The sequence below is a fragment of the Schistocerca cancellata genome, chromosome 2 (genome assembly GCF_023864275.1).
Source record: "Schistocerca cancellata isolate TAMUIC-IGC-003103 chromosome 2, iqSchCanc2.1, whole genome shotgun sequence".
Lineage (NCBI taxonomy): Eukaryota > Metazoa > Arthropoda > Insecta > Orthoptera > Acrididae > Schistocerca > Schistocerca cancellata.
The window spans coordinates 739916120-740060298 of NC_064627.1; the positions used below are offsets into that span (position 1 = coordinate 739916120).

Consider the following 144179-nt stretch of genomic DNA (forward strand, 5'->3'; position numbering starts at 1 on the left):
TAATTGGTTGGGGGCTGCACTGAACGACATCAACAGCTTCCTTTTTAAACTGGTCCCAGTCTGCACACTGGAAGTTTCATTGAGGTGGTATGTTACCAGTATGTGACTGGAGTAACGGGGGAATTTTCATATTATACTAGGTGACTACTGGCATGTGTGGAATGTGTGGGAGTGACTTGAGAACTTCCCTTTGTGACATACTTTCATTGCTGAACACTGATGAGTGCACAGCAACAAACAATATGCAACAAAACAGTTTTCAGGAAGAATCAGACACAGTATATTGCTAAGTTAAAAGATGTTACACCTTTTGCTCTGGTAGGTACTTCTACTGCTATTAACATGTTCACTATCACACACATAAGAGAATTATTTTTGTAGTAAAAAGTTTTACTAGGTATAACAGCTTAGTACAAGTGCCTGTTCTCTTTAGAGTTCCTCTTTCTTTCTTTTTTCGATTCAGCTTAGTGTTTGTGCATGTTCGTCTCTACACACATAACACGGCGCAGATACAATTTCCAGGATTTATCAAATGAAAATTCATAATTTGGATAACTCATAAAACATTATGAACTGAAGTTATTTACAATATGCTTAAATGTACATAGTATGTTCACTGGATCTACTTCTCCACCAAGACAACTCTGGTCAGAGTGTAATTTTTGTAATAGTAACAGCAAATGATGTAAGCCCATGTTGTTTGCAAGTACTTCTACATAAAATAAATGTTATTTTTTCCAGAAGCTCTGGATTCAGTTCAGTTGAATATATTCTGATTGTCACAACAGTTATAACACCAGCAGTTTATCCTGAGTAGTGGCTTCCCGTAATGAAACATACAACTTTTCCTCTGTATCTGGATGCAATAATAACTACATATTATGGCTGTTTGAATGACAATTTCATCAAGGTAGTGACTGGCCAGAACATGTTTCTCCTCAAATAATGAATAGCATTGTTTCTAGGCACAGATTCAATTTGACTTCTAACTTACGTAAAAAGGAGGAGAGGGGAGGGGAGATCGGAATAATATTTTTTATGCAGGAGGTGTTAAAGTTGTTAGTTACCTCTACTGAACTTCCAGAACCAAAATCACTAGCAGTGTGGCTGGCTTCTTCCTCCAAAATTGTTAACAATGCTATATCAGGCATAACTTCTGAACTATGTCACTTCCTTTGTTTCAGATAAATAGTTCATAGTTTCATCAGCTTCAATTTGTTTCAATATTATTAGTTCATGAAGAGAGAAAATCAGAAATCCCATACATGGTTACATGTTTGTACAGCCTCTGCTTATGATCTTTACAATAAAATTCATTAAGTGTTAAAGTGAGTAGACCATAATCAAAAGATATAGATGTTATCAACTACAATCAGTACCGAAAGAAAGATTCTCATGTGTGCTAATACAAGATGAGCCAATTTTGTGCAACACTATTTTCAAAAAAATCCTATGTTGTCAAATTTTCTAGTAATCCATCTTAGTTACTTCCACATTCTCTGAAATTTGGATAAAAACATATTGAGTCTTGAAAGGAATATTCTAATGTTCAAATGAAAAAACAGTTTCATCACAACATTCTCATATGTAATAATTAATAATTTTTTGAGGGCAGACAAAGTAAAACTGGATAAGGATTTTCTTATCCTTAAGGGTGTGAGTGTTCATCGATTAATCACTTTCAGCCAATTAGAGACAGGCCTCATATGTTGTCACAAAGTTTAGAGCACACTTCTTTGGGCGACTTTAATGTACGAGGGTTGTTTTTTTAAGTAAGAGCCGTTCGCGCGTATAGTCCCGTAGTTCGCGCGGACGCCGCAACAAGCCACCGCGCCACTTGCCGGCATCCTTCCCGTTCACACTGATGCAAGTTGCAGCTCTGTAGCTGACGTGTACGCATCGCTGTGCTACTTTATAATGTTTAAGATTATTGAATCGCCCGCCGCATGTGAGATACAGTCAGCGATACGTTTTTTGCCGCGAGAAGCCTATCAGCTGCAGAAATTCATCGTCAGTTAACAGAAGTTTATGGCTTGAATGCAATGAGTGAAGTTAAAGTGCGTCAGTGAGTTAGAGAGTTTGAAAATGGCCGTCAAAACGTCCAATGACGAAGAACGCTCAGGCCGGCCCTCTGTGATCACTGATGATTTGGTGGCTGCAGCCGAAACAAAGATTCGTGAGGACAGAAGATTCACAATTTCCACTCTTTCTTTGGAATTTCCACAAGTTTCAAGATCGGTTTTGTACAAAATTGTGTCTGAAAACCTAAACTTTAAGAAACTGTGTTCTCGGTGGGTATCCAGACTCCTCACAGAGGACCACAAAGGGAAGAGATTTGCCACTTCATTGGACTTTTTGATTCGTTACGAGGAAGAAGGGGATGACATGTTGAGTCAAATTGTCACTGGAGATGAAAAATGGGTATCCCATATCACTCCCGAAAGCAAGCGACAATCGATGGAATAGCGACACACAACCTCACCCATCAAGGTCAAAGCCAAACAGACGCTGCCAAAGCGCAAGATTATGTAAACTGTGTTCTGGGACCAGCGCGGTGTTTTGCTAGTGGACTTTATGCCACGAGGAACGACAATCAACTCAGATGCCTACTGTGCAACTCTAAAGAAGCTCCGCAGAGCAATTCAAAGCAAAAGGCGCGGCATGCTGACAAAAGGAGTTTTGCTCCTGCACGATAACGCTAGGCCTCACACCTCTCAAAAGACTCGGGATTTGATTGATTCTTCTGGCTGGGAAGTTTTGGACCATGCACCATACAGCCCCGACCTTGCTCCTAGTGATTTTTACCTTTTCCGGTACCTGAAACACCATCTTGGCGGGCAGCACTTCAATGACGACGATGAAGTGAAAGCGGCTGTGAACTCTTGGTTGTCGGAGCAGGCGGCTGAATTCTTTGAAGAGGGAATTAAAAACTTAGTTGTACGGTATGACAAGTGCTTAAATAAACAAGGCAACTATGTAGAAAAATAGGTAAAAGTATGTAGAATCAGAAAATAAAAGTTTTTTTACAAAAGTATTTGTATCTTTTTTTTTTTAAATAAAAACGACCCTTACTTAAAAAACAACCCTCGTAGTCATCCTATAAAAGTCTCTTGCTAATTCACAACCATCAAAGCTCTCTTATTTCAATTTCTTGGCTCTTGCCGGAGTTGTCTGCCATGTACAGTGACACAATTGGATTGCAGTAGCGTTGGTTGGCAGGAGGCAGTTACAGACAGTGAACTGTTGTAACAGTAGCAGACTTCTTGTCAATTGTTTTAACATTTTCACTGAGTTATAGCATGTTTTTGAGATTTTTTAATAATTTATGGATACTTGTGCAATATCACTGAGAAGCTTGCTTGGAACATCTTTTAAGGCATATTCTTTGACCCTACACATGTAGTAGTTGTTTCATTCTATGTAGCCAAATGTAATAAGGATTTAAAAAGAAGTTAATGGATTTAAAATTTTTTTAACTGACATAGACAACATGCAACATAAAGCAGCGGAAATTTCTAATATACTGAGGTAAGATATTATTTACGGAAGAAGTTGTATATATTTTCTCAGGGATTTTGTGTAGAACGCAAATACCTGAAACAGATCCTTTTGACTTTCTTGTATTAATAGCAGCTGAAACTACTTTACAAATTTTCCAAGTCACATTTCAAAACATCATGTGACACGACTGCAGCACATCTAAGATCAGCATTTCACATAAATACAGCTTCTATTTAGCAGTGAACTTACAATTAAAATGCTACTATTATTTACAATTCCAGTCTTTTGTAACTGTTTACATTACTTATCAAATTTGAAATTATATGTTCTTCATTCCAACATGTCTCTACTTTTCAAATTCTCTTGCTGTAACTGCTAGTCTTCTGTATATAACTACATATTTACAAAAGCCATATCATTAATATGAAAAAAAAAAAATAGGTGCAGCTGGCATGGGCTATTCGCCAGGAGGCGCTATTGCACATATTCTGCACATGCGTGAACAGCTTGGTCACCCCTGCCTGAATGCACTTAGTCAGTGCAGTAGGATCCTTTACACTATGGCACAAGTGCCTGACTGCCTGTACATGAGCTGTTTGCACACCCCTGCCAACCTGTGTCCATGGGTGGGCATTTGACTTGGAACAGTCTGACCTGTACTACCACACACATATTTTCTAAATCCTGTTCACTGTCAGATGTCTATGTCAACTACACAGATACTTCCTATAATTTATGTTACCTCTGCTGTGTAATGTTATCAATTTCAGACTGTTGACATCAACTCATTTAAAATTTCAAGTGTGACATAATTACATAAATAATGAAAATTAACAAAGTATAAAGGCTTGTAAAAGCTGCAAGGAGACAAACCACCTTTTCAATAAACAAATAAGAGAAATGAGAAGGGCACAATAAATTTCTTTCTATATGTGCTTCACATGTATTTTGAAACTTTGAAAACCAATTAACATACATTTACTGCAGAAGAAGACAAAGACCAAGATAAACAATATTTTTATTGTGTTTTGACAAATTTATAATGGGTAGGGCTGCCAATTACGTCACATCTTGCCGCTGAGTAATTTTGAAATAAAAGTTATGATATCTGTCACTAACACAGGTAACTGTACATCAATTTCATTTATAGAATTGAAACATAAGCACTGTTTCAAAGCTGTACACCACAACACACACTGTTATGTACACTGGGAAAATATTACAATGTCTATAGTCTTGCACAAAGCTCCATTTTCTCACAAAATTATTCACTCATATGGCAGAAAAAATAATCTGAAATTCATGCAGGGACTATTTTTTACAAACAAAATGGGTTACGCCATCCACACCTGAAAGTATAATACATATGAAGCTCATACAGTTAAGCAGCTTCCATTATGGTCAACAGCACATCAATTCACTTAAAAATTATTGTACCACAAAATAAATTAAAAATTACATATTTCACAAAATGACAGCACTAATCTGAACACAACAATAACAATCACATAAATATATCACTTTCAACTGCCTCACACAAATAGTTGTCTGCAATATTTGATGAAGTACCACATCTACAGCAGCACTTGCTGCTTACACACTTCTCTCTCACCTCTCTCGATGGGTTGTTCCAAATACAAAAATCACATGTCCTTTTGAACAACTTCAATTAAGCAAAATAATTATAATCACTGTCACAACAGTCACATCAGCTATTCTGTCATTTACATCACATATTTAGTACAGTAAATAAATCTGCAACTCAAAAGCAGTCAAAACAAAACATGGGTCACGATTCTAAAGGCTCTACTTTCACTTTAACCCCAGCAAATGAACGAGCAATTTTGTGGTTTGGTCGTTCTGCACCACTATCACTGTCAGAATCTTTGTGCGACTTTCGTCGGTTATTTGGAGTAGTCGTAATTTCTGCATCAGAATCACCTGATGGTCGATGGCGAGAATGTGATGACAGAACTGGCCTCCCATCAGAGTCTGAATCTCTCGTCGACTGCCGGCGAGTGCGTCCTGTTGCTGGAGTAGAGGGCAATGAAAAGCTCTCCTGAAGCTGCTTTTGTTTGGCTTCCCACATCATCTGCTGTCTTTGTAAGACATCTGGATACCTTAAGATGAAGGAAAATACACAATATTTAGTATGAAGCTTGACAAGTTTAAACAGAGACGCTGCCAGAGTTCCATCTTTTCATTTCCACAACCTTTGTTTCTGTTGTCATTTACTAAAACATATTAATTTGACAGAATTGAGCCAATAAGTTGTACAATACCGCAGTAAATATAAAGTTAAATCAAGAGTAAAATGCAAAGAACTTCTGTGATAATTCACACTAAAATGCTTAATAAAGGTAGTACAAACCTTGTAATAAAATCATTGTCATATGATCGCAGCAGTTCCCAGCCTCTGCCCGATCTAGGTTTCGCAAACTGTGAGAGAATTTCATTCAACTCTTCTGATCCTAAATTTGTAGTTTTGTGTACCTTTTCCTGCTGGACAAATCGTTCCTGTGTGAATCTGTGTAGCTGTAAATCCGTAAGTATATATTAGAAAATAAGCACCAAAAAGTACATTCTTCTGTTTGGAAAGAAAGGCAACATAATAAAGTTCTAATCAATGTAACAACTAAAGGACTCTCACCAGTGACTAGTGTTTACCATCAACTCTATCATTCCTTTTTAGAAAGATAGAGAGAGAGAGAGAGAGAGAGAGAGAGAGAGAGAGAGAGAGAGAGAGAGAGTACCTAATTGAACAGTTCACTTCGGGCATTTTAAAAATAATCACAAAGGTGCTCTGTCCTCAGTGGGCCTTATCTCCTTCCATCATACCCTCTCTTTTTTATAACAACAGAGGATTAAGTATAATGGACTACCTGTACAACTTCAACATTCTGACTGTTTACGGGAAACTTTGCTCATTCTCTTTTAATTGTAACAACAATTTGGCAATGCAATATTTTCCAGATTAATTTTTTCTTTCAGTAACATGGAAGTGACAAAAAACAGAATCACAGTGAATCTTAATGGTACAATGGAGTGTTCAAACCCCATAATCCTTCAATTTTTTTTTAAAGAATTTTTATTTATTTATTTATTTATTTTTTATCGTAACAATTCCAGAGACCAGAGACATATGCCACAAAGTTTACTTCTTTGAATACACTTGTAACAGCTATCTTTAGCTGCCACTTCACAACATTTCTCATGTCTAAAAAGCAAAACTTTTAGTTCAGTACTTTAATTTGTGTACATCTACAGCTCTCATGTATTAGAAATCACATTTAATTCAACTCCATTACATAAAAAAGACGAAAAAATAAAGAGGTCTTGGATGCATCCCTAAAATGTAGCCTTCACAAACTGCTCTGACAAATTGGTTGCTGGAAAAGATTGGTGGTCCATCTCTAGTTGACCATATATAATTCATATTCAACTAATGATATGAATGAGAATGACCGACACAAAAATTATATCTGCTATGCTGCTAAGCATATTTGGTGATTAAGGACCATATCTGATGAGGCAGCAAGTTGTTGCAATTCAGTGTTAGCCACGTGTTCAACAACATTTATGATTTCCACCAAAAATACAGTAACTGCTAGAGAACAGCTGCAAATCAAGGTAGGTCATGACCTAACAAATTCCAATGCACTTCAGGCACTGTTAGATACTATTAGTCTAATAAATTGCTGAAAATCACATGGCAGAATGAGCAATTGGACCAAAAATTTCTCTGGCTGTCATGGGTACCTCAATACTCATGAAGAAGTATGTGGATACAGAACACGATTGGGTCATTCCATGTCAGTTCAACCAGGGGCTCCAGCTCATAGTCTCAGATTTGACTGAAATTCAGTACACTAATTCTACCATGTGTGGAAAACTCGTGTACAAAGTATTAGTTTCCCCTGCCAATTAGTTCCAGAATTATGACTTGTGAAAGAAGGTGGTGTGACCCGTAAATTGCAACCCGCATCTGGCAATCTATCTTCAGACCCAACTTCAAGTCTAAATAACTTTGGAACTATTCCACACAGTTCAGCGAAATTTTTACAACCCAGTAACATCCATTTAGAGAACACACTCTATGAATCAAAACACCAACAACATTTTTCTGAGGGAAAATAAAAAATTCCAAAATGTGATTAAAAAAATGTAATACGTTAAAGGTACATATTGTAGGTGCCCTCTATGCCAAATATAATTCACTCAAAAGGGGCATAACTTTTTTTGTGGTAAGCTTAATGTGGCCTAAACACACACAGAACTCATCATGCCCATATCAGTCACAAAAACTGAGTTACATGCACACAAAAATATAAAAATTTGAAAAATTAACTGAAAAACATGGATTTTCTAAGTGTGGTAGCACAAAAGGGACAAGTGGTATCCAAGCCAAATTTCACACACTGCATGAGTAGACCATAATGATATATATCTCAAAATTTCAGCATGTTATCACAATACATTTGTGTACAATGGAAGTTGACAGATTTATTTGGTGATTGATGTGGCCATTGTTCCACAACACAATTTTGTAAAAACATATCATAAACTGTTCTGCCTCTTCTTATCCTCTCCCACAACTGTTTAATCACTAAGTAACAACATATAGACAGATTAACACAACCTATCATTAATGTTTACTGCACCTTAACTGCTAAAAACCAGTTGATTGTGCTTCGAACAGAAGTTCTCCCACACTTTAGCTACTGTACTCTGTACAATGAGTGGCAAATTGTACTGTCTTCCTGACACTGTGGTAGGAACTGGAACTGTCATAAGAATATGTTCAAAAAGAATCCAACACCTGTCTGCCAAATGTGGCCAATGAAATGATCTTGCTGGTCCCACTGGTGCCATGAAATTCACAAATACATCACCTTCTGCTTCACAGCACTCTGCAACACATCCTAAGAACCATTTGTCATCATAAACAGCAATAACATAGCAACCAGGTTGTATGCTGCTGCTTTTGCTTCTGAATCCTGAGTCAGACACACTGTGAAGACACATGTTGTGCATGAGCCTATAGTTATAACTGGACAGTCTGCTCACCTGAACATTGTCACAGTCCACTGGAGAGAAGGGATGATGGCTCCTTGTGCCTGCAACAGTTTTAACGTGTTCTAGTCTGCTTTTTAGCAACTCTTCGACTGATTTCACCTAATCTTTCGAAACACAGAATTATTGTATGCCAGAGCTATTTTTCTGTACCCAGGTTAATTATTGAAGAGATGTTAGTTTGACCTTCTGTAGGGTGTTGCAGACTAGCTCGTGGTGCCATGCGCTTAATGGTAGCACCAATACCGTCACATACATTTTTACCATGACTTGTTGCGAAAAAATTCCATTGTGCGTGAATCTGAAAATCATGGTAATTCATGCACAAATTTTTGGGCTTTTAACAGTTTTTGTACTGACTAACTGCCCCATCACTGAAGTATTTCACAAAATGTATGTGAGGCAGCTTGTTTTTCACATATGCCATGACAGTGCAAATGTGGGCATGGCAGGAATTAAACAGTCAATAAAAACGCACAGGTTCATGACAGACACGTCACCTGATTCACCTCTACAGTAAGTCGCAAATGGCTGGAGAGTTGGTTGACGGTTGTCCCAATGATATCCTTGGATGGCATCTTGAACTACAAATGTACACTCCTGGAAATTGAAATAAGAACACCGTGAATTCATTGTCCCACGAAGGGGAAACTTTATTGACACATTCCTGGGGTCAGATACATCACATGATCACACTGACAGAACCACAGGCACATTGACACAGGCAACAGAGCATGCACAATGTCGGCACTAGTACAGTGTATATCCACCTTTCACAGCAATGCAGGCTGCTATTCTCCCATGGAGACGATCGTAGAGATGCTGGATGTAGTCCTGTGGAACGGCTTGCCATGCCATTTCCACCTGGCGCCTCAGTTGGACCAGCGTTCGTGCTGGACGTGCAGACCGCGTGAGACGACGCTTCATCCAGTCCCAAACATGCTCAATGGGGGACAGATCCGGAGATCTTGCTGGCCAGGGTAGTTGACTTACACCTTCTAGAGCACGTTGAGTGGCACGGGATACATGCGGACGTGCATTGTCCTGTTGGAACAGCAAGTTCCCTTGCCGGTCTAGGAATGGTAGAACGATGGGTTCGATGACGGTTTGGATGTACCGTGCACTATTCAGTGTCCCCTCGACGATCACCAGTGGTGTACGGCCAGTGTAGGAGATCGCTCCCCACACCATGATGCCGGGTGTTGGCCCTGTGTGCCTCGGTCGTATGCAGTCCTGATTGTGGCGCTCACCTGCACGGCGCCAAACACGCATACGACCATCATTGGCACCAAGGCAGAAGCGACTCTCATCGCTGAAGACGACACGTCTCCATTCGTCCCTCCATTCACGCCTGTCGAGACACCACTGGAGGCGGACTGCACGATGTTGGGGCGTGAGCGGAAGACGGCCTAACGGTGTGCAGGACCGTAGCCCAGCTTCATGGAGACGGTTGCGAATGGTCCTCGCCGATACCCCAGGAGCAACAGTCTCCCTAATTTGCTGGGAAGTGGCGGTGCGGTCCTCTACGGCACTGCGTAGGATCCTACGGTCTTGGCGTGCATCCGTGCGTCGCTGCGGTCCGGTCCCAGGTCGACGGGCACGTGCACCTTCCGCCGACCACTGGCGACAACATCGATGTACTGTGGAGACCTCATGCCCCACGTGTTGAGCAATTCGGCGGTACGTCCACCCGGCCTCCCGCATGCCCAGTATACGCCCTCGCTCAAAGTCCGTCAACTGCACATACGGTTCACGTCCACGCTGTCGCGGCATGCTACCAGTGTTAAAGACTGCGATGGAGCTCCGTATGCCACGGCAAATTGGCTGACACTGACGGCGGTGGTGCACAAATGCTGCGCAGCTAGCGCCATTCGACGGCCAACACCGCGGTTCCTGGTGTGTCCGCTGTGCCGTGCGTGTGATCATTGCTTGTACAGCCCTCTCGCAGTGTCCGGAGCAAGTATGGTGGGTCTGACACACCGGTGTCAATGTGTTCTTTTTTCCATTTCCAGGAGTGTATAATTTTCAGAAAAGTCTAGTATTACTATAATTTCATCTTGTTTCAAATTATCCTTACTGGAGATAAGCCAATTGTGCTGTTGCTGTGAAGCTGTGTGTGGTCAACAGTTTGTTATTCATGTGTTCTGCAAGATTTGCCTTACCAGGACACTTTTCACACCTGCGTATCATGCATTGGTAGGAACTGATGTCACACACTAGCAGCTTCATTGCACCTTTGTAATCCAGACCAGAATCCTTTATAGCAGCAAACATCAGCTCAGCATTTTGATGGGTCTCACATACACAAACATTGTGTGTGCCCCATGCACTTACAGGCACAACCCATTTTGGCTGAAGATTGAAAAAAGATGATAAACCTACCTTGGTATTGGGATACTTTTCCTTGAATTCTACATATAGTTCTGATATGTTTGCATAGCAACAGTTGTTTTTGCATCTGTACATGTACATTTCCCATTTTCACCATTACATAGTCTTTTTTTCCAGGCATTATTTGGCTGTAGTCATTATTTTCATGAAACTCCGACACTAGTACCTTTATTTCTGAACTCAATTGCTTACCCTGAGCCTGCTGAAGTTGTGGAAGCACTCCTTGGGTTGTTTTTATTTTCCTAGGTTGCTTTACCATATATGTAGAAACATTGAATTCCTTTGCAGTGTAGTCAATAGACCAGCTGGAAGGTGCAAGGGTAAGAATAGCTACTTTTTTCTGGTTTGTGGACACTGCACTTTTTCTGAAATCGTGCACAATTTTATCCAAATCAGAGCATTTCTGGCATGATTTCTGTTCCCTTGGAGCAGATAGTTCTTCTTCTTCCACCATTAGTGTGTCAGCTATTTTGTGTTTTAATTCCATTTGAACTTCTTGTAGTTTTCTTCTACCATAGCTGGGCCTGTCTCTTTTCCCAACTTTGTGTGTCTTCATGGGAGACAAACCAAGAGCAGTCATTAATTGCTCATCCACTATGGTTGTAGGTGGCTGATACTCTTCATCACTATCATGTAAATTATCAGAATATTCTTCATTTTTTAGCAGTGTAACACACCTGGAACATAACTTTTGTCCTGGTTTCATGTTAAGTCCCATGCACTGATTCACTTTCAATACGTATTTTATATCAATTTCTCTGAGGCTACACTTCACTGTCTTCTTATGAATCCGAAATGGATCAAAACAACTTCTTTGTTGGAAAGAATACTTATCCAGAAACACTTTCATATGATGATAACAAACACCAAAGTTTCCTGGAACTGTACTTCTTGTGCTCACAGGGTGTATCCCGGATCTCCATAGCAACAAATCTTGGTCCGATTCATCCAGATCATACAGTACAAAGCGAATGCCACATTTTGTTCCATATGTTCTTTTATGACAATCAGATGCTTGTGCTCTACCAATACTGCAACTTGTTTGAACAAAAGCACCACTAGTACACTCTTCTGCCTCCATACTGACTTTCCACAACAGTACTGTCCAGTCTGAACTAGAATCTTAAAAACATGAGTAACCTGTAATTGTTGCTTGTTTCCTTTGCTGTTCCTGCCTAACTATGACTCATTCTGTCCCTGAAAACTACCATTGTTTAACTTTCTGTTGCCTAATGGTTCCCAACAATTCCTGCAGCTTTATCTGAAACAAGCTGTCTGCATCATCACTATTAGTTGCTAAATCGTGTTAAAAGAAACGTAACCAAATACATCTCTGTCAACTTTTATTGTACATAAAGGACTTGCAAATAACGAGTTGAAATTTAGCCACATATTATATTATGGTCTACTTATGCAGTGTTTGAAATTTGGCTTGGATATCACTTGTCCCTTTTGTGCTACCACACTTAGAAAATCCATGTTTTTCAGTTAATTTTTCAAATTTTTGTACTTTCGCGTGCATGTAACTCTGTCTGTGTGACTGATATGGGCAAGATGACTTCTGTGTGTGTTTAGGCCACATTAAGCTTACCACAAAAAAATTTAAACCCTTTTTGAGTGAATTATATTTGGCATAGAGACACCTACAATATGTACCTTTTAACGTATCACATTTTGGAATTTTTTATTTTCCCTCAGAAATATGTTGTTGGTGTTTCGATTCATAGAGTGTGTTTTCTAAATGGATGTTACTGGGTTGTAAAAATTTCACTGGACTGTGCAGAATAGTTCTAAAGTTATTAAGACCTGAAGTTGGGTCTGACAATAGATTGCCAGATGCGGGTTGCAATTTCCGGGTCACGCCACTTTCTTTCACAATCCATAATTCTGGAACTAATTGGCTGGAGAACTTAAAATTTTGTACATGAGTGTTCCACACTTGGTAGCATTGGTGTGCTAAATTCCAGCCAAATCTGACACTATCAGCTGGAACATTTTCTCAAATTGGTTGAATTGACATGGAATGACCCAATTATTGTATTAATGCCTTACTGCATGCCATAATAAGTCACATGTGATGAGTACTGTTTCCAGAATGCACAGCATACTCATTCTTTATTCACACTACTCACTATAACTTGGCATATAAGTCGCAAATTGAATGTGACTGGTATGCTGTTATTGATGCATGAAACTATTCGCTTCTCCAGGAGGTCAGATCAAGCAAATGATGATTTCAAGTTGAATTTGTCTAATAAGCAGAACAAGAAGAATGCTTCAATGGTTTTGATCCAATTGCATAATATGGTGCTCCAGGTTTTGGTGAGCAGCAACACCCTTAGTTTCCACTTGAGCAACATCAGGTAGACAAGAAAATTATATTATTTAATTACGTATCTGATGTGTGGACTAAAATACCCCCCCCCCCTCCCAAAAATGTTTCACGCAGCTAATATTGAGACAGAACATGTCAACAATTACTGTCTGTACATTAGAAGCTACTGAAACATCTAGCTACTGAAACATCCAGCAGCTTAAACCTCGCACTGAATGCTGTGTAACCAGCAAATTAAACAAATATTTGGTGCAACAATTCAGCAATTTTCTCCCATAATTTTATGCTCAAGAATGATATCTTGTTCACAACATTAGTGGATCTGTTAACCCAATTTTATAGAGACTGGTCAAGTGTCTCAAATTAATGTGGCATCTTCTTCCAACTTTGTAATAGCTCGACCAATAAGTTCTGATATCTGAGTAATCCAATAAAGCTTATTCTGAGGGACTTCAAACTGTGCATAAACAACTGATGATGATGATGATGATGATGATGATCTCTCTCTCTATCTCTCTCTCTCTCTCTCTCTCTCTCTCTCTCTCTCTTACACACACACACACACACACACACACACACACACACACACTCTACACAAACATGTACGTACAATCAACGTAAATTGAGGCCAGGTGGGTGGCAAGAACCAAGGACATGTTGTAATACCACTTCCACCTGCAAAGCTCTGAGAAAATGGTGACAGGGGGAAGACCTCTGTGCCTGTTTCACCACATATACCACCAGGATTCTTCCCCGTCACCAGTTTATCAGAATGCTGCGGGTGAGAACTGGCTTTACAGCATGTCCTTGGTTCTCACCACCCATCTGCTCTTAATTTATGTTAATTTCTTTGGACCCAGCATTTCTTCTTAAAAACTATTCCTTTCTTCACACTCTTTCAGTTTCCTATATGTTTTATTTTCTGACCTGTCTATTTTTCCCCACCCCCTGCCTCTAGCATATATAATGTACTTAACTTTCCGCTCTCATTAACTCTTCCTTATTACCCATCTTCCACCTTTAATCTCTCAGGTTTTCAAATCTCATCCAGTGCAATCCCCAACCATCAGTCTTTCCTTCTCATCCCATCTGGTAAGTCTCCCCTGACATGGAGTCCTATGTGACTTTTCCGTGATTCTCCCCATTTCCTAAACTTCGCCAGTCCTTTTCCTCCATTCCTCTTCCTTCCCCTTCAACACTTCTGCCAGAAGAAGGAGCCACTGGCTCCATAGATAAAATATGTGACACATTAAATTATGAACTACATAATAAATTGCAAAATTTAGAAAATAAACTTTGGTAACATGTTCCACTGTTGTTGACTGTTGTGCATAACATTCACAATATATCAAACAAAGGGAACTTGAGAAGTTGGCCATGGCTGAACACTGTCTAGCAGAAGGGGATACAATAAAATTTAAAAAAGATGAGAGTGGTGGCTAAGACACTATCATACTTGAATGCTGTTATCAAAGAAGCAGATGAAATTCGAATAAATAACAATGATTTTAACACATGTAATGGGGGCAGGCTTTAGGCAGAAAGCAAACTGTGAAAGCAAAGATGTAGGCTTGACACGTGTAAGGATGCAGGAGCAACAGTCTCAAGCATGGTGCTGGCTCCTCAAGCCATCATGTGACATTGGTCCCACGGTGGTACGGAGCTGCTATGAACTCCCCAACTCACCTTCTGCGCATGTGTCACTCTGTCCTTCTCTGGAAGGTTCCAGATGCTGCCACTACATCTATATGATTAGGACAGTTTTCCAGTCCCAGGAGTCAGTGATTTTAATTCCCAATGACAACAGTGGAGGCAGCTAACAAAAGCTCGAATGTTTTATTTGAAGTGACGTGGCTTGTAAACTGAGAAGATTTTATTGATGCCTTATTACTTATTGCACTCTTCCCACTGCAGATTGGTTTCACATGAGATTTTTGTGAAAATAATTAATTCTTTAGTATCAACTTTATTTGTTTCAAGACAAGATAAGACTTTTCAAGTCTTCTTTCGAGAAATATAGTTCTGTTTCACTATATATAATAGATACGGAATTTATCCATTCCATATCTGTTCATCCTCCCCCATGAACCATGGACCTTGCCGTTGCTGGGGAGGCTTGCATGCCTAAGCGATACAGATAGCCATACCATAGGGGCAACCACAACGGATGGTAATCTGTTGAGAGGCCAGTCAAACGTGTGGTTCCTGAAGTGGGGCAGCAGCCTTTTCAGTAGTTGCAGGGGCAACAGTCTGGATGATTGACTGATCTGGCCTTGTACCACTAACCAAAACGGCCTTGCTGTGCTGGTACTGCGAACAGCTGAAAGCAAGGGGAAACTACAGCCATAATTTTTCCCGAAGTCATGCAGCTTTACTGTACTGTTAAATGATGATAGCGTCCTCTTGGGTAAAATATCCTGGAGGTAAAACAGTCCGCCATTCAGATCTCCGGGCGGGAACTACTCAAGAGGACGCCGTTATCAGGAGAAAGAGGCGTTCCACGTGTTGGAGTGTGGAATGTCAGATCCCTTAATCCGGCAGGTAGGTCAAAAAATTTAAAAAGGGAAATGGATAGGTTAAAGTTAGATATAGTGGGAACTAGTGAAGTTCAGTGGCAAGAGAAACAAGACTTTTGTTCAGTTGCATACAAGGTTATAAATACAAAATCAAATAGGGGTAATGCAGGAGTAGGTTTGGTAATGAATAAAAAAATAGGAGTGCAGGTAAGCTACTACAAACAGCATAGTGAACACATTATTGTGGCCAAGACAGACACGAAACCCATGCCAACTAAAGTAGTACAAGTTTATATGCCAACTAGCTCTGCAGATGATGAAGAAATTGATGAAATGTATGATGAGATAAAAAAAAATTATTCAGATAGTGAAGGGAGACGAAAATTAAAAGTTATGGGTGACTGGAATTCGACAGTAGGAAAAGGAAGAGAAGGAAACGTAGTAGGTGAATATGGATTGGGGGTAAGAAATGAAAGAGGAAGCCGCCTGGTAGAATTTTGCACAGAACATAACTTAATCATAGCTAACACTTGGTTTAAGAATCATGAAAGAAGGTCGTATACATGGAAGAAGCCTGGAGACACTAGAAGGTATCAGACAGATTATATAATGGTAAGACAGAGATTTAGGAACCAGGTTTTATATTCTAAGACATTTCCAGGGGCAGATGTGGACTCTGACCACAATCTATTGGTTATGAACTGAAGATTAAAACTGAAGAAACTGCAAATTGGTGGAAATTTAAGGAAATGGGACCTGGATAAACTGACTAGACCAGAGGTTGTACAGTGTTTCAGGGAGAGCATAAGGGAACAATTGACAGGAACTGGGGAAAGAAATACAGTAGAAGAAAAATGGGTAGCTTTGAGGGATGAAGTGGTGAAGGCAGCAGAGGATCAAGTAGGTTAAAGGTGAGGGGTAGTAGAAATCCTTGGGTAACAGAAGAAATATTGAAATTTAGTTGATGAAAGGAGAAAATATAAAAATGCAGTAAATGAAGCAGGCAAAAAGGAATACAAAAGTCTCAAAAATGAGATCGACAGGAAGTGCAAAATAGCTAAGCAGGGATGGCTAGAGGACAAAGGATGTAGAGGCATATCTCACTAGGAGTAAGACAGATCCTGCCTACAGGAAAATTAAAGGGACCTTTGGAGAAAAGAGAACCATTTGTATGAATATCAAGAGCTCAGATGGAAGCCCAGTTCTACACAAAGAAGGGAAAGCAGAAAGGTGGAAGGAGTATATACAAGTCTATACATGGGCGATGTAATAGAGGACAATATTATGGAAATGGAAGAGGATGTAGATGAAGATGAAATGGGAGATATGATACTGCGTGAAGAGTTTGACAGAGCACTGAAAGACCTAAGTCGAAACATGGCCCCGGGAGTAGACAACATTCCATTAGAACTACTGAAAGCCTTGGGAGAGCCAGTCCTAACAAAACTGTACCATCTGGTGAGCAAGATGTATGAGACAGGCAAAATACCCTCAGACTTCAAGAAGAATATATTAATTCCAATCCCAAAGAAAGCAAGTGCTGACAGATGTGAAAATTACTGAACTATCAGTTTAATAAGTCACTGCTGCAAAATACTAATGCGAGTTCTTTACAGGCGAATGGAAAAACTAGTAGAAGCCGACGTCGGGGAAGATCAGTTTGGATTCCATAGAAATACTGGAACATGTGAGGCAATACTGACCCTACGACTTATCTTAGAAAATAGATTAAGGAAAGGCAAACCTACGTTCCTAGCATTTGTAGACTTAGAGAAAGCTTTTGACAATGTTGACTGGATTCTCTCTTTCAAATTCTGGCGGTGGCAGGGATAAAATACAGGTAGCGAAAGGCTATTTACAATTTGTACAGAAACCAGATGGCAGTTATAAGAGTCAAGGGACATGAAAGGGAAGCAGTGGTTGGAAAGGGAGTGAGACAGGGTTGTAACCTCTCCCCGATGTTATTAAATCTGTATACTGAGCAAGCAGTAAAGGAAACAAAAGAAAAATTTGGTGTAGGAATTAAAATCCATGGAGAAGAAATAAAAACTTTGAGGTTCACCGATGACATTGTAATTCTGTCAGAGACAGCAAAAGACTTGGAAGAGCAGTTGAACAGAATGGACAGTGTCTTGGAAACGAAGATATAAGATGAACATCAACAAAAGCAAAATGAGGATAATGGAATGTAGTCGAATTAAGTCGGGTGATGCTGAGGGAATTAGATTAGGAAATGAGACACTTTAAGCAGTAAAGGAGTTTTGCTATTTGGGGAGCAAAATAACTGATGATGGTCAAGCTAGGGAGGATATAAAATGTAGACTGGCAATGGCAAGGAAAGCGTTCTTGAAGAAGAGAAATTTGTTAACATCGAGTATAGATTTAAGTATCAGGAAGTCATTTCTGAAAGTATTTGTATGGAGTGTAGCCATGTATGGAAGTGAAACATGGACGATTAATAGTTTGGACAAGAAGAGAACAGAAGCTTTCGAAATATGGTGCTACAGAAGAATGCTGAAGATTACATGGGTAGATCACATAACTAATGAGGAGGTATTGAATAGAATTGGGGAGAAGAGGAGTTTGTGGCAAAACTTGACTAGAAGAAGGGATTGGTTGATAGGACATGTTCTGAGGCATCAAGGAATCACCAGTTTAGTATTGGTGGGCAGCGTGGAGAGTAAAAATCATAGAGGGAGACGAAGAGATGAATACACTAAGCAGATTCAGAAGGATGTAGGTTGCAATAGGTACTCGAAGATGAAGAAGCTTGCACAGGATAAAATACGAGGTGTGGCTAGAAAAAAACCGGACTAGTACTGGTGAAACAATAAAACGAATGCAATAAGGCTGAAAGTCGCGTGGCCTGTCACGTGACTCTCGCTCCGCCTACTGCTCGAGTTTCATCTGCCTCCTGCACTCAGTCTGCCCGTGGCGTCTGTTTTAAGTAGTTGACGTTTTGTCTGTGCGTCGGAAAATGTTGAGTGTACAGAAAGAACAGCGTGTTAACATCAAATTTTGTTTCAAACTAGGAAAATCTGCAAGTGAAACGTTTGTAATGTTACAACAAGAGTACGGCGATGATTGTTTATCGCGAACACAAGTGTTTGAGTGGTTTAAACGATTTAAAGATGGCCGCGAAGACACGAGTGATGACACTCGCACTGGCAGACCATTGTCAGCAAAAACTGATGCAAACATTGAAAAAATCGGTAAACTTGTTCGACAAGATCGCTGCTCTGCTCTGATTGTTAAACGGCGATCTTGTCGAACAAGTTTACCGATTTTTTCAATGTTTGCATCAGTTTTTGCTGGCAATGGTCTGCCAGTGCGAGTGTCATCACTGGTGTCTTCGCGGCCATCTTTAAATCATTTAAACCACTCAAACACTTGTGTTCGCGATAAACAATCATCGCCGTACACTTGTTGTAACATTACAAACGTTTCACTTGCAGATTTTCCTAGTTTGAAACAAAATTTGATGTTAACACGCTGTTCTTTCTGTACACTCAACATTTTCCGACGCACAGACAAAACGTCAACTACTTAAAACAGACACCACGGGCAGACTGAGTGCAGGAGGCAGATGAAACTCGAGCAGTAGGCGGAGCGAGAGTCACGTGACAGGCCACGCGACTTTCAGCCTTATTGCATTCGTTTTATTGTCTCACCAGTACTAGTCCGGTTTTTTTCTAGCCACACCTCGTAGCATGGAGAGCTGCATCAAACCAGTCTCAGGACTGAAGACCACAACAACAACACCAACAAACATGGAATTTATAACAATATCAAAAAAGGAAGGATGGTTATGGTTTAGTGTCTCATTAATGAGACAAGGTCATCAGAGACTGAGTACGAACTTGGACTGGGGAGGGACGGGGAAGGAAACTGGATGTGCCTTTACAAAGGAACCAACTGGGCTTTCACCTTAACCAATCAAAGGGAATCATGGAAAAATCTAAATGTAGATCTAGACCTAGATGGCCAGAAGAGGATCTGACCTACCTTCTTCCCAAATACAGGTCTAGCGTCTTACGACTGTGTAACCTTGCTCAACTCTGTCAAGAGATACCAGTTAAGAATGAGGGAGTATTGCTTGCTTTCCTACCTAAATTAGGGATGATAACTTCCTTTTAGATCTCTGATAAATTACAGTGTTCCTTCCTAAAAATAATATTAACATAATTAAACATAACATACAGTGTAAACATTACAATCATGCAAATGAAGAACTTAGAATGAAGTGATCCCCACTTGCTGTAAAATACTTTTATTCAAAGTCAAGGCAGATTTCACATCAACTGAAGAAACACCTTCAGGTGGGATAGCAGAACCTATAGAAATAAAACTTGGATAAATGCCATGTGGGATAAACGAAGCTGTAGACTAGTAATGCAGATAAACAATTTCAATGTTCTACCCCAACAACGTGAGCAGAAAGGTAGTTGAGTGGCAGCAGTGGGCATGGCAGTACTGACTGCTCTGCAATGACTAAGATGTTTACAGGCTGTTTACTCGATGGCGAGTATTAATCGGAGACAAGGGTATCATCAGGAATGCCCAGGGAAGTGTGACAGGACCGCTACTATTTTCTATTTACATAAATGGTCTGGTGGACAGAGTGGGCAACAACCTGCAGTTGTTTGCTGATGGCCCTGTAGCTGTGTGGGAAGGTGCTGAAGTTGAGTGACTGTTGGAGGATTCAAGATGACTTAGACAAAACTATTGGTTGGTGTGATGAATGGCAACTAGCTCTAAATGTAGAGACATCTAAGTGAATGCAGATGAGGAAAAACAAACCTGATATGCTCGAATACAGCTTTAGTTGGCACAGTCACGTAATTTAAGTATCTGGTCATAATGTTGCACAGCAATATGAAATGGAATGAGTATGTGAGGATTATAGTAGGGAAGAGAAATGGCTGACTATTGTTTATTGTAAGAATTTTGGGAAAGTGTGGTTCATTTGTAAAGGAGATTGCATGTAGGACAGTAGTGGACGTATTCTTGAGTACTGTTCCAGTGTTTGGGGTCTGTAACAGATCAGATTAATGGAAGACATTGAAGCAATTCTGAGGCAGGCTGCGAGATTTGTTTCTTGTAGGTTCAAACAACATGCAAGTGACACAGACATGCTTTGGAAACTCAAATGGGAATCTCTGAAAGGAAGGCAATGCTCTTTCTGAGGAACACTATTGGCAAAATTTAGAGAATTGACCTTTGAAGTCAACTGCAAAATGATTCTACAGCCACCAACATACATTTTGCATAAGGACGATGAAAATAAGACACAAGAAATTAGGGCTCATATGCAGCCAATAGACAGTTGCTTTTCCCTCATTCTATTTGTGATTGGAAGAGGGCACCATCCATCAAACACTGTGTGGTACCTTGCGGAGTATGTATGTAGATACAGATGTAGCTGGCATCAGAAGTGATGGAAACAAAGCAATCACTATAGGTAGCGTGAAAAGTGGGGGCATCTGTACATGTGCTAAATTAGTTAAAAATATGTAACACAGTATAGAAAAGACTTTCAGGTGGAATTGTTGATGTGTTCTCTGAAGCAGGTTCCAAAATTTCTTCCAGTCTGACCTATACATTTAGGATTACAGTCATCACAGGTCATACTATATATCCCTGAGGACACAACTGTCCTGTGTTGCAGTCTAAATTTTTGATCATTATTCTTTGGGACATAAAAAGTCAGAGTGTATCTTTAGAGATCACACATTCGCCAATTCTGTTGGAAATATTACCACATTGATTGTTCCACATGGTCTTTATTTCTGTGAATGATAGGGAGTGGCTCTACAACAGTTACCTTTCTGCTATGAGTTTTTAAAAACTCTTCAAGCCTTGCTCGTGAAACTATTTTTCAATATCCCTTTTTTCTTCAGACCACTGTTAAGAATTCTCTGTAAATCCCCCCCTCCCCCCCCCCCCCCCCCCAGATTACGCAAGGATGTGTCTTCAACTCATACAAAACCAGTTGTGGCTTCGAATGAAAGTAGTTTATAGCCAGTGTGAATCATTTCATTCAAAATGTGGAAATTTGGCTGCAGTTGCCTGCAATTTTAAATAACATGCTGAAGAGCTTAGCTGTGTCTAGTATCCGGTTTTCTTACACTCAGACAGACCTATCAATTCATGACCATAGAGGGAAAAGTCTTTTGCTCTTCGTGTTCACAATAATAAATTTAGAAAGAATGTTATCTCACATTACATTAAAAGCCTCTAAGGATATCTGCTACTACATTGGCACTTGTTTTAATCGCCAAAACAAGTTTATTTATCATGTCATGAAATGTTTCAGAAGAACCCCTACATCAGATCTGTGACAAGATATAAAAATCAATACTTCATAACAATAGAAACACATCTATTATAATAAATGTGAGGTATCTTTTTCATTCCTACTCCTTTATGTATTTCCTGACCAAGGCAGTTTGACATGATACGATGTAAGCAATTTCACCAGTGGGTGCTGTTAGTGACAGTAAAACCTGTGGCGTCAACCACAACTGTTAACACACAATGATTATTAAAAAAAGTAATTGCATTATATCTTTTACTGATACACAAACAAAAATTATTAATAAAGGAATCATATTTTACTATCAAAACCATAGCTGCTACATTCCAAAGCTGCTAGAATTTGAACACAGGAAGTGATACAAGGCAAACTACCTCAGTAAATTTCGACCGTAACATTAAAAGCAAAATTACATGGCAAAATCAAAAAGTTCAAATAGCTTAATAAATATCAAACTTAAAAATGTGGAATGAAGGCAGTAGGATGCTTATTATAATTACAGCGAACTACTGCCATTTATAACCTAGCAGCAGGTAATTCTTGTCACATTGAGATTAGACATTACAATTGCACTACAAGAAATTGTTGGTCAATTAGTTACATGTTTCAGGGATCATTTTGCATGATAGATCATAATGATGTGGAACGAGGCATTTTAAGTACACACTGCAAATTAATTTTTACATACGATTACATTCTGAACATTTCCACTTTTTTTTCCTTTTCTTTTTTATTTTGTATTACAAAAAGAAAAAAGATATATAGATCTGAGTTAGTAATTCCTACCACCACCTTCTTTTATGGAATAGAAGGAGTTATCAAGGAGAAACTTTCTCAGTTTATTTTCAAATTTTACTTTGCTGTCTATCAAACATTTTATATTACTCTATCAATGTACCAATGCTTTCGTTTGGTAAATTACAGAATCTTTGTTTTTAGATATATTTTTCCCACGTGGAATGTTTCCCTCTATTATATTCAAAACATTTTATATTGCTGGATAAGTGATTAAAAATTTTGTTGCAGGATTGTGTACCCCTTTTTATTGTTAAAGATGACCTTAATGTGGAGTAATGAATGTCATTTTTCCTTCCAGTATTGTAATTACATCATTGTTTCTTTTAAACTATAATGGATTATTTACAACAAACTTCATGAGTGAATAAATATGCTGTGAAGCAGAAGTCAGAATGCCTAACTCCTTAAACAGATGTCTATAAGATGATTGTGGGTGAGTACCCGATATAATTTTCACAGCATGTTTTTGTGCACGGAGACTCTATTAAAGATGAGTTACCCCACAACATTATTCCATGTGCCATTACTGAATGAAAACATGCAAAATATGTCAACTTAAAGATTTGTCCCTGCCCAGGATATGCAATGATTCTAAGTGCAAATGTTGCTGAACTAAGTTGTTTTACGAGTTCCAAAATGCATTTTTCCAATTTAAATTCTCATCAATAAGGATTCCTTAAGAATTTTGAAGTTCTCACCCTATTTATTATTTCCTTGCCTTGTGTTACACTTAACGTTGGTGTAGTGCCACTAGATGAGCAGAGCTGAATATGTTATGTCAAAACAGAGGGTGCGGCTATTCACAGAAAACCACTGAATGATACTTTTAAGAACTTTGTTTACCATTTCTTCTATTTTGGTATGTATGTTTGCATCGGCAAAAAGAACTAATTCCCCTTAGACAGAAGATTGTTTGCATATATGAGGAACAGTAGCGGACATAAGATTGAACCTTGGGGAAGTCCGTGTGTGATTTCTCCTCAATCAGAATTATTTCACTAGACTCAACTGCTTGAATTACTAAGTACAACTTTCTGCATTCTTTTGGTTGGCTATGATATCATCCATTGGGTGGCTATACCATCAGGCCTGTAACACATCAATTTATCTAGGAGAATACTGTGATTCAAATGCCTTAGAGAGATTACAGAAAACATCAACCGGAGGTATTTTTATTTACAGTTACAAATTTCTATCGAAAAGATTGTAGCTGCAGTGCTTCAATGTGCTGGAACTGGACACTGGAATACGTACGTATGGGAATATACAGCACACAAATTTCAACTATCCTATTTAAACAATAGTACATGGCTGTAACAAGCGTTTAAAAACAATAGTACATGACAGTCAAAATTTCAGCCAACATACTGAAAAACAATAGTACATGACAGTCAAAATAATAAAAAACAAGACTTTAAAGAATGTGAAAAAGAAGGGGGCAGATGCATTTTTTATGGTTAAAGGAATAATTGACATTTATGACTTAGCATTATGTTACACTCATAATGTTGTCAATAAAAGCCACTGCAAAAAATAAATAAATAAATAAAAATCAGTCAGTAGTCATTACAGTTTCGTTAACCCAAGGGATGCGACCCATACTTCAGCCAAAATGAAAGAAAGCAGTCATACCCTTGACACCACAGCAACTACTGATCACAGTGTACAGCACCAAACAAACTGAGATATAAATTTTTCTATAGTTTCTGCAGAAAATTACTTTATTTATTTATTTAATTTTTTTACATTGTGCACAGTTACAAATTTCTATTATGAAGACCGTAGCTACAAAGTTTCAAGCTGCTCAAATTGAACGTAGGAATATGGCACATAAGGGAATATTCAGTATGCAAGTTTCAACCAATCTATTGAAAAAGCAATGGTACCTGATAGTCAAAATACCAAAAGATCAAAAATAACCCATACAGAAAGAGAGCAGGGACATTAATTGTAAATAAAGGTGTCTGATAATTATGGTTTAGCAGCAATTTACACTTGTAACTTGTGCCTTCTGTTTGTTAAACAAGGGCTCACAATACAGCAGTCAATTAACAATGTTATTTCTGAAATTAAAAGTGCTTGCGAATATGCTAAACTTCATACATGGAAACAGACCAAGACTGTCATTTAAGCTAATAGAGTGATTCACCAGGGTAAATACCAAGTGCAGACACACTACAACAATGATTGTACTATAAAATACCTCAATGTTAAGCTGGAATCAAATAATGTCCTGCTGATATATGCGGACAAGGAGAATGCTATTGTTCTTATTCATGATGGTGACTGTATTTACAATGTTTCTTTCATGATAATGACATTTATGAAATAAAGGAAGATCTGTTGCAGAAGATCCAGGAAGATTTAAAGTCCAAAATTGCATTTTGTTACTTCCTGTTTCAGAATGACGGGGATAAGAAAAGAATTAGTGTGATGTATCCACAAATGCATTTTCTCTGAACGCAAATAAAGTAGACCTGGTAAGTCAATTAGACTGATCATCAAGAACAGACCCAGCCAAAGCTATAAATTGAATAAAATGTACAACATATTGCTTAATGAGTTTTATAGTTTCAACAATGATTACACCACCAAAATTAGTTACCATCTCATCTCCATCACTGGTGGTATTAAAATTCCTGATAGAGATTCTTCAGCATCATTTAACATTGTTAATTTGTATACCAATACACCAATACCCGACACCCTTTATATCATTCGTGATAATTTGATTAAATTTCAAAAAATTGAAAATAAATCATTAATGGAACTGGTCTAGCTTTCCTTCTCTGTTAGTTATTTGCCTTTGAGGAGAAGTTATTTCATCAAACAAATGGCCTTGCCATGGATAACAGCCTTGCTGGCATAATGGTGAACACATTTATTACTTTCCTTGAGAATAAATTCTTCTGTTGCTGTCTTGAAATTTCTCAAAAAATTATTCTGTACTGCAGATATATGGACAATATCAGTTTTTTTTTCAATATATAAAGTATACAGCCAACTGGTTGTATAAATTTAAAGTAAAAACCTTGTCAGGTTCCACTACCACAAAGGGTATCTTCTTCAGAAGGAAAGTCACATAAATTACATGACATTAAAATTGTAAACGTAAATTATGAGCCAAGGAGCTCTTGTCTGCTCTTTTAACAAGCTGTACCTGTGAAAAATATTTACTGTTTCCGTGGAGTATTTTATTTCATATTTTCTACTGTTTGGCTTGAGCTCCTTATACCATTAGTGGTACTGAAATCTGCTGAAGGTTTTTATGTTAAACTTATGCAAACGGCTGGCTGTATACTTTAAATTCTGAAATTTTACATAAGGTTGCTGCCGTGTTTACAATTATTATTGTTTTATTTAAAAGTGATGAAAAAGAAATCTACAATTTTACTAAGATCTTGAATATTTTGTATCCACATATACAGTTTCCCTCAGAGAATAAAAAAATGGATTACTAATTAACTTGAGTTCACACTTCTGAAGGCAGGTAACAAATAAGCAGTTGCAGATGTTTACTGCAAACCAAACTGCACTGATGTTATCATTAGCCAAGATTTCTGCCACTCCTTGATACCAAATTACTCTTGTTTTCATGCTATGCTTCACAGGCTTGCAATATTAAACCTTAGCCATGATGCTCGTGAACATTTTTGAAATTTATACCTATTAATACATCATTATAATGCTTTACTGAGCATTTTATAAATGTGAATACAACAACCATTTTATGTCGCTTCAACCACTGCAAAAGTTCTATAGTATCACACCTCAAAAACTGCGGTTCTGATGTTTTTTTTTTGCCCCATCAGAAGTACCGGTTTGTCACCAATGACACGTTAGTTACCTTTTTATGTCTTTTTCAAATCATAAACAATACCAATATTTTAAACATTTTACTCATTTTATAGATCCATATCACATTTTATTCTTTACCTGTGTCATTTCAATTTGTAAAAATATTTGCAATATCCTTTCAAAATGTTTAAACACATTAGCATTTTATTTTGCGTTTGGTCCTATGCACTGTCATCTGCGACTGTCATGATCTCACAAATGTTTTGTTTTGTTTGGAGTGAGGTACAATATCACCATCGTTACTGAAACTGCAGTGAGTGATGGCTGGTTTTTAGTATAACACTAAGGCTGAGGACCACAATGTTAAAGGTGTCACTTGGTACTAAGCTGTAATTATCAGTGGCTACCACTAACTGCTTAGGGGGCAATCAAAAAGTTTCCATTTAAGGGCATCACTGCAGTATATACACAATGTAATGAGATTCTAATGCAGGTACATAAGCACTGACATACAAGCAATAAATGCGCAAACGTGAAATATGGCAACATTATTAGTAAATGCGTCCAAACAGGCCAATGTGGTGTTATTCTTTTCTGGGTTGCCAAAGGGCTAGCTCTGACAGACATCCATCGGAGATTAAGGAATATGTATGAGGCAGCATCCTGCTAAACACCACTGCTGTGGAATGGCGTGCAAATTTCTGTGCAATGTGCTGCTGTTTCATGATAACACATGTCCCCATATTGCAAATGTCACAACACAGAAGTTACACCAACTCAGGTAGGACACACTGAGCACCCAACCTATCACCCTAGTGTCTCCCCATGCGATCATTACATCTTCGGTCCCTTAAAAAAGGCTTTGAGGGGTCGACAATTCCTGTTGGACGAGGAAATGCAGTACGGAGTTACAGTCTCCTTTACGCAGCAGCACACAATGTTTTCCCAAACAGATATCTTCAACCTGGTGTGCCAGTGGGCTGATTACCACAATGCTCACATTGATTTTTCCTCATTGGCATACTGATTCTGGACTGTATGGCCTTCAAACAGAAATTTTTTGATTGCCATTTATAGTCAATGTTCACACTCCCTTGCTATAAGGTCTTTTATTATTTTGACTATCATGTACTATTTTTTTTTCAACTGACTGACTAAAACTTGCATACTGAATTGAACAATCCCACATGCGCCATATTCTTATGTTCAGTTCCAGCAGCTTGAAGTGATGTACCTATGATCCTCTTGGCAGAAATTTAAAACTGGAACAACTGTCTCATCCCAAACAGCAAAAAAAGCAATTTTCTGTAGATATTGTTTAAACATTTATATGGTATAGTTTGTCTGGCACTGTCTTCCATAGTACTTGTGTCAGAGGTGCATCTCTACTTTGTTTCATGTAGGGTGAGGTGCAACATCCAGGTGATTAATGAAATTGCAGTGACTGATATTTTTGTAGTACAATGCAATGACTGATGACCATGATGTAATGGGTGTAGCTTCATACCAAGTCATACAATGGTTTAAATAGGTTAGTTGAAATTTGCATGTTGAATATTGCCATTTGTGCTGTATTATAAAGTTCAGTTTTAGCAGAATGAAGTGTGAAGAGCTGCAGCTACAATCTTTTTGGTAGAAATTTGTAATTGCAATTACTGACAATTTTTTGTAGTGTAATTGTAATGATCAATCCTGATGTGAAACGTGCTAACTGCTACTAGGCCATAAATCACAATGGTTCCTTATAATTCCAATAAGCATCCCAGCTTCCTCCCTTCCACATTTACATTTATTAAGCAATTTGTGATTAATCAAACAATGGAAAATCCAGGATGGAATGTAACAATATTATGAGAAGGAAAGTTGCCACTCACCACATAGCAGAGATGCTGAGTTACAGTTAGGCACAACAAAAAGATTTTTTATTTTATCATGTAATTTTGCTTTTAATGTTTTGTTATGTACTGAACTATTTCACCTTATGTCACTTCCCATGTACCACTTCTAGCAGCTTCGGAATGTAGCAGCTACTGCCTTGTCCATACAATATATTTCTTTTAACAACAATATTTATTTACATGTCAGTAAGATATATAGCATAATTACTTTTTTAATAAGCATTGTGTCATACTAGTTATTGTGGATGTCACTGGTGCTGATATCAAGAATGTCACCGACTGGCAAAACTGTTTAGCTTGCACCATGTCAAACTGCTTGTTAGTTTGAGAACTGATTGTGTTAGAGACTGGAGTAGGAAGTGACAACATATTTTATACTGGTTTTATTAGGTAAACATTTCTAAGCTTCACTGTGTTGTGCAATGTATTCCTTTTAATATCTTACATTTAGGAAAAAGAAAAAATTGTTCTATTTTAAGATCAAATTCTGTATTATTTTTTGCCACATTTGGTGCTACTGGTGCTATTCTTTGCCAATTTCAGAGCTATGTCGTGGCAAAATTCGTTTTTTGTCCATTTTGTTGTTTTTTTCTGCCGAATTTGATGATTTTTTCTCAAATTCGGTGTTTTTGCTCTACTTTGGTGTTATTTTTTGCCAATTTTTATGTATTTTTTTGCCAAACTCGGTTATATTTTGTTCGTTAAATTCAATGTTATTTTTGTCATCGTCAATGCTATCTGTTGCCAAATTCTATACCGTATTTACTCGAATCTAAGCCGCACTCGAATCTAAGCCGCACCTGAAATATGAGACTCGAAATAAGGGAAAAAAAAAATCCCAAATCTAAGCCGCACCTGAAATTTGAGACTCGAAATTCAAGGGGAGAGAAAAGTTTTAGGCCGCACCTCCAAATATGTAATATGTAATTGTAATATGAGACACAATTTAGGTCGAATGAATGACGATACAGCTACAGTAGTTTTGTTCGAGTCGAAACCTTAGCAGTTAAGCTTTATCAGGCAGCCATTGCTATGCGTCAGGCGCTCCGTCCGTATTTATACGGATACCCTTCCTTTTTCACGTGCTTCGTCTGGTTTGAATCGATTGCTTATTTTGCTTTGATCTGATAAGTGCCGTTTTCAATGTTATAGGTGTTTACGTCAGTCACTGTAAGATGAAAATGCATTACTATACTGTGTCATGCATTGTTTGTCGCATTCTGATAGTGCGTGTTTACGGCCTGTCGCTGCTCGCGGCATGGCTTGCTTTTGTGCGCGCTACCGCCGCCTACAATTAAAAAAAGAGAGGAATCGTCACATTAGCGAAACAATGGCAAGAGACTGCAATTTGTTGTTACTTACACTGCTGCTTTCTTTGATAATGATCAACAAGAACCAAATAATAGACTGCGTATGATATAACATGTTCTGAACGAAAGTTTGGCAAAAATTTTTCTCCATTTGAAAATCTTTGCGGCCGCTTCTTTAGTACATCAAATTCTGCACAGAAATTACTCATCTTAGATTTAAAAATCTAGTCAGTTGCCGTGCTTCATTTCTGACTGTATCACTATTAGGCATAAGAGTAATACGAATATAAACATGACACGATACGTATATTCTTCCGCGTTTGCTGTTGTCTCACTCTAGTTTCGTAGTTTATTTGGCAGACAGGATTTAAATGAGATAGAAGCAAACACGAAAGAATACATGGCAAAATGTTTATATTCGTATTATTCTTGTGGTGAAGAGAATACTGCATGTGATTCACATTTCATCAGGTTCCTATTAGCAACCATCTCTTCTCACAGGTAGGAAAAAATTCAGAACGTAGAGTTGGCCATATTGACAAATATCCCAGTATTACCAGTTGGATTTTCGTAGTACATTGAAATTCGAAGATGAACAATACGGAATTTGTATTTACTTCGTTGGATAATGTATGAAAATGCAGTGGTCGAAACTCGGGCGGAGAAAAATGCTCGTCTTCCAATTTTTTTTTTTTTTTTTTTTTTTTTTTTAATGTTATTTACTGACACAGAGGTTTTGGCGCCAGTATTTATCTTTGTGCCTACAAAGGATGCCTGTGTAGCGCTACATATATTCGACGGCAGAAGTTAGTTGTGGCGGCACCTATCAACATTTTTCAGAACTTCCGCTTGCTTTGCACTCGATTCTAAGCCGCAGGCGGTTTTTTGGATTACAAAAACCGGAAAAAAAGTGCGGCTTAGATTCGAGTAAATACGGTACTTTTTCCCCCAAAGTCACCATTTTTGACAATTTTTTTTATTATTTGTTTGCCAATTTTAGTATCATATTTTTCAGTTTTCATTGTTTATTTTCATCCAATGTTAGAGCTAATAACTGACAATTTCTGTGTCATTTTATGTCCATTTCAGTGTTCCTTTTACTGGTTTTGGAGGTATTTTGTGCTGATTTTGATGTTTTTATGCCTATTTTCTTGACAATGTTCATCTATTTTTTTGTGTAATTTTTTGCCAATTTCGGTGTTATGTTTTGCCAATTTTGGTGCTTTGTTTTGCCAGTGTTAGTATTACTTTTCTTCCTATTTTGTAATTTTTCTTTTGTTCCAATTTTTGTGCTTTTTGTCAATTTCAGTTTTGCCAATGTGTGTTACTTTTAGCCAGTTTTTGAGCTACTTCTTTTTGCCACTTTTGGAGCTATTTTCTGGCCAAATTTGGTGCTGTTTTGACATCATACCATAGCCTGTTATGTGGGAAATAAACTTCAATTGTAAGATTATGCACAAACCTCATCCCTGAGGAGAAAAGAAGGCAAAATGCAATTTCAACATTCAATACCTATCAGTTACAAATATTGGTAAACCGTTGTCCTCAAATTTATAGTATTTTCTGTATGACAAACTGACAAATTTTATGATATTTCATAAAAATCTCCAATTTCATGTTATTTTGCAAGTAAAAGCCAATTTTGCGTTATTGTATTCACAAAATTTTCATGCCCCTACTTATATTCTGTTTCATGACACAGAACTGATGTTGGGGTTCCCTCTTAACGCATCATAAGATGATAAATTATTTTTGTGATCAACAGAAGTGTTTTGCCATACACTGTTTTCTGATAGACAGTTTTTGTTGAATATATTGACAAGAATTGCATTTCATTAAATGAAATGGGTGCTTTTTAAAAACAAGCACAGATCTTTCTGCCTGGCATAGTAAAAATAACTTAATTTTATCCACAAATAATCAGAAATTGATTACAGCTGTAACAATCATTAGCGCATAAGTTTTTAGGTAAGACAAAAGCTATAAGCGATTTCAGCTATTTCCATCAACTTTGTTTCAGTTGCAGTTAGTAGTAACACTTAGTTAACATGTCGTAAAACAGAAACAGTAAGCAGTAACAGGAAGTTACATTGCTTGAAAAAACAAAATTAAGCTTGGCCTTTTCACCTCGAGACCAGATCAGACCACATAATCAGGAAAAGGGGGCGGGGGGGGGGGGGGGGGGGGGGGCGGCTGGAGGGAGTGAGTGAGTAAGTGAGTTATGTCCAGCTTTATCACAGTCTTGTAGTTAACATTTTAATATTATTTTATTTACTATAAAGCACTGTTTCATATTATAAAAGAACAAATTTACAAAAGAAATGTATGCTGTATCCTGAAGATTAGCTTAGGCACGCATAAAAGTAGATGCATGTACCCACAGGAGTATGAATACTCATGTGGGAGAATAAAAATCATTCACAAAAATATTAAGAACAGCAGACATAAAGAAGGAAAAGTGAGAAGAAATGGTTCCTACGGAGGTCAAAACACAAATCATGATAAGATACTGCATTAGTGCTCAAAGGGGGGGGAGGAAGATGGGGCAGGAGCACACACAGGGGACTCGAGGATCAGCTGCATGGCATGCTTTTTCAACAGTTGCTTCACAACCCACCAATACCAACCACCAACTTAAAAGCATATCTAACTGGGCAGATGGAAAACTGATCATGTGCCACATTCCGTCCTATTATCCTACCGGTCTCAACTGCCACTTACCCTGAGCCTCCGTCTACCTCTACGCTCTTCCCAACCACTTAAAAAAATAAATAAAGGCTGCCCCCAAGGTCTAGTGAACCACTTGATCCTGCCCTTGTCCTACTGCATGCGATCATTAATTTCACGCCAATCCCTACCACTTACTGTAATTTCCAGTTTCATTATCTTCCTTAAGCCCCATGCGTGCACACAAACTGAATTAAAGAAAATGTCTCTGCAAATGACAGATCATGCACAGCATGCAAGAAAGGAGCCAAAAGTAACAATATTACTGCTCCTTACTCAGAAGGAGTCAAGGTTCTGAAAACCACAGTGCTCTGTGTCGTGACATAATGTTTCTCTGGACGTCAACAGAGTTCTGCTGAATTTTACGAGGACAAAATAAAGTTGCCATTTTTTTCTCACTCTGCAGTTCTTCACCAGCAACTTCTTTTTCTTTTTATTACTACTACTTTAAGACTTCTGTATACAGGGCTTTAGTTTAACTAATACAAGCTTATCTTTCTACCTTAAATGAAAGATGATGACTTTTGCCTGGACTTCCCATTTGCCCTCACATAAGCCCCTGCTCATGTGAAAATATATTGCCAGCAGTAGACTTACACTTTTCTTGCAAATTTCTGCCTTTGAATGAAACCTTTTACAACTAAACATAAATTCTGAATTACATTTGTAGTCAGGAAAGTGACTTTTGCACCTTATCTAACACTGCACTGTTTTACTTACAATATAGTCACGAGCCCGACACATCACTTCAGCAGGAACTTTGCCAGATGCACTGAAACTATCCTTTGGATACAGCAAGTCACTGCGTACCACCCAATTTCCTCTGACTAACACAGCACACTGCTGTATGGCACGCAGCAGACCAGCCACATCACTCTCTTGACCTAATAGCGACAGCAGCTGTGAGAACTGTACTATTTTTGCTGCAATATTATGGAACATACTGTAATGAACTCTAGTATACAGAAGCAGAAGATTACAAAATATGTGATCTAATACTAACTTAATCTTGGTCATTCAAGACAAATTGATATAGGCGAAGGAATTGCATCTTGTGCACTTTTTTTTTTTTTTTTTTTTTTTTACTGCCATACCAGACAAAGTTATTGGGTTTTTAATGTGTTTATTTAACTATTGTATTACTTGTCTGATTTTCCATTAAATGAATCACAATGCATAATCAATTTAGGCAGTATCATAAAGGAAATTTTTCAAAGTGTTGTATTTGGCTCAAGGTACATTGTGGTCTTGTACCATGACGTACAGCTTAAAGAAAGAAGACAAGTCACATATTATGAACATACTTTATTGAACATAAACACATGGCTAATAAACTGAATATCCAAATAACACACACAAAAGTAGTTTTTCTGGTTAAAAAATTAAGTCTAAAAATTAATGTTAATAAACATTCAAATGCAATAAATTATTTTATTATTTTAAGCCCATGTAGCATTTCTATATCTTTAATTTGTACCGCCATGCTGTAAATGTCTAACAAAGTACCATGGGCCATGATCATGGTGCAATATCACCAAATGGATCTAAGTGCAATTTTCGTCCCACTTCAATAAATGGTGAATATAACCTAAAATAATAAATTTACATCATGGTTTCTAGAGAAATGTCTGTTATAATCATTAGCCACATAGGTTTAATTTTATTTGTGCATATATAGCTGGAATAACAATGAATTAAGAACAGAAGAACTTACTTTTAGATTAAAAAGTAATGATACATGTAAGGAAAATGAAACAATTGCTCCTTGCTCCTGTAATAACAGCTGGCTATACTCATGCCATAATAGGTAACTTTTGGTGTGAACAGGACTTAAGTTAGAGAGTAAACACCAGAGATATAAGACTGACTACAAGCCTCTACCCTAATAATCTTTGATTTTTCTGTCTTAAAGAATGCAATTACTATTAGCAAAAATGTAAACTCTGTAGTGCACTGTCATGTAGAACCCATTTGTGAAACGAGGCTCGAAAACTGCAGAACCTGTTTTAACAATATAAAAAAAGAAACCACCAATGTTTAGCATGCCTCATGTGATCCTGTCAGATAATCATAACACAATGTTTCACCAATGAAGCCAACACAGTAAGTCTCTAAAATAATACCATGGAGAGGCTAGAAACTCATATTTTACACAACTTCAAAGTATAACCCAAAAAACCATAATTTTGTAACATCTACGTATCTGTTTCCCCAATCATTCTAATATTATAATGTAGATTTAAAGTTGTCTAAATAATGAGTGAGACAGAGAAGATATTACAAATACTTAGTAGCACTTACCTCGTAATAACAGCTGCCTAACCTGATCTACCATTGGCAACTGTTTCAATTGAACAAGAGACAAAGCCTCTGAAGTCACCTGCCGCTGTTTCTGGTATTCTTCCTGCACAGGCGGTGGAACTAGTAAGCGAGTGTAATCACTTCTTGCCAAGCTCATCTGTGCAGTATCACCAGCACTTGTCAGAGCAGGTTCACAGTAAAGGTGAGCTTTCTCCAACTGTAACAGTCAGACAGTAATAAAAATTGTGTCAGTCTATATATAACACAAAGCATGACAACCACATCCATGTTATAAACAGCAACATATATTTAGTTACCATTTCCATTACTAAAAAAATTGCATTTATGAAATTTCACTGTTAAACATTTAATGAATAGTAACTGTTCACAATCTAATTAAACTCAGAAATCTGATTGCTACATGGACTGAAACCATTAGGTGTATCAGGAATTAAAGATGTCAGATTTTTGGTGTAAATTCTTTATTGATACATTCAACACTCTTAGTTGTTAGATAGACCCATATTTAGGAAAAAATTAAACTCTATTTTTATCACACATTATTTTGGCTATCCATAAAAATGTAAAACTGCGATAAAATATCAATTATACAGGGTGTTTCAAAAAGAGTGGCCTAATATTGATAAAAACATACTACAAACATTGGATGAACTGCGAAATACTCACAGAATCTTAAAGGTAGCTATGCTATTACAAATGCTCTGTGTGTCCATCACAGCAGCATCACTAACAAAATCTAAGTGATAGCTAAAATGCATCAACTTTTACAGAAATTATTGTGGCTGTTATCCTGTTCTTCACTTCTTCTATGTCACAAGGTAAAGGGGAGACGAACACACTTCCCTTCACATAACTCCACAACAAAAAATTGCATGGGGGTCATGTCTGGTGATCTTGGAGGCCAAGACTGCAGGGTAGCGTCTTAGAGGCCAAAACTGAAGGGCAGCATCTTGGGGCCCCCTGTACCCTATCCAGTGTTAAGGCAGAGTGTCATGGAGAAACTGACGTACGTGTTGTGCCATTGTGATAAGAGCTCCATCCTGTTGGAAAATGAAGTTATCAGAATCCTCCTGAAGTTGTGGAAAAAGCCAATTCTGCAGCATTTGAAGATAACTCGTCCCAGTCACTGTGATTTTCTCAAGAAAGAAAAGACCACACACATTTTTCTTGTGGGGATATGTGAAGAAAAGCGTGTTCATCTCACTTTTACCTCGTGACACAAAACAGAATAACAGCCGCCATAACTTCTGTAAAAGTAGATACATTGTGTAAACTTTATGATGAATTTAGCTGTCATCTAGATGCTGTTCATGCTGCTGCTGCTGGCCACACAGTGTGTCTGTAACAGCATAGCTAAAACCTTAAGACTCTGTGAGTATTTTGTAATTCATCCTGTTTTTAGTATGTTTTTACTGATAAATAAGTTTTGGGATCAGGTCATTCTTTTTAAAATACCATGTATAATTTAATTTAGCAAAAGTCTACGTAGCTGAAGTCCATCAAATATTACAGTTTCTGTCCATTTCTTTAGTAACATACTAATTGTAGTAGTCAATGCCACCCCTCCCACTCCCTACCAAATTTGTAACTAAAACTTAGTTATTGCTGGACCTCACTTTCAAATGCTTTTTGTAAGACACTTAAATTTTTGATTGATTAATATTTTATGTGGCGAAATATAATCCCAAACTTGATACTGAGGGACTGATGACATAGTCATTTGATCCCTTTATTAATCCAACCAACCAACCAACCAACCAACCAGCCAACCAGCCAACTTGATACTGAAGAAGCATTTCTTTACTTTTTAATTTTTCCAGCTATCCCTGGTAACATGGTTTCTCCTCTTAGCTTGTAATAACAGCTGCCTGGCCTGTTAAAATAATGGCCATAGTGTCAGACGAATAATAGGAAATGCATCAAATTTTACTTACTACTGTTCATTATAGAGAAGAATGCAAGGTGAAATGTGTGCTTTAAGGACAGCTGGAGGGAAGAAGGCAGGATATGAACAATTTCTGTAGTGAGAGTTTGGATAAACGGAAAATGCCAGTTGGTAAAAAGGCCATTAAAAAATATTCTTTGACAGTTCTATTTAGAATGTTGGCATGGATCATCCTGAAGACTGTCAATGTTGTTACAAAATTTGAGATAACTAGAAAATTAATAATACAAAAATTATGATGTTAGGAAATGGTAATGGGAGATATGTAGGAACACAACTGCAAGAGCCATTAGATAGGGAGTATCAAATCACCAGTATTTTTGTGTGCAGCACAGTAATCAAGCCAGGTGATGGAAGATAGTGGCACTGAGTCGCAATAAGCAAGCATCAAAAGTTTTGGTAAAGATTCAGCTTATAATGTAAGCACTCTTTTGCACTACTTGTCAGCCTATGCGGCTCTTACTTCTATACAGATAAAACTTCGGTTGCCACAAAGAAAATAAATAAGAAAACATATTATAGCTCGACGTGTCACGGAGTAAACAACAATGTCCACTGCATATTTCCATTACGTCACTGGTGCTTCCTACACTGGCTGTCCCCTCTCCTCTGTAAAGCAGAGTTCCAGGCACATATGGGCATATGTATTTTATTATCCTGCCTGGCCAAGAGCACTTCTCTGAGAATGGTGTCTTCTCCGTCATAATCATCTTCTGTGTGGAGCTTGGTGTGCTCCTTCCTGGGGCTGTCATCTCGTCTTGAGTCTGTTGTCACACAGGTGCCATTTCTTCTGTTTGTTTCAGTTCTGTGTTGCCTTCAGGCAGCAACAAATGTGCGCGTTTAACCTGCTCAATGGAGATAGTTCGTCACTTTCCATCATGGTATATTTGCAATGCATACTCATTTCTTGCCAAAATTTTAAACTGTCTATATATGGTGGCTGAATGGGTGATTGTACAGCACTTGTTTGCAACCAGACAGTTTTTTAGCTCCTAAGTACGAACAATGTATTTGTGCCACAACAAGAACCTAGTGTTAAGAGTGGCTTCGCCATGTGATCATATGCCTGCTGAGATACCTGCAGCATGTCACCCACTGTCTCATCATCTGGTAGTTCTTTGAAGAATTCTGCTGGTAGTCTCAGCATCTCTCCATAAACTATTCAACAATGGAGGTGTCTAGTTCTCACATACATGTTATTCTGAGGCCTAGCAGCACTAACTGCAATACTGAAGCCCAGCTATCCTTATGATACATCAAGGCTGCCTTTAGCATCCTGTGCCACCGCTCAACCATGCCGTTGCTCACTGGGTGATACACAGTAGTATGGTGTGTCAAAAACCACCTAGTTTGAGCAATTCTAGGAACAACATTGATTCAAATTATTGTTTTTGATCAGTCATATTGTACAGCAGGCACCTGAAGCACGCAATTTATGATGGCAAACATATTTGTTACAGTCTCCGCTGAGATGTCTGACAGTGGTGATGCTTCCACTCATCTTGTATAATGATCCACTGCAATCAGTAAGTATTTGTACACTTCGGAAGGTGGTAATGGGCGCACAATATCTACGTGCATGTGTGAGAATCTCTTCGTAGTCAGCAGAAACTCTCCGATAACTCAGTGTACGTGTCATTCAGTCTTCCTTCTTTACCCAACTGTGACAATCATTGTTTTATGCCTGGTCAGTCTAAATGATTTGTCGTAAGTTCTAAACTTGATTCAACCTGTGGATACTGTCAAAAACAACCTTCTGTAGCTCTACTGGGACAAAAGGCAGGGGTCTATCCTCGAATACGTCACACTATATTTTAACGTTTGTGACCACTCGTGCTAATTTCAATTGTCATTTCTGTAGGTTACAACCACTGCTTTCACCAACCTGACAACTGAACCGTTCACTAATTGTGTTATAGTGTCGCATCCATTAAACCCACTTCACTGACAATCCCTCAAAGATGTCTACAATATTCTGACAGTGTCCTATCCCTTACTTGTTCCCCCTTGCACATTTGCCATATGTGTTGATTCAACAGTTTACGCATTCACCTAATTAAGACATTTTTTATTATTGTTTATGGTCATTCTGCTCAAGACCAGAGTATCACTTCCTCTCCTCTTGCTGTTGCCCTAGCATCAGGCGCATTCACTATTATTGCAAACTTCGTGTGCTTGCCAATGATCTTGTTCTGGACAAATATGTGTTTAACTATCAAGAACCAGAGTACTGGTTTTTCTGGTATGATCTGTGATGTCTGTACTTTCATCTGTTGCTTGTTTTTCACCATGTGGTTGTCCTTGGAGTAGTTTGCATCTCTAATATCAATTTAAGTTCTTTGAGTTGTTTCAGGAGGCTTGTTAAATACATCTCCTCAATCTTCTATAAAGCCTCTGGACTCGATAATCTCTACTGCCTGTGCATACTACTATATTTTTACCATTAGTTCTCTGGGTCACCACTTTATGCAGCTCTTATATCAACTTACTTACAGATAAAACTTTGGCTGATCTAACTCTTTATTTTACAAATCAAATTACAAAGACAAGTGAAGTAAAGTGCAAACAAATGAAGCTCACTCTGTCCAGAAAACAAAGAATAAACATATGATGGTTAGACATTTGTCATGGAAAACCACCTATGTCCACTATACGTTTCCACTACATTGCTGGTGCTTCCTACAATGTCATCAAAAACTGTCACTTTTTCTTAAGCTCAACGTCATTTTTATCAATGGTTATCATAAATTTTCTAACAATGACTTGTCTAATATTGTTACTAAGAAGACTGTAGTAATCAGTTTCATTTCATGTTTATTGCAAGGTGAAACCTGCTTTAACTGAATATCTGTAGTACTAACTTCAGCTTATCAACCAACGTACATTGCTACTATGCTGTTCAGTTTGGCAAAAGAAAGTACTGCTTCTTTAACTGTTCATCAGTTCTTGTAATGCTGCAGTTTGTGTGTTTTTCATTTCCCCGGTAGAAAAAGTAGTATTATGGGTGATCAATGTGGATATTGCCTTCAGTTAGTCAGCCTGGGAATAAAATATGAGGCGTGAGTCCCTACAGCAGTGGTCAGCAAACTCATTAGTCAAGAGAGCCATTTATTAACAGTTCAATGCTGGAAATTTTTTGAGAGTCAAATTTTTCGAATATAAACTATACAGGTACACTGATGGTTATCAACTTAATTAGGATCCTCTTAAGCTAGCTTTTACAAAAATCTCCTCCATCTGGAGTGAAGTACATTTGTTGAGATCAACCCTTTCCAACATACCCATCCACACTTCACATTCGTATACTCATTTCGTCTACCTCCTTTTGTTCATCCTCTCTGTATATCCAAACAGTCTCACCATACTTTCCTCAATACTTGATACTATTTGTCCTTTCACTCCACAATGCTCCCAAAAATTAACTTAAGAAACATTACTTAAAGTTTTGAGTCTTAGTTAAACTCTTAAGTGCACTGAATAACACCTGCTCTCATACTTAATCATGACATTATTTATTGATAAAATTATATAGTAAGGTATCCACAAACTTAAATCCCGACACTGACTGACAAATACTAATGTGAACTATGACCTTGCATCTCCTTGGAAAGGTTGGGTAATTTTTGGTAAGATTCCAGATTCTCAGCAATAAGACCATTTCTCAGTTTATTCTTCACAAGGTTCATAGTTGAAAATGATAGTTTGCATGAATATGTAGACCCGAATACGGAAAGAACAGCAAACGCTATTTTTTTCCTTTGACTTACGACAGGAATAATATTCCAGGTGTTAAAAATCAACATATCTTCACTTCAGAGCACTCACCTAAAGATAAAAACACAAACACCTACTAAGCAAGTAAAAATTGAATTAAGGAAAGCAGCCATATCTACCAGTATTTTTATTTATTGTTGTACAAGCTTATATTTATTTGTCCCTGTCATTGTCTGTTGATGTATTTCTGATTCATTATTAATATAATTATTTTCTTTCACCTGATGGCACCTATTTTTCCACACTTTATGTGAAACAGTTTCACAATCTTCATCGGAATATGCATTTCTTCTGCTGATTTGCATTGCATGAAAATCAGCAAGTTAAAAATTATCTCATATGCCAGACTTAGAGGCATTATTCATCCCTCACTTTTGAAGACACTGTCACAAGCAGAAAAAGTCTTGCGGGTGGTAGCGAATGGAAGCGGTCTGAGTCATGTACACCGCCACCTAACACCGCTTCTTGCCCAAGCCGAAAAGCTACTTCTGTGTACTACTTTGTAGATGAGCCACTCTCATGGTGCCAAAGAGCCACATGTGGCTCGCAAGCCACAGTTTGTCAACCACTGCCCTACGGTGATTGTTCAGAAGTTAACAAAGTACTCAATGAGGTTTTCTCATGGATCACGAACAAGGAAGTAAGAATCAATACTAGTCACACAGTACATTTGAAAAAATAAATCCTATGAAGCTGATGTTGAGATTTTAAAGTCATATAGTTTGTAGTGTGCAACTATTGCCATTAACAGTGCTGCCTTTTCCAACTTAAGCATTTCAGTATATTTACATTAGCTATATTTCAATATATTCAAACAATTGTGTTTCTTTCTCTGTTTCATGTGGAATTAACAGCATCCTGACAGTGCGGTACTCTGTTTCTCAACTGACACACAGCTTTGCAGTGCCACTCACTAAATGTTTCAGCCAACAGCAGCAGGAAGTTATTGTCAAGAGTCTCATTATATTAATAATTAACCAAATGGAATTTAAAAGCACTGTAACTGGTACTATGTAATTCAAGTCACAAAATGGTTATTTCTCATCTAACTGTCAAAAGAGAACACTGTCTGGCATAGCATACAGTCTTTGTATTAATTCAGATTTATAGATAAGAGTCAGTATATGTAGTGTTTAAATTGTGGATAAAAAAAGAGATTTAAGACTATGATTTTTTTATTATTGGTGAATAATTACATTTATTTCACTTCAATTTCATAGGAAAACATTAGTATTTTAACAATTAAACCAAACCAATCAGCATAAAATATATTCAAAGTTGTACATTTAAAGAAAATGATCTGTGATATTTATAGCAGAAATAAATGGTAATGATCTTTGATTGAGTCGCTAACTAATATTGTTTATAGTATTGATAACAAAACAAGGGATTTACTCATACTACAAGTCTCTAATCTTCTGCATTAGGGCATAAACATAAACCTGCAAAACATACAACTGGAGAACAATTAATAAACATCAATAAAATTGCTGTAAATTATTTATCATAATTTTTGTAGTTTCCTTGTTTGTCTACAAAGTTCAAAGTGGTTACAATAATTGAATTTTCAAATATTGCTTAATGAAAATTATATAAAGTAACAGTTAGGGTAATATAGGGGGAACAATGCAGGTTCTTGAGATTTGTGCAAGCAGCAGGGCATCGTGTTCAAACTATTTACAAGTCCCTTGAAATCTTTCACAAATTGTATAACTAGTGCAATCAAAATAGTTTGTAAAAAGGGGGAAATTTTTGCAATTGCCAGAAAAAGTAAAGATCCAGTGTTATAAGCATTTTACAAGAATTAATACAGAAGTTATTAAATACGCTCAGAAAGTTAAAATGGTGTGGCTTGGTGGCTGAATGGTGAAATATCAGACTAGCGATAAAAAGCTTTTGAGTTTGATCTCCTCCTCAGCCCCATAATTTTTATCTGACAGTTTTCACTTCTTTCACCTCAGGCAATGTACGTTAATGTGAAAAATGCCGAATTCCATTGCGGTTCATAATCTGTGTTAAATTGTAGGTGTCCCAATAACTGTAAAAGTTCAAAGGAAACAGCGGCGTAGTATCTGTAATAGGACTGTGTGTAGTAAAACATTGTGATGTTGAAACCAACCTTCAGGTAAATGACAGCATTACCCTCTTTATGATTAATACTGTTTTGACTGTTATACAGTGGAACCAGCCAATGTACAAGACACAACAACAATTAATCTCAATGATTAGACTGTATCTCATAATTTTAAAAAATAGAAATTATTTTGTAAACAATCGAACATGCAGGATGCAATAATGAGAATATTATGAAAATTATAGATTGCTACTCACCATAGTGGGGATGTTGAGACATAGACAGGCACTACAAAAACAGACCACTGTCTCTGACCACCACGTGCGCGCGTGTGCGTGCGTGTGTGTGTTGTCTACTTCAGAAGAAGGCCTTTTGGCCAAAAGCTTACACGTTGAGCAGCCTTTCTGCCGTGCGGCTCAACATCTCCATATATGGTGAGTAGTGACCGTACTTTCCTTTTCATAGTACTGAATATACTTTTAACAATTTCTTCATATGTGCTGTCACGGCATCGGTAGTTGATGAATAACTGCTTATGATATTTTAATTGTATCTACACAGTTACAAAAATACCCATTTTTTCATAAGCTACTGAGGTGTGACTTGTACTTATTACAGTTTTGTCAGTTTTCTGCTTACATCTGGATATGTCAGTTATATGCACATTTATCAGGTATTCCTGCCTTCGGTACTGATCTAGCTTCACTTTCACTTGCAGTATCACACATTTCCTGACCTAAGAACTGGCTAAATATTCCACCACTAGTGCACATAAATGTGTACTTACATTTCTGTAGCTAAACATGTGTTTTTGTGAGCAATGTGTCAGATCACCTCCTACATTCGGCTTTCGCTTCATTTAAAATGTTGTTTGGGTCTATGCATTGTCATATGTGCATTACATTCTCATTAATGTGTATTTAATTATGTGAGTGGGGTGGAAGGGTTGTGTGGGTGTAAATGATCTAGACAGAAGATTGGGGGGGGGGGGGGGGGGGGGGAAGGTTGAGGTAGGAAGGGGGGAGGTAGGGAGGGGGGGATCTAGGAAGGGGGTGAGGCAGTGACTTTAGAGATGAGGAAGCAAACAATGAATAAAAATGAAGAGGAAGGGAGACTAGGCAGATTATGAAATGGAGAAGGGGGCACCCAGAGGCAAAATGGTGAAGAGAGGGGTGCAGTGGAGGAAGGGGAGAGTGGGGAGAAAGGGGGAGAGAGAGGGGGAGCAGGGGCGGGGTTACCCCCCCCCCCCCATGCAGGTACACGAATAGCATGTAGTCTTGCAGCCTTATTAATGAAACAATATAGCTTACAGGAAGAAACTCGAAACACACAATCACCTGTCCCAAAAACATGCACATGCAACAAATTAGTACAGTTAACAGCGTGGCAAAAGTATTTAATAACACTTCCTGTCAATAGTTGGCATGTGGAATCAAGTTTGTACTGGTACAAGAAAGTACACATATTCTTTCAAACAGTTATCATACAACTACAAGAAATAAGGCAGGAGGAAAGCAATCAATTATCACATCACTGACAAGCAGAGACTCACATGTTGGGTTACCGTACACCCACATTTATACAGACTTTACCACATTTTTAACATTTTATGTAATGTCCTCAAACATTTTTATGATTTCTGCTGGTGTCCACATTTTTTTTTTGTTTTAGGTATTAATATCTTTTGAATTTTGTTTTCATCTCATATAGTCAACAAGTTACAGTGAAACCCTTATTTTACGTTTTCATGCGGTCCAAACTTCAAAAAATGCAAAACTGAGGAAAATGCAGAATCAAGGAATACATTAAAACCCCAAAAATATGAGAAAAACCTTATGTAATTGGCATTACAGGTTATAGGTTTGCAACTTGGTGCACGCTACTTTTTTTTTTCCAACTCAGCACTGTTACCACATTCTGGAACTTCGTTATGACTGCAATACAATATGCTCTGCAATATTCACTGTTATTAGAGTACGATGGATGAAATAAATATTTGCCTGTTTATTTCCGAATGTGTCATGATTTCCAAGTGTGGTTAGACAGAAAATCTAAGAGGACAGCTTACATTCCTAAGAGAGAAACAAGTTGCAATAAAATGTATATTGATCCTTGCCACAAATACTTTGCTGTTTATTTCCAAATATGAAGCTATTTCCGATTGGGCAATTAGGCAGAAACCTAAGAGGACAACTTAAATTGCTGCCAGTGAAATGATTAGCAATAACATTCATATTCTTCCTTGTCACAAATATTTCACACTCTGCACAACCACAAACACATCACCCTAAAAAATTCTTGGTACAACTGAGATTCTCCTGTCACTTACACATCCATAAACATCAACTTGGCACTATAGTGATAAAAAAAAAATCAGTAGTCTCACTCCTGGTCGCCTTCACAGCGCCATCAAGCTGTGTTGGCGATGCCAATTGAGGATTACATCATCATTTCCTCTCTAACATCTCCCCTCTCTGCAACAGCCTGAAACATTCTCTTAACTCTGTCACCACCCAGAGTGTGAACAGCCTGTCTTTTGTGCCACTTATAAATCATTCAGTCACATCAAATGTCAATAGGAGGAAAGCTGGACGAAGTCACGCGAGGCATCAAGTAAGAACGTACAATCGAGTAAATCTTACTCCTAAGAAATGTAAAATCAGGGTATTTTTAACATTGATCTTATGGGTTTTTCACAGGGGCTATGAATTTATGGAATAGAATTGCAAAAAATGTAAAAACAAAGAATGTAAAATTGAACTTCTCTTGAATATACTTTTTACTTTGGTTATTGATTACATCATCATAGACTTACACGGGAGAATTTTTGTTGGATAAAAATACTGAAATGGATTTTTTGATAAATTTGCAAATTTAAAAATATTAATAGCCACATATGATGGAAAACCTGAAACAAGCCAGAAGAAATGATCGAAGTACATTGTGTCATGTAGTAGTGAAGGATAATTTAGTGAATTAATTGAAATTGTGCAGTTCTTGTTTGCATTGCCAGCCTGCAATTCTTGTGTTCAGAGGTTGTTCTCCTTAATACAGGCACAAGGAACAGCTGGCTCTGTAAAATGCATTCCAATGTTGAAATTTAATTTGTGTCAGCTAAACAAACTTTTAAAAAAGATTTTGGTCAGTGAAAAATACTCATGGAACATGGGCTCTAACATAATGTAGGTATCTGTAATATTTTTTGTTTTGTTTGTTTCATATGTAATACAGCCATTTGACAACATAAAACTGAACTAATAATGCTTCATTCAGCAGTGCTAAAGGGATTAATCTAGATCACAATAGGAACATGATGATTAATGTTTTACTGCAATCATACTTTCTTACTTCCAAATCCAAAAAAACATCCCAGCCTAGCACCAATTGCATGGCTAAACTACAGTTAAGAGACACTGCAATCATATTCTTTTATTTAAAACAAAGAAAAAAACATTCTAGCACCATTATACAGAGTGTCCCAAACCTTCTGCGTCAAATTAAAACAGGCAAAATTGTGCTCACAACCGATTATATTGAGGTCTGGAACCAATGGCCGGAAGTGTATATATATATTGTGTTATGGACATTCATAGTGTAAATCACATAATAATGTAACTCATAGTAATTGTTCAAAGTGATAACCACCAGTCTAAATGCATGCATGGCAAGGGTGCATGAAGTTCTGCAGCACTCTCTCAAAGATCACCGGTATTTGTTGTACCAGGAGACAAGGAGCTTTGAACGTAGTAAGCAGGTCTTTATCTGTTTCTACCGGGATTTCATGCACCAACGTCTTGACATAACCCCATAAGAAAAAGTCGAGAAGTGTGAGATCCAGTGATCGCACTAGCCATGGGACAGGATCTCCCCTTCCAAATCCGATGATGAGGGTACATGTTGTTCAGGTACAGTATGTCTGTCTGGTAGTCAGAGTTGTATGTTGTTTATCATCCGCTCCTGTTCCAGTGTACAACAGACACCAAGAATCTTTTATATATGTGGTGCCTGTCATTTCAGATATATCTAAATGAACAGATGCCATTTTGATCCAGTGGCTACTATGAATTAAGATTCAAAGGAATTACAGACTTTGGCTTAAATCAATGGAGAAAGTTGAAAATTTGTGCCAGGCCGGAATCTGAACCTAGTCTCCTGTTTACTAGGCAGATGCCCTGACAAAAAAAATGGCTCTGAGCACTATGGGACTTAACATCTGTGGCCATCAGTCCCCTTGAACTTAGAACTACTTAAACCTAACTAACCTAAGGACATCACACACATCCATGCCCAAGGCAGGATTCGAACCTGCAACTGTAGCAGTCGCACGGTTCCAGACTGAGCGCATAGAACCGCTCGGCCACCGCGCGACCTGCTGCCCTGACAATTAAGCCATTTAGAGGCAGTAGTCATCCAAATTGCGTGGACTACCCTGGCACGCCTCCTTCAGACACAAATTCTCAACTAATCAACACACTACTAATATAGTGGCCCTTGCCCATTATCATTACTTGCAACATTTCACTGATTCCCATAAGAGTTTGAGCCTGGTGTGCATCCACATCGAAGAGATCACTGGCTGTCCTTGCCTTATTATAAACATGTGGTGTATGTTCTTTCAGACATGTCCGAAAGAACAGACTTAAATCAATGCCCACTCACAGCCAATGTATGTAATTTCTTTGTGTCTTAATTCATAGTGATTCCTAGATCAAAATGAGGATCGCAATGGAATTTTGTGGGATTATGCTTGGTTGGGGAAATGATTAACTCGATCTGCCTGACACTATCCTGCCATATTTCATGTTGGAAGTTTTGCAAACCATCACAATTGTCATTATTGGTCAAATCTGGATAAATATGTAATGGCTGAACAAATGCAATCGAAGGTAAAGCGTATATGCCTGGTGTGGGATGACATCAAACATATTCGTTGGCCTATGTGTACATATAGCCTGTGATTCAAGATCGAGAAAATAGAACAGAATTGCTGTTCATTCAAGATGAAGCTCCACCCCACTATGTAATTCCAGTGAGAGAATAGAATGGCTTGATGACAAATTCTCTGGTACATGGATCGGCTGTCAGGAACTGACAATGTTCTGCATGCAAGCCTGACCTAACACCAAGCGACTTCTTCCTTTAGAGATGGACTAAGGAATCAGTGTGTAAGTTAAAATAAAAGGAGATTAACAGTCTTGAACAAAATATTGTGAAATGTTTGCAAATGTCCCATTTGATACGCTTGGTTCTGTTCTTAATAGATTCAGGATTTGCATGGAAAGTGCAGGTGAATATGTTGAAATGTAACTTAATAAGCAAATGGTACACTAATAATATATTCAATGGAAATAAAACTATAAGTTGTATACTTTTTGAAATATCCATTGTTACAAATAAGTACTGACTTTATAATCATCCTGTACTACCAACACACACACACACACACACACACACACACACACACACACACACACACACACAGAGAGAGAGAGAGAGAGAGAGAGAGAGAGAGAGAGAGAGAGAGAGAGAGAGATATACTTACCAAACAAAAGCGCTGGCAGGTCGATAGACACACAAACAAACACAAACATACACACAAAATTCAAGCTTTCACAACCAACGGTTGCCTCGTCAGGAAAGAGGGAAGGAGAGGGAAAGACGAAAGGATTTGGGTTTTAAGGGAGAGGGTAAGGAGTCATTCCAATCCCGGGAGCGGAAAGACTTACCTTAGGGGAAAAAAGGACAGGTATACACTCGCACACACACACATATCCATCCACACATATACAGGCACAAGCAGACATTTGTAAAGGCAAAGAGTTTGGGCAGGGATGTCAGTCGAGGTGGAAGTACAGAGGCAAAGATGTTGTTGAAAGACAGGTGAGGTATGAGCGGCAGCAAATTGAAATTAGAAATTAGCGGAGATTGAGGCCTGGCGGATAGCGAGAAGAGAGGATATGCTGAAGGGCAAGTTCCCATCTCCGGAGTTCTGACAGGTTGGTGTTAGTGGGAAGTATCCAGATAACCCGGACGGTGTAACACTGTGCCAAGATGTGCTGGCCGTGCACCAAGCCATGTTTAGCCACAGGGTGATCCTCATTACCAACAAACACTGTCTACCTGTGTCCATTCATGCGAATGGACAGTTTGTTGCTGGTCATTTCCACATAGAAGGCTTCACAGTGTAGGCAGGTCAGTTGGTAAATCACGTGGGTGCTTTCACACGTGGCTCTGCCTTTGATCGTGTACACCTTCCGGGTTACAGGACTGGAGTAGGTGGTGGTGGGAGGGTGCATGGGACAGGTTTTACACTGGGGGCGGTTACAAGGGTAGGAGCCAGAGGGTAGGGAAGGTGGTTTGGGGATTTCATAGGGATGAACTAAGAGGTTACGAAGGTTAGGTGGACGGCGGAAAGACACTCTAGGTGGAGTGGGGAGGATTTCATGAAGGATGGATCTCATTTCAGGGCAGGATTTGAGGAAGTCGTATCCCTGCTGGAGAGCCACATTCAGAATCTGATCCAGTCCCGGAAAGTATCCTGTCACAAGTGGGGCACTTTTGGGGTTCTTCTGTGGGAGGTTCCGGGTTTGAGGAGATGAGGAAGTGGCTCTGGTTATTTGCTTCTGTACCAGGTCGGGAGGGTAGTTACAGGATGCGAAAGCTGTTTTCAGGTTGTTGGTGTAATGGTTCAAGGATTCCGGACTGGAGCAGATTCGTTTGCCACGAAGACCTAGGCTGTAGGGAAGGGACCGTTTGATGTGGAATGGGTGGCAGCTGTCATAATGGAGGTACTGTTGCTTGTTGGTGGGTTTGATGTGGACGGACGCGTGAAGCTGGCCATTGGACAGGTGGAGGTCAACGTCAAGGAAAGTGGCATGGGATTTAGAGTAGGACCAGGTGAATCTGATGGAACCAAAGGAGTTGAGGTTGGAGAGGAAATTCTGGAGTTCTTCTTCACTGTGAGTCGATGACATTTTCATGATCTGGACTTTCCACCTTTCCACCTTTAAGCTCTCAGGTTTTAAAATCTTGTCTAATGCTGTCCTCAACAATCAGTCTTTCCTTTTCATCCTGTACGATAACTGTAACCAGACCCGCGGTTCTGGGCAACTTTCCCAATATCTACCCCTTTTCCTAGACCTCTCCAGATCTCTTTCTTCACCCTTCTTCCTTCCCTTTCAACCCTATTGCCTGAAGGAGGAGCCATTGGCTCTGAAAGCTTGCCAATCACAAACTCTTTTATGTGTGTGTTCTGCCACTTCTTGTTGAGAAGATACAATAAGCTTAGTCATTTGTAAACATAACGCCCTCAAAATATTACTCATTTTGTGGATTGCATCATGAAGTTATTTTCAATCGAATGTGTCAACTTTAGAGCCAAATTTTAGTCTTTTGCAGGAAGTTTTAATTTTCTGCTTTAACATGAAGAATTCTGCAACTGAGGCTCATAAAATGCTGGATCAGACCTATGGTGCAGAACGTATTAGTGAAAGAAAATACAGAGAATGGTTCCAAGGCTTCAAAAATGGTGATTTTGGTGTTGAAGACCAGCATGGTGGTGGAAGAGGGTAGGTTTTTGAAGCTACTGAAACTGACTGAAACCATCACAGAAGATAATTATCAAAAGCAATTGACATGTTTCAGATGAGCACTGAAAGAGAAACATGTCACAAAATGTTTCAAAACATACTCGGAAACATTTACATGGGAAGTCCTATCCCACCCACCATATTCTCTACACATTGCTTCCTCTGATTACCACCTTTTTCAACCAATAACACACAGTCTGGTTGACAAGCACTGCTGGTCATCTGAACAAGTGTAAAATTGGATTGATTCATGGATCTCTTCAAAAGATGCCCAATTCTTTCACCGTGGTTTTTGTATGCTGCCCAAAAGATGGGAGAAAGTAGTGGTTAGCAATGGCCAAAACTTGGAATCATAAATTGTTTTAAGTTTTTCACAATAAAGCCCTGAACTTTAGGAAAAATGGTGGAAACAAAATTGTAGAACTAACAGCAGTTAAGTTTTAGACAACATATTGACAGAGAAAAGGTTTATTATTATGTTCATGTAATGCAGAGTACATGGGCACAGCACATCTGCAAGACAGGATGAAGAGTTTAGCATGTCCACCTGCTGTGGGCCACTTGTTTTTAGACGAGGTAGGCTGGAAGTGTCTTGTGGCCATGAAAAATGGCACTCACAACAACAAAAGTGACGTCATACACATAAAAGCACAATAAGTTTTTAAAAAGTGTATTTCTCTCTTGCATTCTTGGATATTTTGCTTGTCAAAATGTATTCTTGTTGTATCTGAAGATTTGTGATACAATTGTAATATACATATCTGATGACAGTTAGCTCAATGTAGAAAGACGCTTTAAAACAGACTGGTGTCAAAGAAGAAATATCAGGGGTCAATATGCAAAATCGAGAAGGATTTCAGCTTCCTTTCAGCCACCAGCACTGAAAACACCGCAAAGGAGTCGTAGCCCATTCGCATCAGTAGCAACACAGTTATCCATGTACTGGTCAAGATAGTAGTTAATTTTATGAAATAGGTGACCAAGGAGAATATATTAAACAACATGACAGAGTAAACACAAAATAAATAAATTAAACGCTTCATTTTGGCTCAGTTCTACAACAGGATTGAGAAACAAATAACACTCCAGCAGTTCGTAATGGTGGGTGGCGAAAGTAGTGAAGACTGCCGGCCTTGCTTGCAGGGTGCAAATAGAACTCAAAATTTGCAGTATTGTACCCAGAACTGATTAGAACCCTTTTGTATGGCGCTGAGTGGAGGTTCTCAACTAGAGGCTCCATCTATTTCGTGACAAGATTGGTTACATACTTCTAGACTTGTGTTGTTGGGTGAAGAATTGTACAGCTTCCCTTGATGGTCAAGGCTGCCCTACATGGAGCAAGCAGCTACTTGGATAGCAGAGTACTTGTGAAGTAGACATAGTCTGAACACTCACCAGTCAATATGCAGAGAGCAAAATCAGATCACATAAAGACACTTTGAACGTCAAAATTTAACTGTAAATTTTCTGAAGCATCAAACATGTATTGAAAAGACAAATTAGACACAATAAGAGGTTGAGTGTTCATCGTAACTGACAAAAATATTGTTTCTACCGAAGTCGACATCAGGTCTGACAGCGAAGTTATCTGGATGCGAGTAACCAGCCTCCTGTAACAGCTGCAGGATCATTCAAAGTAAGTCTACACTCAGTGGCACAGTAGGTGACTTCAGCCTACTGACTATAGACTAAAATGCCTATGGAGTCACAGCAGGTGGTACAAACAAAAAATCTTGTCAAGTAGTTCTCAACACATTTTACAAAATCTGTTTTGAGCAGCTAGTTCAACAACTGACATGTAATGGAAATATTTTAGGTCTTGTAGCTACAAACAGATCTGACCTTATTGACAGTGTCAATATAGAGACAGTGATTAGTGATCATGAAGTCATCATTGCAACGATGGTTACTTAAGTTCATAAATTAATCAAGAAGACTAGGAGAGTTTTTAGGCTGCAAAGAGGAGATAAGCAGTTGTTAGCTTCCTACTTGGACAATGGAGGAAAATCATTCAGTTTAAATATGATGGGCACAGTTGAAACTGATTCTAAATTGCACTCTGCACTTCCGACTTGGACAATGAAGGAAAATCATTTAATTTAAATATGATGGGAAAAGTTTAAACTGATTCTAAACTGTACTCTGCAGAAGTATGAGCCAAGTGACTGCATAAGAATGGAAAAGACTCACTGTGGTGTAGTAGCAAAATTTAGAAAATGCTGATGAATCACATATTGTTTGTGACATTAAAAGGACCCAAAAACGGCAACAGGCAAAAGTTAACAGAAATTTGTGAGTCTGCTATCTAGTCACTCAACCAACCAGTCTGGCGGGGCAAACAGAAAACAGCTAAAGAAAAGTTAAAGTTTTAAATTTTGCATTAAGAAAAAAGTTAGCCACAAATGAGGATCATACAGACGTACCATCATTTGACCATCACAGAGACATCATTTTGGAGGGCATAGAAACAAACATCCTTGGCACTGAGAAGCAACTGGAAGAGTCAAAAATAAATAAGCCGTCAGGTCTGGATGAAATCCCAATTTGGTTTTACAGATAGTAAGTACCATTTGGTATTGGCCCAGCTTGCCTTTATTGTGAATCTCTTCTTTTATAATGCCAATAAAATTTTCAAAGCTTTTTTGTTTAAAATCTGTTTGTTCACAGAGGATGTCTTCTGCGTATTTTTCTGTATGAGTGAAAATTCTCATTTTCTCCAAAATGTTCATTGTATATCCTTTAGGTACTATGTATAAATTAGGTACCTTGCGTAAATAAACCACCCTCAACATTATAAACAATGAACTAGTAACAAACAATGCAGTAGCAGTAAAGGCAGACAAGGGAGATGGTGTAATAGTTATAAAAAAAATAATGATTATTTAGAAAAAGTATCATATTTCTTTTAGGATTACAATATCACACATATACAGCACAGCCCCACCAACAAATTCAGTGCACAAGTAAATAAAAAAGGAGAGGAAGAAGTTGTAATACAATCTTTACAGAAAAAGACAAGAAATCATGCACCATCATGAATCCCCGAAACCCATCTTTATGTGGACAACCAAAAATAAATAAAGAACTGATGCCGATTTGTCCAATAATTAGCTGTATAGATAACCCAAAACATCTCTTACGCAAAAAAACTCAATAAACTGATAAGCACACAGTACACAAATAATACACAATTTAAAAAATCCATAGTATTAGCGGAGAATATAAGATGTACAAATCCCTCAAGAGGGAAAATACAATTTATTGACACAAATATACCACTATCAGACAATAGAGAGCCTAAGGAGATACCTCCTACACAACAGAAAATGACGATGATGATGTTTGGTTTGTGGGGCACTCAACTGCGTCGTTATCAGCACCCATACAAATTTCCAACCTTTGCTCAGTCCAAACTCGCCACTTTCTACAAGCTGTCTGTTCGCATGAATGGCCACTGACAAACTGTGGCCAAGAAAGAAGTGGACCACCCTGTTGCTGAACACGCTGCCAAACATGATATCCTTCATTTCAATGACTGCTTCACAGCCTGTGCCATATGGATCCTTCCCACTAACGCCAGCTTTTCTGAATTGCACAAATGGGAACTTCCCTTCAATACATTCTATGATCCCGTAACCCTCTTGGCCTCAACCTTCATTAGTCACTGTCCTCACCCATCCAGCCCCTTCCTTGTTCCCATTCCAGCACTACACAGCCGACGTTCCACCACCACACCCAGTCCTTTTATTTCTCTCCTTTTCCACTAATTCCCTCCCTCCCTCTCACCACCTCCCCCCCCCCCCCTGCAGCACTTCACTGTCCGCCACCCCAACCACACTATCCCTCCCCCTCCCCACCCCAGCCTCCTCCTTACCCTCACCCAGTCACCGCTCCCATCTTACACTGGTGCTGCTGCTTGCAGTGTGGTTCCAACTGCCTGAGACTGCAGTTGTGTGTGTGTGTGTGTGTGTGTGTGTTTTGTTTGCTTGAGTGTGTGCGCGTGTGCGTATGTGTCTATTGTTGATGAAGGCCTTAATGGCCAAAAGCTATAATTGTGAGTCTTTTTGTTGTGCCTATCTGCGACACGGTATCTCTACTACATAGTGAGTAGCAACTTTCCTTCTTATAATATTGTCACATTCCATCCTGGATTTTGCATTGTATATTGTGTGTGCTGTATAAGGCTTAGACCTACTATGATAGAGAAAGAAACTGCATAACCATGGCACAAAAGCGAGCAACTACTACAGCAGACACGGTATCAGCTCTAATGGAGTAGCTTAAATTATTAAATGAATAGAAACGAGCAAATGGCTCAGCAGTTGCATAGTCAAATGGGAGATTCTTCACAATCAGGTCCCAGTGAAATTAAATCAGAACTGGCAGTACCCTCCCCTTTGGAAGACTTTACTATCTTCATTCAGGATGTATTATCTGCTGTCAGCTTGTGCGACTCGTCTGAACAAACATCATTGCTGATGGGCAAGATGCACTTATCAGGTAAGGCTAAAAATGCATATCATGTACCATAAGGTTTTGAGTATGGTAACCACATTTCTAGAATTGGTAGATGGTTTAAAGCAATGGTACAGAAAACAAAATAGTGCTAGTTTCTTTTGGGGAAAGTTAAGTAATTTGAAACAAATGCCCAATGACACTGTAGAAGTTTTCGGTTAGGATAAGCAAGTTGAACCTCCAAACGTTATTGAGAGAGGCTAAGGATACGGCACTAGATGAGTTCCTAGGAAGGATTTCTTCAGAATTTTCTAATATAGTGAGAACAGAAAACCCCAACAAAATTCTTGGTTTGTAACAGCTCGCTATTACTGTTCACAAAAAAAAAAAAAAAAAAAAAAAAAAAAAAAAAAAAAAAAAAAAAAAAAAAATTGTGACTCACTGACAATGTGTTCGTGGCTTCATAACTACCTTCTTACACTTTGATGTATTCATATTCCCCAAAAACACTTGTACTTCACACAAACGGTTCTCCATATGAACTATTTGTGCATGATTATATACGGCTGCTGCGCGAACAAAACCCCATTCCACAAAGGCTAATTGACAATCCCTCCTGCTCCGAAGATGAGCAAGAACATTACCAATGCTAACCTCCATCCAAGAGACATCCTCGCCATCACCTAGAGGAAATAATTTACATGTACTCCCTCCATCCTTAGAAAAGTGGGAATAAAAAAAAAACCTATATTCCTACGTACACTACATAAATCAGTGAAAGCAAAGACAAAATCCTACTATTATCATGTGTCTCAACATTTCTGACTATATATTCCTTGGCCTCAACCCATATGGCCTATTCTGCAATATTTCTTTATTCTCTTGCTTCTTAATTCCAGTACATGGCAATTCCGCTCACACTTGAGGAAAGGAATCTATGGCCCCTTGAAAAGATTTCATTCTACTGACATGAACTACTGAAGTTATTCCTGGTGACTGTAACTTTACATTTACAAGTGACTTCAACTTGACCACCTGGTAGGGACTCCGAAACTTCATCAAAAACCTTTTTTCTCTTACCATTTGGAGTGTAAGAATTCACAAGTAATACCCATTGACCTATCCAATACTGTTGGTAAATTCCTCTTACTTAACCCACGTGCTCTTTTTGTTCTGGCAATTTCATGTTTGCCCGTTTTACCTTTTCCAATACTTCCTTTTGAGTTCTTGCAAATATCTTAACGTGTTCACCTTCTTTTTCCGAATTTGGCTGAATCACATCAAACAGAGATGGCATTTTGTGTCCGTGTACATCCTCATAAGATGATAACCCTGTTCCTGCATAAGTTTTTAAATTGCAAGCACTACCACACAGTCTAAATTTACATCCCAGTCTAGGTGTTGAGAATTCACATAATGGTTTAGCATCTTCGATAAAGTCCTACGAACTTTCTATATGACTATTTGCCTGTGAGTGGTATGGACTCATACCAGTAAGTGAAACAACTGCTTAATGAAATCCGAGATGAAATTTGTCCCTTGGTCCATAATAAACATTTGCAGGACCCTGTCCAGTATCCATTGGTTCACCACAGCATGAGCTATTGTGCTCACTTTCTAATCAGGTATTGTTAACATTACTAAATACCTTGACACATTATTGATAATTGTTAATATGTACTTGTTACTGTACTGAATCCTGTCAAATGGTCCCAAAATATTTGCTCCTATCACTTTAAATGGGTAATCAGATGGTGGTAGTGTTTTTAATTCTATTTTTATTTTTGGGGAAACGTTGTTCACTATACTAGATAAAAAAATTTAAGACTATGTTTTTGTGACTCTGTGCGGGTTTTCGTGTGTGGACATGTACGTATCCTTGTATGGTGGTTTTCGTTAACTGGTGCTGGTATCAAGCTGAGGGAGACGGAGTTGGGATTTGCTGGAGGGTGCTGGCCAACAACACATACGAATTTTACAAAATGCACTGTGCTGTCTGTGGTAATGTTATTTATTCTGCTACCATCGTCAATGGCAGCTTTGCATGTTGATAAGCCAATATCACCTGTTTTGCGGTGTTTGGCAGTGAATTGAACATTTTGTTTAGGCGGTAGCAGAATAAATATCATCATCATAGACAGCAAAATGCGATGCATTTTGTAAAATTCGTACATGCTGTTGACTAAAAAAGATGTTCAGTTTACTGACAAACACAGCAAAACATGCGATCTTGGGTTATCAATGTGCACAGCTGCTGTTGATGATGGTTTAAGACTGGAACCAGTAGCAGAATAAATAACATTATCACAGACAGCACAATGTTATGCATTTTGTAAAAAAAAAAAGAAAATTTTTTTAATTGTTTCTTTTGATGGGACAAATCAGCACATTGTGCACATAGAATACAGTTCTTGACATAATGTTGAACATCAGCACCTCTTGTTCATCATCAGAACCTTTCAGAGCCTCTTCTATCCATTGTTCTCTTACTCCCATGACCTGATAACATATGATCATGTTGTTGTTGTTGTGGTCTTCAGTCCTGAGACTGGTTTGATGCAGCTCTCCATGCTACTCTATCCTGTGCAAGCTTCTTCATCTCCCAGTACCTACTGCAACCTACATCCTTCTGAATCTGCTTAGTGTATTCATCTCTTGGTCTCCCCCTACGATTTTTACCCTCCACGCTGCCCTCCAATACTAAATTGGTGATCCCTTGATGCCTCAGAATATGTCCTACCAACCGATCCCTTCTTCTGGTCAAGTTGTGCCACAAACTCCAATTCTCCCCAATCCTATTCAGTACCTCCTCATTAGTTATGTGATCTACCCATCTAATTTTCAGCATTCTTCTGTAGCACCATATTTCGAAAGCTTCTATTCTCTTCTTGTCCAAACTATTTACCGTCCATGTTTCACTTCCATACATAGCTACACTCCATACAAATACTTTCAGAAATGACTTCCTGACACTTAAATCTATATTCGATGTTAACAAATTTCTCTTCTTCAGAAACGCTTTCCTTGCCATTGCCAGTCTACATTTTATATCCTCTCTACTTCGACCATCATCAGTTATTTTGCTCCCCAAATAGCAAAACTCCTTTACTAATTTAAGTGTCTCATTTCCTAACCTAATTCCCTCAGCATCACCCGACTTAATTCGACTACATTCCATTATCCTCGTTTTGCTTTTGTTGATGTTCATCTTATATCCTCCCTTCAAGACACCATCCATTCCGTTCAACTGCTCTCCCAAGTCCTTTGCTGTCTCCGACAGAATTATAATGTCATCGGCGAACCTCAAAGTTTTTATTTCTTCGCCATGGATTTTAATACTACTCCGAATTTATCTTTTGTTTCCTTTACTGCTTGCTCAATATACAGATTGAATAACATCGGGGAGAGGTTACAACCCTGTCTTACTCCCTTCCCAACCACTGCTTCCCTTTCATGTCCCTCGACTCTTATAACTGCCATCTGGTTTCTGTACAAATTGTAAATAGCCTTTCGCTCCCTGTATTTTACCCCTGCCACCTTTAGAATTTGAAAGAGAGTATTCCAGTCAACATTGTCAAAAGCTTTCTCTAAGTCTACAAATGCTAGAAACGTAGGTTTGCCTTTCCTTAATCTTTCTTCTAAGATAAGTCGTAAGGTCAGTATTGCCTCACGTGTTCCAGTATTTCTACGGAATCCAAACTGATCTTCCCCGAGGTCGGCTTCTACTAGTTTTTCCATTCGTCTGTAAAGAATTCGTGTTAGTATTTTGCAACTGTGGCTTATTAAACTGATTGTTCGGTAATTCTCACATCTGTCAACACCTGCTTTCTTTGGGATTGGAATTATTATATTCTTCTTGAAGTCTGAGGGTATTCCCCCTATTTCATACATCTTGCTCACCAGATGGTAGAGTTTTGTCAGGACTGGCTCTCCCAAGGCCGTCAGTAGTTCCAATGGAATGCAGTCTACTCCGGGGGCCTTGTTTCGACTCAGGTCTTTCAGTGCTCTGTCAAACTCTTCACGCAGTATCGCATCTCCCATTTCATCTTCCTCTACATCCTCTTCCATTTCCATAATATTGTCCTCAAGTACATCGCCCTTGTATAGACCCTCTATATACTCCTTCCACCTTTCTGCTTTCCCTTCTTTGCTTAGAACTGGGTTTCCATCTGAGCTCTTGATGTTCATGCAAGTGGTTCTCTTTTCTCCAAAGGTGTCTTTAATTTTCCTGTAGGCGGTATCTATCTTACCCCTAGTGAGATAAGCCTCTACATCCTTACATTTGTCCTCGAGCCATCCCTGCTTAGCCATTTTGCACTTCCTGTCGATCTCATTTTTGAGACGTTTGTATTCCTTTTTGCCTGCTTCATTTACTGCATTTTTATATTTTCTCCTTTCATCAATTAAATTCAATATTTCTTCTGTTACCCAAGGATTTCTACTAGCCCTCATCTTTTTACCTACTTGATCCTCTGCTGCCTTCACTACTTCATCCCTCAAAGCTACCCATTCTTCTTCTACTGTATTTCTTTCCCCCATTCCTGTCAATTGTTCCCTGATGCTCTCCCTGAAACTCTGTACAACCTCTGGTTTAGTCAGTTTATCCAGGTCCCATCTCCTTAAATTCCCACCTTTTTGCAGTTTCTTCAGTTTTAATCTACAGGTCATAACCAACAGATTGTGATCAGAGTCCACATCTGCCCCTGGAAATGTCTTACAATTTAAAACCTGGTTCCTAAATCTCTGTCTTACTATTATATAATCTATCTGATACCTTTTAGTATCTCCTGGGTTCTTCCATGTATACAACCTTCTATCATGATTCTTAAACCAAGTGTTAGCTATGATTAAGTTGTGCTCTGTGCAAAACTCTACCAGGCGGCTTCCTCTTTCATTTCTTAGCCCTAATCCATATTCACCTACTACGTTTTCTTCTCTCCCTTTTCCTACACTTGAATTCCAGTCACCCATGACTATTAAATTTTCGTCTCCCTTCACTATCTGAATAATTTCTTTTATTTCATCATACATTTCTTCAATTTCTTCATCATCTGCAGAGCTAGTTGGCATATAAACTTGTACTACTGTAGTAGGTGTGGGCTTTGTATCTATCTTGGCCACAATAATGCGTTCACTATGCTGTTTGTAGTAGCTTACCCGCGTTCCTATTTTCCTATTCCTGCATTACCCTATTTGACTTTGTGTTTATAACCCTGTAGTCACCTGACCAGAAGTCTTGTTCCTCCTGCCACCGAACTTCACTAATTCCCACTATATCTAACTTTAACCTATCCATTTCCCTTTTCAAATTTTCTAACCTACCTGCCCGATTAAGGGATCTGACATTCCACGCTCCGATCCGTAGAACGCCAGTTTTCTTTCTCCTGATAATGACATCCTCTTGAGTAGTCCCCGCCCGGAGATCCGAATGGGGGACTATTTTACCTCCGGAATATTTTACCCAAGAGGACGCCATCATCATTTAACCATACAGTAAAGCTGCATGCCCTCGGGAAAAATTACAGCCGTAGTTTCCCCTTGCTTTCAGCCGTTCGCAGTACCAGCACAGCAAGACCGTTTTGGTTATTGTTACAAGGCCAGATCAGTCAATCATACAGACTGTTGCCCTTGCAACTACTGAAAAGGCTGCTGCCCCTCTTCAGGAACCACACGTTTGTCTGGCCTCTCAACAGATACCCCTCCATTGTGGTTGTACCTACGGTACGGCTATCTGTATCGCTGAGGCACGCAAGCCTCCCCACCAACGGCAAGGTCCATGGTTCATGTGCTTGCTGTAATACTTCTGCCCGCGATCTGCTGGAACTACAATATATGGTCCACATTTGGTTGATCTACACAATATACCATATTGTATGACACACATTTGCTGTTTTGCAATACATCCGACACTATCTGTAGCTTGCTTGTACTCTCTTCACATCTTTCAGATCAAATCCAGAGATTTGCAATGCCCCAATCTTCCTACTAACTGTGTCAGCGTAGTTAAAGCTGCATGATCAGTAATCACTGTAAAATTACGTCTGTGTAGATAACATTGAAAATATAAAATACCAGGACATGTTCTTTAAAAAAATAGAAAATTGCACTTACAAAGTATTGATCCTAGCTCCTATCAAAGTAGGCCCCTTGGCTATCTATACACAGTTGCCATTGTTGCTTGCATTCTTGGAAGCAATGAGGAAATTTTCCACTGTGACGTTTGTACGTTCATTTGTCACAGTCTTTTGCATGTCTATGATATCTTGATGAAGCTGTCCTTCCAGTCACCTTTTCACTCGCGGAAATAAGAAAAAAATCACAAGATGAAAGATCAGGTGAATTTGGTGGATGTTGGATGGCAATAACAGAATGTCTGGCTAGATATCTGTTAACAGATAAAGCAGTATGGGGTGTTGTACTGTCATGTAGTATGAACCAGTCCTGAGAATGCCACATATCATGGCAAGGACGTCACAAATGTATCAACAAGAGTTCCATGTAAAGAGTCAGGTTCACTGTTTGACCTTGAGGTACATACACGTGGTGAACTAATCCTTCACTATCAAAGAATACGATCAATGTTGTCTTTGCTCTTGAAGGTTGTTGTTTGACTTTTTCAGGGCTGGTGATCCAGCACTCTGCCATTCAGCACTTTGACACATCTTGTGAGGGTCATACTGGTAGCACCAACTTTTATCCCCAGACATAATCTTTGACAGAAATGTGGGATCACATCTGATTCTATCCAGTAGTCCAGTAAAAATTTATCTTCTTTGCTCTTTCCTTTCATCTGTTAATTTGTGTGAGGGACGAGTTTTGCATCAAGTTTTTGTTTCCCTAAACATTCTCGTAAAATCTTACAACGCACATCATGATTCAAATTAAGTTCTTCTGATACTGCACATGCAGTTACATGGAGGTCTTCTTGCTGTAACTGCCTTACACTCCATGTTTGCATTGCTATATGTTGTAGACAGGCAATATTTTCTTTCTAAATTACACGTCAGGTACTACAGGGTATAGATGAACTAACTGAAGCAGAAAATTGGGAAACTGCTGCTGATAAAATGTTAAGACACGTTCAGGAGTATCACCGTAGATAAAAGCAGAACACGATTACCATTAGTGTAACAGCCATTAGTATAAACACAGTGCTAGTAGTTATTTATGCAACTTATTTTTCCTAAGTTGTAATATAACACAAGCAGAGTTAAAACCCACACAAAAGATCCCTCTGGAATGGGTTGTACCAGAAAGAAAAACAGAAATTGTAGCAAAGGTTAAGCTGGTAAAGGACTTTATAAATAGAATAAGACCTTTATATTATAGGTTTAAACTTTCCTTCAGTTTTCCTAAACCTCGTGACAAATTCTTTTAGAGGAGAGGGGTATATTGCATGCCAATCTTGTATAAGGCAGCAAACAGTTGAAATTTTCTAAGTTCCAGAGTGGAGCTACCTTGGTTACATTACAGCAGTGTCACCATGAGGTGGGGACAAAGAATAACATTTCACCACCGAGAGTACGTCAGGGAAAAATGCAATATCAGTGCCTCTTGTGATCCAGACAGCAGACCTCAGCAGAAATGCAGTACGCTCAGCAACTGGATAGCATCACATCGTCATCGTTACATGATGAAAGAATCGCTACTGCTAATGCAACGAAGTGTGCCAAGAGCTTTTACAAATCCGTTCTGTACTACAACGAATTCATTATACAAGCACACACAGTGAGAACTGCTGACACCTTTGTAATAGTGTGACCCATGTGGTCATGACAAGTGACATGCAGTCAGTGCAACGGATCGATGGTGTACATAACATTCACACTCAATTCCCTAATTACAGTACAGTGATATCTGGCACAAGTCTATTGTAGATTTCCTGCATGCTGCTGAGAAACAATAGCAGCTACGACAAGAGATGGTTTCCTCACCATAATCACCAGTCATAGAGTTCAACACCACAGTCTGCCACTTCTGCAGTCAGTTGGACATGGGAAGGGGAGGGACCTTCCATACCATCCCTGTTCAGGACCAGCATTCCTGATATTTCAGTGGATGTACCAGGACCTACCTGAACAGCACGACCAGGATTGTCATACTACATGGCTACATGGCACTCGTCCACACGGTTCAACATGTTAAGAACGGCGGTGAGCAGGAGCAGACACAGCACCTCATAAATTGGTGTGTGTTTAATTCCAACACATCAGGACACAGTGAGCACCAAAGCCACCACAGGCTGCAACCACCATAGCAGCAGCTGGTGAGGAATGGACATGATGCGTCAGCCACCTTCAGCAGACTGAAGACCATTTATGATTTGATTTCTCGACTGACATTGAGAGCTGATGTCAACAATGACTCAAGACACTGCTTGCAACTTACAGAGGTAAATAATTAGTTCTGAACCTTTTTTTACTGCACCTACCTGTGACAACAGATCACCACAATCCCTCCAAGGAAAACTGGAAAGAAGCAAACTGTGGGAGTGCCTCCTGACAGAGAAACATCCCTACTTCCACCCTCCTAAGAGTCGTCTCTTGCATACCTATTATTCCATCTTCACACGTACACTTGATAATAGAAAAACACCAAACCAAGCTTGTCGTGCTACTCAAATCATATGAGTACAGCTAAAAAGTGTACTTAAAATAAAATATGCATTCTTCAAGCTCATGCGTGCTGTGGGTCCACAGGAAAGGAAATTGTTGAAGATTCCATATTCTTAGATTTCCATAAACTTTTTCATACAGCTCTCCACTGCAGACTGTTATTGATGGCCTAAGCGTACAGAATAGGTTCTCAGAGATATGAGTAGTTGAAAGACTTTTTAAGGAATAGAACACAGCACATTGTCATGTATGGAAAGTGTTTATCAGGAGCAAGAGTATCTACAGGAGTGCCCCAGGGTAGTGTGAAGATAGGACCACTCTTGTTCTCTATGTACAAAATGAACTGATGGTAACGAGAGCAGCATCTGCAACTGTTTGCTGATGATGCTGTAATGTGAAGGAAATGTATCATTGTGTGACTGTCAGAGGAGACAGGATGATTTAGACAGAATTTCTATTTGGTGTGATGAATGGCAGCTTGCTCTACATAAAAAAATGTATGTTAATACATATGAATAGGGGAAACAACCCTGAAAACTTGAAAAAATTGTTCAAATGGCTCTGAGCACTATGGGACTTAACATCTGAGGTCATCAGTTCCCTAGAACTTAGAACTACTTAAGCCTAACTAACCTAAGGACACCACACACATCCATGTCTGAGGCAGGATTCAAACCTGCAACCATAGTGGTCGTGCGGTTCCGGACTGTAGCGCCTAGAACCGCTCAGCCACCGCAGCCGGCAAATACTTGAATACAGTATTGGTAGTGAGCTGCTTGAATAGTCACAATATTAAATATCTAGACATAACAGTGCAAAATGATACAAATGGAATGACCATGTAAGGTCAGTAATAGGGAAGGTGAATGGTGGACTTTGGTTTACTGGGAGAATTTTAGGAAAGTATATCTTATCTATAAAGAAGATCATTTATAGCATGCTAGTGCTATCCATTCTTGAGTACGACTTGTCTTTGGGACTGCTCTAGGCCAGATTAAAGTAACTCAGAGGCATGCTCGACACTGAGGCAATTCAGAGAGATGCTGCTGGATTCGATACTGACAGGTTCATGCAACACATGAGTATTCTAGAGATGCTCCACGTACTCAAATGGGAATCCCTGGAGAGAAGACGACATCCTTTTTGTGAAACACTGTTGAGAAAATTTAAAAAGCGTTTGAGGTTGACTGCAGAATGATTCCATCACCACAAATGCACTATGCGGGTATAGACAATAACATTCCCTCCCTCCATCAAGGGTAGGACTACAAAGATAAGAGGAATTAGGGCACATATGGAGGCATGTAGACAGTAGTCGTCCCTCATTCATCAGCCAGCAGAACAGGAAAGGGAATGACTAGTAGTGGCACTATCAATCATGCACCGTATGGCGGCTTGCGGTGTATGTATGTAGATGTAGATCTCTACCCGGTGGGACGTGTAAGCTGCAAATTGTTACCAATGTAAATTGATGGGTTCTAACAGCTATAGCCTCAAGTGTGGTGTTCAATAGTATCTGCTTGCTAAAAGTGGACAATTGCAGCACTGTGCAAATGCCTCCTGATGCCCTCACCAAGTTCGTTTCACTCTTACCAAATATGGAGTATTTCTGACTGTAGGCAAGTGCTCTAATAACTGCAATTTCTGCAGTGGAAAACACACAGTGGAGAAGAGAGACATTAACTGCTCGAGTTCAGCCAGGTGGTAGTAACAGGCATTACAATTACACTGTATCATCGTTAACAACGTGTAGTGTTTGGGTAGCGAAATGAAAGGCAGTTTGTTTACATCTCTGTTCCTTCCCCAACTTCCTGTCGACGCAGTATCCTGCCAACGACACCAATGCGGTAACCAGCCGCCATCTGCAACTGCCTTTCACCGTTGCTGACTTCACACCCGCTCTCCAACACCGCAACCACCGTTTGACGCTGCCGGCGTCCATGCTGTTCACTGGTGCTGATTCTACACCTGCTCACCGATGCAGCCTAGACCTCTGCGACGGGTGAGCGAAAACCAACAAACGTTTGGTAAAGATGAAAGAACTGCAGGACAATAAACTGTGGGTGTAGTTATTGTACACAATATTGTATTTTAGGTTAGATGATTACTAGGTCAAATAAAAACATAGAAATGGATAATATTTAGAAAGTTGGGGAAACTTCAGGGCCACCCATGGCAATGACGGTAACAAAGGAAATGCCAGACTGGACTGAGATAGCAAATTTAATTATAGCACTAAGCCTTAAATTAGATAACCAGAGAAAAGAACAGAAAGCAGATTCGGCATCTTTAAGACAAGAACTAAATGCTAAATTAGATAACTGGAGACAAGGACAGAGAGCAGGTTAAGCTTCTTTAAGAAAAGAATTATATGCTAGATTAGATGACCAAAGTGCTAAGTTGGATGACTAGAAGACTAATACAGCCACCCTGAAGCACAGGGTGAAGCTCTAAAGTCTAAGTTTGATGTATTAAATGATAAAGTGGAAAATTTACAATCAGATTTAAAGAATGAATTAAGTAATTCTTTAACTGTCCAAATGAATCAAATGTTTACAGATTCTAGTCAAAAGCAGGATGATCAATTTCAGAAGTTGACCCAGAAATTAGAATTTGATATTGAAGACAAGTGTAACGATAAAGAACCCGATCTTAATGAAAAATTAGAATCTTGTGAAAATGTATGTAATGTTAAATATAATGCCGTAAGACGGGAAATTAATATCTTGAAAGAGAGCACAGATCGAACTAAGGAAGTAATGTTGATTATTCAATCGAAAATTCCAGGTGTTAGCACACGGTCGGTTATTCAATCGCAAATGCCAGAGGTTAACACACAAGTTGTTAGTACACACATTGTCAGGCCACTTGTAAATAATGAAGGACGGAATGTCAGGGAAAAACAGTCAACTTTGACATTATATAAGTAGTCTGGCGGAACCTTTTGAACTAATTATAGATCGAGAAGTTACCGAGAGTATAATATCCGAAAACGTTGCGACTGTTGCTTTTTCCAAATCTAATGATACTGACACGGTTAAGGACGAAGAATTCAAATTTGTCTATGACAAAGTAGAAAATATAATAACTTTACCGAACATTGTGTTACGTAGTGAAGTGGTGATTGTTTTGTTGTGGGGAGACTTTCACACAAAATTTAACGAGAAGTACTGGTCTGCGCTTTTTCAAGTGAAGTTAATATCACATCCATGGTATCCAGGCGGGGTCACGTATTCCCCAGAGATGTTAACATTCTGTGTTAAAGGGCGGAGTGACGACCATCAGTTCCTGGGTCGTTTTTGGTGTTGCTTCCACACTAGTTTTCCTACAACAAATTCCCTTCAAATCTTCAACTATTCTGTAATCTATTCATAACCTCTTAAACTATAATATCATGTTAGCATTTAAGTGACCAAATATGACTACAAGATAGTGACTAATTTAAGACACTCACGAATGAACAGTGATCTCTAAACATGGAATGAAACGAATAGAAAATAGTACTAGTATAAAGGTAATATCATGGTACTATTCAAACAAAGAAATATCTAGACATCAAAAACTGAATGAAGTACTTTACGTGTGTATGAAAAATAGTATAAACTGAATGACTAAACAATTATGTTATCTTAGTGTATAAGTTTCTATTTTTACAAAATAATGTTATACCTTTTGTGAGATGTAAGATAAATAGGAGGGTTTAGTATCACTTTTGGAAAGCATGGGCAGTGTAGGTACAAACATGACTAACACCCCCCCCCCCCCCCACACACACACACCTTTCAGACAACCCTTGCAAACAAGTGTAAATGATTCATCACCATTTACCGTTCCATACGAGTTGCTAAGATCTTTCTCCAGAGACTTCAAAGGTGAAGGTGAGAATGTCTGTTCTGTAGGAGACATTTAACATTGTACCTCCTCCGGCTTCTCACTCAAGTACCAGCGAAGTAGGGATCCTGGGGAAGGGGGGTGGGAAGCGTTTCCTGTCTTTGGAGTTATCTTCTTTCACTTCTTCGATCTTAGCAACCATTTCTTTTTCTTCCTTTCTTACTTCTCCTCTGAGTACCGACCTATGTTTCCCTCTTTCCATATGCATACACTTCTATCGCTGAATTCCTTCTCATTCTCCTTGGTTTCCTATAACCTTCAACTTATTTTGAATAAGTAGGCCAAAGAATCAGCCTGCATGAACACACATCGACATACACACAAAATTACACTTAGACACAAACATAAAAATTATGGGTTAGAAACCTAAATCGATGTAAGAACCACATAAAGACCTATTTACATCTGTGTAGATGCACATATTGTTTGGCTGATATATGATGGTTCTGCATCGCCCCTTTTTTTTTTCCTTTTGTCACTTCTTATATATTTATTCATAGGTATAAGAACAGAGACAGTTCTATATTGCACAAGGAAGTGTGAGAAATGAAGAGCTAATGAGCATAAGTCAAGGAGGAACTAATTGTGATAATAATGTAGGAATACCAGTCGAATATTTGTTCTGATGATTTGTAGGGTAGTGGGACAAGTCTAGAATAAGGAAAGGTATGATATAGTGAATAATAAATATAAATATGAGGTCTACTGAAAGTGTAGAAGTTGAAAAGTAGTGGAGGACTCTAGGGGATCAAATAAGGTACCAAGAAGTAAGACAGAAGTGTGAAGTGGAATTGACTTTTGCCAGGTAATATTTAGCGGCAGTATACATAAAGATGTATACTAGGGCAGTGAACTATGAAGCCTACTCAGGAAGGAGAAGGAGGGCGCACCCAGCATTTATTGGATGAAAAGGGCAGATAGGCAGACCCAAGAGAGGCTGACCTATACTGTGCGGGCAGAGGCACCAAGAAGGTGATTGACCTGTACCATAGTAGATTAGGAAGTTTAAAGGGGCGTACCTACCAAAACGGAAGGAGGAAGAGCATTCATAGTATCAACCTGTATGTAAGGTATAGGTACTGTGCCTAGAAGGAAAAGGGCAGTATCGTGACAAAAATCACACATTTTGTAGAGATTATTCTGGTAAATTTAAATTCTATATTCCACTAGCTTTGTCAAGTTTTATATTTATAAGTGTAGGAAAGAACTAAGAGAAATGGTAATTAATGAAGTTAATACGTACTAAAGAAAAAACAGTACAGAGAAGTAACGTAAAGAACGACATAAGTAAGGGTCTATGACACCTGGAGTCTGTGACTGGAGGTTACGAATATTGTCCGCACAATCCTTATATATAAGTGTATGAAAGTCCTAACTTCAATATTGAGTGCAATGCTCAGATAGTTACCATAAAAAAAGGGGAAAATCTAGGTGTTAAGTACATAAGGACTAAAAGAGATATATTGTATATTGATTGAAATATAAATTAGTGTTGTGATAGATATTAATGTACATGATGAATATGTGTAAAATATTGCATGTTCGAGCCAAGGGGAAGGATATGTAGTGCTTCGAGAATTTCGAGGTAAATAACTTGGCTCTCCACCATCTCGAGCACCCGATATTTTAATGACAAAGGTGAGAGAGCCTTTTTACTGCACCACACGTCTGTGTGTGCAGGAAGGACAGCTGTCACGAGGAGCCAGGAGCAGGGTCAGATGAGCGGCCCCAACAAGTGGTTACAAGCAGCGCCCTACAAGTTATATCAAAAAGTCAACGAGTATTTGGATAATGTTCCATGGTGTGTGGTGTCATGAGGATTGTTACAGACAGATGAAGCATGTGTTATATAGAGACTTTTACTTTATGTCTTGGCTCTGCATGAGGCAGAACATATGTAACTGTATGAATGTTTAGTAGATTCTGACATTTATCTTGGAACCAGTTGGCTTGCTGGAGTTTGTACAGAATAATTGTTACTTTGGAATGAGAGTCGAAAAGCTGCACGCACAATGTTTAAGTCAACTGGAAGAGATGTGTGAGTCGTGCAACCCAACACCGCACTGTCTCTTGTCACCCAAGAAAAGAAAGCATTAGAATTCAACAATGCGAGAGAAGGAAAGTTGCTACTCACCATATAGCGGAGATGCTGAGTGGCGATAGGCACAATAAAAAGATAGTTTTCAGCCATTAAGGCCTTTGTCAGTAGCGCGCGCGCGCACACACACACACGCACACACACACACACACACACACACACACACACACACACACACACACACACGCACACGCACGCACGCACAAGCACAACTTGCACACACGTTTGCAGTCTCAGAGAGCTGAAACTACACTGCGCATGATGGGAGTGGCGACTGGGTGGGGGTAAGGAGGAGGCTGGAGCAGGCAGGGGGAGGGATAGTATGGTGCGAGTGGCGGACAGTCAAGTGTTGCAGTTTAGACGGAGGGCAGGAGAGAAGGTGCGGAGGGGGTAAATAGCGGAAAGGAGAGAAATAAAAGAAATTAAAAGACTGGGTGGCAGTGAAATGACAGCTGTGTAGTGCTGGAATGGGAACAGGGAGGGGGCTGGATGGGTGAGGACAGTGACTAACGAAGGTTGAGGCCAGGAGGGTTACGGGAACGTACGATGTATTGCAGGGAAAGTTCCCACCTGTGCAATTCAGAAAAACTGGTGTTGGTGGGAAGGATCCATATGGCACAGGCTGTGAAGCAGTCATTGAGATGAGGGGTATCATGTTTGGCAGCGTGTTCAGCCACAGGATGGTCCTCTTGTTTTTTAGCCACAGTTTGTCAGTGGCCATTCATGTGTACAGACAGCTTGTTGGATGTCATGCCTACATAGAATGCAGCACAGGGGTTGCAGCTTAGCTTGTAAATCACATGACTGGTTTCCCAGGTAGCCCGGCCTTTGATGGGATAGTTGATGTTAGTGACTGGACTGGAGTAGGTGGTGGTAGGAGAATGTATGGGACAGGTCTTGCATCTACGTCTATTGCAGGGGTATGAGCCATGAGGTAAGGGATTGGAAGCAGGGGTTGTGTAAGGATGGACGAGTATATTGTGTAGGTTCGGTGGACGGCGGAATACCACGGTAGGAGGGGTGGGAGGGATAGTGGGTAGGACATTTCTCATTTCAGGGCACGACGAGAGGTCGTGGAGAATGTAATTCAGTTGCTCCAGTTCCAGATGGTACTGAGTTACGAGGGGAATGCTCCTCTGTGCCGGACTGTGGGACTTTAGGAGATGGTGGGAGACTGGAAAGATAAGGCACGAGAGATTTGTTTTTGTACAAGGATGGGAGGATAATTATGGTCAGTGAAGGCTTCTGTGAAACCTCAGTATATTTAGAGAGGGACTGCTCGTCACTGCAGATGCGACGACCATGGGTGGCTAGGCTGTAAGGAAGGGACTTCTTGGTATGAAACGGGTGGCAGCTGTTGAAGTGGAGGTATTGCTGGTGGTTAGAAGGTTTGATATGGACGGAGGTACTGATGCAGCCATCTCTGAGGTGGAGATCAACATCCAGGAAGGTGGCTTGTTGGGTTGAGAAGGACCAGGTGAAGCAAATGGGGAAGAAGTTGTTGAGGTTCTGGAGGAATGTGAATAAGGTGTCCTCACCTCCAATCCAGAAAGCAAAGATGTCATCAATGAATCTGTACCAGGTGAGGGGTTTAGGATTCTGGGTTTTTAGGAAAGATTCCTCTAGATGGCCCATGAATAGGTTACCATAGGATGGCGCCATGCGGGTGCCCATAGCCTTACCGCGGATTTGTTTGTAGGTAATGTACTCAAAGGAGAAGTAATTGTGGGTGAGAATATAGTTGGTCATGGAGACTAGGAAGGAGGTTGTTGGTTTGGAATCCATAGGGCATCTGGAAAGGTAGTGTTCGATAGCAGTAAGGCCATGGGCATTAGGAATGTTAGTGCACAGGGAGGTGGCATCAATAGTGACGAGCAGGGCACCGTGTGGTAAAGGGAAAGGAACTGTGGAGAGTTGGTTGAGGAAATGGTTGGCATCTTTTATATAGGAGGATAGGTTCCTGGTAATAGGTTGAAAGTGTCAGTCTAAGAGCAGAGATTCTCTCAGTGGGGGCACAGTAACCGGCCACAATGGAACATCAGAATTTATAGAAGAGCTTTTGATGAAAGTGCTGTGTCTGGTATGATTATTTCTTAATTATTTAATACTTCTTTCCTACTAGCCAACTAACAAATAAACAGTGAAATGAAGGCACACACTGACAACAAAACAAACCTCTACTTGCTCTACCCCAAACTGTTTAAAGACACAATTTATTTTAATCATCTTTCCAGAATGAATCTTTAACTCTGCTGCTGAGGAAGTGGTGTTATGAAATTTCCTGCAAGATTAAAGCTGTGATCCAGACAGAGAATCATACCCAGAACCTCACCTTTTGCGGCAGTACTCCTACTGACTGAGCAATCAAGGCGTGATTCATGATCTGCCCTTACAGGCTCATTTCTGTCAGTACCTCTCTTCTAATTTCCAAAATTTTCAGAAGTTCTCCTGCATATCTTACAAGACTAGCATTTCTGGAAGAATGAATAATATGGAGAAATGGCTTAGCCACAGCCTAGGGGATTGTTTCCGGAATTAACATTTCCCTCTGCAGTAGAGTATGCACTGTTATGAAAATTCCTGGTGGATTAACTGTGAGCTGAACTGGGGCTTGAAACCAGAACCTTGCCTTTTGTGGCAATGCTCTTCCCAAGTGAGCTATTCAGGCACTCTCAACACGTCTTCATGGCCTTACTTCCATACTTTGTCCTAAATATGCAAAAGATGCTTTTTACCCACATCATGTTCATGTACTCATCCATTGCTAACTCTATGTCCTCTTCCCTTGCCTCACAACCGTCAAATCACCATCTAGTAAGAATTTAATAATCAATTTTCTAAATACTTACATACCTCTGCTTTTTCTGAGAATCTCCCAAAGTACTGCGTGTAATACCATGGTTCTTCTGCACTTTTTTTGCTTAAGTAGCCAAATGATCGCTCTCTTAATCGTTTCAATCTGTCATTCTCCTGACGTGCAAATTTCACTGTAACTTGTTCTGCTTCTTCTTCTTCATCTTCATTTTCTCCTAGTACAACAACCATAGAAAAATCAACAGAGTAATGAGGAGTTCTTGTACAAGCAGCTATACAATTTTTATTGTGTATATTACATACCATCTCCTTTTTCCTTTGATTCGTCTTTTGCTCGTTTATCAGACTTATCAAGGTAGCCAAATGAAGGTCTCAGGTGTACAATTCCTTGAAGTGGAGTTGCATGCAACTCCTTGTCATTCACAACTGCAATTGCATACTGAGAGCATCCTACTACAGCTCTTGTTGACTGCAATACTTGCTTGTCCATCATTGTACTGTTTGGAACAAGAAAAAAATAAAATGTGCTTAAGGAATGCAATCTCTTCAGAAAGTTTTGCAAGAACTTAAACTAATGAAGTTCAGGAATAGTATCTTAATGACAGCCCCAATTTATAACAATACAGTCTTCTCTACAGACCTCTCACCTGTTGGTAAGCTACATTTCCTCACAAAAATATTCCCACTAATTAAATTAAATAAATGTCTTTAATTATTTTATTTCTTCAACTTCTATCGATTTTCCATACATGCTTGAAAAAGTAACACTTCTTGTGATTGAACAGTACTTCTAATAACTCATTTTATAGATAGTACCACAATCGTCGAACGAAAATAAAAACCGTGTTAGGAAAATAAAAACCGTGTTAAGTATCACAACGATTTATTTCCATTTTATTGCTAAAATATCGGCCATAAGCCTATGCCAGTAAGGTAAAAACAGGATTATGTGATATTAAATCTGAAAATGGTTTGAACTTTGGCCACAAGAATGTGCCTGGATCTAAGTGGCACCTGCTGTGTATCAAAATCGGTCTATGTGCCAAGCACCATGTGACTGGTTTTGCTGTTAGTTGGATGTGCTTTTTTTTGTATGTGTTCAGTGGTTTAAGTGTGATGTGGAGCTTTACTAACAGATGCACTAAAAAAAAATGTTGCAAAAGGGGAGAACTAGTGTTTCCTAATTTAAGAAGAAGTGGAGGTTGGAAGGGAAAAGTTATGAGGGAAGTAAGAAACAAACTGTTCCTCCAAAATAAACCCTGCCTAATGAGGTTGGCCTAGAGCACTAATGTTAAACTTACAGGCTATGCGTATTCCAAGACAGTGAGAATAGGCCAAGAATTGTTTTAAGGCTTTAGTTTCTTAGTTGTTAACTGCACAAAGTAGCAACAGTTGACATGACAAACAAGAAACTACACACCAACTGAGTTGAAATTCACCACAGGAATGCAATGCAATTCAGAGAAATGATGAAACAAGATCACGAAGAATCAGCAGCTCCTATAAGTGATACCTATACATTTTCAGTTGACTTGCATCAAGTGTTTTCTATACCAACATTAACCCACTGCCAATTACAACATTAACCCACTGCCAATTACAACACTTACACCAATTGTCTTGTTTGAATCCGAGTTTGCATTTGGCTGACAACAATAAGTGTTCCCCCCCCCCCCCCCCCCCCTTCATGAGGTTTACGAGTGGGCAGGGAGGCAATGAAATTGCCAGTTGCATAGTCAATGACATTTTAAAAAAACAGGAAAAAGAGTTGTCTGGAGCAAAAACTGTGGTAGCAAAAAAAAAAAAAAAAAAAAAAAAAATAAGATGCTATTGTTTCTTTGGATATATTTCTAACAACTATATTGTGTAGTCCCAAGCCACTCCTACTTAAGCTGCAATCACGACTTTGGTCTTAAAGAAAAATGGAAAAGGGCTGAGAAATGTGACGTTGCCTTGAGTGTTTGTTATCATGACTTCTCCCTACTGCCTGCACAAAAATACCATTCCTAACAAATTTGATGGATGCCTTAACATAACAACTTCAGAAACTTTGGGGTTGTTTTGGCCAAAGACACCAAGGAAAAGCCATGAACTGTGTACACACAAACAACTTCCAGTGATGTTGAATAGAGGTGAAAACATCAGTGTTTCAAAAAGATGTATTGAATGAAACTACAAAAAAAGAAAACCACCTTTGAGCATCCACTGCTGGGAATGGCATCAAGGTATCGAGGTTGAAGCCTGAGAAAATGAAGGTCTGGAGAAAAAAAGGTCATATACATCAATGCACAAAGAAAACCATTCTACACTGAACTAACACTGTAACCTTTGTAACTTTTAATAACCAATTAATATTTAATACAGCCTAAAGAAAAGTACTGTACTCTACATGTTTTTCCAAATTAATTATTTAAATAACAAAGTTTTCAAGAACACACTACTTTGTAGTTAAGGCCTACAATTTAAAAATTAAGTACTTGTTTGTTTTTTGTTTTTTGAATAAAATTTATAAAAGAACTACTTTCTCCTTCCTTTACCAAAATATTATCCACAACATGATGTTTGCTTATTCTGCAAATGTAAATTTTACCTCTTATTAAGTGATACTATAGGGCTCTTAGCCCAGCCTTAAGGGCACAGGAGTCAGCGCATACCTCTTTTTATTAAATGTTCTACAAGGTGTACAACTTTGCTTCCGTAATTTTTTCCCCAACATTTGAGGCTTTTATTAAACAAATTGGTTACACATGTATCAGTCAAAGTATTTTCCATCATTGGCCATTGCTTTCTCCTACCTTTCGGCAGTGTCGAATCCCGCGTCGAAAAAATAATTCATCTTTTGAAGCAATCCACAAGTCGATCCAATTTGTGATTTCTTCAAGAGATCGGAAGTGTTGGTCAGCCAGGCCATGCGCCACTGACCTAAACAGGTGATAGTCAGAGGAAGCAACGTCTGGAGAATACGGTAGATGGGGTAGGACTTTCCAGTTTAACATTTCCAAGTACACTTTGACCTCTTTTGCAACGTCGGGTCAAACGTTGTGCTGCAAAATCACTTTATCATGCCTCTCGCTGTACTGCGGCTGTTTGTCTTCTAATGCTCTGCTCAAACACATTAATTGCATTCGATAATGAGCACCTGTGATTGTTTCACTTGGTTTTAGCACCTCATAGTACACAACACCAAGCTAGTCCCACCAAAAGCAGAGCATTATCTTGGAGCCATGAATATTCAGTTTGGCCGTCAATGTGGAAGCATGGCTGGGATATACTCATGATTTTTTGCTTTTAAGGTTATCATAATGAACCCATTTTTTGTCTCTGGTCACAATGGGATGCAGAAACCTCTTCTGTTTTTGCCTCTGAAGCAACTGCTCACGAACACACAAACGCCATTCAATGTCTCTTGGTTTCAGCTCACACGGGACCCAAGTTCCTTCTTGCTGAATCATGTCCATAGCCTTGAGACATTTTGAAATGGCTTGCTGTGTCACTCCCACTAAGTGTGCCAATTCTTCTCGAGTTTGATGTGTCTTCACTCAGCAATGTCACCAATGCTGCATCTTCAAAAACATTCTCTCTTCCACCATTACGCCGGTCTATGATGTTAAAATCACTGTTCCTGAAGCTTTGAAAACATTCATGAATGTTCTTTCACTAACAAGATCCTTACCATATGTACTTGAGAGCATTCGATGAGACTCAGCCGCTGTTTTCTTCAAATTGAAACAAAACAGTAACACCTCCCGCAAATGATGAGAATTAGGCTCGTAAACTGATATTTTCAATCAAGAACAACTTTATGATGTAGACACAAATTGACTAATGTTTGAATGAGGTTATGCTGACTGAGATCCAATACGAACAAGTATACTAAATCACTATAGTGTCCAAACTAACTTTTGGATTGATGACATCTTTACCTTTTACACTAGCATAACTTCAGCTGATCATACTCTATTCCTGTGATTGTATTTTATCAACCATAAGCTACTGATTTATACCAAGGCTGCTGAAACTTTGCACTTGATGTATATATTTCAGGTTGGCAGCATAACAGTTTAGCAAGTGAAGAATGACAAGTGTTATGCACCAGGTGTGTGGTACAAACCAATCCCAGCGCAGTGATAGCTTCTGGCTGTGACGTCAAAGCTTCCACGTAGCCAGCTCTGTTTTGTGTGTACATAAACAAAATGTGTTGTGGTTGGTTTCTACCATTTGCTTGCATTATTCTGTGCTTTAGAAAATTCTGATACTTGAAAATGCCATAAAAAGAGATGATTCGTCTAGTAACAATCCTTTGCATTGAGGCATGTCGCTAAACAGTTAGGCAATGGAGAAATCCTGAGTTTTATGAGCAGGAGAAAAAATACGTAAGTATTACATTGTAATTCTTTCATACCTCATTTTTGTGTCTCATATCTACTGCTGGCAGTTCCATATGAATAATAATCATCATCATCATCATCATCATCATCATGCCAGCTCTATTAAGAGCCATAATCAACTACCTTTCTCTTCTAAAAATACCACAATTGTAACCCAATTTCAGAGCTCATACAGACTTTATTTGGTACATGTTCCCACTGCTTTGAGTTACTCTAAAATATAATTATCAAAATTAAAGATCTGGTGCTAACTTCCACATCTTGTTTACATCTACAGGGGTTTTTCTTAACTTGGGACAACTAAATAGTTCAAAAAATGCATATCATAAAAAATATATGTCCCAGATGAAAAGTTAATATTTTAAAGAGGGACATCTGTGCTAAAACTGGCCACCACTTAACCTGTCCACACCCCTCCCATGCGCGAGAGGGTCAACTTTTTATTTTCGAATGGGAACCCCAATCTTTACCGCAGATATGGATTCTGCACAAAAAAAAAAACACCTAAGGTTTACAAAAAATATTTTATTTTCCATTCTTGGTAGATGGCAATGTAATCAACAAAATTAAATTTTTCCATTTTTTTGGAATTAAGAACTATAGTGACACACATCTGAAATCCGGGCATGGAGTTTTAAGGTGTGCCACAGAAGTCGGCACATGCTAGAACCATCAGAGGCCAGCACACAATGATGCATGTGCAGCCTCTCCTCTGTGCACTCTACTGGCCGACCAACAGCTTACAGAGTCGGGCTTGGTCAGCCTTGCCCCCAATATTCTGACTAGAAGTATCAGACTACTAGTGTATCCATTCCGTGGCAAGTGTCTTCTTGTACAAGTTATTCCTAGATATAATAAACTGTTGTGTCCTTTAGACTGTGTGTTCAGGTGGTTACAGAGTACCCTGGTGATGAGTAGGATCATGTTTTCAGTGTTTTTCATTGTGTGGTTGCTTTATGCATTTGTTGTGACAGGAAGTCTCTGCTTCAAACACTTGTGCAAAAACAGGATAATCTCATCATGGTCATGCAAAAGGCTTTGTGGTTTTGCTGTCTAAACCTATATCTCCGGCTCTCTTTCCTCCTCAGATTCAGCCATCTGATGAGGCAGCAGGAGCTTGGGAAGCATATGAACACCATCTACGGCAACATTTCCATGCCTTCCATGTTATGGAGGTGGAGGTGTGTCATGCACTGTTTTTGTCCATGCTGCAGCAGCTGGTTGCATTGCAGGGACCTTTCTGCAACAACAGAACAATCTCATCATGGTCATGCAACAGGCTTTGCCGTGTTGCTCTCTAAACCGTCATATCTGGCTATCTTTCCTCCTCACCTCCAGCTGCCTGACAGTTTATGTTTGTTGCTGTCCTTGTATTATCAGCACTGCACACACGTCATGGCAGATAGGGTTGAATTCTGCAAATGCAAGAAGCAGCCCCATCAGTCTCATCATATCTAGGCTGCGACCCTCCACGGCGCTAGTTGCAAGTGCCATTTTGTGATTGCCAAGTAAAAAGAACCATACGTACATGTCATGGTACATGACTATCATCATCCACCCTGCCTCAATGCCCCCACTACGGAAGTCCAGCAATGGGCCCTCCAATTAGAGAACCCTCCCTCGAAGAGATTTTATCAACTGCCCAATTATATGAGAAACTGGAAGCCTGGTGCGATGTCGTGGCAGTACAGAGTGATCGGCTGCATCCAGGGATGACGATGTCAGAGTGGTCCAAGACGGCTGACCCAGTGGCTTCCACACAGTGTGTATACAGCGTCCCAGCCACAGCTCCGTGTTGCCATCCTGTGCATCTTGTTGCTCCCAGCATGACAGATCATAGCATTCCCAGTGTTTAGCTATCTGTCATAAGTGTCAAAAAAAGGCAACATTGCCATAGTCTTCCACTCAACTGCACAGAACGCAGCATCAGAGAATGCTGATATGACTATCCAGGAAGTGTCATCGTCAGGACCTGTTCCAGACCAGGATTCTAACAAGATTGTCACTGAGGTTTTAGTTCTGTCACAACAGCTGCACCTGTGCCTGCAACTAGTGCAGCAGTTTCATCAATTCTGAGCTGTAGGTCTACACTGCAATCTGCAGAAGCCCAAATTTTTCCAATCATGTCTTGAGTATCTGGGCCACACCATCTCACAGCAGTGGTAACCCATGAAGAATCTTGTCACTGACTGACCTGGCACATCCCTTGTTGTTGCCAAAACTACAGACCTTTCTGGTGAAACTGCGTATTAGCACCGGTTCATTCCAGGGTATCCACCACTGCACAACCTCTCTACCTCCTTCTCCACAAGAGAGGTTCCTTTGTCTGATCTCAGTCATGCGGCCAGGCCTTCACCACACTAAAGAAATGACTCAGATTGGCACCATATCTAGCTACTTTTGAGCCTGACAAACCACTGGTTTTGAATATAGATACCCCGCAGTACGGTATGGGGGCAGCTCTCGCCCATCAGAATGCAGACAACTCAATCTGCCAATGGGGTTTGCATACAAAATTCTCAGTGCAGCAGAGGCCCACTACGATCAGATCAAGGAGGAGGCTCTGCCCATTGCGTATGTGGTCACAAAATTTCACATTCTCTTGTATGGCAACAAATTCCAAATAATTTCAGAGCACAAGCCATTAGTTCAGTGTTTTAGTCTGTCAGCCCAGGTACCTGATGAAGCTGCCTACAGGTTGCAGTGGTGGACCTTGCTCCTCTCCAAATATAACAAAGATATTCATTTTTGCCTCATTGGGTGCCACGCCAGCACAGACGCCTTATCCCACCTACCTGTTGGCCCAGACCCTGAGTTTCACTGAGAAGAGCTCTTGTGTTTTTCTTTGGATATCTCGTCCCACCCAGCAGTAGGTGGGTTTCCGATCACTAATGCCCAAGTCACCTCGGCAACAGCATCAGACTCTGTCCTCAAGAAAACAATCCTCCATGTCCAGGAGGATTGGTCTTCTTATCCTCTGGGCCAAACTTCCGATCCGCTTTATAACTACTTAGTCTTGCACCATCATCACCCGGTCTTACAGCTATTACATAAGGGTCACTGTGTATTTCCTGCTCCAAAGCCTTCGCTCGCAGACATGTGTACTGGCCCAACATTTGGAGCATTTGGTTGCTCCAAGTCCCTGGTGTGCTAGTTAACAGGCGATTCCCAAAGCTTTGCCCTCCTAGTGGCCTCCAGCAACCTAGCCCTGGAAACTCATCCTTGTGGATTTAGCGGGTCCATTCCTGAATATGTTTTCTGAATTCATACACAATTTCTATATGTGGTCTGGCCCTCATCGGTGACTACAAGTCACTATTCAAGGCTCTCTCAACAATTTTTCCCGTAAAAGTGTCCCAGTTACTCTCATTTATGACAGCAGACCTCAGTTCCCGTCTCAGGCATTTCATGATTTCTGTGTTGGTCAGGCATTTTCCATGTTCGTCCCCCTCCCTTTAACCCCCAATCTAATGCGGAAGCTGAGCACAAGGCTTGCACATTTATGACGGATGAGAAAAAATATCTGCAGGAATTCCACACTTTTTTTTCTGATGACCTTTCAGATGGCTCCTATAGGTTCCTGCAGCCCTGCCAAGCTTCTCTATTGGCGCCAGCCGAGCACGCTGCTCCACCTCCTCCATCTGATATCTCACCACCATCACATTACACCGTACCAAGCTTTACCCTGAGGACGGCAGTCTGGGAGTGTGGTTTTGGTCAGCACCCCCCCAGTCATCATGCATCAGAACAGCCACTGTGTCTACATCCTCAGGACTGGAGATCAGGTGATTCGGCACCATCGAAATTGGCTTTGAGTCCAGGTGACCATCCAACCCCCCCCCCCCCCCCCCACCCCATCCCAGCTGCACTACCACCCAGTCAATGGGTGTTGCCCATCTGTCAATGTTCCAGCCTCCTCCACCGCCACCTGTGTCAACACCTCCATCCGATGAGCCTATGACTTTGCAGCCTTCAGCAGAGCAGCACCAACTCCAGTCTCCCTCCAGCCAGTGGACACACCTTCACTGGTCTGACATCTGCACAGCTTCAGCCCACTGCAGAGGCACCGCCATCTTCCACACTCATTGTCAGGGATCCCGGCTCGAACTGCCTATCGCCAGTCCTGTTGTCTCATGCTCCTATGTGGGGCAGAAGAAAAGGGAGGGGTGGGGGCGCCTGTTTCGGGCCACTCCTCGCAATGGAAAATTTTGCCCATATTCTAAGTTCCCCATCAAGTGGGACTTGGTCTCCCATCTTACCTCTGAGGCCTCCAGAACATATACATCATTTCCACATCGCCGCCATCCACCCCTTGCCCAGGGAATCAGACACACTCAGTCCCCAAAGGGTGAATGGGTGTAGTGATCCACATAGATTCCACAACTGAGATAAATGTGTGCAGTTGTAAGGTGGGCCTCAGGAATTGGCAGACTCTAGAACCATCAGATGCTGCCACCCATGGATGCGTGCGCAGCCTCTCCTCCACGCATATTACCAGCTGGCTGACAATCTATACGAGTTGGTCCTAGCCTGCCTAGCCCTCAGTTACATGTTTGACAGTCTAACTATGAGTATTAGGCTAGTAATGTAGCCACACTGAGGCAACTGTCTTCCCTTACAAGTTATTTCTAGATGTAATAATGCACTGTGTACCTTATTGTTTGTGTGATCTTGTGGTTAGAATTCTACTGTAGTTTACATTTTCGAGAAAAATATAGACTTTTCTGTAGTAAACTTGTAAAAAGTTGATACCATTGTTAAAAAAATTAATTTAGTTTTGTAAATTTGACTTGACTGTAAAACTTTCACATTTAAACATTTCAAAGTCTGGTAAATAATCTACTACGCCTCAGTCCCGCAGAAGTAGAAGCATCAGTCCTTTCCAAAAGACTTTTTGCCCTCGGCCCAAATTCAATCATTCTGGACTCGTTAAAAGTCCATCTCTCCTTCTCCTGGTCCCTACAGTGGAAACAGACTCAAACCAAAGCCAACGTTGAGCCTTGCCTGATTCAATTCACTCTTCCATCCAACTGTGATCCAGCCCCACCTGTCCCCAAACCACTCTCTGTTAACTTTCCAGAATTTCTGAACATCCAACCTAACCTCACCTCACCATCATTCTTCAAATCCCTGAACATGGAAGCTAAACTTACACCCACAAAAAGAACTGCATTCCACCACCTAAAAACTGGTCCTGACCCTATAATATTACCTGCCATAAAGACTCCACCACTGTGGTTTCGAACCACAGGGATTATCTGCCTGAAGGACTCCACCAGCTTTCAGATTCGTCCACCTACAAATCCTGCCCCAGTGACCCTGTTCCAGAAATATAACAGGAGCCCCAGTCTATCCTCAAATCCTTATGCCCAACCAAGAACTTCTCCTCCTGCCTGCCCCCCCCCCCCCCCCCGCCCACACCTTCACTACACCCCACACTCCAACTTCCTTAAAATCCATAAAACCAGCCACCCAGGACGCCCCATGGTGGCCAGTTCCTATGCACCATTTAGAGAATCTCTCATTGACCAACACCTTCAGTCTATTATCCATAACCTACCCTCCTATACAAAAGGAACCAACCATTTCCTCCACCGACTCTCCACAGTTCCTGTTCCTTTACTACACAGAGCCCTGCTGCTCACTACTGATGACACCTCCCACTACACTAACATCCCCAAAGCCCATGGCCTTGCTGCTACTGCACACCAACTTTTCCCAATGCCCAACTGACTCTAAACCTACAAAGCTGTTACTGGTCACCACGACCAACTATATCCTCACCCACCTACAAACATATAAAAAAACATATCTGTGGTACAGCAACAGGCACCCACATGGCACCTCTGAATGCCAGCTTATTCATGGGCCATTTAAAGGAATCCATCCTAACCATCAAGTATCCTAAATCACTTACCTGGTTCAGATTCACTGATGACATTTCGTGATTTAAACTCAGGGTGAGGACAGCCTACCCACATTCCTTCAGAACCTCAACACCTTCTCCCTCATTCACTTCATATGTTCCTCCTCAAATCAACAAGCTATTTTCCTTGATGTGGACCTCCACCTAAAAGATGGCTACATTAGTACCTCTGTCAATATGAAACCTATCGACAACTACCTCCACTTCAGCAGCTGCCACCCATTCCATACTAAGAAGTCCCTTCCATACAGCCTAACCAACTGTGGACATCACATCTGTATTAACTAGCAGTCATTCTCCAAGTATATGAAGGGTCTCATTGAGATCTTCACAGACAGAAATTATCCCCCCCACACTTGTATACAAACAGGTCTCCCCGCTCTCTCTCTCTCTCTCTCTCTCTCTCCAACCACCCACCATCTCCCACATACCCACCAGCCACAAAGGACCATTCTCCTCAAGATTCAGTACCATCCAGGATTGTAGCAACTGACACATTCTCCGTCAGGAGTCCACCTATGTTACGTCATCCCTACCCATTATCCTCCCCCCCCCCCCCCCCCCCAGAAAGTGATATTCTGCCTGCCACTGAACCTATGCAATATCCTTGTCCATCCCAACTCCACCCTTGTTCCCAATCTAGTACCTCAGGGTTCACATAGCCACAACAGACCTAGGTGGGAGACCTGTTGCACACATTCTCCCACCACCACCTCTCCAGTCTGGTCACAGGCATCACCTATCCTGCCAAAGGCAGGTCTACCTGTGAAAGCAGTCACATGATCTACAAGTAAGCTACAACCACTGTGCTGCTTTACATGTGGGAATGAAAACAAACGAACTTTCTATCCACATGAATGGTCACTGATAACCTGTGGCCGAGAGGCAGCTAGGCTACGCAGTTGCTAAACTTGCTTTCCAACACAAGATGCTTCACTTCAATGACCACTTCACAGCCTGAATCATCTAGATCCTTCCTACCAACACCAGCTTTCCTGAATTACACTGGTGGGAACTCTGCCTGCAATTTATCTACAGACTAGTAAACCCACCCACCTATCCCCTTTCCCTGCTCTAACTCTAGTACTAGACAGCCTTCTATTCCACAAACACACACCACAAGCCATTTTTACTTCCTCAACTTCATACCTTTTTCACTCCCCCCCCCAACTGAACCTAAAAGTCCTACCCTCTCCTTACCACATCCATGCATGCTCCCACAAGCAGCACTTAACTTTCCCCCGTCCCTGCCCTGCTGTCTCTTCCCTCCCCGACCCAGCCTCCTCCTCACTCCAATCACAAAAGGGCTGCATCTCCCTTCAGGTGCAGTTGCTTGCAGTCTGGCCTCAGTGGCCAGAGACAGTGGTTGTCTGTCTTTGTGTGTGTGTGTGTGTGTGTGTGTGTGTGTGTGTGTGTGTGTGATATTACAGTTTTTCCCGTACCATTTGCTTATGTAGGGTGGAAATAATGATTGCTTACAAGCCTCTGCATTAACTACAATAAGTCTAAATATGTCTTTGTGGTCCCTATGGAAACAATACAAAGGTTGGCAGAGGGAAGAGGCTGCAGTATATTCATGAATTCCTCACTTAAAACTGGTTGTTGAAATTTTGTAACTAGAATTTCACATGATAGATGGTGTCAATCTTCAAATGTCCATCTGTTCTGGTTTTTTAGCATCTCCTTGACACTCTCCCATAGGTCCAGCAAATCTGTGATTATTCTTGCTGCCTTTCTTTGCACATTTCCAACATCCCCTATTTGTCATATTTCATATGGGTCCCACCTACTTCAGTGATACGTTATGAGCATTCACAGGAAAACAGCAACCAAATAAAAGACTCTCTTTTGCTTACTTTAAATCTGGAAGCCTTAAATCTCTGACTGAAGTTCATCACAATCATAAAATACTGTGCAATTGTAACAAGATAAAAAAACAACTCACCCTTGAAAATATTTAGGATCCTCCTGCTTTCGATTATCATGTTCCAAAGGTGCCTTGGACATGCCGTCCACATTCAATGCTATCTGTTCTCCCTTGCTGGTATCATAATTGGGATTGGAAGTGTCAAGCTCCAATTCAAGTTTAACCTCCTGATGTATTGGTTTGATGCAACTCTGTTAAGTTATGCAAGAAAAAAGAATTACAACGTATTCTATTGCAGATGTGCTTTAATAATATACATTTCAATAAAATGTTGTTTATTGGAAAGAACTGTACCACTTCTCAAAGCTATATCAAAAAAGATCATGAATTGTAGATCAGTTCTTCAGTAAGATATAATGATAGAGAAGAGAAAAAAAGAAAAATGGGAGTGGAAAGAAAGGCAGGAGAAATATTTTAGGATCTTAGAGGTTACTAAAATAATGCTGTAGAGAAAATATTTAACACGTTACATTACTGACTGTGTATACAACAGAATGAACACAAAGAAAGGTGAAGAGAGACTAAATGGTGGGGTGTGGAAGGGATGGAGAGAGGAAGAGGGTGTGGGTATGAAAGAAGATGGGATGGAAGGTAGAGGGAGATGGAGAGGGGGGGGGGGTAAGGTAGAAGGCAATAAAAATGGCATGGAGGAGTACAGAAGCAGGGAAGAGATGAATTTATCAGCTGCTTTATCTCCCTGCTTCTATCTACAGACAATGTAAGGAAAAGATAGATCGATACTTACCATAAAGACGACACAGTAAGTTGCAGACAGGCACAATTAAAAGACAGTTACACATTAGCTTTCAGCCACAGCCTTCATCAGAAAAAGAACACACACACACACACACACACACACACACACACACACACACACACACACACACACACGACCGCCATCTCCAATAGTTTAATTCTTTAAAAAAATTTTAAAAAGTGACAACTCCCTCTCAAAAAATACTTTATCCTTCAGTAATTGTAACTCCCTTCTTTGCTAATTACATGTAAATAAATACACTCAGCATCAGCAATATAGAAATATACACTAGTACAGACAATACGAAAAGAACTAATGCCTGCAACACTTTACACAACGGATCTCTGCAGCCACACATCATTTTCCACTATAAAACAGTCATAATGAAAAATTATTAGAAACAATCAAGTAACACAAAACCTCTTTCAAAATAATGGTGCCTGAAGTACAGCTCAAACTTGGCATTTTTAAACTATTCAATAGCCTCCTTGGTAGCAAACTATTTTGTTTGTTAGTGAGCAGATGCAAAGGAGCATTTTACAAAATCACTTAAAATTGTTATGTGACTGAAACAATGTACCCTGTTAGGATTTCTCAATATGGGATGCGTAATGCCCATTCCCAGCCACAAATATTTTGGTGGTTGGTTCGTTTGTTTTAGGGTGCTCAACAATAAAATTATCATCACAGAAATGACATTATGTAAAACCCTAAGCTGCTGTTCAATAAACTGAACAGTAACTTAAAGTGTTCCTCAATGTCATTCCTACAACTTATGAAAGCTGTGGAACATAACAACAACAACAACAACAACAAAATTTTAAAATTACCATTATCCCCAGTACAAATTAAACTAATAAAATATTTTTTTTCAATGTGTTGAAATGGCAACAGTTAGAAGATAATATCAACAGTGATTATCAGATACATGTAACAAACTGGCTGACCAATGACAAACACTTGAGAAATAGCAAGCTATTATCACAGACTTCAAAACCTTCCGACACGTCTACCTGTGCACTTGCATCCATGGGACTGTACACATGCTGCCCCCCCCCTCCCCCCCACACACCTATATTATTAACTGCTAAATGTCATATGATATTTTAATATACAAAATAGTTTACATAAAGACATGAGGTACAAGATGAATAACTACCAGTAGATATATGTGGGTGGTTGATCATGCAACATATAGGATGAACCAGTCACTATGGAACATATAAGAATCTCTTGCTTAATATTTTACAAAAAAAAATTAAAAAAGGCAGCCAGGATCTCATTCAAACCTATGTCTGCCTTTCTGCCAGCTTATACAATAAAGTCTGGCATGTTTCAGTGAAAGGCGGACACTAAACTCTCACTAATCTGATTCACATCTAGCCATTATTTGCTGAAGCAGAAATGATGCATACAACTACACAGTCTCGTGTGCAATGAAGTTGTTAGTTAATTACAATGTTAAACGATTCTATACATGTTTGAAATTGTGGTTTTCTTTACAGTTCAGTATCATGGCTTCTAAAGGGTAACACATTGTGCTAGACCCCAAAAAGAAACTAAAAACTGAGGATAAGTTGAGCTGAGTTTTTTTGCGTAAAGCCATGCTGGCAAGTACAATGTTAGGTGAGCAATTATTTATGACCAAACTTTAAAAAATGAAGTGATAATCAAAAGCATATAGGAAAGTTATGATGAAAGTGATGAACATTACAATATCTCAAGGTGTAGGTGCTGCAGAAATCTTCATTGAGTACATTATGGAACAATCAGAGACATGCAGTACCAATGTAATACTTATCAAGTCACTGTGTGATAAAGCATACAGCCATCACTTATCATCACTGTGACAACTAAATCTGGGACATGTTTTACAGTTAGTGATAACACTGCATATGTACACATTCCAGGACTAAGTTTTATATGAAAATAAATGTATCTTTGGATTTAATAAAGTGTGATCCCGATGCATTTCCACTAAACTTAAGATGCTATCAATAATCCAGCACTTTCGCTAATCCAACACTCATATATGCACAGAATGGCCTGACTATCAAGAATCTAGTGTACATCAGAAGCATTCTAAACAGGTAGATTCTAATGCAGCAGAAATTCATAGTAAACTTTTGACCTCTCTGCATTTTAATCTTGATATGACTGGAAGAAATACAAAACAAAACACTGACCAAAATATCATTTGATCTCCACCATCTTTCCGCGTACCTTCAGAAATTTATCAACATATTTGTAACAATACCACTATAACTAGTTCTAATAACTGTCCTTTATCAGACTTGATTCTGAAAATAAATTACTTCTTCTAATAGAAGTTTTAAATTTGGAATTTCGTTTTATATGCTACATAGGCCCTGAAATCATTTTTCAAAGTTCTGGCAATACTGCAAAATGTTTTGTTGGTAAAAAAAAAAAAAAAAAAAAAAAAAAAAAAAAAAAAAAAACAGTTGTAACTAAAGCAATGAAAGATACCTGCAAAATGTTTTGTTTGCTACCTGTCAGACAGAGAAAGTCTGTCATCTAAGTTAATGGTGAGTAGGTCCTAGCTTTCACTGTTGATCACACAGTGGCATTAACCATCTCACACATAGTCGTATGTACCACACTGGGGAATCACATTACTTATGTCAAACCACAATGACTGAGGCTTTTGAATATTTCACACACTTTTCAGTTCAAAGATAAATTCTTTGCATGGAACTGTGTTTTCATGTTTTCTCTATGCATGTCATGTGTGCTGCTTTCCAAATAAGTTTAATTACATCTAATTAATTTTTTTAATGATTATTTCTTTTGATTTCTTTTCTTTATGTAGGAAATCAGCCACACTTACGAATTAAGGGTGTTTTTGGACAAAATTCTTTATAGCTGACACAGACACACACACACACACACACACACACACACACACACACAAAGAGAGATACTGTCTCCCAAAGCTTGTGTGCTTATTCCTCACAAACATAACATTACAATGCAGATATCAACATTTAAGAAAGAAGAACAAGAAATCTCTGGTTTCCAGAATCTGGTTGGTTCAAGAAAAAATCAACGTGAAATAATCCCTGAATCCCTCAAGTGAAGAGAAATCTTAGTGCTGGTTTTAATAAAATCAAATATGGCATCCATTTGTAACCAATGGAAGTAAGATGTATTACACTAAATATCCAACAACACACAACTCAGTTATAAGCAGTACTCCATGTATCCTGTTACTCCCTCTATTACCACATGGCTAATGCAGAGCTGGGTCACCACATACCAGTTGCAGGTTGCGTATTTATTGGCTCCCAGGGGGCATTAAAAATTTAATTTTTAATGTTTCATATAATTATTGACCAAATTTAAAAATTTAAAATACTGCCTCATTATACTCATTACTAATCTCATGGAAAAGGTTTAACACGGTAAGACAGGTATTGCAGGGACCTTATTCACACAGTATTTGAAAATAAAGATCACTGGTGACTTCCAACAAACTTTACAAATAATTCAAAGCTTTATGAATTTTTTGCTCACTGACAGCCCCTGCAAAATAATAAGAGGAGAAAAGTTTATGGCATAATACATATTTCCTGTTCATGCAGTGAAACTTCAGCATTTGGCAATGACATTTTAATGAATTACTTCTTTACTACCAACTCTCTTTGCGACATTTTACAGGCAGTATTGACATTTACTACTGAATGTACTTACAAAATTATATCACTGTATGACACACAATTCAGGGGATATGACGTCATACAAAAAACTAGCTCCAGCTTAATACAGAGAAAATATTTACTGTAATACAGAGAAAATATTTACTGAACTATACTCATTCAGTGACTGATAATGAGGGCACTTAGAGAGTTCCAAGAAACTTTGAACGTAATTTCTAACCTTTTCTTGCTTACAAGCTTAATGCCAAGTATTTAACACATTAACTCATTTGTAATGCAATCAGATATCTGAAGCTGTTTTATATGTGCAAGTTCGATTCTTTACCAAATTGGGGTTTGCTTTTGCAAACATAAAACCTGTGCTTCCTCACTGTGTTTCCTGGATCACATTTTTAGTTTAATGGGATATTTTACTGGAAAATTAACAACTTAAATGATAAATATATGGCTCTTACCTGTATAACATTTGCGCCATCATACCCAATTGATGACTTTTTGATTGGGTACTGAAAAAGAAATAACTTCTCTGCCAATGTTCGTGAAAGATATACTGGAATCTGCAAACACACACAAAAATATTACTCCAACAGCAGCACAATAAACTGTTAAAATAGCACTGTAAAAAATATACAACTAAAATGTTAAACTAAGAGCAAGAAACAGTAAAACCTGAGAATATTCATACATTTGAGTCACAAAATAAACATATGTTACAACCATGACTCTAGTAATACACTGCAGAAAATATGTGGTTATAATACATTTAAATTCTGCTTGTCTGCCAGACCTCTCTCTGCTGAAGAGTACTTCTGACTATTATATATTATTGGTATTTTCTTTGAATGATCCATCAGCAAGCTCCTCACTTCCTGAATAACATTTACCAATGTCATTACCAAATATGTCATTGTTATTTGTTTCTTCAGTCCTTTTCTTCAAACACGTAAACCTATATATGATATAGCACTTGTAAATGAAGTCTGGCTGCAGACTGACAGAACTAATAAAATGATCAAAATAAAATGACCAAAGCATTAGTATCATGTGAAGAGATGGAGACAGAGGAATGGGATAAAACAAAGAGAGAATTTAATATAAAAAAAACCTGCAATATATATATATCCTTTCGTCTTTCCCTCTCCTTCCCTCTTTCCTGACGAAGCAACCGTTTGTTGCGAAAGCTTGAATTTTGTGTGTGTGTTTGTGTGTCTATCGACCTGCCAGCGCTTTTGTTTGGTAAGTCTCATCACCTTTGTTTTTAGATATATTTTTCCCACGTGGAATGTTTCCCTCTGGAATGTTTCCCTCTATTATATATATATATATATATATATATATATATATATATATATATATATAGAGGGAAACATTCCACGTGGGAAAAATATATCTAAAAAGAAAGATGATGAGACTTACCAAACAAAAGCGCTGGCAGCTCGATAGACACACAAACAAACACAAACATACACACAAAATTCAAGCTTTCGCAACCCACGGTTGCCTCATCAGGAAAGAGGGAAGGAGAGGGAAAGACGAAAGGATTTGGGTTTTAAGGGAGAGGGTAAGGAGTCATTCCAATCCCGGGAGCGGAAAGACTTACCTTAGGGGGAAAAAAGGACAGGTATACACTCGCGCGCACACACACACATATCCATCCGCATATACACAGACACAAGCAGACATTGAAAATGCCTTGTAATGAGACAATCAATGCAGAAGCTTACTGTAGGACATTGCACAATCTGCACCATTCAATTCAGAACAAAAGACATGGCAAGTTGAGCAAGGGCATCATTTTGCTGCAAGACAATAATAATATAGACAACATTTTTTAATCATACTTATACTCACTCCAGCATTACCTACTGCCTCAGAAGAGATTTTTCTGATTGCTTTACACAATGTGCAATTAGAGACACACAAAAAGAAAGAGAGAGAGAGAGAGAGAGAGAGAGAGAGAGAGAGAGAGAGAGAAACCAGCTGATATGATGATGGTATATTGCTGCTGATTACTGAGCACTGATATGGTCGGGAAAAAGTTGTTTAATTAATCTGCAGACTTTTAAAAAATAGTATCAGACTTCGTTTTTCCTATGCTGAAACTGCACAGTTTTTTCAACGGTGCTGCAGGATTCAACTTGCTAGATACAACGAAACGGGCAAGCCTGATTTTCCTTAAATTTATTCTGCTGTTTTGAGTATACTTAATAAAGTTCAGTTATCAGATCTTAAGTCCTTTAGATGCAGAGTACTGTTTATTCATTTTGTGGTGTAGTTCCGTAGTCAGCCATGGAGTGAGGCTCTCTTTACTTTCACTGAATACTGAGGGGAATTTTTCTAATAAATTTCAGAATCTGTGAATAAATGTCCAGACTTCTTTGCCTAATGTTGGTTCATTGCTTATATTGTGCCAAGATATACCGACATAGTGATTTTACAGCTTATTGATAGCATATTTCAAGAGAAACCAAACAAGGCAATAAAGTGGAAAATAAATTGTAACTAATGACACACAAAAACTGTCTTTATGTAGAAGTTTCTCAAAAAATGTCTATTTATTTATATTTGTTTACATGTCAAGTTCCGTAGGACCAAACTGAAGAGCAAACCTCCAAGGTCATGGAACATGTCAGTACATGAAATTACAAAATAAAAGTAATAACAGATAAAAATAAAATGCTTATGAACCCCAAAAAAGTCAAGCCATAAGTTTAAGTAAACACAATCAACAATATAAGAATCAGCTTAATTTTGCAAGGAACTCCTCAACAGAACAGGAGTGACCCATGAGGAATCTCTTCAGTCTCAATTTGAAAGTGCGTGGATTACTGCTATGATTTTTGAATTCTTGTGGTAGCTTACTGCAAATGGATGCAGCAGTATATTGCTCACCTTTCTGCACAAGAGTTAATGAAGTTCGATCCAAATGCTGGTTGGATTTCTGCTGAATATTAACTCAGTGAAAGCTGCTTATTCTTGGGGAATAAGCTGATATCGTTAACAAGAAATGACAGTAAAGAAATATAAGAGAAGGAAAGTTGCTACTCACCATATAGGCACAATAAAAAGATTCACACAACCATAGCTTTCGGCCATTAAGGCCTTTGTCAGCAGTAGACACACATACACACACGTGCACACACACAATCACACAAAGAGTGTAGTTTCGGCTCTCTGAGACTGCAGACGTGTGTGTGTGTGTGTGTGTGTGTGTGTGTGTGTGTGTGTGTACTGCTGACAAAGGCCTTAATGGCCGAAAGCTATGATTGTGTGAATCTTTTTATTGTGCCTATCGCGACTCAGCATCTCCGCTAAATGGTGAGTAGCAATCCTTCTCTGGTATTGTTACTTTCCATCCTGGATTTCCCATTATATATATATATATATATATATATATATATATATATATATATATATATGCCAATGTCAAAACACCCGCACTAGTGAACAAGGGTCAGCAAGAGGTACGTGAAATTACACCACTAACTGGCCGAACCACCCGTTTCTAAGCCAAAAATATCCTTCTAGAATGGGAAGAGTTACCCCAAAATATGATACCATATGACATAAGCAAATGAAAATAAGCAAATTAGACTAATTTTCATGCTGAATGATCACTTTCTTCGGATACCATTAGAAAAGTACAAATGGCAGCATTAAGTCTTTGAACAAGATCCTGAACATGGGCTTTCCACAACAGTTTACAATCTATCTGAACACAGAAATTTGAACTGTTCAGTTTCACTTATCATATGCCCATTCTGTGAAATTTAAATATCAGGTTTTGTTGATTTCTGTGTTAGAAACTGTAAAAACTGAGTCTTCCTGTGATTTAGCGTTAGTTTACTTTCTACAAGCGATGAACTTATGTCATGAACTGCACTATTTGAAACCGAGCCAATGTTGCATACAACATCCATTACTACCAAGCTAGTGTCATCATCAAACAGAAATTATCCTTACATACACAGCCTTTTCAATCACTTTAGCAAAACTGATGGCATAAAAATAGCCCTACAACTCTCTACATTATCCCTTTCTCCCGTTTTGTAAAGTGGCTTTACTACTGAGTACTTTAATTGTTCAGGAAACTAATTATTCCTAAAGGAAAAATTACAAATATGGAATGATAATTAAATTGACACCCTAGCTGAAAACAGGTGTTGATATACATAATCGGGGATATGTTGAAAATGTGTGCCCCGACCTAGACTCGAACCAGGGATCTCCTGCTTACATGGCAGACGCTCTATCCATCTGAGCCACCGGGGGAACAGAGGATGTGTGCCTGCAGTGACTTATTCCTTGCACGCTCCCTGTGAGACCCACATTCCCAACATGTCCATACCACTACATTTGTACTGCGCCAAATAGATGTTTGCCCATCACACTCGTTACTCATGGCAGATTAATCTATCAAGTCCCATACGAGTTGGGGCATAGCATGTGCATTCGCACAAGAAGGTTAATGGCTGGGTAGCCATATTTTTAACAATATGTGAAGGTAGTATCTATTCCCGAAAGAACAGATACTATTGATGACCATGCAGCTTCTCTAGAATGAAATGATAATTAAATCGGCAGCCTAGCTGCAAACAAGCATTGATATACATCATCGGGGACATGTTGAAAATGTGTGCCCCAACCAGGACTCGAACCTGGGATCTCCTGCTTACACTTTTATTTAATTCACCAGCAATGCTCAGAAAATGATTGTTAAATACTGTACATATATCTGATTTATCAGTAACAAAAATATTTTTACTACAAACTTACTTTATATTGTCAAACTTGTGCTGCTGGCCAGACACTTGCTTCACAATTGACCATATGGTTTTAATTTTATTCTGTGAATTAGCTATTCTGTTTGCGTATCATATACTCCTTGTCTTCCTAATAACATGTTAAGCACCTTACAATCCTGTTTGTAATGGGCTACTGTAGCTTGATAGTGACTACTTCTAACATTTTGATATAACTCTCACGTTGTTCTACATGATATCCTTATCCAACTAGTCAGCCACCCAGACTGCCTTTTACTGCTAGAAGCCGGTTTAAAATGTTCTAATGGAAAGCAACTCTCAATGAGTATGAGAAATGTGTTAAGGAAAGCATTACATCTGTCATCCATGGCTGTGCTACTGATCCCCTGCACCCTATTTGGAAGAAACACAGGCTTTCTATGTTTTAATTCATATGATCTGATGATCATATGAATTAAAACATAGATTTTCCTTGGTATGCTTGAAACTTAAATTAAAAGGGATATGGCACTTGGTTAAATTACATAAAAAAGAATTATTTAAAAATAAAGTCTGTGCTACAGTCATCATTAAACACTACAAATACAAAGCAAATTGGGCAGTATTATTGCTGAAACACTGGTAAAAAAAACTGCCTACATTCCACTCACAGTGCATAATATGGGTGAATGGCACTGACTAATCCAACTCATATTAGCAATAATTTTAACCTAACAAATATCACAAAGAAATAATTTTTTTATTTGTGGATTTAAAATCAATTTGTGAATTTAGGTGCATTTCCGTTTGATGAGAGAATATGGAGTGAGGCAATTAGAATACTTAAGAAATGGTGTGTCAAGTACACATAATTAGACACAAAATTAATGTAAAAAGCACCAATAATTACAAAGAATGATTGAGACTGGCCTGTTTCAAATTTTCAGAGTTACATCAGTTAAACAGACAGACGTGCATGCATGGGTGTTACTTTAGGAAGTTGTATTCTGGGAACCTCCCCTACCAGCCATTAGGGTTTCTTTTCTCCAAAGGAGATAGATAGTTCGTATTTTTCCTCAGAAGAAACGAGAAACATACGATGTAAGGTTTCAAAATGGCCACTGGAACTTGTCACACTCAGGTGGCTCACCTGGAAGTTGTATGGAGTAACAATTATACAGAATTTTGCCTTCCATAACTGCCAAGTTTCATAGATGTCCATTAGTGTTGTAAGTAACAGGAATCTGAAAACAATTGGCACACTGAGCCATGAAGCATAAGGAGGGATTACAGAAGTATCCGATTTCACCTGTCTAATTTGATCCATGACATCACCAATATGGCAGAAACAACCATTCTCAATGTCTCCAATATGGCGCATATGATGTCATTACATAAACACAGCAACAAACATGAAAATACATACAAAAACAAACACATCTCCCTCCAAAAATATAATCAAACTAAAGGGATCAGCGTGGGAAATTGGGGTTTTTTGGGTGGGGACAAACCAAATATAAACACATAAAGACACGACGATCAACATAACGACGACATAAAAACAACACAAAATTTTCACATTCCGCTACACTCATAATATCCACAGGAATCGGTCACTTTCCTTCGCCTAGATAGCTCAACCAACATTGTTGATACAACAAAATAAAAACCACAACACCCAAAAACTATAATCAGACCGCAACTATCGATACCACAAAACCAACTCCAAAACCAACAAAACTTGGAATTAGACACTTCACTTGACCTATATAGGTCACCTACAACTGACAATATCATACCACACTGAGCTACTACACATTGGAATCTGACACTTCCCTCAACCTACATAGGTCAACAACAGCTCACAGTACCAAAATGCATCTACAACTAAAAAATTGGAATGGGAAACTTCCCTTACATTACATAAATCAACCACAACTGACGATACCAAAACATCAAACACCTACACCTGCGATAAATGACATGAAAAACCACACAAAACATCATAACTCGTGAATAATAGACATAAAAAAAGACCACTTAACACAAAAAGTTCCAGCACTACACACTAGGTCAGCCACCCCAATCAAACAAACACAGCCAAAGCCTCAACACCCCCCCCCCCAAAAAAAAAAAAACTAAAAACAAAAAAACTCCCAACCCACCCACAGCCCATCTGCTTAACTCCCCCCCCCCCCCTCCCGAAATAACGGCCCTCCACACCCATAAACCGACCGGAGACTTACCCTTCCCATATTTTCTCTTCCCAAACTGCCACTCATCTATCTCGACAACCACCACCGGCCCATCCAAATTACTCCTATACTTAACATATTCTACAAAAAGAAAACCATCTAAAACCGTCCTCTCACTCACACCAGTCTCATGTGCACAAAAACTGATGGAGTATCTATAACAAAAATAATAAGTCATCTAAACTCCTCTCACAGGGCCAACCCAGACTTCTCGAACCAGGTACCGCGTCTAATGGAGCACCAAAGGTTATCCCTACGGCACCACCTCATGTAACAGTCACTGGTCTGAGACACCAAAACTCTGGCCAACCACATATTCTCTTTACAGACACTGCACTTGACTATTTTGGTCAGCAGTCCAAACACCTGCAAAAATTTTATGAGGGACATCATGTCGTCCCCCATCTCAGCATGTAACCGTGAACTGTTAAAATTCACTGTCATATCCATACCTAACAAAAGAAGCCACAAAATAAATTAAACGTCTTACTGTACGACAAACAACAAACCAATAACACCAAGCGACATCACAGTCACATAAACAAACAAAAAAATTACTGGTAACTCACTAAAGCCAATTTCCATTCTTCAATCACAGTCAATACAAATTAATTCACACTACAAACAATGACAATCAAATGAATGAACCCAATACACCACATAACACGCAGACCATATGCACACCACCAGAGGACACCACCCACCGCAACAAGACGACATCTACAAACACAACAAACTCAAACTAAATTCCATGCAGTAACACAACAAGACGACAGCTACAAACACAACCAACTCATAAACTAAACTCCGTGCCGTCATGATGTCCACACCACAACACACTCACGTTACAGGTCAAAGCTGACGGGTGGGATCAGACGCCTCCGCTGACCCCATAAGGATGCAGTTCTGCCAACCGTATGAGCACTAAATTTAAAGTGATACATGCAGCTCTTGTATGTGAGAGATGTGCAGTCCTTCAGTATGCTGATATGATTCTCTGTATGGTCAGAGTAAATACAAAGTAAAGTTTTTTCAAGCTTGGACTGGCCTCTCTCTCTCTCTCTCTCTCTCTCTCTCTCTCCCCTCCCCCCACCTCTCCTGGAACCATCAAGCTCTCTTTTATATTTTTATTACCATCATTGGTAGGTAGTTACACAGTTTCAATGTGTTCACCATAACACAAATAATCTTTTTTTTTCTGGAAGTTATTCAATGAAATTAGCTTAAAATGTTTAATTTGATATTTTCAGTCGCCCTTCTTCTTTGCGTGGATACAACACTGATCATTAGGTGTTTCACTTGAAATGTGTAACCTGGTAAATAACATATTTGCAGTGTTTCAGGTCAATTTCTGTATCCTTGTACATTATTTTTAGTTTGTGTCTCGTCTATCTACTCTATAGCTGAGGACTGGTAATAGCCATGATCAACTGAAACAGAGAATTTCACACCTTCATAATAGGAGAATGGCAAGTGCATTCAATGCTAGCCACATCCAAAATGCCAGTCCCCAAATACTAATCAATAATTTAATAAACCCAGTTTCATTAAAAATATGTCCCAATTCATACACAGATAAGATCATACATGCAGTACAAACATGTTCCTGCAGCCTGAAAAATGCCACCCAACCACTGGAAATAAAGTCATAGATAAATAACACATTCTGCAAATGAACATTGTAGCTCCTAAGAATCATGTCACCATGAAAAGTAGTAGTGTGCTAATGTCAGTATACCTCAGTTAGTTTTAATGTATACTAATGACATCACACCCCACCTTTCCTCCACATGTAATAAATATGAACAGCACATCACCACATGTGACACCATAAATTTAACTAGAATTTTATATCTATTGTACATATACCACTCGGCAATTAGACACTACCAAAACAAGTGGAACAAGAAGAATAACTAAACAGATATATTCATCTATGGAGTAAGCCTATGAGTTGTCAAGCAGAAATGATTTAAATTTGTTTTCGAAACCCCCAATAACTGCCAGTACGAGTGTGGTGTTCAGATATTTTTATGGCTGCATACTTAGCTCCTTTCTGTGCATTAGTAAGATTAAGTTGTGAACAATGGAGCCTATTTTTGCTCTTAGTCTTATATTTATGAATGCTATGTACTATTAATTTCAAACCATGCCTGATGCTTCATTACAATCTTCGTAAGAGGGAACTCTGAATGTACTGAGAAGCTGTTTTTAGTATACCTAATTCTTTAAAGTGAGTTGCCTAAAACATGGAAGTGCCCGATTCCACCCCTCTGCTTTGACCAATGACGTCACCAATATGGTGGAAACGACCATTCACAACAAATCCCATACCGCTCCTATAACGCCATCATGTAAACATGACAACAAACATGGAAAAGGATCAAAAGATATCATGAAACTAACGGGACAAGTGGGGGAAACTGGGGGTTTCTGGGTGGGGACAAACTAACTATAAACACACGCCAGTACACCAAACGACAAAAAAAACACTAAAATAACAAGACCCCACAATCTTCCCAAATTCCACTACACACAAAATCCACTGAAATCGATCACTACCCTTAACCTGTATAGGTCAACAGAAACAACCGATACAACACTATAAATCTCAAAAATTTCATCACCAACACACTTATTCTTACCACAAAAAAACCTACAGAATCAAAATTGGAATCGAACACTTCCCTTGACCTATATAAGTCAACCGAAACAACTGATACCACAAAATAAATTTCAAATCTTTCACCACCACCACCACACTTAATCCTTTTTAGACAGAACGCACTGTCCTCCATCATTGCCGACAACCGAAAACTGTTGACTTTGTCAGTCATATCCATACCCACTACAGACATAAACAAAGCAATTTACCAAAATTCACATACGAAGGACAGAAAAAAACTACAATAACGTCAACATAACAAAACCAAAATATTCCGCTGAAAGCACAGTCACCACCGATACCACACACATGCAATGCTACCATGCAAATGAACCCCATATGCCACATAACACACTACCCATACACACACCACCAGAGAGAACCACTGACTGCAACAATACGCCACCTATAAACACGCCATACACGCAGACTAAACCAAAAACATCAGCTAACACACAACACATACACGCACCACCAGAGAGCACCACCGATCACAACAAAACGACACCTACAAACAAGCCACTTTCACAAACTAAACTCCACGCCGTCGTGATGTCACATATCACAACAGTCTTATGTCATGGGTCAAAGCCGACATGTGGAATCGGATGCTTCCAATGACCCAGTTTGTGTGCGCACACATAAACCAGATACTATAATTTCAGCACAATAATATGCAATGAGTACTTTGTGTGTGTGTGTGTGTGTGTGGGGGGGGGGGGGGGGGGGGGAATTGCCCCAGTAAATTATTTAATAAACATCAATGAATGAAAATATGTAATATAAGTTCATTTCCTAATTACAAGTAGAGTGAATGTTGCTGAATTAATGCATTATGTACTTGAATGTATTATGCACTTGTAATATTTGGTTTCCAATTATATTTCTGATTAATACACACACCCAGGAGTTTTGAACAATCAGTATCACACCCCCTTCCCTTCCTGTATTATTATAGATAGACCAGTTCAAAGAACCAAATAATTATAAGTTTGGATATTTCATTCACTGCTCTTTCCACTGTTACAGCTCATGATGCCTTGCTTCCTATCATTAAAAATCAAGTAAACCACTCAGTCAGACCAGAAACTTCATAAACCAAGCCAAGAAGGTGTCTTTTTTGCGGGAGCGGGGGTCTTAAGTGAGCTAATATACTTAAGTTACAGATAACAAGCAACAAAAGGCACCTGTGTCCATTGTGATAATAACGACCAGCCTATCAGCATGAGAAAGGACAGATCTAATTTGGATAGAGGACATGTGATGCAATACATGAGGTATATAGCATGTCCAAGGATACTGAGTCAAGTATATAGCATGTCCAAGGATACTGAGTCAAATTAATGTGACAATCGGCTAATCACATATGTGTGAAGGTCCAGGCCGAGGGATGAGAGATTGTGTGATGGAGAAGCTGGAAGAAGCGTGCAGCACCTGGCATCATTGACGGGGCTCTCCTGCGCGGCCCTCTTGCCCACGGCAATGGATGTCAGACAACTGAGCGGATCGCGGCACAACACTGAAATGGCAGGAACAACGGAAGCAGACCATGGAGGAAAACAAGTCTACACCAGCGCCATAGATATAGAAATCGCCCTGTTTTTAGAGCGTACAAAAATGATAATTTTATTTTTTGTTTTTAAAATCGTGATAAGTAGAGACTTGACATCTACAGATTTTAGTTAAGTATTTTTGGAGATAAAAATTAATCACAAAAATCTACTGAATACAGTATGAGCATATGTAATGTAACAAATGTACCAGATGCCGCCTGTCGGTAATATTATTATAATTAATATAAATGACGTGCATTGTGCCAACCAATTTTATGTGACGCTGCATGTGAAAGTTGCTGGATTTGGACGGGTTACTCCTGTAACCGAAATATCAAGTACACTCTGGTACATTTGATGTTGATTAGATAGGATGAAAATGATTTGCATTCGTGAAATAGTAAATTAGTGTTGTTATCGTTAGAGATCTGAAGATGGTTCTAGATCAACCAAAACCGGTCATATGAATAAACATTGTGCAAGCAGGATGGAATATAAACAACATTGTACAACCAGTAAAGTTATTAAGTATTATCACAATGAAAATAACAGCCGTTTGATGTCTGGCAAATGATACTGTGTTTCTGTGAAAGAAAATGGTTCTAAGATTCAAAGATAAAAAAGGTTAATATTGTGTAATTTAAATGAATTGTTCACTGAATTTAAAAAAGAAAATCCTCACATTAAAATTGGAAGATCAAAGTTTTTCGAGTTGAGACCAAGATAGTGTATTGTTGCAGGGGCGTCTGGCACCCATGTTTGTTTGTATCATCAGAATGTAACAGATGGTGCCAATCTTAGAGTTGACTATAAAGACCTTTTGGAAGTTATGGTATGCAATATTAACAGTTACAAATGCATGATCAAGGGAAAATGTGAAGATTGTCCATGCAAACAAGCCTTACTTGACACTGAAGAATCCGAAGACGACAATTTGAAGCCTAATAATATAAAATACAAACAATGGGTGACACAAGGCATAACTGAAATGGTGGCAGTCATAAAATCACGAGAAGAGTTTTTTTGAATTGTTGCTGGCTAACCTTCAAAATCAGAAAATGCATCATTTTACTGCAAAAGCTCATAGTAAATTTTTGAAAGACAAAAAGCAAACCTTGGCAGCTGATGACTTCTTAGTTCTTGCTGACTTTTCGGAAAATTATTCCTTTGTTGTTCAAGATGAAGCACAAGGGCACCACTGGGTAAACAAAGAGGCCACAGTTCATCCATTTGTATTCTATTATAAAGATGAAGATAAACTAATGAGCCACACCTTTTGTGTCACAAGCGACTACCATGAACACAACACTACAGCAGTGCACATTTTTCAACTAAAATTAACAAACTACATTAAACAGCACCACCCTTCCATAAAAAAAAAAAAAAAATAAAAAATAAAAAAGAAACTGATTTACTTTTCAAGATGGGTTAGCAAGTCAATATAAAAACAAAAATAAATAAATAAATTATTAACATCTCCTTTCATAAAGAAGATTTTGGGTTTGATGTAGAATGGCACTTTTTCGCTTCTTGCCATGGGAAGAATGCTTAAGCAGGTCTGCAGCGGATCGATATGTTTGAATTCTGTAAAAAAACATATCAAAGGAATTACCTATGTTTTTGTACAATGTGAGGAAATACAAGAAGTCTATGAGCGCCTTGAAGGAAAGGTACAACACTTGTCAGAAGATTAAAGGCCCTCGATCTTTTCATTGTTTTGTACGCCATTCACACAACTTACTGGAGTGTAAGATCACATCAACTTCGCCTGATAGTGAACTTCATCAGTGTGGTAAACTTGTACAACTGGTTCTTCAAAATAAAGACATAGTGGCTTATGTTTACGATGAACAGTGGTGGACTGGCAAAGTTGTTAATATTGACTGTCAAAATCAAGATGTACATGTTGTATTTTAACACTCTCCAGGACCAAGGACATCTTTTTAAAAAAATTAGAAGGATCAGGTTTGGATGCCACTTAAAAATGAATTAAGGAAGCTGTCTTCCATGGAATTTACAACTGTGACTGGGCGAAGTTATAATCTAACACCCAACAAATTTCTCAAATATTCAATGAGCGATATACTAAAAACAAATAACAAGAGAACAATATACTGTAATTAGTAGGCTTATTTTGAATAAAAAATTAAGTTATCATAGATATGATTAAATTATATATTGTAACGAATATATTTTACTCCATAAGCCTAGATATCACAGAAGTTAAAAAACGTATTTTTGACTTACATTTGTAATTTTTTTCCATAACTTCCAATCGAATCTCTCAAAGTTGAAATTTATACCGAAGATTGATATCATAAAGGTCTATTAACTGTGAAATTTTCAGATTTTTATCTGGTTCCCTAACAAAGATATGGCAGGCCCCACAAAATGGAAAAATTAAAAAAAAATCAATTTTTTAAAATAGTGTATTTTTTTAGTGTAAGCTATACTCTATAAAAAGTAACTATACTACACAGTGTAATAGCACAAAAAAATATTAAAACTGAGAAATTAATCTTTCTTAGGAAAACTACTGTTCAAAAATTGAGGTTTTTTTTTTATTTGTGGCTGATAACTTTGAACTATTAAGAATATATTAAAGAATACATTCAGCTAAGTGATAATGACGTTAATTTGGCAGCCCACAGCGTGTTGAACTAAATGCATTTTAGCTGAAAGGCTTAGGACAATCCACTACTGAATAACTGTAAAAAATGTAGATGCTTACAAAAAACGCATGCGGCATGGAATAAATATGGCCACCACTTCAAAATAATAAAGAATTTTTTTAATAATATTTTTGTGACTACTAAACATTGGAGAATTTGCACAGCAAGTATAAAATTTTTCCGAGATGGTCAAGCAACCAATTATTTTTTTCTTGTACCACTTGGTATGGATTGACTCCTGGGCACTCTCCTAATAGAGGTGATTCGTCATTATCTTTTTTCAATCTTTTACAAGGCACATAGCTGTATAATCTGGTTCATTTGAAGAGTGCTTGTGAAAATCTTGTTATGAGTATGGACTAGAAAGAAAGAGAGATGTTGAAATTCAGTGCCAACTTACAGCCTATTCCACTCAAATCACACAATGTAGTTCACAGAGTTTAACATCCCCATTTGACAGGCAAAGCACCACATGAATTCACCTCTCTTCCTCTTGGTGGCTAGAAAATAGTTATTAAAATACCATCTATGTCTACAGTTCAATCGCAATCTCCAAGTTATCCTCAATGCACTAGCCTGCTTTAGTGACCTTCTTGAAAAAAGTTCTCTCTCCTACACAAAGCCTCAAATTTTCAAGTTAGCTGTTATCAATGCTCTAATGCCAGTATACGACTATAGTAGTTTGATAAGAATGGTGATGAATCTCATTTGGGGAAAAACCGAGAACATAGGCATCTCTAACCATTGCCACCTTTAATGGGCTTATCATGATATCTTGAGCAATATTTCAGCCTTGCACATAGCCCTCATCACAATGGCTTATTCTGAGGCTTGTGTAACTAGTAAATTTTATACAGATGTTTTGTACTGTAAAAAATGCTACAGAACTCAATATGTCATTGGAGTATGAGGGGACTGCAGCTTTTATTTAACTTTCTATTGCCTGGCATTAGTGAATGAGAAGCTAGCCGCTAGAGCAACGACACCTGGTGGTGGCTAAAAGAAAAAGAAGTGTAGATTAATATATGCTTATAGCCAGTATGTTTATTGCTTTACTTGATGGGGGGCAGATTTTCAGACATTGTCAAACTATAGGTATGCTGGCAGCCAAGACAATAGTGTCATCTAGCCATCACACTTGACAGACTCCTTGACAATCACGGTAGCCTCTAATATCACCTCCTTACACTTAGGTGGCTACTAACATCACCAGATGTCAATGATTATCCGGTCTAAGAACTGAATGATGAAATGAAGTCTAAATGCGAGAAAGAAAAAAAATGTTTTCAGAACTTTCAACCACCTTGATAATATTCCTAGCCATAAACTTTTCATTATCGTGTTTAATTAAAATATCAATGTATCCATCACATCAAACTTTCTGTAGTGCAATCAATGAATAGGGTGGCTATAGCTACATTTACGGCCTAATAAGTATAATTTCAATTCCTTTTAAGACTGTGGCCAACAACAACCATACCATACCACAAAGATACTCTGACAATAGAAACATTAAGTTGGTAACTGATACAATTACAGATTGGTTAATGTGTGAAGCGACATTGTCTACCACCGTAATATTGGCTGTGGTAAGACTGGTCAGTAATGTAGCCCGAGGTCTAAATTAGGTTGGAAAGTGCCAACTTGCTTGAGAGCTTTGAAATTAAGTTAACGTTCTAGAGACTAGATAACTTCTGAATACACATTTCCCATGCAGGAGTGCTACTATAGAAGTGACGCTCTACATTGGTATTGTGTTTTCTCTACATTTTGCAAGATCATTAAATAAAGCGTGTACAGACTACACTTAAACACTTCTCGTGAGGATTTTCTGATGCTTGCTTCTCCAAAAAAACGACCTAAACAAATGTGGCTGTGTTATACATGGTCACAGAGGAGTTATTCACTCTTTTCTTTTCAAAACAATTTACTTGCTTTCCTGACATTCGTTGTATACACACACAAACCATATTTTTACCACACACATGCCGAAAGTAAACAAGGTTTAGTATCACTACAAAAACAACATTCATAAAGAGTAACAAACCTCCTGCATAACCGGATCATCATCGTCTAACATTATAATTCAAAACTACGAAAAATTATTACAACATTTGTACACGTGTTTATAAAATTTCCCAAAACATTCATCCACCACCACAACTTTCAAAGCATGGTGCAAAGCTCATCAACCATTACGAAAGCACAGATACCAAACTACGATCATGAATCAGAGTTAATAAAAACGCAACGCAACTGACGCTACAAATGGCAGAAAGCTAATGAAGTCCAATTCGCACTGACCGACGCGGTACGTAACGTCACTTCAGAACATATCGCAATACATTTTAAATGTCAGCATTCACTCACTCACTCAACGGACCGTTACGTCACGTCATGGCTTCTAGGGAAGAAAATTTTGGCCTACTCTGTAGATAAATAAGAACATAGTTTGATGAAGTGGTTTTCATTAAATAGCAAAGTAAACGAAAAATTCGTCTCTAATAAAGGAGAAGAATATATTTGTTTATCACATTATTAATTACGTGAGAAACGAAAAACATAATGAATAAGGTAAAGTGTTTCTTTTTATTCCCTTAGTTTTATTGTTTGATGTGTTTGTGTGTATGTATATTAGCTAGCAAATAAATCCATTGTTTTGAAATGTTGTTTCACTTCTGAGCACTTCACCACAGAAGACCGATCAAGTTCCTCAATTCCGATACTGTATTCTGATATTTAGTATCAGGAACGGTAACTCATAACCTCGCTTTCAAGACTCAGTTCTAGGCTAAGCGAACTGACGTGACGTGACGTCCAATGGGAATACACTCTGATGTTGACGTACGTAGTGTGACGAGACGTGACGTGACGCCCTACAGTGAATCAGCCTTAATAAGTTATTTGTGTAGTTTGCCATTTGTCAGTGAAACATTTCCTGAATAGCTGAAATATGCTGAAGTTAAACCTTTATTTAAGAGAGAAGATAAGTGAATACCATCAACTTTCCAACCAATTTCACAATTCCCAGCACTCTTGAAAATTTTAGTAAAGGTAGCAATTAGTCGATACTTAACCATCTGACAACAAATAATATATTGTCAAAATCACAGTAAGGAATTCTAAAGGGATGCGATACTGAGAAGGCTATCTACACACACAGCGAGAACGTACTTAATTCATTATACGATAAATTACAGGCTACTGATATACAGGGTGTTACAAAAAGGTACTGCCAAACTTTCAGGAAAGATTCCTCACACACAAAGAAAGAAAATATGTTATGTGGACATGTGTCCGGAAATGCTTACTTTCCAAGTTAGAGCTCATTTTAATACTTCTCTTCAAATCACATTAATCACGGAATGGAAACACACAGCAACAGAACATACCAGCGTGACTTCAAACACTTTGTTACAGGAAATGTTCAAAGTGTCCTCCGTTAGCGAGGATACATGCATCCACCCTCCATTGCATGGAATCCCTGAGGCGCTGATGCAGCCCTGGAGAATGGCGTATTGTATCACAGCTGTCCACAATATGAGCACGAAGAGTCTCTACATTTGGTATCGGGGTTGCGTAGACAAGAGCTTTCAAATGCCCCCATAAATGAAAGTCAACAGGGTTGAGGTCAGGAGAGCGTGGAGGCCATGGAATTGGTGTGCCTCTACCAACTAACGAAACTAAAATGAGCTCTAACATGAAAATTAAGCCTTCAGGACACATGTCCACATAACATCTTTTCTTTATTTGTGTGCAAGGAATGTTTCCTGAAAGTTTGGCCGTATATTTTTGCAACACCCTGTATACGGTGATCTGTCAAAGGCATTTGATTGTGGACAATATCCTTGTTATGACTGTAAATTAGAATATTACTGAGTAACAGAAAATGCTACAAATAGTTCAAATTCTATATCTTTTACAGGAAACGAAAGGTGGCCAAAGGTAAGTGATGTTTATTAAGCTACCAGGCATCAGCCAGCTGGGAAATAATTACATGTAGCGTTCCATGAGGTTCCAGATAGTGTTTTTACTTTTTCTTTTGTTTATCAGTGACATCTATAATATTACTAGATGGCAAGTTTGTTATGTTTACAGATTATACAAACACAACGCAACAAATAGCTGATCAAGTGGATCTGTCGTCTTTCATAGACATTACTAATCAATTCTGTCTCACTAAACTATGAAAATATACTCTATATGCAGTTTAGAACTTGAATGAAGTTTTCCACCACCGTATCCATAAAACATGATGTCAGGCAGATAGCACAACTTGACAGCATTAAATTCTTGGGATTACAGCTTCTCAATAAATTTAACTCTGAGGAGCATATCACAGTACTGTTGAAGCAACTGAACAAATATTCATTTACAATGGGAATTTTTTCAGGCATAGGTGATATGACAATAAAAAACTGGCATTCTTTTCTTACTTTCATTCCTTAATGTCATGTGGGATTTTATTTATTTATTTTCTTATTTATTTTTGGGTAACTCATCGTGCAAAGACAAAGTTTACTGAGACTCAAAAATGTATAGCAAGAATTGTGGCGTGAACTCAAGAACATCCTGCAGAGACCTGTTTAGGGAATGAGAGACACTAACTACTACCTCCCAGTTTATTTATTCCTTAATGAAATTTCTCATTAAAATACATCCCTTTTTCCAGTTCATGGAACCAGTGCTAGAAATAAAAATAACCTTCACAAAGATTTAAAGTCACTTACTTTAGTCCAGAAAGGTGTCCATTACTCAGGACACTGCCTGCAGCTATAAATAGTTTAACTGCTAATAAAGTTCACTTTAAGAAGAACCCAAACGATTAATTTATGTCCAACATCTTCTACTTCATTGATGGATTTTTTAGGAGAACTAACTGCTGTATATATGGTCGTAATGTGAGCATTACATACAATCGGACTTGTCTGAAAATCCAATGCATTCATTGTAAATCAGAGCTGTAAAACGATTTTTCTATTTGATTATGCACAGCTACAATAGGTTAAGAATTATAATATGCAGCTTAGTGTATTGAAAATTACAATGTCTTGTGTTTCTTACAATTTCTTCCAAAATCTATCACAGATGTGATAATAGTCGTTTCTCTGTAGTGACTATTTTCAGACAGTCATATCTATTTTCAAAGTGTAGTCTTAAACATGAGTGTAATCATAGAGTCCTCAGCAATGTACATCTGAGTAAACAAATATTAATTACTCCTCACTAGTAATCATTAGATAAATACAAAATGATAAAGTATACAATGCCATTTCTTTCCAATCAAATGCAGCAAACTGCAGTTATTATTATAGCTACTACTATTGTTAATGTTCATACAAGGGGAAAGAGAGTATCATAATTTATTAAGAGACTCTATCATAGTCATTGACAGATTAGGTCTAACTTTGAGATTTTTAGCAACAGACAAACCATTCTATGTTTGATGTTTAGTGCTGCAATATCAGTAAACACTATTATCAAAACTGTTATGTAACAATTATTGGTGTCCCATGTCTGCCCCAATAGCTGAGTGGTCAGCATGATGGACTGCCATTTGACGGGCCTGGGTTCGATTCCCAGCTGGGTTGGAGATTTTCTCCACTCAGGGACTGGGTGTTGTGTTGTCTTCATCATTATTTCATCCCCAGCTGGCGCACAAATCGCCCAATGTGGCGCCGAATGTAATAGGACCTGCACCAAGGTGGCCAGACCTGCTCCACAAGAGGCCTCCTGGCCAATGATGCCAAATGCTCATTTCCATTTCCGTATGTGTCCCACAATGATATATTCAGATAACTTCTGAAAAATATCTTTGTATATTTTGTGATAATGTGGTAACACTGACATGTATTTTGCAGACCTCTTGCTGATCATTTCATACATAGCACATATTTTTCGAAGTATGATACCAGACTTTTCATACATTGATGTGTAATTCAGAAAGCAAATAGGACTACTACATTTTAAAATTAATAAAGAAAGTAATGCCCCAGTAAATCCTCCATTGATCACCCTAAAATGGTACAGAACGACTATCCCTCTGTAGTCATATTAAACATGTTACATGTTCAAATCTGCATAAAAATGGAATCTGAGTAATGTGTATATAAAGATGAACTAAGAACATGAACAGTGCACCCTAATTTCACGTGGCTGCTTCATAAAACTTTGTCAACATAAAAATGGCTAATATTGTCAAACCATCAACTCTCAAGCTCACATGCTTAGCAGTTACTTACAATTCTGAGGATGTTTATGGAGCCATCAGCATTGCTCATCAAAATTTCTGGTATTGGCAATATGTGAATAGGCACTATCAGACATTCAATATATTGACAGTTTGACAATATTATTGAATGTGTGAGGGACCCTTAATATCATCTGTAATAGCTGAATAATTGAAATGTTTTGGGACAAAATTTGAGAAAACCTGGTCTTACTAGAGGGCTGTCAACAGAAATAGACAGGTGTGTTTTGTCCTCAAAATGTAGCTATTTAAGAGTAAACATGCTTCATTTAAAATTTATTTTACTTTGTGGTCTTATTGTAGCGTCTATTCTTGTTACACAAGTGAAGATTTAGCGTTCCTGTAGCGCATTTTAGAAAAACATGAATCATTTAAAATCCCAATAGCCATGATAACAGGTCGAAATTTTGCATGATAGAAAAATTTAACATTCTGTTTAAATTTTTCTTAAGAGTGTAAAATTCTTTAAAAGAAGACAGCTAAAAGTTTCAGTAATCCCTGCTCTCATCATAAAAGTCAATTAAACGTTTTTATGGATGCATTTTAAATTACTTACCAGTTGCATGAATGCGGTCTAGGCCTAAATTCTCTGAGCTATAAATTTTGAAAAACTTAACAAAACAATACCGGCAACATCCACTCTCTCAAAACATAGGAACTACTAATTCTTTCTTCTGTCGTTATATCCCTAAATCAGCTCAAAAACAGCGGCAGCAGTACAAAACACTTTAGTATGGTTTTCGGTTACACAAGTCAAACTCATGTCCTTGACAAAGTAAGTACATTATTTAAATTTACACCTTCTTTCGAAATTGATCGTGAGTGGAATTTGTGGAGGTGTAAAGGTTGCCAAACTTGTAAGTAATACAATTTGGTGAGAACGACTGTCTCCTGTAACTGCAGAATATACAGCAGGAACATTTTGATTTGGTAACCATAAGGGAAAATCTGTGCCCTTCAGGCACAGATGGAGGAAGTAAGGAAGGCACTGGTCAGGCCAATGGGAGACACATGGGAGAAGAGTGGTTGAGAACATGGCTGGCAGGAAGACAGGGACAAATAGACTGTAAAATGACAGTTTCAACATCAACACAACAACTGGTATGTACTATCAATAGGGTGCAGTGGAGAAGAGCCTCAGGTGGAACTACAAGCATGTAATGTCCAGCACACTTAAGCTCAAATCAGGAAGTCGTGAAAAATGTGAAGAATTGGGAAGAAGAAAGCAGTAGCCACAGGCGAGGTGTAAGCCCTCAGATCCAAGAAATTTAGGAGGCAACATACCAGGACACCAGTGTTTTCTGGCCAAATCCAGGGTTAAATAATAGAACAGAGGACTTTGGGTCTTTATATAAGGATTTTTCAAACCAGGGCTATGCAGCGGTAATGGATGGGGTGGGAAACAGGGATGATACATATGACAAATGCGGTGACCAAACCAAGATAGCTTCTCTAACTCCTGATACCAATATATGCTTTGCTGAGTTGTTTTGGCATTATGATCCTTAATGGAGTTGTGTAGCAGATTAATGTAGAGTTAGAGATGGCACTGATGGCAGACAATATTGTGCATGTTGCTCTGGTACCAATCAGGACTGTCAGTAGAAGTAGTTTCACTGGACAAGGCCAACACCAAAACATGACTGGGAAAATTAGATTGATTTAGCTGATGCCATGCTTGGTCAAATACTTGTTGTCGAGGGTGGGAGAAGTAGATCTTTCTTTAGGGTAAATCCAGTCGTCTCCAGAAGTCCAAAGAACTGTTCAATATGCACTCCCAAGACAGATTCTGATACATCAAATGACAGACATATTACAAGTTTCAATGAAACAGAAACCACTGGAAAAAGTTATATGGGATATTTCACAGACTTAAAAATCCTTCATCAAAACACGCAGCCAATAAAAAATAAAACGCTATGATTTGAAGTTGAGCTCCAGTCTTTGAATTGCACATTACTTTGTGTTATTGAGCAGTGATGTGAAAGCACAGACATCTAATAAGTGGTGCTATTTTTGTATGAAAGGATAGAGTCTTACCACAAGACTATTTTATACGTTGGGGGATCGTCCATTTATGTTACAAAAGGAATACAGTTGACATCAAGACATGACAGTTTAGTAACTATAGACAAACTCTGTTTTCAATTATGAATGGAAGTTCTGGATAAAATCTCAGCTATGACAGTCAACATAATTTTGAGTGGAGACATGAACATAAACACAAATATAGTACATGGAACTAGTAGTACCCTTATAAACAAACTTCAGAGTTCTGGCAAGTCCCTGTTGGTCAATAGTGCAACAAGCCTTACCTCAGTGATTGCAACAGTAATTCCATCCCATATTGCTTTGCAACGTTATGCCCAGATATTTAATCGATACCACTGTGTCAAGCAGCATATCACTAATATTATATTTGAGCGGTACAGGATTGTTTTTCCTACTCATCCGCATTAACTTCATTTTTCTGCGTTTAGAAAAACCTGCCATTCATAACATCAACTAAAAATTCTGTGTAAGTCATCTTGTATCTTCCTCCAGTCAGTCAATAATGATACTTTCCCATACACTACAGCATCATCACCAAACAGCTGCGAACTTCTATTCACCATATCCATCAGATCATTTACGAATATAAAGAACAAGAATGATCCTTCCACACTTGCCTGGAGCACTCCTGACGACACTCTTATCTCGCCATTGAGGACAATGTACTGGGTTGTAGTACTTAAGAAGTCTTTGAGCCATGCACGTATCTGTGAGCCAATTCTCTATGCTCATATCTTCGTTAACTGTCAGCAATGGGACACAGTATAAAACTCTTTCTCTGAATCTAGAAACTTGCCTATTGCCCTGCTCCATGATTTACAGGATAGTGTTCAAGAAAAGGGCAAGATGAGCTTCGCATGAATTATGCTTTCTAAATTCAACAGCTTTTATATCTCAAGGAACTTTATAATATTCAAACTTAGAAAATGTTCAAGGGTTCTGCATCATGCTGATGTTAAGGACATTGATCTGTAATTTAGCACGCCCATACTTTTACACCTCTTACATACAGGAGTCACCGTGTAATGCTGGTAATGCATATCCTCCTATTGCCATCTATTGTACTATAATTTTTTTTCCTTATTTTGTTACCAGAAGATATGACATTTCTGTGTATTTATATATTGTAATTGTTTTACTATTTGTACACACACACACACACACACACACACACACACACACACACACACACACACACACACACACACACACACACATATATATATATATATATATATATATATATATATATATATATATATATATATATATATATGCATTTATGTCGATGTATAATTGGTTTGTTTTGTAAATACTATTTGTATTTTTACGCTGGGTCTTGCCGAGGGAAGACTTTGCTATCGAACGATTACATCGATAGGTCGTGTGTAGAACCAAAGTGTTTAGGATCTTTGGTAGTGTTAACTCTGCCGCATGGAGCGCGGGCAGAGAGAGTCTGGCGGGAGTAGGGCAGTGGAGCAGGTGTGTTGTGTGACACTCCTGCGAGCTGCCGCGCTTTCAGGGTTTGGCAGCAAGTAATTGCGCTCGACTTGCAATGATAGTTTCTGACACAGTGTCGCAGACGGGAAGCATTAGCTGGCACACATCAAGAGCCCATTTCGCCTGTTGACCGTGTCGAGAAGAAGGCGCGCCAACATCCAGCTTCTGCAACAGCGACGGCCGACAATGAGTGACTGTCGCCACCTCCCCGATCGACGACTGCAAACCTTCAGTCACCCAACAATAAAGACTAAAAGCACATAAAGTTTTAGAACTGTATGGCAGACCTCACCTTTTCAAACTGTTGCATCACAAAAATACAGCAACTTAGCATGAACCTTTGTTGCTCACTGTCCCAATTGCATTACCAAGCAGGGTCCCTTCCTTTTCTGGAATGAACGCGAGTCTCGTAGAAATTCATACGCTAGCATTAAAATAATATCATTGCATTTCACTGCTTTAATTTCAAAGTTCAGTTAAAGTATTCATAGCTGGCTACAATATTTAGATTACACAAGCAGAAATTAAGAGTGTGAGTTTTGTTACCATATTTTAGCTTACCTGTGACTGCAGCTCAGCTTGGTATGTACTAGATTTTACTATTGTGCTCAGAATCATTTAATTAAAGTTCAAAGTTAAATCTCTTATTTCTAAATTGCGTAGATTCAAGCAGATTTTGAAATGATTGTTGAGGTAGCCCAAGACTAATCTTATTTTATTGAATTTCGTAGTGCTTCAGAAACAAAGTTCACTATTAATTTCAGTCACTAAATTAACTTTCAATTTTCTAGTTTTATTAATTCTTTTGCTAAATTAAGTCAGAGCATAGCAAAATTTATTACTTCTGACAAACATTCAGTTTTCACACAACACATGTCAACCTTCAGTTGCCATGCTTTTAGTGGTAATTATATGTGCATTAATCTTTCATTTTCAGTTATTATAGTAGTTGTCCATAGGACTGGCGACCATAATTTTCCCCAAATCTCAAATATCTAATTAACGCTAATTAATTGTTAACGTAATGACTGCACATTTACTTTCTTTATTAATTTTACCCTTTACTCAAAATTAATTTTCACCAATTTCATTTGCATTTTTTATTTCATTTAGATGTAACCCTTTCCTCCATCTTTACCGACAAATTAACTTAGGTGATGATTGCTTTTCCCAAATTTCCATTAGGGGCACGCGGTTTAATTTTTCACTGTCATTAAGGTCGATAAGTGAGGAGGGGGACTTCATGCTGGGCAAGTGATTCATGCGAAATGCAAGCTAAGTAATCCCATGGAGTAATCTCTGTGGTTTTGCATGCGCATTTGATTAACAGTTGTAACCTCCCCGCAATGAATGAAAATGATAATGTGAACCAAGTGTAACCTCCCCGCAGATATTATTAATTGAATGAAAATGTGAGCCAAGAGTAACCTTCCCACAAAATATAATAACTTATAATTAAATGAATTTTTAAATATTGTAACCTCTGAACAAAATTGATTTTAATGTAACCTCTGAACAAAATTGGCTCCCATTTATAGTCTCTGTGCAAAGAATGCATTCACACTTAATGTTCCCACAAAATTCTTTTCTCATTTAATGTCAAGTTCGAAACAGAAAAATTCCTAAACACCAAAAATACTAAAAGAGTTTAGTAACCTGATAAATTTTATGAGGACAGCAGCGCTGCCCTTCGGCCCTGTATTCTGAATAAGAAAGCAAAAATTCTTACCTCAATAAAAACCACAATTATATCTGCTCTTAAGTTGGAATTTTTCGACACAGCTTCATGCAATGCTGGCGTATATTTTTTTTTATTATTGGAAGGAATGATCATGCATTTGAAATATTCTTTAAATTGAAATGAATGCTTTTCTTTAAAAGAGTTGCTTTATATTATAAAAATTATTATTGGGGCATTTCTTTGAACAAATTAAATTACAATTAACATAGATTATTAAATACGCGCAAGGCTGCTTCTTTACCTTCTACAACAATACTCATCCTCCAGAGTCCTGACCATAGTCGCGAGCAGAACACACAGCCGACGCATGCCGACTCCCCGCCGACTAGCACGGACTGACTACTATTGTCGACTGACAACTACTACTGTCGACTCGTGCAGACAAGCGCAGACTAGAAACAGCTAATGATAAACTACTCTCTGGTCAGAGATTCTGTCATGCCTCACCCATCGCCGGCAATGTATATGTCTTTCATAACCCTCCACTGGGGGGGCAAAAATTTGGCAGCGATGGTGAGTCAATTGGACTTGCCATGAGCAACAAATTTTTCTTAATTATCTAACTTTACAATCACAGAATATATACATATATATATATATATATATGTGCAGAACATGAAGTAAAATATAGTGCACATGCACTGAGTACAGAACATATCAGGCAATGACAAAATATATACACAATGAGTACAAAACATATTAACAAATGACAAAAGTACACACGCTGTGTAAAACTCTTTAGCATTTTTACAACAAATAAACATCTTAACTAAGTTTACAATCACAGAATATATACATATATATAAGTGCAGAACATGAAATAAAATATAGTGCACATGCACTGAGTACAGAACATATCAGGCAATGATAAAATGTATACACAATGAGTACAAAACATATTAACAAATGGCAAAAGTGCACACGCACTGTAGTTCAGAACATTTCGGCAAATCACAAAAATGTACATGCAATGAATAGAAATCATGTTAATAAAATGACGAAAGTGCACACGCACTGTAGTACAGAACATATCTGGGAATCACAAAATGTATACATAATGAGTACAAATGGCATAAAGTGCACACGCACTGTAAAACTCTTTAGCATTTTTACAACAAATAAGCATAATGAGTACAAATCATATTGACAAATGACAAAAGTGCACACGCACTGTGTATGTCTTTAGCATTTTTACATAACATATCATGGAATGAAATAAAGTGCACACACACTGTATAAGTCTTTAGCATTTTTACCTATCATGGAGTAAAATAAAGTGCACATGCACTGTATAAGTCTTTAGTATTTTTACCTATCATGGAGTAAAATAAAGTGCACATGCACTGTATAAGTCTTTAGCATTTTTACAAGAATTTAAACGCATTGAATAAGTGTTTACCATTTTACAAGAACTAGGAAAGGAATGGGAAGGATTGCATCATGGTTGTAGCACTTTAGGTTGCACGCAGCTGCACTGAAAGTCCATATCTTTCTATAGAAGCACAACACCAAGTGAGACAATCTGAAGTTCTTTTCCTTGAAGTATTAATCAGTGTAGCCAAGACACTGAACTGTCGTAGTAATATTCATGTTATCATATTGGTAGTACATTAGGTACACCAAACAGTGGGACTATTATAACATCTCCATCGCTCAAGGTGGTGGACAGCAAGTCGTGTCAACACCACGTTCTTGTAACGTACACCAGTTAGTGCAAAGACCAAATCTAGTGCTCCATGATCATGAGGATACACAGGACAAACGGATATTGCAGTAATTCCAGGTAATTAGGTCAGAAGGTGAAGGACATTAAGTCACATAGTAGTCTTCATTGAGAATTACACTAGTCTAACAACTGATTTGAGTAATTGGTGGCACTCATCACGCAGTTACTAAACATTTCTGTACCATGTATGTAGTATTACAGAATAATGTTCATAAATCGTTTGTTTACAGACAACATTGGCACTCATTGCCCAGCTACAAACCATCAGAAGTCATCATTCAAAATGAGTTAATTATTGGCATAGCGTTTATACATAATTAATCTAATTATAGTAATCATTGGCATCATAGGTAATCTCATTACAATAATCAGTGGCATTCATTGGCCAGTTACAAAGCATTTTTTTTTTGCATTATTCAGAGGTCATCATTCAAAATGAGTTAATTATTGGCATAGGATTTATACATAATTAATCTAATTATAGTAATCATTGGCATCATAGGTCATCTTATTACAGTAATCAATGGCATTCATTGGCCAGTTACAAAGCATTTTTTTTGTGCTAGCAATGCATTGCGTTGGGATCGATAATTAATAACAATATTTGCTTTTGAGTTATTGCTGCAAATGAAGATGTGTAACGTCATTCGTCATGAGTCAGCTGTAGCAAGTTTATGAAACAAGTAGAGTATATGTGATCACATTCAAAAATGACATAGGTTTAATGAACAACTGCTTATAGCACATTAATTTCATGGATAATTTCTCCTGCAAAATATACAAAAATGGATTATTAAACTGAAAGAAGAAACGCATATTATGCTTAAAAGTAGTGAACTTCGAATTAACAGGTAGTGAAATGTGTATAAAAAAACATATGTGTTCTCTAGCTGTCCTTTCCAAAACCTTCAGTCATCATACTATGCGATATAAGACATACTGTCAAAAAGAACTGCAACAAGTACTTAAATAACTACATAGCATAAATACATAAACTCCAACATTATCCTCATCTGTAAAGAAAAAACTTCATTATCCATATTATCATAACTCCATTATTATCATCACCTGTAAAGAAAAGCTTCATTATCGATAGTGGCATATTCTTCATCATTATTCATCACCATTCATTATCATCTGCAAAAAGTCGCTTCATTATTCATTATACAACTATTCCTTATTTCTAGCATATTTCATCACTAAAACTAAGATGTGTAGTTCTGTCTGACACCCTGCATCAATCGACTCGTATTTTGAAAGAAAAAATTAGTTAAGACTGCTATTCTACGATGTGTATAGTATATTCTTGTTAATGCTTGTTAATTCTGATCCATTTACTCTTCCTCACGAGGTATTGCATCTTCTTTCGTTAATTCCGAAGGTGAAATTCACATGTCTGTTTTTTTTTTTTTTACACATTATTGCTTTCTGAAAATGATGTACAAAGATTAATGTCTTGCATTTAAATCATATACCCACTAAATAAAAACTGGTTTATAGTAACATAATTCAGCATACAGCATAGCATGACAGAAAACGTAATATGTGAAAAACATAGTGTTCAGAGGCAAAAATGTACACAGTATATCACAATGTAGCAGCAAAAAAAGTAAAATAGTCACGATGTTGAGATATCATAGGGCAAAAATGTTAAATTCAACTGGTGTTTGTTTTATCTTAAATATTTCATAGTGCATACAAACAAAACAGGAAAACAATCATACATACATAACGAATGGAAAATATGCACGGTCTGATATATGATGACAAGAAATGTGACATTCTTTGTGTTCAGCTTGTATGTTGTGTAGTTAATAGAGGTGAGAATTGAAGACTTTAATGGAGAGAGAATTTAATAAAATTAATATGTCACTAGATAAAACTGCATAATTATTCATAAGATACGTAAGTTTATCTGGAAAAATGTCCATGGTCTGATGTGTAACGACAAGAAAAGCGACCTGCTAACCTTACCTTGCCGGGCACTTGCGAAGAAAAAATACGACAATCATCAGTAAGTAGTCACATAAATATCATTGCATAAGTGGTCATAAAATGTGTAAGTTCATCTGGAAAAATACGCACGGTCTGATGTGTAACGACAAGAAGAGCGACCTGCTAAACTTACCTTGCCAGGCACTTGCCAAGAAAAAATACGATAATCATCAGTAAGTGTTCATGTGAATATAATTGCATAAGTGATCATAAAAAAAATTAGGAAATGGCATTACAGTATGATAAATCATAAAGTATGTTCATTCATTAAACGGTTTGATGTTGGACCCGTAGTGGTTCCCTTTGGTTTTTCTGGTTCTCAAAGTTTCGACGTGTACTACATTAGGGTGAGGAATGCTGCGAATCCGATATGGACCCGCGTATAGAAGCTCAAATTTACTGCATCTACTCTTTTCTCTGTTGGATAAATAGTGTGTACGTACTAATATCTTCTGTCCAATGTGAAAGTCATGGCATATACAAACCTGTTTTTGCTGTCTTCTCCGGCACGTTTGATGTTGTTCAGCGCAATATCAATTATTTCATGGTGTCGTAGTCGATGCGATGTAGGAAAGGTTACTAATTCTTTAATTTTGTTAGGTGGTTCAACATTTTTCAGTATAACAGACAGAGATAGCATAGTAGATTCATTTGGTATGGAATTAATTACATCCTGGAATGAGAGTATGTGTGTGTCCCAATCAATATGTTTTTTATGGCAGTATATTCTACACAGTTTACCAATTTCTTTCATTAATCGTTCACAAGGGTTCGAAGAAGCATGGTACCTGGATATATAGATCGGAGAAATGTTTCTAGCGCGTAACGTACGTGTCCATATAGCAGATCGAAACTGTGATCCATTGTCGGAAATTACTTTCAATACATGCCCTACATGAAATAGAAAATGTTTTACAAATGCTTTCGAAACAGTTTTAGCAGTAGCTTTGCGTAACGAAGTGAAGGTAACAAATTTTGAAGTGAGTTCAACGGCAACAAAGATGTAGCAAAAACCTCTATTAGTTCTGGGAATCGGACCAAAAAATGTCTACAGCGGCCATATGTCTCAATTTAACAGGTATAATGGGATGTAATGGAGGAACATGTGAAGTCGTGTCTGATTTAGCTTTCTGGCAGATTTTACATGACGCTAAAACTCGTCGTATACGTTTCTCCATGTTTGTAAAATAACAGTTCTGTCCCAGTATAAGAAAACATTTTCTGGCTCCATAATGTGCGTAACTTAAATGAGTATACCAGATTAGTTTGTTAACAAGTTCGTCAGGAATGCATAATAACCAATTGTTGCTGTCAGGATGAGAGCAGCGAAACAGAATGTCATTGCGTACAGTGTAATGGTTTCTAATGGTAACATTATTCTTATCTTGCCAAAGGTGTTTAATTTCTTTCCACACATTGTCTTTATGCAGCTCTTGTGCTATGTCTTGTAATGATGACGAAATGAAATTTTCAAATGCAACTTGTTGACTGTACATGACGCTGAAATTTGCTTTTGCAGAAGTTGGTTGCGATGTCTTGCTGATTGTTGCTGAGAGAACGAGATAGTGCGTCTGCTACAATATTTTCTGTGCCGGGAATGTGAACAATTGTGAAATTAAATTCCTGCAAATAAAGTTTCCATCTACTTAATCTGTCGTGTGTAAATTTAGCCGAAAGTAAAAATTGTATCACTCTATGATCTGTGTAAACGGTAGTGTGTCTTCCATAAAGAAAATGCCTAAATCTGGTAAAAGCCCATACAACACATAAGGTTTCAAGTTCTGTAACAGAATAATTTCGTTCAGCAGGTGACAGAATGTGACTTGCAAAAGCGATGTTTTTAATTACTGTACAACCATCTTCTTCAATTTCCTGAAAAATATGTACGCCTAAAGATGTGTTAGAACTGTAGGTGGCAATGGAAAAATTTCTGGTAAGATCTGGGTGCGATAAAAGTGGTGGATTCAACAAGGCATGTTCCAAATAGCATTCTCGTGAACAAGATTCTGCGTGTCAAAATTATTGCTTGCGTTACTGGAATATGCAACCTGTACTGTATCTAGTCAAATTCTATCTGACGTATTATTATTTTCAGGAGGATGCTGTGGCATTTCGACTATTTGAACTGTTCTGTTATTTCTTCCAGATGTATTACGTTCTGGATGATACCTACTGTCTGGTTCATTCATGATAATATGTTGTTGCTGATGTTCTTGTTGCTGATGATGAGATCGACTGTTATTAAATGTACGCTGAAAATTGTGCTCATTATTTTTACGTCTGTCATGATAGTCATTTCTATACGGTGCATTGCGATATGAATTGAAATAGTGTGTTTTCTGTACGTACTGATTTCCTTGTTGCCGTGCGTTACTATTTGTTGGAGCTAATGCTATACATGTACGCGGGAAAACATTAAAGCTTGGTTGACCTTGTACATTACATTGTTGGTTAGGTATGCTAACCGGTTGGTTTTGTTGCTGTTGTGGAGAAAAACCTCTATTGTTGCCAAAATGCGTTCGCTATTGCTGATAATTTTACACATACTGATGATTAAAAAAAATTTTTTTTGCCTGTTATCAAAGTTCTCGTGGTTGTCATTTCTGGAGCGTCTAATGAAAAATTGTCACTTTCGGTAAAACTTGTCTTATCGGGTTTCCTTTACTCATTCTTAATCCTATATAGAGCGATAGTTAAAGAGCTCTTTTGATAGATATAAAGAATAGTAGAAGAGAAGGCAGCAGTGCAGAAAACTAAAGATGAAACAGCACTACTACGGCTCGGGGCCCTGTGCACGCTACGGCACATATTCATTAAAGCGTAATGAATCCCCTGAGGTCGATTACGCGCTACAAATAAATTTTAGCTTCTGCGTTACAGGCAATGCCGGTGAAAATTCAAAAGTAAATTGTTGTATCAATGCTAATTCTAATTTCTGCATTACAGGCAACGCTGATGAAAGTACAAAAATAAATCGACGTACCCAGTTCAATGCGTGTACCTGTGCTCTGTCATTTTCAAATACCTTAAATTTTCTCACGGATAGAAAATGCTTGTAATCAAAATTATCGTCTCGGAATGTTTGAACAGGTTCAGGATTGTATGAGAATCTATTCGTCTGTGACTGTTCGGAATCTAACTCACGTACTCTCTGTAAATTACCTAAATTATACAGGCTGTGTGAGTGTGAGAAATGTTCGGAATGTGCCGTATGCTGTGACGTGTTATTGACTGAAACATTTTTCAACTCTGTCACTTCTTGCTGTAGAGTTGACAATTTTCTACGTAATGTATTATTGGACGAATCTATCTCACTGATCGTCTGCTGTAAATTTTGAAATTCAGGTGTTTGATTAAACGAAATCGGTGAAGTATCGTCTGATTTGCTGTCATTATTACTTTCAATAACGTCAATACGATTGGCCAATTCATCATATTTTTCAGTCAGTATTTTTACCTGATCATCGTTTTTAGTGTCAGAAGCATTAATTTGTTTTTGTATTTTGCGTGTGGTTTCGTTCAATTTTTTAACGTCAGCTTTGATGACATCGGAATCCTGTGTTAGTTCTAATTGTTCGAGTCTGTCGGTCACTGTCTGAAAGTCTACTGTGTGTGTATCTGTGTTTGATTTTAGATCGGAAATTTCATCACGCAATTCGGTGTTCAACTGTTTGATGGTATTAATTTCGTCTGATACAGTAGCGATATTGTTGTCTACGTATGTTTTTGCTTTCGTAAACAATTTGCGTTTATCTTCCTGTCTCTGTGCGGTAATTGTTTCCATAACTTGTCGCTTTACTTTATTCTGTTCCTGTATAAATTTACAGAAACGCGTTTCACTGTTTTGCAGGTGATGATTAAAACGTTCGTCAATTTGACTGTTCTGTTGGTCGAATTTCGCTTCTACTTTTGCATCCAGTGTGCGCGAAAGTTCTGCTGTCATTAATTTAAACTCCTCGCGTAACTGTGTTGTGTTTTCAGAGCATTGTTTAGCGACTGCACTAATTTCGTGTCTAAGTGATTCTGTTGTGGCTGCTTGCATATCCCTTAAATCTTGAGCAACAGATCTAATTTCTTCACTACTTTTCCTAGTACAAGACTCAATTTCCTCACATAATTGTTCCTTAGTATCATGACACTGTGCGGCAACAGCTGTAATCTGTTCACTAAGCTGTCTGGAATTATTGTCTAATTTTTCATTAAGGTTGTCTCGTTTTTCATTAATTTCATTAATTTGTTGTTTGAGACTTTCATTATTTTCATTAAGTTGTTGTTTGAGACTTTCATTAAATTGTTTGTTATTTTGACTCTATTGTAGCAATAGTGCCATAATTTGATCCAAGCCAATATTACCTACTCTATTCTCTATGCTGTTTGATGGCGTACCTACAATTGTCACGTTTTGTGTATCCATTTGGATAGTCTGTGATTCTTGAAAAGGTTTGCCAATCGAATATGCACTGTTGGTCACTAAATCGGAATAAAATAAATCTGTCGTACTTTGAGTACATTGTTCATTTTCGTTAGAAATAATAATCTGTTCATTACGTAAATTTTGCAAATCGGGCGTGTCGAAATGGGCAGCGTTCATTGTAACAGAACGTCCTGCGTCATCAATTGTCGTCAAATTAACAGAGGACACAATTGAATTTATTTGTTCATCATTAGGATCAAAATCGTTACTAGCGGTCGGTACGCACTGATTGTCTGTAAATGGAGGATTGTCATCATTACACTGAGTGTCGCAAATTCTATCGATCAAATTATTCGAGTCAGCTATTTCACTCATTACACATCGCGATGTACTGTTAACAGTTTTCGCGGCATTTTTACACAAATCAAAATTATTCACAAATGAAACAAGAACAATGCAAAAAGCAACAAACACAGATACAACAAGGAGCAACAAATTGCCGATGATCTGTGAAAGAAAGAGCGACAAATTAGTAAATGCGTTGCGCCAGATGCAAACTACGTTTAAGTAAATAAGAGCAGATATATGACTACTTCTCAGAAGATTCCCAAAGAAATACGATCCTGGCCTGATGTCGCCAAGTGTAACCTCCCCGCAATGAATGAAAATGATAATGTGAGCCAAGTGTAACCTCCCCGCAGATATTATTAATTAAATGAAAATGTGAGCCAAGAGTAACCTTCCCACAAAATATAATAACTTATAATTAAATGAATTTTTAAATATTGTAACCTCTGAACAAAATTGATTTTAATGTAACCTCTGAACAAAATTGGCTCCCATTTATAGTCTCTGTGCAAAGAATGCATTCACACTTAATATTCCCACAAAATTCTTTTCTCATTTAATGTCAAGTTCGAAATAGAAAAATTCCTAGACACCAAAAATAATAAAAGAGTTTAGTAACCTGATAAATTTTATGAGGACAGCAGCGCTGCCCTTCGGCCCTGTATTCTGAATAAAAAAGCAAAAATTCTTACCTCAATAAAAACCACAATTATATCTGCTCTTAAGTTGGAATTTTTCGACACAGCTTCATGCAATGCTGGCGTATGTTTTTTTTTTTTTATTATTGGAAGGAATGATCATGCATTTGAAATATTCTTTAAATTGAAATGAATGCTTTTCTTTAAAAGAGTTGCTTTATATTATAAAAATTATTATTGGGGCATTTCTTTGAACAAATTAAATTACAATTAACATAGATTATTAAATATGCGCAAGGCTGCTTCTTTACCTTCTACAACAATACTCATCCTCCAGAGTCCTGACCAGAGTCGCGAGCAGAACACACAGCCGACGCATGCCGACCTACTACCACAGTCTAACATAACAGTCGCGACACTTCGCCTCGATTTTGTTGCCTACAGCACCAGCAGCGCCCCAAGCGGCTGGTAGGTTGAACTGTGAGTTCGGCGCGATCGTGAAAGCGAATAGTGATTGATTATTTTGATTTACACTATGGTTTATACCATCGGGAGCGTTTGTAGCGCAATAAATTGTAGCAACAACAGGAAGAAGACACCACAGCTGTCTCTTTTTAGGTTTCCTAAGGATCCTGAGAGGTATATACCATCATGTTACTAAATTGTATCGTCAGGATTCACTTGCAAATTATATGTGTATAAATGATGAATGTATCGTTTTAGGAGCAGAAAATGGCTTGTTAATAGCAGACGAGAAGACCTTATGAAGGAAGACCCAGTTTACCTGTATAATAATATTAGGTTGTGTCCGCTACATTTCGAAGAAAACCAGTTCATGAACGCAGACAATAACAAACTCGTGTGGAATGCAGTACCCACACTGTTTGACATCCTAAATAAGCCACCTCAACTGACGATGAAGAAGAAACTGCCACAAGGATTCGACAGTCAATCTAAAGCTGTAAAACAGTCGTATGACACAGAAGCAGCCAGTTCAGCTCTCCATGTATTAGTGCCAGATTCGTGCGAATCGTCACCACAGACGTGCTTTGACGATAAAGTGGTTAGATTAAGTGCAGCTGTTCATGTCTTACAAAAGTGTGTGAAGTGTCAGAATGTGCAGATCGAGCGAAACTATTACGGGACAAGGTAAGTGCCTACAGACAGATTGTTTGAAAATTATTCAAATATTTGGTTTTTCGTGAAATGTAATGTAATCAGCTCTTTATAATGTTTTCAGCATATTTCTGCCACTATTTGGCAGTTGCTTTACCCACTTTGAATAATATAAAGATTAAGGTCGTACTTGTGGCAACAGGCAACAATGACACACACAGTAGGCCTACAGAACGATAAACGAGCTGTCGATCGCTTTTGCATGTAGAGGTACATGTCTGTGCTTCTTACATGTGAATCTGTGTGTTTATATTCTTTTGATATCAACGTGGTAAGCTGCAATTCTGTCCAATGTCACAAGTGTTTCTTCACGAATGTGTTGTAGCTTGCCACTCTATTCATGGTTTTTGTCCATACTTGCGCCTATTTTAGAATCATGAATAGAAACATATATGCCTTCCGATACTAAACAAACTCTTGGAGGCAAGAAAATAACTCGAATAATTCGGAAATTACGTAGGAAATGGATGTAAACAAACATTATGCTTACAACGCGTCTGACGTTCACCTTACCTGCCGCTTGGAGCGCTAGTGTCGCTCCATCTGTCAAACGGCAACAACTTTTACAGCAGCGAGTGTCGCGACTGTTATGTTAGACTGTGCTACTACTGACGACTGAGAACTATTACTGTCGACTCTCGCAGGCAAGCGCAGACTAGCAACAGCTAACGATAAACTACTCTCTGGTCAGAGATTCTGTCATGCCTCGCCCATCGCCGGCAATGTATCCATCTTTCACAGTATGCTTCCAGGTGTTCTGTAGAACTGTGGTTTCCTTCTTATACACAATATTTGGGCGACCGACCCAGCTGCCTTGTTCAAGTGCTGCGAATTTTGCTGTTATGTGTATTCGCTGTCTGGATTCCAATGAGACTTTGAATTATTGTTTGTCTCAGGCTGCAGTCTACAACAGAGTTTGGTTTCTTATATCCACTATGCCCCTTGATGCTCTTTTGTTTCTCAGAGCTAGTGCTGGTTTTAAGTGGAATCCAAAATTCTCTCAGTGCTCTCCAGTTCAGGTCGACTTGGAGGTCGGAGAGTTGTTAATACATACATCAAATAAAGTTTTGCATCACCCCGGTTCCCACAACTCCTGAAGATAGACGATGACTGTCTATATTGTATCACTAAAGCCGACCAAAGATGCAAACAACCATGCATGAGCAGCGCCTATTAGACGGAGGGGGTCCGACAGCCGATCAATTCCAGTCATTCCACCAGGAAGGAGGTACACAGCTCATGTTGTCTGTAGTTCAACCATGTCTAGACGATCAATACCGCCATTCAATCGCGTCCGCATTGTTACTTTGTGCCAGGAAGGGCTCTCAACAAGGGAAGTGTCCAGGCATCTTGGAGTGAACCGAAGTGATGTGGTTGAGACATGGAGAAGATACAGAGAGACAGTAACTGTCGATGACATGCCTCGCTCAGGCCGCACAAGGAATGGCAGTGGATGACCGCTACCTACAGATTATGGCTCGGAGGAAACCTAACAGCAAAGTCACTACTTTTATAACGCTTTTCGTGCAGCCACAGGACGTCGTGTTACGACTCAAACTGTGTGCAATAGGCTGCATGATGCGCAACTTCACTCCCAACGTCCATGGCAAGATCCATCTTAGAAACCAGGATACCATGCAGCGCGGTACAGATGGGCCCAACAACATGCCGAATGAACCGCTCAGAATTGGAATCACGTTCTCTTCACTGATGAGTGTGCATATGCCTGCAACCAATCGTCAGAGACGTGTTTGGAGGCAATCCAGTCGGGCTGAACGCTTTAGACACACTGTCCAGTAAGTGCAGCAAGGTGGAGGCTCCCTGCTGTTTTGGGGTGGCATTATGTGGGGCCGACGTACGTCGCTGTTGGTCATGGAAGGCGCTGTAATGGCTGTACAATACATAAATACCATCCTCTGACCTATAGTGCAACCATGTCGGCGGCATATTGGCGAGGCATTCGTCTTCATGGACGACAATTCGCGCCCCCATCGTGCACATCCTGTGAATGACTTCCTTCAGGATAACGACATCGCTCGACTAGAGTGGCCACCATGTTCCCAGACATGAATCCTATCGAACATGCCTTGGATCGATTAAAAAGGTCTGTTTATGGACGACGTGACCCACCAACCACTCTGAGGGATCTACGCCGAATCACCGTTGAGGAGTGGGACAAACTTGGACCAACTGTGTCTTGATGGATTTGTGGATAGTATGCCAAAACGAATACAGGCATGCATCAGTGCAAGAAGACGTCCTATTGGGTATTAGAGGTACCAATGTGTACAGCAATCTGGACCACAACCTCTGAAGGTCTCGCTGTATGGTGGTACAACATGCAATGTGTGGTTTTCATGAGCAATAAAAAGATCGGAAATGATATTTATGTTGATCTCAATTCCAGTTTTCTGTACAGGTTCTGGAACTGTCGGAACCGAGGTGATACAAAACTTTTCTTGATGTGTGTAAATTGAGTGTCGGATCGCATGTCATGTTTAAATTGAAACCTAAACCGCATCATCTCACTCTAAGGAGAGGAGATGTTGCACGGTATCTGTAAGTTGGATAAGCTCATCCAGAAGAAAGGTTGACTTCAAAGTGTGCTGACCTTTCTTAAGGTGACGAGATGAATAGGTTGGACGTACATTCGCCTAAATCAAACATCACATTAATACATCAGCAGAAAACAGCATTAAGTGCCATGAAAGTCTGGCACTAGTACGAGATAGAATTCGTGACACTTGATAAATGCTAGATGACACTTCCAAGGAGCTTCTTCATCTCCAACTTTACACTTCCGCTAAACGTTCTGCAGTTCTTGGAAATAGGATGGTGACTTGTGTGAATCTAGGGAGAGAATTCAGGCTTCATTCAGTCGTCTACTGAAAAACATACCAGTACATGGTTTATTGAACTACAAGTATTTAGGGATGGTAATATGAACAATGTTGTAAGAATACTGTAACAATACACCAGAAAATTAGCTGTATATGAAGTATACTAAAGGGCTGTCAAATCAGTGGTTTGATGGGAGTAGACACTGATGAGGAAGTGTGCATCAAATTAGCAACCGAGGACGCATGCAAAGCCTGAAATTGAAACATTAAAGAAGCAAGATGCTGCGTGATGTTACGCTGCTTAAAAGATGTGTTATATACGAGTGCAAGAAAATTTCTGGAAAAGTTTTACAGAAAGTGGGATCATTTGTTATCTTACCGCCGGCCGAGGTGGCCGAGTGGTTCTAGGCACTTCAGTCCGGAACCGCGCGACTGCTACAGTCGCAGGTTCGAATCCTGCTTCGGGCTTGGATGTGTGTGATGCCCTCAGGTTAGTTAGGTTCAAGTAGTTCTAAGTTCTAGGGGACTGATGACCGCAGATGTTAAGTCCCATAGTGCTCAGAGCCATTTCTACATCTACATCTACATGACTACTCTGCAATTCACATTTAAGTGCTTGGCAGAGGGTTCATCGAACCACAATCATACTATCTCTCTACCATTCCACTCCCGAACAGCGTGCGGTAAAAACGAACACCTAAACCTTTCTGTTCGAGCTCTGATTTCTCTTATTTTATTTTGATGATAATTCCTACCTATGTAGGTTGGGCTCAACAAAATATTTCCGCATTCGGAAGAGAAAGTTGCTGACTGAAATTTCGTAAATAGATCTCGCCGCGACGAAAAACGTCTTTGCTTTAATGACTTCCATCCCAACTCGCGTATCATATCTGCCACACTCTCTCCCCTGTTACGTGATAATACAAAACGAGCTGCCCTTTTTTGCACCCTTTCGATGTCCTCCGTCAATCCCACCTGGTAAGGATCCCACACCGCGCAGCAATATTCTAACAGAGGACGAACGAGTGTAGTGTAAGCTGTCTCTTTAGTGGACTTGTTGCATCTTCTAAGTGTCCTGCCAATGAAACGCAACCTTTGGCTCGCCTTCCCCACAATATTATCTATGTGGTCTTTTCAACTAAAGTTGTTCGTGATGTTAACACCCAGGTACTTAGTTGAATTGACAGCCTTGAGAATTGTAATATTTATCGAGTAATCGAATTCCAACGGATTACTTTTGGAACTCATGTGGATCACCTCACACTTTTCGTTATTTAGCGTCAACTGCCACCTGCCACACCATATAGCAATCTTTTCTAAATCGCTTTGCAACTGATACTGGTCTTCTTGAACCATTTTTTTTTGTTATCGTACCTGTGTAGGCGTTTAGTGGATGGACCAGTGTGACAAAGGGGCAGAGAGGATGTGGGATGGAACACGTGTCTCGAACAAACACTCTGGCTCTCCTGCTGAGTAGTAGTGGAAAGAAACTGGCCTGGTTAAAGTTTAGCTTGAAGATGTCCCTGTTTATGGCTTTTAGGGGCAAATAAGGATTGTATTGATTTGACTCCAGAAAGAATCTGGGCATTGTAGGACAGCTTGGCCAACATATGGTGTTGAACCCTTAAAAAGTACCCCCAGAGAATAGGTGACTGTAGTGTTCCCAAGTTAAGAAAGTTGCACGTGAGAAAGCAGATGAAGGCAGAGCGAAAACCTTGTAGTATTCTTTGGTTGGACTCTCTTTCAATAAGCTGCAAAAACGCAAACCCCGAAAAAAAAGTTTGGATTCAACGAGTTTCAGTTCACCACGAAGATGATGTGAGTACGAATACGATGGCGACTATGGACCAAAATTTAACTTGAACATAGTCACTGACCTTCAAGTTCATCATGTGACTCCCAAATGATGACAAAGTTCATGTATTACATTATCAATGAGCCGGCCGCGGCGGTCTAGCGGTTCTGGCGCTGCAGTCCGGAACCGCGGGACTGCTACGGTCGCAGGTTCGAATCCTGCCTCGGCCATGGGTGTGTGTGATGTCCGTAGGTTAGTTAGGTTTAAGTAGTTCTAAGTTCTAGGGGACTTATGACCTAAGATGTTGAGTCCCATAGTGCTCAGAGCCATTTGAACCATTTGAACCATTATCAATGACTGAACACATGGAATCATTGTCCTTATCAGTGATGTCACCAATCAATGAAATTATAAAATAAAATGAATTAGAAACTACAACTAGCTCAATTATGCTTTATGTTACCTCCCCTCCCCCTCCTCCTGCTCTCCCATCCCTACTATCTCCAGTCAGTCACAGTGAAGCATTAAAAATCACAAAGCAGAAGGTGGTGGAACTAACCCAATTAAGCTATTGGGAAACTAAAATCCCTCCCCCTCCCCATCCCCCTCCCACTTACCTCGCCCCTCCCTTCTCGCTATCTCCAGCCAGTCACAGACTAGTATTAAAATGGAGTACAAAAATGGTGTAAAATTAGATGATTACCTAAAGAGATTTTTACGTATACATCAAGCCATACTCCTTCCCCACCTTCTCACCATCTCTGACCTGTCAGAGTGCTGTATTAAAATGGGGTGTAATAATGGCACCAGCTATGCAGAAGTATACCTCCTTCGTATGTGGGGGCAGAAATTCGAATTTCAAGTATTGCTGCCTGAATTAAACATAAGTGCAGATGTATTTATCTTTGTTCTGGACAAAGTGCTAGGGTCCAAACTTTTGAGTAAGATAAAAGTATATGTGGACGACCTGTTAGTCGCCACACCCACTTGGGTAGAACACTTAAGATTAATTGAACAAGTATTGAGCCACTTTTCTGAACATGGAGTAACAGCAAATATCAAGATATCTAATTTCAGACAAGAAAAGGTAAAATTTTTAGGACACATAATCTCTTCAGAAGGCATACTGCCAAATCCTAAAAAATAAGATGCCATTAGCAACTGTCCTGTTCCCTAAAACAAGAGGCAATTAAAGACAAACTCAGGCCTAGTCTCATTTTTCAGGAACTTATGAACAGTGATGCTTTACTCAATTTTCTCCAGAAAAACAGACCATGGTATGGGCAAGCAATGTCAAACCAATTTCGAAAACATCAAGCAAGTCATATTAAATGCTAATACTTTATGTCAACCAGACATGAAGAAGGATTTTTGTTTATGCACCGACATGTCTTCTCAAGGTCTAGGTGCATACCTTTTTCAAATGGTAGAAGAAGGGGGAAAACTCATCCCTAAGGTAATTGGCTTTGCCAGCCACACCTTATCTGAAGCTGAATGTTCATATTCAGTTATGGAGTTGGAGGGTTTGACTGTAATTTTGACCTTTGAAAAGTATTCTGAGACCATCAGTCCCTATCGTTTTTGTTAGTTTGTAAATTGCTACACCAACAGATAGCCAGGTGGTGTATGTATCTTCAAGAATTCGACTTTGAAATAGTGTACATAAAGTGAAACCAGAACGTAATAGATGATGCTATTTCTCGATTACCACAAGGCTTAGAGCAATTGAACGATCTTTTAGAGGAGGAAGTTGAAATAAGAGCTATATTGATGGTAGTGAAAACACTCCAACCACATTATGTCCACATGTGTAAACACATGGTGTAATTACAGCAGAAAGACACACGATGGAGTAAGATAAGAGTGTAACTTATGCAAAACTATGATGGAAAGTCATAAAGGTTTTTCACTATTCACAAAGGTGTTCTGTTCCATAGAAACCACCCCGAACAAGAACAATGGGGCGTGTGTTTGCTAGAGAAATATGTGGACGATTTTATCTTATACATACACAATATTTGTGGCCATTATGACAATGCAAAGTGCACTGAGAAAATAGATCAATATTGTTATTTCTGCAATCTTAGACAAAGAGTACTATAAGTGGTAAGAAAGTGAATTGTCTGCTAGAAAACACAATATTCTAATTTCTCCAAACAGATTGAACTACAATCCATTGTGGCTAAAAAAACCTCTAGAAAAGGTATCTTTGGATGTGAGTGGACACTATTCCCGAGGTAAGGGAGCTGTAAAGTATATAATAGGTCTGTATGATATTTTCACCAAATATATAAAATTGTATACTGTACAGACCGTTACAAGCAGTTCAATTAAAAGACGAATCAAAGAGGATTATTTTGCAAGAGTAGGAAAACCAGAAGTCATGTTGACAGACATTGTCTCATATTTTGTTGCATGTAAATGGAAAGGGTTTGTAGATTCTAACCAAGTCAAATACATTTTGCTATCCAAATTTCATCCTGAAGCATCCTCTACAGAAAGGATGTTTAGTGAATTCAACAAGTTTGTGAGGATTTATATACCTCCTAAACATACCAAGTGGATTCGAAATGTCACTCCCTTTTTACAAGTTGTTAACAACATTCCCGATACATCAACTGGACTTACACTAAATGACCTGCTGGCCGGAGTGGCCATGCGGTTCTAGGCACTACAGTCTGGAGCCGATCGACCGCTCCGGTCACAGGTTCGAATCCTGCCTTGGGCATGGATGTGTGTGATGTCCTTAGGTTAGTTAGGTTTAATTAGTTCTAAGTTATAGGCGACTGATGACCTCAGTAAGTCGCATAGTGCTCAGAGCCACTAAATGAGCTGATGTTCAATTGGAAACAAGTAGACTAGTGGGAGAAACCTTTGAACAAGATACCAATACAGGAATTTTCACTGGATGATAAAATGCGGCAGACAGTAATCAACCTTGAAAGATGGGCTATATACAGGAAAGGAATTTACGACAAAAAGCTGATATGTACAACACAATTTTACATAGGACAAAAGGTGTTACATAGAACACTTCCCAAATCCACATAAAATGGAAAACTGAACTGTAAGTGTGTAAGGGTTCCGTGATCCGATACCCAGGTCGATAGCGGACATGAGTCGATTGTCAAGCGCTGCAAGAGGCAGTGAAACTAGTGTCGAGTGAGCAGTAGTGCTGGAGAGATGGGTTCGAATGGTTGTCGAGTGAGTAGTAAATGGTAAATTCACCGGAGTGTGACAAATGAGCGCATCCCCCTGATCGTCGTGGGGTTGTCCCTCATCGATACCGATTCACGAGTGATATGAAACCAAAAGTGACAAGTGCCGAAATACGTGTTTCGCGTCAACCGCGTCGGCCAGTAACAACCATGGATTGCAGTGAAGATTGTTGAGAATGTTAACCATCATCATTGCATGTGACGAAGTACCTAAAATCAGCAACCAATAAAAGATATAACCGTAATTAGACGTGTAAGGCGAAGGTAGCAACTGCCTCAGAATTTGTATGTTAGTAGAAAATACATGTACATCGCAACCTTTGTGGTCCTTAATAATAGACAAACTTTCAATCATTCCACTACGCAGTCTCAGAACAGCCACACTCGGTTGAAATACCCCTGAAAGCACACGGTCATATAATCATAATAATTAACTGTTTGGTGGCTTCAGTAAATCACACAAAACCCAATAAAGGGCATAAACGGGGGTGTTTCAAGTGTCAATTACTGTACCATAGACAATCGCTAAAATCCCTTACCCAGGAGCATACAGATTGGTACACATGAACACAGGTAAAGACAAGAGCCTTTACCCACACAAAGACTTGAGAACATTTGTATAATGAAGAAGGGCTGTATATCCTCTAAGTTATATATATGCATAATAATATTACATTTAGGCTGCTGAAAAGCCACATTCCAGAATTTATGTTGTTCGTTGTCATGGAAAATTTTGATTGTGTTTTTTTTATATGTCAAATGTGTAAACAATAAGATGGGAGTTTGTAGCAAGGGAGAATTTTGTTTTTATGTGTCTGGAGACGACGATACTCTAAATACGATGCTTCACCTTGCGTGTAGCCCAGTTGTAGCAAATAAGTAAACTTGTGAAATGCCCAGTAGCATGCAATGCAATGCACAACTCACAGCGACACAAGTAGTATCAGAGTGACACAGTGCATGTGCATTGGGGAGCAAGCTAGTCAACAAACCACAAGTGCTAGTGTGCCAGACAGGTACAGCTGGAAGTGTTGGAGCACCCAAAACAAACAAACCTGATGAGCTACAGCCTGCACTAGCATTTGTAAAGCCTATTGAATAAACAGAGACACAGAAAATTAAGGAGAGTCTATACTACAACTACGACTGTCTACACAATACACATGCACAGAAATAAGCTAAGGGATTATATACATAAGAAAGGAACGCGAAAATGCAAGATATTAACTTCAGCTAAGCTACTGTATGCATCATATCCATATACATACAAAAATATTGAAAGTGCACACACTAATCATACTTGATGAACAAGAAAAGTCTTGCTGAAGGTAAACAAGCAAGCACAGTATAAGTGCCAAACTGAATAAGAGGTCGCACCACTCCTCAAATACACACTATCTTTCAGATTTATAAGGTAAGTAGAAACGCACACATGATATGAAATAAGTTTTGTGATAACGCAGCTGCACACTGAAGTGAATGAATACATAGTTGAATATATGAAGAAAGTATTAGTAGCCATAGAGCCACTATACACTTATCTGTGAAAATTTAGTTTTAAATTAGTATTAAGTCTTTTTTCCAGGGAACGATGCATCGACATGTCCTAAAGTGAAGAGTGTTAAATACCATATAAACATAAGAAAGGACTGCACTACAAGTAAACATAGTTGCAAGTTCATGATATGTATGAATGTGATAGTGTGAAAGTATGTGAAGATGCAGTGTGTTACATATCACAATGCTGAAATAAGGTTGAGTACTGCAAAACAATCAAGGGGTAGAAACCTAACTTCTGTGAGCATCGACTACCCATGAAAGTGTCAAACACCTGAACTATACTCAAATATTCAAATTTTTATGGACGTTTGTTACTTATGTAAACATTGTTTTACACTCATTACATGTAACACGTCATCTGAAAGATACAACTCCGTACACCTCAGCAAATTAATAGGTCATCCTTTATATAGTGAACACAACAAGGAAATATTGAGATGCAATTTAAACACTGAATAAGTATTTGATACAATTTGTCTTATCAGATTTGAATTGTGCTTAGAAGCAACAAACTCTTTTGTCCTTGGGATCCAAAATCGAAGTTTTGTCGTACTCCATTGAAAGTCCATTAGTAATACAATGTTCCGCAACTGCAGACTTACTGGGTTGCAGTAGGCGAATGCAACGGTGATGTTTTGTACAACGCTCTTCCACTGTACGCGTTGTCTGTCCTGTACTGAACATCAACGTTGTATTGACCTACTGCAACCCAGTAAGTCTGCTGTTGCGGAACATTGTATTACTAACGGACTTTCAACGGAGTACGACAAAACTTCGATTTTGGCCACAGAAACAACTTTTTGGGCCTCCATTATCAAAGAACCCGTTGAAATACGCATTGCGGGAAATCAAATGAACCGTGACAGTGGTTACCAATTGAATAACGCATGGAATCCGGTCATTCCGAAATTTTCTCGAGACGAAGAAGCCAGAAGACTTCGATAGCTGCGGCCAGCGACAATACCGACGGCAGCTGAGTATTGCAGTTCCACCAGCGAGGGCGCTGTTGCTGGGGGTGTGGCCCTTCTGTCTCCGCTACTGCAACGCATGCGCGGCACTACTATCAGTGCACTATATAAGACGGTCTGGAGAACGTCTTCGTTAGTCCTCGTTCGACTCACGTGAAGATGGCTGGCAGTTGTCCAGCCGAAATATCGTGCAATGAAGTTTACGACGACCGGCTGCATGCCCGAAATCATTTTGAACAATTGATTCGCCGAGAAAATTTCAAATTTTACAAGAGTCGTTGTACTGGAATGTTCTGTAACTGTATATATACTATATGTCTTCTGGCCAGAGGCAGTTCGCTCCGCGCTCTTGTACGTGCAAGTGCTGAATAAACCTTCGTTAAGTGAAGTTAGTGTTCGTCATTCATCTAATTACACCTTCTTCTGCTTGGCATTATTCTGGTAGAGACGCTGGGTATTGGAACTTGTCATACAGTGGCTCCCATCAGGCCACGACAGAGCCGCCATTTACGTGGCGAGAAACCCGAGTTCGAGCCATATTCAACAGATAGCAATGTATGGGTGACAGAAGAAGAAGAGGACCATACGATGACTGCAGCTGTGTACCACCACATGAGACATCTTTCCGGATTCTCTGGTGACGATGGCCAAGGTCCAAAGAAGTGGCTGAAGGTATATGAGCGTATAGTCAAATTTAACAAATGCGATAACACCATGTGTTTGGCTAACGTATTTTTCTACTTGGAGGCAATGGTATGAGAACAACGAGGAAAAGTTCACAAACTTTGTAAGTATTTGTAAGAAAACAGGGGATAATATGGAACTCTTTCAAGTAGTTTAAAATTTAAAGCACGGCAGCAGAGATAATATGCTGGGCAAAAAATAGACCGGAAAATATTTGTTTGTGTTTTGATGGACGTTGTAGTTCCGTTGGATAGTGTTTTGGTTTCCTTTTAATTGCAACGAATTATATAAGTGTGGTGATAATTTGTAAAATTATATAATGTATTTAGATTTAAGTATTTAAATATTATAAAATACTGTAAACGAATTGTGCCCATGTTTAGCAATTATTTTGACTACTGTGGTGTCATGTGACCCGACTCAGGACTGTGGATGTGAGCGGGAAAATCGAGGTCTTTGGTCGTTGGCCGTTGTGGTGGCGGGTTGGGAGCGGCAAAGTGCCGCGAGTGCAAGCATGGACGCCAGGGTATGCGAAGGAACAAAGTGAAAGTGTGTGGGTATGAGACAAACAGTGTACGAATTGCACAGATTATTATCTGTGAACTTAAAAATGCATGGCCACAACGTTAAAGTGTTTCTTTTGAATAAATAAGTTTCAATCTGAACGTGTATAGTTCAATTCACAGCTCTTCAATAGCCAGCCAATATCAGACTCAATAATAGGGGCGCAAATGCAACCGTTTACTACCAACCCCCTTTACAGATGAGCCACGCGAAAAATAGGTAGTAAACGAGCCCGAGTTCAGTTGCATATTCCAGGCGGAACTTCGAAGGTATTTCTGCGACACACAACGACAGAAGTGCAAGGCTGAAATTAAAGTGCAGGGCACAGCGTCCAGGGGAAACTACAACATCCTACATTCAAGAGGTCTTGGAGCTGTGTAAAATAGTGGAGCCTAGAATGAAGGAGGAAGATAAGGTTGCGCATTTGATGAAGGGTGTTGCTGAGGACATGTATCAAGCCCTACTCCCTACTCCTGAAGGAGGTTTCGAAAGCAGACAACCTCATAAAATGGTGCCAGTATATCGAGACAATGCATCAAAAAAGAATTACATGTAAGAAGTTTGAACGGCTTCCAAACGTCGTACCGATGTCTGTGATGGAGGAAGCAACTGATTTCACAAGCTTCTTCGTCAAATAGTGAGAGAGGAAATTCAGAAGGCACTTGGATTGCACGGCGAGCAAAAAACCGAGACACTTCAAGAGGTCATAAGGGAGGAAGTGGAAAAGACATTAAACCCAATCTCTCGTCCTCTGTTTCCATTTAAAACGGTGAAAAAGTCGCGAAATAGGCGGAGTTATGTTCCTGCAATGCCGCATGAGAAACCTGTTTGGGCACCAAGGAAGACTGACGTCTGGAGGACCCAGGATAACCAACGTGTATGTTTCCACTGTGGACGACCAGGACGTGTGGTGCGCTATTGTCGAGAAAGGCGGTGGATATTTGATGACGCCCGCGCCAGAAGACAGCAGATCGATCTTATCCGACGCCACTTCCTGGACGACGAAGATGAACAAGAAGATTTGGATGCAGGACGACGTAGGCCACCATCGCCGCAAGCTAGGCGCTCGAGAGGACGCTCCCCAACAAGCCGATCAAGATCTCCATCACCATTTAGAAGCTCCAGCCGATCACCTAGCCGCCACAACCTGGAAAGTTAAATGGTGCGACTTCCTTGGAGGTGAGGCCGCCAAAGAGAAAAATACTTCGCCGTCGATCACTACAAATATGATATGAAACTACGTCGATATCCTCATGAATGGCCGACCAGCCCAAGCTCTTGCATCATATTCAGTCATTTTGGAGAAGTACTGTCGCCAATTGCAGAAAACCGTATTCGTCGACAACAAAACATCACTGCTGAAGGTGGCTGATGGGAAATATGTAAAACCTACACCGAGATGTACCATTCGTGTGGGTATATGTGGCCATACAAAGCCTTCGAATTCATCGTCAGGCAAGAGTATACTCATGACATCATTCTGGAATGGGACTTTTTGAAAGCTTCTCCGGCAGTTATAGATCGTGGTCGCTCGGAGATTATGCTAGATGAGATGAGATACTGTGGACAGGAAGCTAAGCATCCGAGTGTGCGGAGACTATGTGTGCTGGAGGAAGTGATCATTCCTGCAGTCAGTGCTAGAAAGGTAACTGTCAAGTGTCATGCCCTGCATCGCCCATGGATCTTGTAGTGGAATGTAAGACAAGTATGCCACTGAAGAATAACTTGTTCATCCCAGCCTCTGTCGTCTCGTTTAAGAACGGATTCGATGAATTGTGGATAGTTAACTGTCGCCAAGAACCGCACATCCTTCCAAGACTCATGTGCATAGCGAACACTGAGCTGTTAAGTGAAGAACAGCTGAGGATCATAGAAACATCCCATGCTGAGTCTGTGGGCGAAATTAGTGCTACCACTACTAGACAAGATCTATCTCGACTATCACCAGACCTCACTAAGGAACAACAGAAGAAGCTACTTGCCATTCTTCAATAGTTCTCTGAATGCTTCAATCCACAGGTGAAGAGCAAATCAGACAAATCAACGGTGAAGCAATGGATTAGCACTCGAGACCATCAACCAATAAGCCAGAGAGCATACCGTGTGTCAGCAACGGAACGTCGAATAATTCGCGACGAGGTAGAGAAAATGAAGAAGAATGACTTAATTCAGCCTTCTCAGAGCCCATGGTCGTCATCAGTGGTCCTCATCAAGAAGATGGATAGCAGTTGGCGTTTTTGTGTTGATTACAGGAAGCTTAATAAGATAACTAAAAAGGACGTTAATCCTCTTCCACAAAATGACGATACACTAGATTGGCTGAAGGGGGTAAAGTTTTTCTCAACCATGGATATGTTCTTGGGATATTGGCAAATCGAAGTAGATGAGGCTGATAGTGAGAAAACTGAATTAATCACCCCTGATGTCCTGTATGAGTTTACGGTAACGCCATTTGGTTTGTGTAATGCACCAGCAACTTTTGAAAGGATGATGGATAATCTTCTAAGGCACCTGAAGTGGAAGATGTCCCTTTGTTATTTAGATGACATTATAGTGTTCTCAGAGACGTTTCATGAACATATAAAAAGACTGAGGGCCGTTCGTAAGTGTCTCCAACAAGGCGGACTGAAACTTAATCCAAGGAAGTGTCTTTGGAGCAAAAGAAATCAAAATAATTGGGCACCTTGTGTCGAACGAAGTTGTGCGGCCAGACCCAGAAAAGGTGAGATCTATAACGGAATTTCATATCCCTAAAAGTATTAGAGATGTGAGAAGCATCCTCGGATTATGTGCCAAAAAACAGACACCATAACCATATAAGTATGTAGTTCTGGCTATACCGGCCATGACCTTCTTCTTCCGTGCAGATGCACACATATTACCTGAACTCTTATGGGACTTGGTAAGAATGTCGTCCACGAGTAATGAGTGTGTTGGGTAGGGACACTAAGAATGTAGTGTGTGGACATATCAGGTGAGAATGTGAGTCTCGCAGGAGGCATGCGCGAGATAGTCCCTACAGTTGCACTATCCTCTGTGCCCTCTGTGGCTCAGATGGATAGAGTGTCTGCCATGTAAGCAGGAGATCCCAGGTTCGAGTCCCAGTCGGGACACACATTTTCACCTGTTCCCATTGATATACATCAATGCCCGCCAGCAGCTAAAGGTATTAATATATAATTCTAATTTTGTTCTAGACAGCTGCAGGTCATCAATGGTGTCTGTTCTTTCAGACATGTCCGAAAGAACAAAAAAGTGGTTCAAATGGCTCTGAGCACTATGCGACTTAACTTCTGAGGTCATCAGACGCCTAGAACTTAGAACTAATTAAACCTAACTAACCTAAGGACATCACATACATCCATGTCTGAGGTAGGATTCGAACCTGCTACCGGAGTCGAAAGAACAGACACGATATTCATATAAGTATATAGTTCTGACAATACCAGCCATGACTTTCTCCTTCTGTCATGCGGCACTTGGTAAGAATGTCTTCCTTGAGTAATGAGTAATGAGTGGGTTGGGTAGGGACACTACAAATGTAGTGTGAGGACGTATCAGGTGAGAATGTGGGTCTCGTGGGAGACGTGCGCGAGATAGTCCCTTCAGTCACACTATCCTCTGTGCCCTCTGTGGTTCAGATGGATAGAGTGTCTGCCATGTAAGCAGGAGATCCCGGGTTTGAGTCCTGGTCAGGGCACACATTTTCGCCTGTCCTCGTTGATATATATCAAAGCCCATCAGCAGTTGAAGGTATTAATATATAATTCCAATTTCGTTCCAGAAGGCTGCAGGTCATCAATGGTGTCTGTTCTTCCGAACATGTCCATATAAGTATATAGAAAGAGAATTTCTTGCTGTGATCTGGGCCATGTGCAAATTTCGACAGTACCTCTATGGAAGGCCATTCAGAGTTGTTACAGACCATCATTCACTTTGTTGGTTGACAGGTCTTAAGGATCCAACAGGACGACTCGCCAGGTGGGCACTACGTCTTCAAGAGTATGACATTACCATAGTGTCCAAAAGAGGAAGAAAACACCAAGTTGCCGACTGTCTCTCAAGAAACACTGTGCAAGACCATCAAGACTTTGATGAAGATGGTGACTGTCTCTCTGCACTCGAAGATTTCTCTGCTGAATAGAAGGAAGCCAAGATATCTCAAATTAAGCTTGCCTTAAATCGATTAGAGGATGTGAAAGGACAATTTAAGGTTGTTAATGGATTACTTTGCAAGAAAAACTTTGATCTGTTTGGAAAGAGGTGGCTACCAATGATTCCTAACGACATGTGCTTAGATGTTCTACAGAAATTCCAAGACACACCTCAGGCCGGACATCTAGGATTAATTAAGACATATGATAGAATCCGCAAGAGATTATTCTGGCCAGGTTTATTTAGGAGTGTCCGTCACTATGTGTCGCACTGCCCAGAGTGCCAGAGGAGAAAGGCAGTTCCTCAGAAACCACCTGGCCAACTCATACCAATTCCACCAGCCGAAACGCCTTTCCGTGTTGGGATTGACCTCCTCAGACGATTTCCAACGTCTGCTAGTGGCAATAGATGGATTATTGTTTGCTCTGATTGTCTGACACGCTACAGCATTACAAAATCCGTGAAAACAGCGGAAGCATCCGAGGTAGTCACATTCATCGTGGAAAACATTGTATTAAAACACGGTGCCCCAAGGTCGTTAATTGCGTATCGAGGGAAAGTTTTTCAGTCGCATCTTTTGACAGAGATAAACCGTCTGTGCAACATTACTCAGCAGAAGACGACTGCCTACCATCCGCAAACTAACGGGTTTACTGAACGCCTCAATAAGACCTTACCCGACATGCTATCAATGTTCGTCAATGTTGAGCAGGGCAACTTGGATGAGGTGCTATTTTTCGTGACGTTTGCCTACAACACCGCCAGACAAGATACCACAGGATTTACGCCATTTTTCCTTGTGCATGGGCTTTAGGTGACTACGAAGATGGCTACTGTGTTTCCGTTACATCCTGATGACGTGGACGACGACTACATCGGCTAGGCGTTAATCAGAGCTGAGGAAGCTCGGCAGTTAGCTCGACTGCGCACGCTGCAGGCTCAAGAAAGCGATCGCCGAAGATATAACGCGAGCCGCCGCCCTTTTGTCTACCAGCCTGGTGACCTAGTCTGGATCTTAATTCCTGTTCGGAAGGCGCTACTTTGGACCTTATAAGGTTGTAAGACAGTTGTCTGATGTTACTTATGAAGTTGAAGATTTCGACCCCGACACAAGAAGACGAAAGATCAGAGAGATACGGTCCACGTCCTTCAAATGAAGCCCTATAAAGGATCCTGCACCCAAGGTAAATTCGAAGCTACAGTGACAGGCAACAAGCGGAAAGGTGACGAAGAGCGCAGCGGCAAAAGACGTTCTAAGAAGATCACCACCAGGGCGAGAATCAGTCATCAGGAGTCGGAGTATGCAGAACCAGTGACTCGTTCCTGGACTAGGACGTACACCGAGACGCTGTTCTCTTCAGGAAGGAGCAATGTTGTAGAAGAAGCTGAGTAGGTCTGTGGTGTAGTGGTGATGATACTAAATTGTTGCATGGAGGGTCTTGAGTTCAAATCTCATCTGGACTGTACAGTTTTAATTTCTGTATTCGGTTCGAGTACATTCTAGAAGTATCCACAAATGTCAAGAATCATTGTACTGGAATGTTCTGTAGCTGTGTACATACTGTATGTGCTCTGGCCGGAGGCAGTTCGCTCCGCACTCATTTACCTTCGTTAAGTGAAGTTAGTGTTCGTCATTCATCTAATTACACCTTCTTCTACGTGACATAAATGAAAAACAAAATCTGTTATTTTATGAATTTTATATGAAGCATGTATAACCAAACGAAAGTAAAATGTGTACTCATATAATTGTAATCGAATAATGTAACGAAATTGTAATATGACAAAACGTACTAAAACCAAATGACAAATAATGATCCCATATATATGTAAAAACAGAAGAGAAAATCCCGAATGAGATTTTCACTCTGCAGCGGAGTGTGCGCTGATATGAAACTTCCTGGTAGATTAAAACTGTGTGCCCGACCGAGACTCGAACTCGGGACCTTTGCCTTTCGTGGGCAAGTGCTCTACCATCTGAGCTACCGAAGCACGACTCACGCCCGGCCCTCGCAGCTTTACTTCTGCCAGTATCTCGTCTCCTACCTTCCAAACTTTACAGAAGCTCTCCTGCGAACCTTGCAGAACTAGCACACCTGAAAGAAAGGATACTGCGGAGACATGGCTTAGACACAGCCTGGGGGATGTTTCCAGAATGAGATTTTCACTCTGCAGCGGAGTGTGCGCTGATATGAAACTTCCTGGCAGATTAAAACTGTGTGCCCGACCGAGACTCGAACTCGGGACCTTTGCCTTTCGCGGGCAAGTGCTCTACCATCTGAGCTACCGAAGCACGACTCACGCCCGGCCCTCACAGCTTTACTTCTGCCAGTATCTCGTCTCCTACCTTCCAAACTTTACAGAAGCTCTCCTGCAAACCTTGCAGAACTAGCACACCTGAAAGAAAGGATACTGCGGAGACATGGCATAGCCACAGCCTGGGGGATGTTTCCAGAATGAGATTTTCACTCTGCAGCGGAGTGTGCGCTGATATGAAACTTCCTGGCAGATTAAAACTGTGTGCCCGACCGAGACTCGAACTCGGGACCTTTGCCTTTTGCGGGCAGGTGCTCTACCATCTGAGCTACCGAAGCTCGACTCACGCCCGGCCCTCACAGCTTTACTTCTGCCAGTATCTCGTCTCCTACCTTCCAAACTTTACAGAAGCTCTCCTGCGAACCTTGCAGAACTAGCACTCCTGAAAGAAAGGATACTGCGGAGACATGGCTTAGCCACAGCCTGGGGGATGTTTCCAGAATGAGATTTTCACTCTGCAGCGGAGTGTGCGCTGATATGAAACTTCCTGGCAGATTAAAACTGTGTGCCCGACCGAGACTCGAACTCGGGACCTTTGTCTTTCGCGGGCAAGTGCTCTACCATCTGAGCTACCGAAGCACGACTCACGGCCGGCCCTCACAGCTTTACTTCTGCCAATATCTCGTCTCCTACCTTCCAAACTTTACAGAAGCTCTCCTGCGAACCTTGCAGAACTAGCACACCTGAAAGAAAGGATACTGCGGAGACATGGCTTAGCCACAGCCTGGGGGATGTTTCCAGAATGAGATTTTCACTCTGCAGCGGAGTGTGCGCTGATATGAAACTTCCTGGCAGATTAAAACTGTGTGCCCGACCGAGACTCGAACGCGGGCAAGTGCTCTACCATCTGAGCTACCGAAGCACGACTCACGCCCGGCCCTCACAGCTTTACTTCTGCCAGTATCTCGTCTCCTACCTTCCAAACTTTACAGAAGCTCTCCTGCGAACCTTGCAGAACTAGCACACCTGAAAGAAAGGATACTGCGGAGACATGGCTTAGCCACAGCCTGGGGGATGTTTCCAGAGGGCCGGACGTGAGTCGTGCTTCGGTAGCTCAGATGGTAGAGCACTTGCCCGCGAAAGGCAAAGGTCCCGAGTTCGAGTCTCGGTCGGGCACACAGTTTTAATCTGCAAGGAAATTTCAGAAGAGAAAATTTAACATACAGTAATGTATATGAGAGTCGATAACGGCATGTCAGCAAATGCTTAGGATAAGTGTATTTTGTAATTGTATTTGTATTTTATTATGTTATGTGTACAGTATGTGGAAAGGACACTACAGAAAAGTAATGCAACTGCATGAAAGACGCTCAAAAACAAAGAGCAAAAACATGAAACCTGACTGCAAATTGTTAAGTGTACGTATGCTAAAACAAAACGTGCTTGTGCGAGTGATAAACTAAAAATGACGATTCGTGTTACAAGAATTTTCCGCGA

At 39.2% G+C, this 144179-nt stretch overlaps 1 protein-coding gene across 1 annotated transcript; it reads right to left on the bottom strand.

Annotated features, from left to right (window-relative positions):
* Positions 1 to 4420: 4420 nt before the first annotated feature.
* On the bottom strand, positions 4421 to 105040 carry LOC126162534 (DNA-directed RNA polymerase III subunit RPC5). The gene is made up of 9 exons (XM_049919107.1): positions 104850 to 105040; positions 89371 to 89472; positions 84500 to 84672; positions 72544 to 72737; positions 72280 to 72455; positions 34965 to 35181; positions 33384 to 33586; positions 5873 to 6036; positions 4421 to 5621 (listed from the first exon to the last, which is right to left on the bottom strand). Exons 1-9 carry the CDS (start codon positions 104880 to 104882, stop codon positions 5291 to 5293), a joined length of 1593 nt encoding a protein of 530 aa, XP_049775064.1. The 5' UTR covers positions 104883 to 105040; the 3' UTR covers positions 4421 to 5290.
* Positions 105041 to 144179: the final 39139 nt, after the last annotated feature.

Excerpts from the sequence above, each read along its gene's own strand:
- LOC126162534 (XM_049919107.1), bottom strand. The coding sequence starts at position 104,882 with ATGTTAGACGATGATGATCCGGTTATGCAGGAG. Across the intron at positions 35,182-72,279 it reads GATTCTCAGAAAAAGCAGAG|TTGGAGAAAGCTCACCTTTA; the intron begins GTATGTAAGTAT and ends TGACTGTTACAG. Across the intron at positions 5,622-5,872 it reads GACAATGATTTTATTACAAG|GTATCCAGATGTCTTACAAA; the intron begins GTTTGTACTACC and ends CTTCATCTTAAG.